General features: G+C 38.5%; 1 protein-coding gene and 1 long non-coding RNA gene across 15 annotated transcripts; one reads left to right on the top strand and one right to left on the bottom strand.

Moving 5' to 3' along the window:
* Positions 1-62,256: 62,256 nt before the first annotated feature.
* CD28 (CD28 molecule) lies at positions 62,257-139,422 on the bottom strand. 14 transcript variants are annotated; one of them, XR_005985065.1, is made up of 5 exons: positions 92,575-92,887; positions 70,352-70,708; positions 69,986-70,110; positions 63,641-64,181; positions 62,257-63,178 (listed from the first exon to the last, which is right to left on the bottom strand). XR_005985065.1 is itself a non-coding variant. In XM_041737558.1 (4 exons), the coding sequence occupies exons 1-4, from the start codon at positions 92,627-92,629 to the stop codon at positions 64,053-64,055; spliced, it is 666 nt and encodes a 221-aa protein (XP_041593492.1). In that variant the 5' UTR covers positions 92,630-92,887; the 3' UTR covers positions 62,257-64,052. The 14 variants fall into 14 exon arrangements, 1 of the variants encoding a protein (XP_041593492.1); XR_005985071.1 differs by lacking the exons at positions 62,257-63,178; positions 63,641-64,181; positions 69,986-70,110; positions 92,575-92,887 and adding exons at positions 137,200-137,278; positions 138,377-138,462; positions 139,070-139,160; positions 139,272-139,422 and having other exon boundaries at positions 70,592-70,708; XR_005985067.1 differs by lacking the exons at positions 62,257-63,178; positions 63,641-64,181; positions 69,986-70,110; positions 92,575-92,887 and adding exons at positions 137,200-137,278; positions 138,422-138,462; positions 139,070-139,160; positions 139,272-139,422 and having other exon boundaries at positions 70,592-70,708.
* LOC121480716 lies at positions 132,808-134,706 on the top strand. Its single transcript, XR_005985078.1, has 2 exons — positions 132,808-134,091; positions 134,436-134,706. It is a non-coding gene; the product is annotated as an uncharacterized LOC121480716 (long non-coding RNA).
* Positions 139,423-144,179: the final 4,757 nt, after the last annotated feature.

The following is a 144,179-nucleotide window of genomic DNA, read 5'->3' as shown; positions in this document are numbered from 1 at the left end:
AGTGGCATTGCTTACATTCTGACACTTGACACAAGATACTTTTTATGGGCAATAGTAGCACAATTTCCGATTGCCCAAGCCATGGGCAGATATGTGGCAGCCTCAATACTCCCTGATATGTGATCCACTGCCTCCCTGGGCACACCTGACCAGTGACTGCAGGGCTATTCTAACCCAAATCTGTGATATCTTGGAAAACACTCAATACTACAGATGCACAAGACTTGAAATTAGACTCTCTATACCTCTACTTCTATCATGTGACCTTAAGTCATTTCTCCTTTCTGTGTCTCACTTATCTCCTCTTTAAAACTAGTAATTTGGACAAGATCACTGATTTTTCAACTGGGATCCAGTTGACTGCCTGTATCAGAATCACCAGGGATGCTTTTCATCAATATAGACAATTGGGACCCTCCCCATCCTATTGAATCACACTCCTTAGTAAGGAGTGAAGAGGCCTGGGGAAGGGGGGAGTTTAGAGAATAGGAGAAATTTAAAATCAACATTTTAGATAGCTTCTTAACTAACTCTTATGCTTTTTAGACTTGGGATCCACTGCAATGGATGATGAGGTAAGCAATGTCTCTCCACCATGCTCCCAATATCTAAGTTACTATCTATTATGAGATGTGTTATAAAGGGTAAGAGTTATTAATAAATTTTAAAAATTAAGTTTAGAACTATATTTACAATATAAAATTTAGAATTGTGGTATTTAAAAATTAACAATAGGGACTTCAAGGTAATCATTGTAAATTGTGCCACTTCCATTCATTCATCTTCCCTTTTATTTGTCTGGGTGGGAGAGCAAAGTCTTCCAGGCCTTTCCTGACTACGTGCATAGTCCTATATATCCATGTGGACTTACAGATTTGTAGGAATATATCAGAGCTTTTCAAAAGCTCCCAATTCACCAGTTTTTCCTCTTAAGTTTTGTGGTCTGCCTTTAAATGCTAGAAGTCTTACTATTCTTATTGAGATTTAGCTATTTTTCTTGAGTAAATACTCTTTGATCATTGCAAATCTCTAATTAATTTCCAGAGTTCTAAAGAAGTTGATTTTGATAGTTCTTGATGCTCATATGGAAGAGCAGATTTTTGGAGATCTTTACACCCCTAATTTGTTTGTTTGTGTTTTGGTTTTACCTCGTGGCCTTCTCTGAATCCCACCCCAACTATGTGCAGACATAGTCCCAGAATTTCAGGGTTGGTAAGCTCCCAAGAAGTCTTCAACTATGGGTAACTGGAGACATCCTTCAGATGGGTGCTGCTGAGAGGCATTCTCTATGCTTCTCCAAGGTTCTGGGAGAACCCAGGCCCCATTGCTTAGTGACAACCTCAATAATGTACCCTTATATTAGCTTTTCCTCTTTCCCTGCCTCACTCTCCATTCCTTCACTCCTGCTTCAAAGAATTGCCTCTCAAATAAAAACTCACACACCCTAGTCCTTGCCTCAGGCTCTGCCTCAGAGAGGACCCAAACTAAAATAGCTTTCAGTTCTGGTGAACACTCAACAAATTACTGTAGTGCTTTGCTTCACCACAGTTTTCTGGGTTTTAATCAAATCTGAATATATTCAATGGGGTTATGTAGCACTCATGTGTTTCCCAGAGTAAGAGAGGAGTGAGCATTAAAAAAAGCTGTTCTAAAGCACTATGATTTCTAGGTTAGAAAAGGAGCCGCCAGCCTTTGGATTGGGGGTAATAAGCAAATATAGCAAAGGATAGTGATATATATGGAGACATTTGCTTTTTACCTCCAAATAAAACCAGATTTTAGAACTAGAAAAGCAGCCTCCCTCATACTAAGGGTATCATGCAATTAAATAGAAAGAGGTCTGGGCAAGTTCTTCCTTGGTTGAGCTCTCGGATAATCACCACAGGGCTTGATAATGATGATTATAATGCTGACAACAACAGAAATGATAGTTCCCATGATTGACAGCTGACCATGCTGGGCACTCACCATAACCACTTAAAGCTTAGACAGCTCCAGCTAATGAGAATTAGCACCTGATGGGAACATGCATCTGAGTTGCCTTCCCTTATTGGGTGCCTAAAGGCCATGGTGTCTATCTGAATTGAACTTGGATTTACATAAAATGCATGTGTATTCTCAGACTTCCAAATGTCCTTTTAACTATATAAAATTTCATTTGCAGCATCCTTCCATCTGGAGATTCTTGTTACTATTCCAAGTGGCCACGAGATGCATTAGCCACTGGGTCCCGTGGTTGCTATTACCAGGTGCTCATAGAAAAACTCCCACCTAGCAGTTTCTAGCAAGAAGCCTAGCAACAGACTCTGGAAGGATTTAAGGGGTCCATGTCATCACTTCACATGTGGGTAAGGAGTTATTTGCCTACCAGCAAGAAGCTTTTCGTTTACCTCTGGGCCTGTCTAGTGGCAGTCACGCTGCCCTGTTTCAGGGACTGAAGGCATCTTTCCATTAAGGATTTGACACAGATAACAAAAATTAATGTAAAACTTGTAGAGAAATATTGAATCTACTTTTTGGGATAAAACACACAGTTCTCTACACTGTTAATTATAAATAGTATCAACACACTGTCGTGTCTCCTCAGTAGAAATAGTTGTGAAACCTTCTGACGAGAATGTTTAGTGCTAAGGTAGGCGCCTAATAAGAATTATAAATGACCACAAAAACATGTGGTTTTGTTTGTTTGTTTGTTTGTTTTTGTTTTGTTTTTTAGTAGCTATCATGTGCCAGGAACTTCACATCCATTATCGCTAGCCTTCAGAGGCACGCTGTAAGTAGTACTCCATGAGATCTCCAGGTTACATGTGGGGATACTGCCAGAGGTTAACTTGTCTAATTTAATATATGATGTTTGAATGAATGAGTATTTGTATGAATAAATAAATGAGAATGAATAAGTGAAATTAGCTAATTAAATGAAAGGGGAATTGGGACCTGCTCTAGAGCAGGACCAGCAATGCTTCTACTTTTGTCATTTTGGTTCAGAAATAACTTTTTCTTTTAATAACTTTTTTTTTTTTTTGCTTCTTTTCAACACTTCCTGCCAGCTGGTATTTTCCTGATAGTGGATCCAAAATACTGATTTCATAGTATTCTCATATGTTCCTGTCCGCAATTTCTTATAGTTGTTTATTGACCCAACTAAAGATAACTGACTGACAATATATGTATTTCTGCCTTTATGTAATGTTTCACTATCTACGTAATGCCAGAAATGGTGAATGAATGACTTTAACAATAACCTTCACAAAATGCTTATAAATGTTTTGTGTCAAAATAAACTTTTGCACTTGAATTAGAAAAGATATTTAAGTTTGTTGATTTCTTTTTTCATTATAAAAACATACTAGTTATGGAAAGTGTGACAAAACAAAATAGAATAACCTTTTTATAAATATATATGATATCACTACTGAAACCGTTGTTAGCATTCTAGTGTGCTAAATTTCCTTCCTGCCTCCCTTCATAGCAGAGGTCTTTTGTTTTGCTTTGTTTTGTTTTGTTTTCAATGGAGGGGTATTTTAATGCCTATCATTTTTTGTTTTCCTTAACATGTAACATTTTTAAAGTTTTTAGCACTGTATACTCTTTTTAAACATCATTTTTAATAACAGCATAAAAATAATTATTATATTATTATTTGGGAAATAATTCATATATACAACAATTAAAGAATTTGTTTATCTGCTTGAAAGCATTTAATGCAAGCAATTTTCAGAATTTAGATTTAGATTTATTTCCTTAGGTATAATCGTATATGTATATATATCATATACATGATTATATGATTCTTCATATATATATAATTTTTATGATATATATATATATATGATTCCTCCCTCCAAATTCATAAGCTTTTTCCCTGACAGCTTTGTGGTACCTCTGATCACTGAATATTATCTTAATTTTAACAGGTTTGGTAAATTTGTTTCCTCACTAATATTTTTCCACTTAACTATTTCATATTCACCACTGCTCAAGCATGTTGCCTTGAGTGTGAGAGAAAAAATGGCAGATATTGCTAAAGTCTTTTCCAATTCTAAGACCAACCAAAGGACCAAGTCACCAGTTTTCCATGTTTAATTCAACAAGCAAAACAATACAGTTCAAAAGCATATGAAAGCAAAGCTAATTATATCCATCCTGCCCAGACTCCACTTCCACCCCCTGAGGTGACCAGTACTAGCAACCCGATGTGCATCCTTCCACCTTTTGCCTTTTCCCTGGTTCACGATACTGGCACAAGTACACATAAGGATACATGTTGTAGATTCTTACCGAAATATTTCCAGATGAAATTATATGGCATTTGGGATTTGCTTAAAAATATTTGCTTGAAAATGTGTTGGCAGGGGGGCACCTGAGTGGCTCAGTCGGTTGAGTGTCATGATCTCGGGATCCTGGAATCAAACCCTCTGTCAGGCTCTCTGCTTCTCCATCTGCTATTCCTCCTGCCTGTACTCTTTCTCTCTGTCAAATAAAGAAATAAAATCTTTTTTAAAAATTTTAAAATAAAAATGTTTTGGTATATTGCTACTTGTGATTATAGTTGCTATTCTTAGGAAACAGAAATTATCATATTTAAATAATCTCATTTTATTCTTATTTTGCTTATAGTTTTTATTAGGAATCAATATCATCAAATGCCTTTTCAGAATCTATTGATATATTTTTTTCTTTCAATGTATTAATGAAATTATGAAATAAATGATAGAGAGTCTTATTTCTAAATCATCCTTGCAGTCATCAAATAAATTCTATATGGTGATAGTGTATTATTATTGTGATACATTGCTAAGGTCTGTGTGCTATTTTATTAGATTGATTTATCTATACCATTCATAAGTTTGGTTTGTAGTTTTTTGTTTGTACTCTATCAAGTTTTGGTATTAACATCATGCTGACATTGTAAGAATTATTCCATCATTTTCTATGGTCCGGAATAGTTATATAATATTAAAAGTATCCATTATTTAAGGCTAAAAAGAACTAAGCTATAAAAACATCACATCTGGAGCACCTGAGTGGCTCAGTGGTTGAGTGTCTGCCTTTGGCTCAGGTCGTGATCCCAGGGTCCTGGGATCAAGTCCTGCATCAGTCTCCCTACAGGAAGCCTATTTCTCCCTCTACCTATGTCTCTGCCTCTTTCTCTGTGTGTCTCTCATGAATAAATAAATAAAATCTTTAAAATAAATAAATAAAAACATCACATTCTAAAGCCTTTTCTTAAATGGTAAATCTACAACTACCTAGCTTAGATCATCTATGGCATCATTCCTAAGTTCACAAAAAATAGAAATCAATGGGGGTTCTTGATAAATACAGAAATTACTAGGCCCTGACCCTGGAGATTCTGATTCATCGGATCTGGGATATAATCAGCTGTAGGAATTTATAGTTTCAGCAGGTAGAGGATTTGTAGCATAACTCTATGGTAATTAGTCTAATCAAGTTTCCCAATTAATTTTAGTTTCATTTGGGTAATTATATTTTCCTGGAATATTATTTCTTCTAAGTTTCCAAATTTGTTGCACTTGAGTTATATGTGATATTATCTTACAATTCTTTTGATCTCTTACATTTCTGTGGTTATGTTTTCTGTCTCATTCCCCATTTTATATATTTTTGCTTTTTTTCCTTAATCCAGTCTTAACGGAACTTATCTATTTTATCAACTTTTACAAAGAAGCAATTTTCAGATTTATTTAGCCTCTGTGACAATTTAAAATTTCTATATCATTAATTTCAATTTCCTTCTAAATTAGTTCTGTCTTAGATTATACACCAGTCAGATAGTTCATGGTTATCCATTTTGATTTAACTACATGTATATATCTCAAGATTCCTTCATTACCACTATTCTCTACCCTGAATATCTTTTCCTGTCTGGAGGACTTTGGACTTATTTATTGTTTGCTTAAGGTCTTTCCTTCAGCAAATTCCTCTGATTTTGTTTAAGTCTTCTCTGATTATTCTATTTACTCTTCTCTATGGCTGCTGACCCTTGAAGTATATTGTTATTTTCCTTGGCCCTTGAAGATACTTTAACACTAGAATCTTGAGAGCGGTGGAAGCACAGCAGTCTCTGACTGTGCAGCCCATTACATTGATGTAAAAGTTTTCAATCCCTTGCCTAGAAACTGAGAAGATCTCTCTCTTCGTGGGAGAACACCTAGCTTTCTTCTTTGGCTTTCTGGGGAACAAAAAGACAGGCACACTCATGCTAGCCAATGTCAACCTTCTCTCCAAGTCCTCAGGGATATCCATGTGCCAAGCCCTCCCCAGGAATTGTAGCTTTCAAACTTTCCCTAGGCTTTATCTGGACTTTATCTGGCTCTAGAGTGGTAGGAGGAAAGGAAGCTTGGCCTCCATGTACCACTTGCTTCCCAGTTAACCCAGGAGAAGTTTCAACTTGGAGTTATTAGCAATAAACAGTAAGAGAGAATAGGGCCTGCTAAGACATCATGTTCCCAGCATTCCCTAAGCTATGTTTAATATATACCTTGATTATATAAGTTCTGAAAAGATTTATGGTTGTCACAGATATGTATTACTCCTTTGAGTGGCCCAACTCCACCCCCTTGAAGGGCACTTCTGCTCTATTGAGGAACCAGTAAATGCATCTCCAAGGTATACAGTCCAGAAAACATCATGGCATTTATCTTTTTATATCTGAACACATTTTCTCTGGGAGATAATCCCCCACTGTCTGTATCTTGAAGTGAAGCTAAAAGAACTGAATAACCCACCTCAGCCATGAAAGATAAAGTAAAGGGTGCAGGTTCTACCAATCAGATGTCTCCATCAGGGACTTTGATTCTTGTGGTGGTGACACAAAGATCTAGGGATGACTGAGAATTTGTATGTGGTGACAGCACCAGGATTTTAAGTCCAGTGAGGGCAACAGTAAGAGGTGATGAAACTCTGGCCATGTTTACTGCAGCCAAGTCTCTCTTGGTTCCTATTTTCCAAGCCTAATTTTTTAGACTTGCTATTGATTCTGTGAGTTGCCTAACAATTCCTTTTTCATTTAAGTTAGCTGGGGTTGATTTCTGTCACTTATAACCAAAAACCCCTATGAACACAGATTGCCAGAAAACTCCTCAATGTTCAACTTCATTGCAAAATCCAGGATGGCATGCTGCACTAGTAGCTATGCTTTTAGCCAGTTCTAAACAACACCAGCTTCTCATCATCCCTCTCCTACCCTACCCCACACTCATTCCTATCTTCCAGTGACTACAATCCCTGGAATGATCAACATTCCTCTTCTGAAATACAGCCAGATTAAATCATAAAAGTAAGAAAATCCAACATTTCAGATGACCCTTTTTTTGTTGTTGTTCATGGTTTTATTTTAAGATGAGAGTCATATGATTTTGTAATAACATCCTCTGGGATATATTGGCTTTAGTGCAGGAATATACAAAATATTAAGATAATAAAATACTAGGCTGAAACTGAATAAAGCAATCTGACAGAGGTTATTAGAGGTTATTTGGTAAAATTTTCATTTGATCCACACAATTTTCCTTAGATTCACTCACTTTATTTAAGATCATAATTCATTTACTCCTAACTCCTGTTTTCCCCCTATATATCTAAGCTAAGAAAATAGCAAATGCCCAGCAAATACTTCAGCACCAAAAATGTTGGAAAATGAGAATAGTCAATTTGTTCATTTCTAATGTGAAGCTTCTCATCCTACATCACCACCTCAATACAAACCAAAAGAGATAGTTTCCCTAAACATTGTTAATTTGATTAATACATAGTGTATTTGATATTCTATTACTTATGTGCCTGTATACAGACACATGGATTAGAGAACTTCCAATTTTCCATATGTACTGGTTTTGACATTTAATACCTTCTGATTTTCAAGGAAATAAATAAACAAATAAAGTAATTTGATCAACCTTTATCTTTGCTAGCCTCATGAAACTGCTTTCAAGTTTTCTGACATAAATCTCTGGTTCTGATTCAACTTGTTAGAAAAGTAGATATCATATTTCCGAAAACATTACCTTCATTGAGTCACATTTTGTCTATTTGAACATATGTTCATTATTTTATAATCTTCCTTTATATATTCTACTCTGCCTCTACAGAGAAGTACCCCAAAGCATTTGCAAGATAAACACATTCCCATTGTCTCATAAGTCTGTCTCCTTTGGAAAATCTTTCCTTTTTTCATCTTTTTCAGTTTTATCCTTTGGTTCTAGACCTAGACTGTTACCTATTCTTCTGTAAGATTCATCATGTTTCCTCTGATCCTGGTGTTGTACCAAGTGCTTAATGAGTGTCATTTCATACTAGCCTCACAACTCTATAAACAGGAGTTAGTCTCTTCATTTTATAGATGATGATCTAAAATTGATAATTAGGCAACTTGCCCAAGACCACACCGTGAGTTAGTCAAGCTGGAACTGGGCTCTTGGTCTAATTTCATCTATGCTTTAAATACTATGCATATTGCCACTTTTTGGCTAAGCTGCCTGTATGTCATTTTTATCAGAGAAGACAAAAAGGGAAGCCTCGTCCTTTAGCTAATTACTTGCTTTTACTGTCATTATCCAAGAAATGCCTCAATACATCCTTGGCCCTACTTCTAATTACTGTTCCAAAGTAGCTCAATATCAAACAAATAAAAAATATCATATTTGGGGGCGCCTGGGTGGCTCAGTCATTTAAGCAGTGGACTCTTGATTTCAGCTCAGGTCTTGATTTCAGGGTCTTGAGATCCAGCCATGTGTCTAGCTGCATGATCAATGGGAAGTTTGCTTGAGATTCTCTCTCTCCCCTTCTTCCTTTGCCCCTCTCCTGCACTCCCCACCCCCCTTTCTCTAAAATAAATAAATATTTTTTAAAACATCATATTTTGTAGATGACCAGTTCTCTAACATTTAATGGTCTTATGGCTAACAACCTTATAAAGCAAGTCAAGACACCTAAGCACATGAGTTTCTCTAAAAAGTTGAAATTTTCAAAAAAGAGATATTCTGCATGTTGTTAGAGCTTAATAATATGCAGAATATCAAAACTTTTAAATATTATAATCATTATGGCCATGATCTAAGGTTATGGCTATTTAAATCTGAATTAATTTAAATTATATAGTTAAAGTGTTTCTATAATTTCTTATTCAACTTATAATTTCCTTATAATAACAATATATGCTGTTACGTTTCTAATTTTAAGATGATCAGGTCTTGATTGAGTTAATTAGAACTTAATGAGGTCAAAGTCAGTAGATCAATTAGCATAAATTTGGTTTATCAGTTAGGATTCTCAATATATTTTACTATGCAAAATAGTATTAGCTTAAATAAAATAGCTATTTATTTCTCTCTCATTAAATGAAGTACAGATATAAAAGGTCTTGGGCAGGTATGACCTTCTCTATGGTGTCAGAAATCCAGGTCCTTCTTTTTTTGCCCTGTATCACTGGAGTTCTGTCCTTGTCTGCATTGTCCAACACAATTTGCCATTCCATCCACATTCCAGATCCTCCAAAGGAGGAATAAGAAAAGTAGGACATGTCCCTGCCCTTTGAGAATATTTTCATGAGTTTACAAATTACTTCTGCTCACATCCCATTGGCTATAATTTAGTCACATAGCTATTCTAGGTATCTTTATACCCAGGTAAAAACTCTATTGCTATGAAAGGGGTAAGAAAATAATTGGTACAATAGAAATCTCTTCACAGTTGATGAATGAAACTTCCTATGGAAAGCATAGTTTTCTACTTAACATTTTTCCTCATCAAAGATTCCATGGTTATAATTTTTTATTTCAAGTATTCAAACCATCAAAATTAAGTCAGCAGCCTTTGAACCCATTAAAGCTGTTAAAATTGTAATACTTTAGGAAAATTATTTTCTTCTATTAAAGAGAAATAGAAACTCGGGGCAGCCCGGGTGGCTCAGCAGTTTAGCGTCACCTTTAGCCCAGGGCCTGATCCTAGATTCCCGGAATCGAGTCTCACGTCAGGCTTCCTGCATAGAGCCTGCTTCTCCCTCTGCCTGTGTCTCTGCCTCTCTCTCTCTCTCTCTTTGTCTCTCATGAATAAAAAAATAAAATCTTTAAAAAAAAAGAAAGAAACTCAACATAATGTTAAGAAACAGAATAGGAATTAAATTAACTCAAATTCTATGGTGACTGATATGCAAATATTTTCTCACTTTCTTATCTTTCGAAACAAGATGTTAAGCCAGTTGAATGTTTCGTATTCCCAAAGCCATGTATCAACAGTTCTTCATTATTTCAAGGGTCCTGTTACTAAATATTTCCAATTTCTGATTTCAACTTAATTTTGGTCAGGCTGAATTAGCAAATTTGGATTTGTGTTTCTCTTTTATTTCTGTAATTATCCATTTTTCCATGTGCTGGAGTTGAGCCCAAATTGTTTTAAAAGAACATATAGTGTCTCTCCCTACAGACCAGTATCCTTCTCCTCATACTTGTTTGGAGAAGGGGATGACTGTCTATTTAGATATAGACCCTCAATAAGTTTCTCTGGTTCCTTATTGCCTTCAAGAAAATGGCCAGCATAAAATATCTTCACTTACCCATGGTGTAACCTAGAACTCACTGCCATTCAAGAAGTAATATTTGTGAAGGACTTCTTCACAGCACTGGACACACTAAAAATTTATCTCAAATTAAATCAATCCATCAGAAACTTGTACACTATATTTTGCTCCTTGTAGAATTACTTTTAATGATGCAAGCCTTGGCATTGTGCCATAGTCAGATATTAAAATATATTGTAAAGAATTGCCTTATGAAACTTGTTATTATAGTTATAGCAAAGATATTAAAAATGGTGTCAAAACATTATTCACTGACTTGCCCTTTGACTCATAAAAAAATTTTGTCCCCTCATAAAGAGCAGTCAGTTGAATCCAGCACAGGTTTGCTCAGTTGCTCATATACCTGGGCCACAGGGTCATTCAAGATGATGACTTTAAGGACTGGGCAATAGAAGTACTTTGCCCCTAGAATAAACTCCAGACCAAGGCTCCCTAAACAAACTTTTGAAATTTCCTCTGTAGAAATAGTTCCAAGTGTGTTTGGGGATAGAAGACAGAAGCACATCAGGACCAGAGTAAACACACACTCATGATAACAAAAGAGGAGAAACAGAAAAGTAGCTCAGCCCAGGAGGGAAATGTACCAAGGAGCTCCATTCACACCAGAGCCCTCCTTGCTTTAGCAATCACTGGAGACCCAACTGCTTCCCTGCTTCGGCCAGGCAGCCTGGGGAAACAGCTGGTTTTGAATAATTGTCGGCCTGAAAAAGTTTTCCCAACCCTGTTCTTAGCACCTTGGGACAGAAATAAGAGCTGTATTGATTTTTGCTTTTTAACAACTGCTAAATCTGCAGGCCAAAGGTCAAACTATTTAATGAAGATAAGAAAATCTGGATTCAGACTGACATATAAAAAGAGAAAGGGAGAAAAAGAAAAGAGGAGGAACTAAATGAGGTAATATGTGTAAAGTCTAACATATGGTAAACCTTGTTTATTAATTACTTGTAATGATTCTTATTAATTACAAGGTTAAAGCCTACCTTTAGCATTCAGCCAAAATGAAATGAACTTAATACATCATTTAAAGGATCAACACATCCACTCTGGCAAAGAAGAAGAATAAAAGGAAAGGGGGGAAAGAAGAGAGGGACGGAGAAACAAAATAAAGAAGGAAATAGGGAAACAAAATCTGGAGCCTAAATTTAAAGTTAAGAGATTATCTTACAAGGTATGGCATTTGTCTTGTTACAAGTTAGTCTAAAGTTGCACTATACAACTCCAAATTCCGTCAAACGATTGATATTTTAAACCAGTGGCAGAATCAGAAGGCGGAAAACTCCTAAAGAGCTTACAGAATTTTGTCAATGGACACACAAATCCACAGATACAGGTATTGGCACACTTATCTTTATGCAGCATCAATCAAAGATGCTATCCATCGTTATATTCATGTATAAGTAATATATGAATATATCTATATATGTTTTTGTTAAAAGCAAAAAACAAATTTGTTTAAAAGTATTACCAAGGGTGCCTCAGTGGCTCAGTCAGCTAAACGTCTGAGCCCTGATCTCAGATCAGGTCATGATCTCAGGGTGGAGGGATCTAGCCCCAAGTTGGGCTCTATATTCAGCGGGGAGTCTGCTTGAGATTTTCTCTCTCCCTTGGCTCCTCACCCACCTCTCTCTGAGCTTCTTAAAGTATTAGGGGTGCCTGAGTGGCTCAGTCAGTTGAGCATCTGAGTCTTGGTTTCTCCTCAGATCACGGTTGTGAGGTTGAGCACCATATCAGGCTATGTGCTCAGTGTGGAGTCTGCTTGAGATTCTGTCTCTCCCTCTCCCTCTGCCCCTCCCCTCATTTGCTCTCTCTTTCTCAAAAATAAATAAATAAATCTCAAAAATAAAAATAAAAGTATTACCAAATTTTCAGAGGCCTCTTGTCATTATCTCCTCAAGCAAAAGATACCATTATGTGGAGAAGGTGATAAGATTAAGGCATATTATATTCTTAAAAGAGATTCATACTTCTATTTCCAATAATGACAGGCTAGGGTTTTTTTTTTTTTTTTTGATCAGTTCTTTTGCTGAAAATAAATAAAGATATTAGTTATCGTTTTTTGGACTTTCTTATGGCATTTTTTTTTAATTTACACTGGAGACACAAAAATGGATAGATTATGGTCTCCATGTTTAAAAAATTCAGAAAGAACACAGAAAGTAGAAACTACCCTACATAGTGGCAGAGGGGACACAGAAAACTCAAAGTGGATTGAGTTTCACCTTTTGGAAAGCAGTGAATTTTGAGCTATTCTTGAAGTATGTGAATTGCCAGAATTATGTGAGGAAGGCATTCTAAGCAGAGAACACAGGCAACTTCCCAAAGAAAAGAATTTAAAACCTGTAGACGGACAGCGAATGAACTGACTTGGCTAGAGTCTTGGTCGTTGGCTAGAAAGACCATAATGATGAGCATAAAAATCTAGATTCCTTATTGAAAAGGATCATAGCTTGCACTTCCACATGATTCCAACACTGGACATTTCTGAGTAGACAATAAACAATTGTTGATTGATTCAACCTGATTCCAATACAACACATATTTTATTCAGCATTTACTCTAATAAGAAATGAAGCTAGAGGCACCTGGGTGGCTCAGTCAGTTAAGCATCTGCCTTCAGCTCAGGTCATGATCCTGGAGTCCTGGGATTGAGCTCCACATCGGGCTCCCTGTTCAATAGGGAGTCTGCTTCTCTCTCTCTCTCTCTCTCTCTCTCTCTCTCTCTTTCTCTCTCTCAATAATAAATAATAAATCTCAAAAATAAAATAAAGTAAAAGTATTGATAAATAAAATCTTTTTTAAAAAAGAAATGAAGCTAAAGAAACATGAGGGGGTTGGTGGGGTAAATCATCATGTCGGGGGGATGCAATTGACTTTCAATTCTGAGAAACTGGGAGATCAAACCAAATGAACATTTCTGAACAAATTCTTCTTATTATTCCTGTTTATTTTGGTTTGTCAAGTAAAAGCCAGGAGATATACAGAGAAATTCCCTCAAGATTCTGAATCAGAAAGATATAAGCGACTCTACTCAAAGAAACCTTCTCCTTTTCACTTTTTCATTCAGTTCTTGGCCTGCTTAAACAATTTGCATGTCTCTCCTTTCCACAAGCTACTTTCCTACATGATAGAGAACGGTGACAGTGGCACATCCATTTTTTGAACTATCTTATAGAGAACCTCTTCTTTTCCCTTATTAAATCTGGAATTATTTCTTGAGCAATTGATTCATGGCACTAAAATAACCAGCTATGTATTTACCATTAATGTTTAGGTTAAACGTGCAAATATTTCGTTTTTCCATCTGTCTTGGCTAGTCCGCACAAAATAGGATTTTTGAAGAAAGCTTCAACCTAATAAGCTAATAACCTAATAAATGATGATTGTTCTTAGAAGCCCATCTTGATCTTGGCTCTCCTGAACAAATTCACAGTTCCTAAGAATATCAGTTTGAATACTCACACTGTAGTGTCCAATACAGATTAAAAATCACACAGCATGACCAGTTCCATGGCTACAGAAAGCTTTTTTTTTTTTTAAGTCTTCCCTTTTGAAATAAAGGCAGAACTTCTGTGTTGTAATACAAAATGGAAACATCCCAGAAAAGATCAGCCTTCAAGGTTATCCAAATTGCTAGTTTAGCTTTAAGATTCAACTATTTTCCCTCAAATATACTTCAGGGTACAATGAATTATTACGGGGGTTTTCCATACTGAGGAAAATTTCAAAGTTACAGATTGAAAACCTCCATTGAAACAAATGCACTATGGCACTTGAAATAAGAGCATCTGTAAATACTTTGCAGAATAATGTTCTTTGTTCAGCAGAGGAAGGCCAGATGATGCAATATGCAGCTTCCAGCTGTGCTTTCCTTCTCGGGTAATTCAGCCTCCTTTAGTGCCCTGTGAAGACTCCTGACCACTTACTGTGCAATTTTGATGATGTGCTTAAACTCCGCTCTTCATCTCATCACTTATGAGGAAGAAGGAATAGAAATTGTATGAGAATGCATGTGTGTCCACAAAGCAACAGCAAGATGGTTATCTTTCTCCTGGGCATTCTTTTTGAAACACAAACAGTGCCAAAGGAAGAGGGAAATCAGTCAGAGACCTTGGGGGATTCAGAATGAGGAAATCCTTCCACAGGATGAGACATACATCCCATAGAAAGTACATAAACAACACAGTATAAGCTGGATATTGTGATTTCTCTGAAGTTTTACATTTCCCAAGTTTTTAAAACCATTCATCGTTTTATTGTGCCAAAATAGATGAGCTAATAAGTTGGCTGCCTGCTTTTAGGAGGCTAAAAGACAGGCAGAGAAAAATCCCCTAAATAAAACGTAATGGACATATTTTAGCTGATTTAAACATATTCTTAGCACTTAAAAGTGAGCATTATCAGGGCTAAATGCTAAACAATAAATAAAATCAGAGTGTTGAAATGAAACAGATGTTCAATCAGCCATTTAATAGAGTGGAAGAAAAAGTGGTTCAATTAATTGTTTCATATTGTAGAGACAAAACAAATGTCTGATAGGACTTTTAACTTTTCAAGTTGGTGTGGGGTAGTATTGTATACACACTGGCAATTCAGTCTTTGATTGGTCTGAATCCAGAAGACTGGACTTTTCCTTATTTTCTATAACTTTGTCCCATGGTCAATGTCCTGTGCTCCAATATAATGAAAATTTTAAAAATAAGATTAATGATGGGGAAATCTCTTATGTAGACTTTCAAAAGTTTCATGTTGTACCACCATTGTTGGGACATGGATTAGACTTCCAGCAGTAGTCATGGATCTTTCCCTACACATGCTCTCTGACCTGCACTTCATCACAAATAGGGATGTGTGTCAAAAACCATACAAAAAAAAAAAAAAAACCATACCAAAAAGCTAACCACTCTTAGGCCCAAAGAGCCGGGTGGAGTTTTGTTTGTTTTGTTTCTGTTTTCAAAACCTGGATACCTCCTATGGCGGTGGCAATAGGAAACCTTGAAGGAATTCTGTCTTGCCTGAAGCTTCCTTGCCACCACCCACGTGCTCCTCCGGTTCATGATGACCATGTAGAAAAAAGTAGAAAAAACTTCAAAGTGTGAATTCTTTTCATGGGGACACAGCCTATAAATTTCTCTATTTCGTAACTGTGAGCAATAAAAAACATGGAACCATTTGAGGATACACTTAAGTCTTAGGACTCTGGACATAACACCAAGCTCACATAATTCTATAACTAGTATGATATAGTAGACTTTTTGCTCCAAGCAATTCATGGCAGATACTTTAGACATCTAATCGAATGTGTTGGGAAGAGAACTACTGCCTGAGGTTCCTTGTTACTTTAAATGAGTTAGTGTATCCAAAGCATCTCATATTGTGCCTGGTCTACATTAGACCTTGATGCTTTCTCCTTTCAGATGAGCTTCATCTCCACATAGGCTGTGAGGTGCCTCCAATTAATTTTCCTCAATTGTAAACAGCTCTCAACCCAGCACCTGCCCCCAAATACACTTATGTCATCCCATCTGTGTATCTCAAAATCGGATCTAGGGACAACTTGCACCTCAAACAATTGGTGGAATGAGGTTAAAAATGCAGATTTCTGGGTCCTGCCCCAGACTTACTGAATCCAAAGCTCTTCAAGGTAAAGGGCCTAGGAATCCACCTTTTTTTTTTTTTAAATCAAGCTTCCAAGGCAATTCACTAAAGCTTGAGAATCTCTGACACAGACCTTCATAGTCTATTCCTCTATTGGCTTAAACCTTGGAAAAACATTGCTCCTTACCAAAAGTCTGTTGCAAAATTGACTTCATTGTTACTTCTTAAAGTTATTCCCTCTCTCTTTGTGGATTCAAGAACCATACGAGGGTTTGCTTCAGGATTCTTTATACTCTGAAGTTAAGATTCTATTCACTCCATACATTTTTGTGTTTTATACAAGAACCCCATGCCATTTATTTGTGAATTTCATGTAGTTGCAGAGGGGAAAAAAAAGTCTATCCACTGATGGACTTATTTTCTTCCTGTTGTCAAAAGATGAAAAATATATAACACCATGTTTCTCTTGTAACTTTAGAAACTGGAAATCTTATAGCAATTTTCTTGCCCAAATGTGATAATCTGTTCTATTCTGTGGTCTAAATATATTTGTTCTTTCTCCTCCTTGTAAGTGAACTTGGTTTTGTTTTACATTTAAATGACATATGGTACAGTTGTGGTCTTTGGTGACCTCTAAACCACTTTAGACAGGGTATAAATTTTTACAAACTAGGAAGTGTACATTTTCTTGCATGCAATTCTTGGCGCGCAGCAATTCCTGAAAGGGCACTTGAATCAAAATTTAAAACTTGCTTTTTAAAAGATGAAGAACTAGTAGTACTGTATTCTGTCCAGTTGAGTCTCTTAATTGGATCGGATACTTCAGTCCAGTTGTATTTGTCTTACACATCTATTTTTATAAATAAAAGCCAGAGAGAAGGAGTTATGGTGCATTTCCAATGCCTGCAGAATCTATTCTCTTGTTGTAAGCTATGAATTTCTGAAGCAACACAGCATCTCTATGGCTGCTTGACAAAATTACTAAGGCTGTCAGAGCTTACTCCTGTGTGGTGGAATGCAAACTAACCAAATAACCACAGCCAATGCAGCATAGAGATCTGTATTGTCAAGCCCTGTAGGGGGAGATGTTGAGCACCCAATGAAAGCACAACATTCCTGGCAGTGACTGTAGCAAGATTTACTTTGGTACTGGCCAATCTCGGGCATAGGAAATAATACCATGGATCGTTTATACTTCTCATACCTCCTAATGCTATTCATCACTTAGGGCAACCATAATTATGGCAAAGTTTGGGTTGGACCAGCAATGGGTTTTAACTCTACCTCCCTGTATGTTTCTTCTACTTCCTCAGCCCCCTTCCACACAGAAGCATGAGTTACTTAACAGAGCTTGACAATGTTCCCAGAAGTTTTTATTATACTTTTCTGTCATGAAACACCTTCCATGTCTGTCTAATTCAGACACAATGAAGAAATCCTCTTTTTAAATTTTTTTAAATTTAAATTCAATTTAGTTAACATACTGGATATATTATAAGTTTCATGGGTAGAAGTTAAGTGATTCATCAGTTGCATACAACACCCAGTGCTCATTATATCAAGTGCCCTCCTAATGCCCATCACCCAGTTACCCCGTCCCCTCACTCATCTCGCCTTTAACAACCCTCACTTGTTTCCTATAGTTAAAAGTGTCTCACAGTTTGCCTCCCTCTGTTTTTATTTTATTTTATTTTCCTTCCCTTCCCCTATATTCATCTATTTTGTTTTTTAAATTCTACATATAAGTAAGATCATATGGTATTTGTCCTTCTCTGACTACTTCATTTAGCATAATACCCTCTAGTTCTCATCACATCATTGCAAATGGCAAGATTTCATTCTTTTTGATGACTAATATTGCATTGCATATCTTCTTTATCCATTCATCTGTCAATAAACATCTAGGCTCTTTCCATAGTTTAGCTATTGTGGACATTGCTGCTCTAAACATTGGGGTGTATGTGCCCCTTCATATCACTATTTTTATATCCTTTGGATAAATACTTAGTGGTGCAGTTGCTGGGTCATAGGGTAGTTATATTTTTGACTTTTTGAGGAACCACCATACTGTTTTCCAGAGTGGCTGCCCCAGTTTGCATTCCCGGCAACAGTGTAAGAGAGTTCCCCTTTTTCTCTATCTCGCCAATATCTGTCATTTCCTGAGCTGTTAATTTTAGCCATTCTGACCGGTGTGAGGAGGTATCTCATTGTGGTTTTGATTTGTGTTTCCCTGATGGCAAGTGATCCGGAGCATTTTTCCATGTGTCTGTTAGCCATTTGTGTGTCTTCTTTGGATAAATGTCTGTTTATATCTTCTATACGTTTCTTAACTGGATTTTTTGGATTTTCTGGCTGTTGAATTTGATTGGTTCTTTATAGATTTTGGATGCTAGCCTTTTATCTGATATGTCATTCGTGAATATTTTCTCCCATCCTGTAGGTTGTCTTTTCAGTTTTGTTGATTCTTTCCTTTGCTGTACAAACACTTTTTATCCTGATGAAGTCCCAATAGTTCATTTTTGCTTTTGTTTCCCTTGCCTTTGGAGATGTGTCTAGCAAGAAATCCTCTTTGAAATATTCCTGCTGAACTGCTATCCACACCCTGATACAAAAATCTCCGAGGGAATTGTGGCAGAGGGTTTAAGTGTATAGGATTCAAATCTTGGCTCTGTCTGTCCCTTATCATCCATGTGTCATTGGGCAAGTTGTTTAATCTCTCTGAGACTGGTTTCCTTATCTGCAAAGTATAGATATTTATAATAGTAATACCTTAAGAGTGGTTGTTAAAAATTTAGTACATAGGGAAGATATTGGCCGAGGAGCACAAATGTCTAGTCAAAAGATAAATAAGTTATGGGGACCTAAAGACTATGTTGATAATACTGTATTATATACTTGAAAGTGGCTAACACAAAAGATCTTAGATGTTTTCACCATAAAAAAATGGTAATTATAGGACATTATGGGAGTGTTAGCCAATCTATGAGGGCAATAATTTTGTAATAGATAAATGTATCAAATCGATGCATTATACACTCTAAACTTACACAATATTATGTCAGTTATCAGTTATATCTCAAAATAAAAAGAATTTAGCACCTAGTAAGCACTTAAATTATTATTTATTAGCACTCACAAAGTATCCGTTCTGGAATGAACAGTTTTATTGATTGTAAGTTCTTTTTTTTATAATAAGTTCTTTCTTCTACTAAATAGATTAAAAATTGTTTCATTAATAACCTCACTCTTTGCTCTGAGTTCTGCCTCCAGAAGCTACCCAGAATAGGTATATTACTTCTTCCATACAGTAGCATTTAAGATATTTAAGGAAGCTATCATGTGCCTCTTTTCATATAGTTGGGGATAACCACTATTTTTCTAGCTTGATTATCTTGAGTTCCTTCACCAATTTTCCACACACCCTTCAATCCTGTGGCAAAGCTGGCTAGATGCTTATCAATCACATTTCCTTTCCTTGGGCCTGCAGGGAGGCCTAGACATAAGGTTCTGGTCAGTAAAATGAGGGCAACATGCTGTGGGCCACTTCCATGCCAGGCCAAATGTCTTGTGAAATCCTCTTTGCAATCTTTCACTTATTGACCTGCTGAATGCAGAGATGCAGAGCAAGCAGTGCAGGACTCCAAGGAGAACCTGGGAGATACAGAAGCCAGAGGTGACAGATGCTTGAATCCCTAAGTCATCATATAGAAAGCTGCCTGTCAGACATCTGCCAGACTGTGACACAAGTAGGAAATAAACCTTTATTGAATTAAGCAGTTAAGATAAATATTTGTTCATTACTGTAGTATATCATAGTCTATCAAGGTCCTAACCTTCTCTGGACATATACCAACTCATCAGTGGCCCTCTTAAAAGATGACACAATTTTTATATCATCTGAATTCAATTTTTCAAATGTGACCTGGCTCTAATGGAAGAAAACCATTTTACTTATTTTACTGAGTACATTTTTATCAATGCTTTCCAAAGTTGCCTTGATACTTTGCAATCACATCACACATACATGTGTGGCACGAGTTAAACTTATACTTGACAAAAACACTGAATATTTTCAAGCCAACTTCTCTTAAGCTAGGGGTGACACAGTTAGCATTCACCAAATATCCCACTTACTTTCCTACACTACCCAGCCTCCCTTATAGTTCAGTTGAGGCCGGTTTATATTTTTGAAAGTGGAAATGGCATGTATCACTTTGGGGCTGAGTCAGTTAAGAGACATCGTTCCTGTTCCATTGCTCTCTTCATTGCAGTGAACTTGGAAGATGTATTCCAGAAGAACATAAACTTTATAACTTGCATCAGATTTTGCATAAATGAGAAATAAACATTTACTGTGTTAAAATGCTAAAATTTCGGAGTTTATCTATTATGACGTCTACTGTTAATTAACTTGACTCCCCAAACTGGTACCAATGAAATTCATTTGTTTATACTTTAATTCAAAACTTTATATTTATTGTGGTGCCTAGATGACTCAGTTGGTTAAACATCCAACTCTTGGTTTTGGCTCAGATATTGATCTCAGGTCCTAGGATCAAGCCCCACATCAGGCTCCACACTGAGGGTGGAGTCTACTAGAGATTCTCTCTCTCTCTCTCTCCCTCTCCCACTCCCTCTGCTCTTCCCCTTGCTTGCTGTCTCTCCCTAAAATAAATAAGATCTTTTCAAAAAAACTTTTATTTATCTCTTAAATTATCTCTTAAAAGTTAAAAAACTTTTATTTATCTCTTAAATTATTCATTAATTAATTATGTACCATAGGAAAGTGTCATATTGTAAGTGAATTCATAATCCAATCAAGTTTTACAGAATGAATGCACATGTGTAACACCTAGATCAAAAAAAGAACATTACTAGCATCTCAGAAGCCCCCTCAGCAGCCATTAGTATTTTCCCAGATGTTTTATTCTTTTTGATGTAACTGTAAATGGGATTATTTTCTTAATTTCTCTTTCTAATTGTTAATTATAAGTATATATACATGCAACAGACTTCTGTAGTTGTATCCTGCAGATTTAGTAAATTCATTTGTTCGTTCAACAGCTTTTTGGTGGAGTCTTTAGGGCTTTCTATATGTAGTATCATGTCATCTACAAATAGTGACAGTTTTACTTCTTATTTGGATGCTTTTTATTTATTTCTTGCCATGGCTAGGACTCCTAGTACTATATTGAATAAGAGTGGCAAGAGTAAGCATCCTTATCTTGTTCTGATCTCAGAGTCAAATCTTTCTACTTTTCACCATTGAGTATGATGTCAGTTGTGGTTTGTCATATATGGGCTTTATCATGTTGAGGTATGTTCTCTCTATACCCACTTTGTTGAGAATATTTTTCATAAATGTATGTTGAACTTTGTATGTTTTTTCTGTTAATGGAGGTGATCCTATGATTTTTATCCTCATTACATAGATTGATTTGTTGAACCATCCCTGCATCCCTGTAATAAACCCCACTTGATCATAGTCTGTGGTCCTTTTAATAATAGGATTATTGTTGATTATTGTTAAATCATTGTAGCAAATAGTTGAATTTGGCTTGCTAATATTTTGTGAAAGATTTTTGCATCTATGTTCATGAGGGATGTCGAACTATAGCTTTCTTTTTTGTGGTGTCTTGTCTGGTTATGGTATGGGGGTAATTCTGGCCTTGTAAAATGAGTTTGGAAGCTTTCCCTTCTATTCATTCTTTGGAAGAGTTTACTAAGGGTAGATATTAAATCATATTTGAATGTTTGGTAGAATGTTTGGTAGTGAAACTGTGTCGTCCTGGTCTTTTGTTGGTAAGAGGTTTTAGATTACTGATTCAGTCTCCTTATTAGTAATTGATCTATTCTGATTCTCTACTTCTTCATTATTCAGTCTTGGAAGATTGTATGATTCTAGAAATTTATTTCTTCTAGATTGTCCAATTTGTTGGCAAATAATTGTTCATAGTAGTCTCTTAGGATCCTCTGTATTTCTGTGGGATTGGTTTTAACTTCTCTTTTATTTCCAATTTTCTTTAGTTGAGCATTTGCTCTTTTTTTCTGATGAGTCTAGCTAACAGTTTGTCAATTTAGTTTATCTTTTCAAAGAACCAGCTCTTAGTTTCATTGACCTTTTCTATTGCTTTTTTTAGTCTCTATTTTGTTTATTTCTGATCTTTATTATTTCCTTCCTTTTACTAACTTTGGGCTTTATTTGTTCTTTTTCTAGTTCCTTTAAGTACAAAGTTAGATGATGTATATGACATTTTTTCTTGTTTCTTAAGGTAGGCCTGTATTGCTATGAACCTCCCTCTTAAAACTGGTTTTGCTTCATCCCATAGATTTTTGGACTGTTGTATTTCCATTTCCATCTGTCTCAACATATTTTTTAAAATTTCTTCTTTGATTTCTTCAGTAGCATGTTGATTAATCTCTAAATATTTTATTTTTCTATTTTTTCTTGTAACCAATTTCTAGTTTCATACCATTGAATTCAGAAAATATGCTTGATATGATTTGAATCTTTTAAATGTGTTAAGACTCATTCCATGACCTAATAGATGATCTATTCTGGAGAATGTCTACGCGCACCTGAGATGAATGTGTATTCTACTGCTTTTGGATGGGACAGCCTGTATATATTTATTAAATCTAACTGGTCTGTATTTCTTTAAAGAAAACTCTGTATTTACTGGATGTGAGTGTCTGTTCCTTCCCTAGGCTAGGGAAGTTTTCAGTCATTATTTCTTCACATAAGTTTTCTTCACCATTCTTTCTCTCTTCTTCTGAGACCCCTATAATGCAAGTATTATTTCACATCATGTTGTCCTATAGGTCTCTTCAACTATCTTCACTTTTTAAATTTTTGTTTGTTTTGTTTTCTGTTCTGTTTGGGTGAATTCCATTGCCCTGTCTTCCAGTCACTGATCTGTTCTTCCATTCCATCTATTCTGTTGTTGAACTCCACCAGCATATTATTCAATTCAGTGATTGCATACGTCAGCTCTGTGACTTCTCTTTGCTACTTTCTTATATTGTCTATCTCTATGTAGAAGTATTTCTTTGTCTATTATGTCCACACATGCCTCCCTACACTAGCAAGAGAGATGGAGAGTGCAAAAATGGTGCTCAGCAGCACTCTGTCCCAAAAGAAAGTTGTAAGTGATGCCTGCTCTTCTGGCAGATGCTTTAGGATTAGCAAATGAATCTCTTTCACATATAATCCAATATCCTCTCATAGTGCTGCCTTTGTGCTCATTCCTGGTATAAGTGAGTATACCTGCAAACCTCTCAAAAGTAACATCTCAGATCCCCATAATCCCCTGTGTTTCCTGGACATAAACCCCATTGGTTTCTAAAAACAGATGTTTTGGAGCACTTATTTCTCTAGTTGAGGTATTCACTGTAGGGCACAAACCCCTCCCTCCTCAGAGATAAGCTCCAAACCATAAGCTCCTTCCCTACTGTGTGTCACCATGCCAGGGGTGAGGTTTTTGGTGAGACCTTGTCTCTACCTCTCCTACTGGTCTAGGTGAGGTTTTTTTATCCTTTATTGTGGAGGAAGCTACTCATCTATTTCTCAGTTCTTTTCAGGGGGAACTATTCCAATTGTAACAATAGATTTGATATACCCATAGGAGGTGGTGAATTCAGGCTCTTCCTGTATCATTATCTTGAACCACCTGTATTACCTTTTAAATTTATATTGGTAAAATTAATTAATTAATTAATATTTATATTGGAAATTCATCTATAATTTGAGGGTATGATATGAGGCAGGGATTAAGTTAGTTTTTCCATTTGGATATCCAATTGACTCAATGCCATTTATTGAAAAGACTACTTTACCCCATTGTACTGGAGTAACTCCTTTATCATATTCAGGTAATGGATACCTGGGGATTCTGTTTTTAGACTTTCTATTATGTTCCCTCAGTCAGTTTGCCTCTCTTTTGCAAATATTGTTAATCAGTCTTGACGTATCTGGTAGTGTACATCTTCCAACTTTGTTCTTCTAAAATACTTTTGCTATTCTTGGTTCCTTATGTTTCTGTATGTATTTTAGAATTATCTGGGCAATCTCCATAACATAATCTGTGTTGTTTTGATTGCAGTTTTGTTGAATTCACAAATTAGCCTTTGTAGAACTGACTTCTTTACAGTGCTGAGTCTTCCAACCTAGCCTAGCCTCTTCCTTTACTTGTTCAGGCATTCTTTAGTTTCTCTCAAGTGTTTTGTAGTGTTTAAAATAAAAGTCTTGTACATATTTTGTCAAATTTATTCATAGATATAAATGTTTTTTATGCTTTTTAAATGATTTTTTGACTTTAGTCTCTATTTGATGCTAGCATATAAAATACAACTGATTTTTGTGTATATGCCTTGTATACATGAATTGCCAAATTCACATATTAATCTAGTTTGTTGATTCTTTTGGACTTTCTATACATGTAATCATGTCATTTGTGATTAATGACTTTTTCTTTTTCTCTTTCCAGTCCTTATGCCTATCACTACTGCATTTTATCTTTTATTTTTTTTATTTTTATTTTTTTGCATTTTATCTTTTAGTTTTAAGTCCAAAATCCCAACTGTTGAGATAAGTTCGTTATGCTTTTATAACACAGAGCATTATCTGTTTACCCAACAATTTATCAGATTTGTGAATAATAAACATGCATTATATGTGCTCCTCTCATTCAAATCAGTGTCCAAAAACAATTTTTTAAATGAGAAAAGGCTGAGACAAAGGCATGGAGAATATGCTAGGAGACCTGCTTCCAAGTTGAAACTAATCATTAATTAATTGTCTTGAATGCAAGTGTTCAACTATCACTTGATCCACCTACATATTTGCCAGGATCAATCTCTTCACTAAACTATCATAAGATATTTTGTCAATTTTTATTTTAAATCTGTATGCACTGTGGGCCAGTAATTCTCTATCTCTTTAGACTGAAACTCTTATGTAGAATATAAAAAGTTTACTTCTCCTTTCTCTTAATGAACTCTTAATACTGGTATCTGAATGATGACCACTTCCCTTTTTAAGTAATCATAAAATATCTGTTTAATGATTCATTCTGGCACTTTGCTGGGGGCCTATGGTTTCATGGATATTAATTTTCTAGAAGCCACTTTTCTCCCTTTTTTTGGAACTTTAAGGACCACGGCTATTCATTTCTAGTTTCTTGTCATGCCTCCTACCTTTCACAATTTTTTTAGAAATTACTGAAATAATTCCTAGGGTGCTAATGCAAATGATGTGAGTTCCATGGGTTACAATCTGTCTGCCTGAGAACTAAAATGCTCATAGGGGAACAAGGAAATGTCTTGCTATATCTTCACTTAGTGTGTCAGTCAGGATCCTGGCAGGACACAGAATCCCCTCCTTACCCCCAGAGGGATAATATCAATAGATTTTAACAGACAGAATAATTACAGAGATGTAGACAGACTTAAGGAGAAAACAGGGATGGTAAAAGACAAGAGATGGCAGGAAGCTAGTTAGATCCTGAATCAATCAGGGTACCAGTAAGAAATAGATGACACACTTAAACTGGGTAATTGAGAGAATGGATTGCTTACAAAGCCCTGGGCAGTGTTTGGGATAAATAAGGAGTGATAGTGCAATATCCTAGAGCTAGTAAGGAAGGGAAATTGGGAAGAAAAGTATCCCCCAAGCCTAAATGAGTAAGTGGAGGGAGCTGTTGCTAGAATCCACAGAGATTACAGTATGGAATAGCTCTGATAGAAGCTGTATTTGGCCTTTTGTAGAGGCCAAAAAACAACCCAGCATAGCAAAGGGAGAGAGGATAGAGAAGTATAGAGGAATAAATATTCCAATCTCACTTTCCCCACCCCTATTTTCTGAAATCTTATTGGTGTTTCTCATTGACTGAACCCACTTGGGAGCCAAAGAAAAGGGATCCCTTTGATGAAGTCCATACAGAGTAGCCTTCTAGACACAGAGCAAGAGAGACAATAGGGCTAAGTAGATCCAGAACGGCAAAGAATAGCCAGCATAGCCCCTTTGGCCTGAAAGGACAAGTGGAGGAAATGTTATTGGAGCCCTCTGCAAGCTAGAATTGGAAGAGGAAGAGGGGCCATCTGGTGGAAAGCTGTAGATGTGAAGGAATGAAGCACCAAAGCAAGGGAGGGTTGCAAGGAAGTACACCCTGCCCTCTCTTGTCTAGGTCTCAACTTCTCTCCTCTGCCTGATTCAAAACCAACAAGATGCTACTTAGCAAAGAAGCTCTTGTGGTATAATCCATTTAGGGCTATATCCCAGAACATGGAGCAGAGCAGGAAAAGATAGAGATGAAGACTAACCAGCAAATTTGCTCTTAGAAATTATCTAAACCATATTTATTTTACATATCTCAGTTTGAAGATAATTTTCCATTCTAGAAACCAGGGAAATGAGGTAAGAATTTAGTCATTTTGTCTTCTTAGTGTCATTTTCTATATTCCCTGGCCAAATAATATACTTCTCCTTCCATTTTCTCCTTTCTATTAAGAAATTCTTCGAAAGTTCTTTCTGTTATCTTTTTTAAAAAGATTTTATTTATGTGTTTAACTTAGTGAGGTGGGAAGGGGCAGATAGAATCCCACACAGAATCTCGCCAAGCATGGAGCTTGATCTCACAACCCTGAGATCATGACCTGAGCTGAAACCTAGAGTCAGCACTTAACTGACTGAACCACCCAGGTGCCCCTCTTTCTGTTATCCTGAAAATTCTTCACAGGGATGCCTGGGTGTCTCAGTGGTTGAGCTTCTGCCTTCGGCTCAGGGCATGACTCTGGGATCCTGGGATCAAGTCCCACATCAGGCTCCCCACAGGGAGCCTGCTTCTCCCTCTGCTTGTGTCTCTACCTCTCTCTGTGTGTCTCTCATGAATAGACAAATAAAATCTTTATTTAAAAAATTCTTCACAAATCATTACATTCTAGGTTTCAGACTCCTAGACATTTAACAAATATTTATGAACTTTTGCCTCATAGAAAACCCTGAGCTAAAGAATCACTTGTGTTTCCATGAATGAGCACAAGCCAAAGAGCAGTGCACAAGTCTCCTCCACTCCAGTCATCTATAGACCACTCTGCTTCCTACAGGCAATCTCTGTCAAACCTGGAAGAGTCCCACTCCCCCTAGATACTATGCCCTGACCCAAGAAATCTCTCATCCTGTTTTCTTAAAGACTTCTAAGGGCTTAAACTCTTGGAAACAAAAGCTAGAATGTCTTTTAGATGTTCCACCTTACTGACATAGCTCTTCTGAGACAATGAAGTTTAAGGCCACTTTATTACTTAAGTAGCCAGGAAAGGAGGGTGGAAAGAGAGAATGCAGAGTGAGAAAAAAAGAAACATACCAACTGATATCTCAAATTATGACCTAGTGACATTTGGCTCTTTCCTCATCTTCATTTCTTGGATGTGGCCTTTTAAACTCTGAGTCTATCAGCAAGCCCTCCTGGAGCTTCATTGGTTCTATCAGTTGTTTCTATATTTTCCTTACTGCAATCATTTTATATCACATTGTCAGACAGATGAGTGGATAAAGAAGATGTGAGATATGCACACACACACACACACACACGCACGCATGTGCGCGTGCGCACACACACACACTGGAATATTACTCAGCCATCAAAAAGAACAAAATCTTGCTATTTGCAAGAACATGGTGGAACTAGAGGGTATTACGCTAAGTGAGATAAGCCAGTCAGAGAAAGACAGATGTCATATGATTTCACTCATATGTAGAAACTAAGAAACAAAATAAACGAACATACGGGAAAGGAAGGAAAAATAAGATGAAAACAGAGGGAGGAAAACCTTAAGAGACTTAACTGTAGGGAACAAAAAGAGGGTTGCTGTAGGGGGGTGGGGTAACTGGAGGATGGCATTAAGGAGGGCACCTAATGTAATGAGCACTGGGTGGTATATGCAACTGACGAGTCACTAAATTCCACTCCTAAAACTAATAATATGGTATATGTTACCTAAATTGAATTTAACTAGGAAATTTTAAAGACATATTTCCTTTTAAAGGATGCCCATCGGGATCCCTGGGTGGCGCAGCGGTTTGGTGCCTTCCTTTGGCCCAGGGCGCGATCCTGGAGACCCAGGATCGAATCCCATGTCGGGCTCCCGGTGCATGGAGCCTGCTTCTCCTCCCTCTGCCTCTCTCTCTCTCTCTCTGTGACTATCATAAATAAAATAAAATTCTTTATAAAAAAAATTAAAAAATAAAAAAAAATAAAGGATGCCCATCCACATTGAATTATCTTCCCTCCTGGAGCCTCTCACAATGAGAAAATTCTACATTTTGAAATCATTTTTTATAAAATAGACTAAATCCAATATTGTCTTTATTGACTATTTTATGAGCTTAAAACGGTCACGTTTTTCCCAATGTTAGCTTAACTTTCAACGTGACTATTTTTTCATTGCTGATCAATTATAGTTGACTCTTGAACAACATGGGTTTGAACTGTATGGGTCCACTTATATGCAGATTCTTTTAAATAAATACAGTAGAATACTAAAATGTATTTTCTCTTCCTTATGGTTTTATTATTAATATCTTCTTTTCTCTAGCTTACTTTATTATAAGATTATACATATAACATACAAATATGTGTCCACTGATTATTTATGTTATTGGTAAGGCTCCCAATCAACAGTAGGCTATTTATTAGTAGTTAAGTTTTTGGACAGTCAAAAACTACACATGGATTTTGACTGTGCAGCAGATAAGCATCCCATGCCCACATTGTTCAAGGGCCAGCTGTGTTCCAGAGTTATAGTTCTTATTTTATTTTTTGCTAATCTTGAAGAATTGGGTGACTAGTATACTATGTTTTAAAAAGAATATACAGAAACCATGAAAATCCTAGAGGAGAGTACAGAGTGTAATGTCTCCAACATCAGCAATAGCAACATTTTTCTAGATATGTCTCCTGAGGCAAGGGAAACAAAAGCAAAAATAAACTATTAGGACTACATCAAAATAAAATGCTTTTGCACAGCAAAGGAAACAATCAACAAAACTGAAAGATAATCTACTAAATGGGAAAAGATATTTGAAAAGATATTGACATATCTGATAAAGGATTAATATCCAAAGTATCTAAGGAACTTACACGACTCAACACCAAAAAAACACACAAAAAAATCCAATTTTGGATTTTTGGCTAGAAAATGGCCGAAGATATGAACAGACATTTCACCAAAGAAGACATACAGATAGCCAAGAGACCTAAGAAAAGATGCACAACATCATTTATCATCAGGGAAATGAAAATAAAACCACAATGAGATATCACCTCACACCTGTCAGAATGGCTAAAATCAAAAACACAAGAAACAAGCACTGACAAGAATGTGGAGAAAGAAGAACCCTCATGTACTATTGGTGGGAATGCAAACTGGTGTGGCCACTGTGGAAAACAGTATGGAGGTTCCTCAAAAAAATTAAAAATAGAATTACCATATGATCTAGTAATTCCACCACTGGGTATTTACCCAAAGAATAAAAAATGCTTAATTCAAAAAGATGATATGCACCCCTATGATTATTTTTTTTGAATTTTAAAGGTTTTATTTATTTATTTATTTATTTAATTTTTATTGGTGTTCAATTTACCAACATACAGAAAAACACCCAGTGCTCATCCCGTCAAGTGTCCACCTCAGTGCCCGTCACCCATTCCCCTCCAACACCCGCCCTCCTCCCCTTCCACCACCCCTAGTTCGTTTCCCCGAGTTAGGAGTCTTTATGTTCTGTCTCCCTTCCTGATATTTCCCAACATTTCTTTTCCCTTCCTTTATATTCCCTTTCACTATTATTTATATTCCCCAAATGAATGAGAACATACACTGTTTGTCCTTCTCCGATTGACTTATTTCACTCAGCATAATACCCTCCAGTTCCATCCACGTTGAAGCAAATGGTGGGTATTTGTCGTTTCTAATTGCTGAGGAATATTCCATTGTATACATAAACCACATCTTCTTTATCCATTCATCTTTCGATGGACACCGAGGCTCCTTCCACAGTTTGGCTATTGTGGCCATTGCTGCTAGAAACATCGGGGTGCAGGTGTCCCGACGTTTCATTGCATCTGAATCTTTGGGGTAAATCCCCAACAGTGCAATTGCTGGGTCGTAGGGCAGCTCTATTTTTAACTCTTTGAGGAACCTCCACACAGTTTTCCAGAGTGGCTGCACCAGTTCACATTCCCACCAACAGTGTAAGAGGGTTCCCTTTTCTCCACATCCTCTCCAACATTTGTTGTTTCCTGCCTTGTTAATTTTCCCCATTCTCACTGGTGTGAGGTGGGATCTCATTGTGGTTTTGATTTGTATTTCCCTGATGGCAAGTGATGCAGAGCATTTTCTCATGTGCATGTTGGCCATGTCCATGTCTTCCTCTGTGAGATTTCTCTTCATGTCTTTTGCCCATTTCATGATTGGATTGTTTGTTTCTTTGGTGTTGAGTTTAATAAGTTCTTTATAGATTTTGGAAACTAGCCCTTTATCTGATACGTCATTTGCAAATATCTTCTCCCATTCTGTAGGTTGTCTTTTAGTTTTGTTGACTGTATCCTTTGCTGTGCAAAAGCTTCTTATCTTGATGAAGTCCCAATAGTTCATTTTTGCTTTTGTTTCTTTTGCCTTTGTGGATGTATCTTGCAAGAAGTTACTGTGGCCAAGTTCAAAAAGGGTGTTGCCTGTGTTCTCTTCTATGATTTTGATGGACTCTTGTCTCACATTTAGATCTCTCATCCATTTTGAGTTTATCTTTGTGTATGGTGAAAGAGAGTGGTCCAGTTTCATTCTTCTGCATGTGGATGTCCAATTTTCCCAACACCATTTATTGAAGAGTCTGTCTTTCTTCCAATGGATAGTCTTTCCTCCTTTATCGAATATTAGATGACCATACATTTCAGGGTCCACTTCTGGGTTCTCTATTCTGTTCCATTGATCTATGTGTCTGTTTTTGTGCCAGTACCACACTGTTTTGATGACCACAGCTTTGTAGTACAACCTGAAATCTGGCATTGTGATGCCCCCAGCTATGGTTTTCTTTTTTAAAATTCCCCTGGCTATTCGGGGTCTTTTCTGATTCCACACAAATCTTAAAATAATTTGTTCTAACCCTCTGAAGAAAGTCCATGGTATTTTGATAGGGATTGCATTAAACGTGTAAATTGCCCTGGGTAACATTGACATTTTTACAATATTAATTCTGCCAATCCATGAGCATGGAATATTTTTCCATCTCTTTGTGTCTTCCTCAATTTCTTTCAGAAGTGTTCTATAGTTTTTAGGGTATAGATCTTTTACCTCTTTGGTTAGGTTTATTCCTAGGTATCTTATGCTTTTGGGTGCAATTGTAAATGGGATTGACTCCTTAATTTCTCTTTCTTTAGTCTCATTGTTAGCGTATAGAAATGCCATTGATTTCTGGGCATTGATTTTGTATCCTGCCACGCTACCAAATTGCTGTATGAGTTCTAGCAATCTTGGGGTGGAGGCTTTTGGGTTTTCTATGTAGAGTATCATGTCATCGGCAAAGAGAGAGAGTTTGACTTCTTCTTTGCCAATTTGAATGCCTTTAATGTCTTTTTGTTGTCTGATTGCTGAGGCGAGGACTTCCAGAACTATGTTGAACAGCAGTGGTGAGAGTGGACATCCCTGTCTCGTTCCTGATCTTAGGGGAAAGGCTCCCAGTGCTTCCCCATTGAGAATGATATTTGCTGTGGGCTTTTCGTAAATGGCTTTTAAGATGTCAAGGAAAGTTCCCTCTATCCCAACACTCTGAAGGGTTTTGATCAGGAATGGATGCTGTATTTTGTCAAATGCTTTCTCTGCATCTAATGAGAGTATCATATGGTTCTTGGTTTTTCTCTTGCTGATATGATGAATCACATGGATGGTTTTACGAGTGTTGAACCAGCCTTGTGTCCCGGGGATAAATCCTACTTGGTCATGGTGAATAATTTTCTTAATGTGTTGTTGGATCCTATTGGCTAGTATCTTGTTGAGAATTTTTGCATCCATGTTCATCAGGGATATTGGTCTGTAATTCTCCTTTTTGGTGGGATCTTTGTCTGGTTTCAGAATTAAGGTGATGCTGGCCTCATAGAACGAATTTGGAAGTACTCCATCTCTTTCTATCTTTCCAAACAGCTTTAGTAGAATGGGTATGATTTCTTCTTTAAACGTTTGATAGAAGTCTCCTGGGAAGCCATCTGGCCCTGGACTCTTGTGTCTTGGGAGGTTTTTGATGACTGCTTCAATTTCCTCCCTGGTTATTGGCCTGTTCAGGTTTTCTATTTCTTCCTGCTCCAGTTTTGGTAGTTTGTGGCTTTCCAGGAATGCGTCCATTTCTTCTAGATTTCCTAATATATTGGCGTACAGCTGTTCATAATATGTTTTTAAAATCGTTTGTATTTCCTTGGTGTTGGTAGTGATCTCTCCTTTCTCGTTCATGATTTTATTAATTTGAGTCTTCTCTCTCTTCTTTTTAATAAGGTTGGCTAATGGTTTATCTATCTTATTAATTCTTTCAAAGAACCAACTCCTGGTTCTGTTGATCTGTTCCACAGTTCTTTTGGTCTCGATTTCATTTAGTTCTGCTCGAATTTTAATTAACTGTCTTCTTCTGCTGGGGGTGGGGTCCATTTGTTTCTTTTTCTCTAGTTCCTTTATGTGTAAGGTGAGCTTCTGAATTTGAGTTCTTTCCAATTTTTGAATGGATGCTTGTATTGCGATGTATTTCCCCCTCAGGACTGCTTTTGCTGCATCCCAAAGATTTTGAACGGTTGTATCTTCATTCTCATTAGTTTCCATGAATCTTCTCAATTCTTCCTTAATTTCCTGGTTGACCTTTTCATCTTTTAGCAGGATGGTCCTTAACCTCCACGTGTTTGTGGTCCTTCCAAACTTCTTGTTGTGATTTAGTTCTAATTTCAAGGCATTATGGTCTGAGAATATGCAGGGGACTATCCCGATCTTTTGGTATCGGTTCAGACCCGATTTGTGACCCAGTATATGGTCTATTCTGGAGAAAGTTCCATGTGCACTTGAGAAGAATGTGTATTCAGTTGAGTTTGGATGTAAAGTTCTGTAGATATCTGTGAAATCCATCTGGTCCAGTGCATCATTTAAAGCTCTCGTTTCTTTGGATATGTTGTGCTTAGAAGACCTATCTAGTATAGAGAGAGCTAGATTGAAGTCACCAAGTATAAGTGTATTATTATCAAAGTATTTCTTCAGTTTGGTTATTAATTGGTTTAAATATTTGGCAGCTCCCACATTCGGGGCATATATATTGAGGATTGTTAAGTCCTCTTGTTGGATAGATCCTTTGAGTATGAGATAGTGTCCCTCTTCATCTCTCACTGCAGTCTTCGGGGTAAATTTTAATTTATTTGATATAAGGATGGCTACCCCTGCTTTCTTTTGAGGATCATTTGAATGGTAAATGGTTCTCCAACCTTTTATTTTCAGATTGTAGGTGTCCTTCTGTCTAAAATGAGTCTCTTGTAGACAGCAAACAGATGGGTCCTGCTTTTTTATCCAGTCTGAAACCCTGCGCCTTTTGATGGGGTCATTAAGCCCATTCACGTTCAGAGTTACTATTGACAGATATGAGTTTAGTGTCATCGTATCTATTCAGTCCTTGTTTTTGTGGATTGTTCCACTGAACTTCTTCTTAAAGGGGAATTTTAAGAGTCCCCCTTAAAATTTCTTGCAGAGCTGGTTTGGAGGTTACATATTCTTTCAGTTCCTGCCTGTCTTGGAAGCTCTTTATCTCTCCTTCCATTTTGAATGAGAGCCTTGCTGGATATAGTATTCTTGGTTGCATGTTCTTCTCATTTAGGACCCTGAATATATCCTGCCAGCCCTTTCTGGCCTGCCAGGTCTCTGTGGAGAGGTCTGCTGTTACCCTAATATTCCTCCCCATAAAAGTGAGGGCCTTTTTTTCTCTTGCTGCTTTAAGGATCTTCTCCTTATCTTTGGAATTTGCAAGCTTCACTATTAAATGTCGAGGTGTTGAACGGTTTTTGTTGATTTTAGGGGGGGATCTCTCTATTTCCTGGATCTGAATGCCTGTTTCCCTTCCCAGATTAGGAAAGTTTTCAGCTAGGATTTGTCCAAATACATATTCTGGCCCTCTGTCCCTTTCCGCGCCCTCAGGAACCCCAATTAAACGTAGGTTTTTCTTCCTCAGGCTGTCATTTATTTCCCTTAATCTATCCTCATGGTCTTTTAATTGCCTGTCTCTTTTTTCCTCAGTTTCCCTCTTTGCCATCAACTTGTCTTCTATGTCACTCACTCGTTCTTCCACCTCGTTAAGCCTCGTCGTTAGGACTTCTAGCTTGGATTGCATCTCATTTAATTGATTTTTAATTTCTGCCTGATTGGATCTAAATTCTGCAGTCATGAAGTCTCTTGAGTCCTTTATGGTTTTTTCTAGAGCCACCAGTAGCTGTAAAATAGTGCTTCTGAATTGGCTTTCTGACATTGAATTGTAATCCAGATTTTGTAACCCTGTGGGAGAGAGGGCTGTTTCTGATTCTTTTTTTTTTGAGGTGAGGTTTTCCTTCTAGTCATTTTGCTCAGTGCAGAGTGGCCAAAAACAAGTTGTATTGGGAAAAGGAGAAAAAGAGAGAGAAGGAAAGAAAAGAGAAAAAGAAAAAAGAGAAAGAAGAAAAAAAAAAGGGGGAAAGAGAAGAAAAAGAGAAAGAAAAAGAAAGAAAGGAGGAAAAAAAGGGGGGTGGGGTGGGGGAAGCAATCAGAAATCAAGAAGAAAGAAAGAAAAAAAAGCATAAAACAAAACAAAAACAAAACAAAAAAAAACAAAACAAAAAAAACACGGGGGAGTATCTTCCGATTCTGTATTCCTTAAGTCCCTTGACTTCCCCTGGAACTGGTCCGTCTCGCTGGTCTTCTGGGGGAGGGGCCTGCTGTGCTGATTCTCAGGTGTTAGCACTTGGGGGAGCTGCTCTGCCCCTGCCTGGTGCAGGGCTCAGTGGGGGGTGTTCACCCCGTGAGGCCCCGGGAGGAAGCCACAGTGGCGGGGGCAGCTCTGGGACCCTGGAGTCAGCTCCCGCAGTAGCTCCGGGGCTCTCTGTCTGCAGGGCCTGGGGGCTCCGGGCGGGGCCGCTGATCTGCTCAGCTCCAGGCAGGAGCGTCCTTGCTGTCCTGGGCCCTCCCGGCCTCTGCCTGTCCCGGGTGAGGCCGGATCCTGGGCTGTGTCCCGTCGCCCTGTGCTCCGGGGCCTGCGCCGTTGGATTTGCTCCCGCCCCGCAGCCCCCTTCGTGGAGCCGCCGCCCGAGCCCCTCCGAGCTGTTCCCGGAGCCGCGCAGCCCCCTCCGCGCGGAGCTTCTTCCTCCGCCCGAGCCGCCACCGCCGAGCTGTTCCCGGAGCCCCGCAGCCCCCTCCGCGGAGCTTCTTCCTCCGCCCGAGCCGCCACCGCCGAGCTGTTCCCGGAGCCCCACAGCCCCCTCCGCGGAGCTTCTTCCTCCGCCCGAGCCGCCACCGCTGAGCTGTTCCCGGAGCCCCACAGCCCCCTCCGCGGAGCCGCCGCCCGAGCCTCTCCGAGCTGCTCCGGGTCCCGCCGAGCGCTGCAGCCCTTAGGGAGCTCGGCTCACTCTCCGGGGCGCAGTTCCTCTGTTACTGTCCCCGGGAGCCCGAGGGCGTCCCCGCCTTTCTGGGGATCCTGCTCCAATTCCCGGGGAGCCCCTTTCCGCGGGGAAGGTCGGTGCAGCTCCTGCTCCTCCGGGACGGGGCTCTCCTGTCCTGGGGACACTCGCCCCGGCCTCAGCCCGGCTCCTCGCGGGGCCCCTCCCCCTCGGAGGCCTTTTGTGTCTTTATTTCTTTTTCCCCGTCTTCCTACCTTGATAGAAACGCGAACTGTTCTCACTGTAGCGTTCCAGCTGGTCTCTGTTTAAATCTCAGGCCGAATTCGTAGATTTTCAGGATGAATTGAAGGTTTTCTAGGTAATTTGTTGGGGACAGGTGACTTGGGGACCCTGCTCTGCCGCCGTCTTGCCCCTCCCTCTCCACCCCTATGATTATTGCAGCATTATTTACAATAGTCAAATTATGGCAGTAGCCAAGTGTCTGTTGACAGATGAATGGATAAAGAAGATGTGAGATATATATGTAAATACATATAAATATATAGTAATATTACTATATATAGTATAATCATATATAATCATATAGTATATGTATAATCACATACTATATATATAGTAATATTACTCAGCCATAAAAGAGAATGAAACTTTGCCATTTGCAGCAATATAGATGGATCTAGAGAGTATAATGCTAAGTGAAATAAGTCAGTCAGTGAAAGACAAATACCATATGATTTCATTCATGTTGGAATTTAAGAAACAAAACAAATGAACAGGGATCCCTGGGTGGCTCAGCGGTTTAGCACCTGCTTTCGGCCCAGGGCATGATCCTGGAGTCCAGGGATCGAGTCACGGGATCAAGTCCCGCATTGGGCTCCCTGCGTGGAGCCTGCTTCTCCCTCTACCTGTGTCTCTGCCTCTCTCTCTCTCTGTCTCTCCTGAATAAATTAACTATAGAAAATAAACTGATGGTTCAAGAGGGGAGGTTGGGGGGGGGAGGGGGCTGCCGTGAAATAGGTGATGAAAATTATCATAATAAACACTGAGTTGTGTATAGGATTGTTAAATCATTATATTGTACACCAGAAACTAATGTAACACCATGTGTTAACTATATTGGAATTAAAATTTAGGAAAAAAAGAAAGTTCATATCAATTGTTTCTTTTAGGAAATTGAGACTTCCAGCAGAAGACTAGTGGTGCTATTCTATGCTTTAAAATGAACAATATACACCTGGTAATAAACATTGGTATAATAAACACATCAATATGTAGTTCTCGAGCCACAGTGATTCATCAGGGAGTCCCACATTTTGCAGAAATAGCCTGCATTAGAATTCTCACTCTGGTCATTGGCTGGCAGCAGCCCACAGAAAATTTGGGCCTCCACCTAAACACAGTGTTAGATCCAGTTAGGGAGAAGCTGGGGCCACAGTCAATTACACTCCTTGCAACAGGAAAGCTGAGTGACATGTTTTCATGGGCATCACAACCATACTAATAGATTAAGAGTAGAAAAGCTAGAAGATTAACTTTAAATAGCAAAAACACTGTTTTAGTTCAATGTCCATTTGTGATTTTAAAATAATCCTTAGCAAATAGGACTAAAAGTGAAAATACTTACCTGGTAAAGAGCACACACTCCCCCCCAATAAAAAGAAAGAAAGAAAACTAGAGCGAATCTCAAGCTTAATAGTGAATGTTGAAATTCTTCTCTTTTAAATAATGACCAAAATAGGAATACTTGTTCTCACCACTTCTGTTTAATCTTGTATTAAAGCTCTTAGCTACAACCAAAAGCAGGAAAAAGGAATAAAAAATATTAAGCTTGGAAAGGAAAAGGAAGCCATCATCATTCATATGTGAATATATAACATATGAATGTACATAACACAAAAGAATAGACAGAAAAATTATTAGAACTGAAAAGAACTGTAAAGAACTATAAAGAACTAAAAGGGTTTGACAAGATTGTTGGATATATGATTAATGTATAAAAGTCTACTACATTACTATATGCCACTAACAAAACATTAGAAAATACATCTTCAGTAAAGTTTTTTTCTCCTTTAAGTTATTACATATATTTTCCAAATTTATTCCAAGATACCATACTTTTATTGCTTTCTAAAATAGCATATTTTTAGAAAACTAAATACATGCAATGATCTGCCACATATTTAGATGGTGAAACTTAATATTATAAACATGTTAATTCTATCCAAACTGATGTTTAAATTCAATGAAATGGCAATCCAAATCCGAACAGAATTTCACATGGAATTTGACAAGGTAACATATATTGAGAACAACAAATAAGTAAAGTCATCCTGATGAAGAAGGTCAAAAAGCAAGTTTATGAAAACACTGCTATTAGGGGAGGGCAATTTTAGCTCAGCAAAATAGACAACTAGACTGTTGGAACAAAATAGAGAGCTGAGAAATAGATCCATATCCATATGGGAGCTTGATGAAGAGGTGTCATTGGATTATCAGTGCAATGGTGGGACAAATGGAGATCTTTTTGGAAAAAAATTAAAGCTATCTCAACCCCATACTATATTCAAAAATCACTTTCAAATAGATTGTAGGCTTAAATATGAAAATAAAATTAAAAAAAAGAAAATCATGAAAACCTTTGGAAGCAAATATGATCTCAGGTGCAAGGATTTTTTTTTTTAAGATTTATATATTTGAGAGAGAGAGAGAGAGCATGCATGTAGGGGAGGGGCAAAAGGAGAGGAGAGAGCAGCAGACTAACCGCTGGGTGGTGGGGCACAGATTGCAAAACCTGATCCCAGAACCCTGAGATCATGACCCGAGCCGAAATCAAGAGTCAGATAGATCTCAACCAACTGAGCTACCCACGAGTCCCCTATGGTAAGAGAATTTTTAAATGAGACATAAAACACACAAAACCAACAGAAAAAGCTTCTAAACAGAAATTATCAATTTATCTTAGCCATGTTTATTCAAAAGCATCATAAAGATCAGGCTAAGGTAAGCCACAACATAGGAGATCAGAATTGTAACACAAATAAATAATAGGGAACTGGAATTCAGAAAATCTAAAGAACTCCTTAAAGTAAATGAGAAATCAGCCCCCTGCCAAAAATAAATAAATGAATGGATAAAAGACTTGTCCAGGCATTTCACAGAAGAGAAAACATACATAGTCCAAAAAATTGAAGAAATACACCCATTTGTTGAAAAATACAAAGTAAAACACATTGAGATACTATTTTATACCCATCATACAAAAATTAAATGATAATGATGTTGGCAAGGAAGTGGAAAAACAGAAATCTTAAACATTGCTGGTGGGAAAGAAAATTGGTACAATACCTGGAACAAATTTGCCATTAGCTACAGAAGTTGGAAATTAACATAACTAATAACAGCAATTCCACTCCCAGGTATGAATTCTTTAAAGAAAATCCTCTGTGCATGCATAAGGAGATACTAGCTTTCTTTCTTAAAATAAGGGAAAAACAGATCAGCCCGGTGGCCTAGTGGTTTAGCGCCACCTTGGGCCCAGGTCGTGATCCTGGAGACCCGGGATCGAGTCCCACGTCGGGCTCCCTACAAGGAGTCTGCTTCTCCCTCTGCCTGTGTCTCTGCCTCTCTCTCTGTCCATCTCTCATGAATAAATAAAAAATAAAAAAATCTTTAAAAAATAAGGGAAAAACAGAATACAACTTAAATTGGAGACTGGACTGGTACATAGTCAAGAATCAGAAATACCATAGTTCAGTGAAAATGAAGAGCTCAAAATGAATAAATACCTTAAGTCAAATAGTGAGCAAAACAGCATGTTGCAGAAGAAAACAGAAAATGACTCTACATAAAGGCAAAAACATGCAAAACTAAAATATATATTGCTTAAAGGTGCATACATATATAACAAAATTAAAGTAACCCAAGAAAGTGACAAAACATAAGCCAATATTTATCTCAGGTAAGGAGAGAGAAAGCTGGAATAGAAGGTTATGGGAAGCTTCCAGGATACTGGCTATGTTCTACATTTTATTTCTTATTCTAAGACAGTTGTACACAGGTTTTCATTTTATTATTCTGCTTTGAATCCTGTGTGTGTGTACACACATTCCATGTACATTTGGACTCTTTTGTATGTATATCTTATAATAACACTTTAGAAAAAATAAAGAAAAATAAAAGAAAAAATAAAGAAAAAAATAAAGAAAAAATAAAGAAGACAAACTCAAAATAGTTTTGACCCTTCAACATTTCTCCTGAGTATTATATAGATACAATTCCCAGAAATGAAGCAAATGACACACAACCTTGAAGACAACAGCCACATCCTAAAGATGGTAGCAAGGAAAGACAGAACAAGCCTGGTTCTTTTTTTTTTAAGATTTTATTTTTTATTAATTTATTTGTGAGAGACAGAGAGAGAGAGAGAGGCACAGACACAGGCAGATGGAGAAGCAGGCTCCATGCAGGGAACCAGACGTGGGACTCCATCCTGGGTCTCCAGGATCATGCCCTGGGCTAAAGGCGGCGCTAAACCGCTGAGCCCCCTGGGCTGCCCCAAGCCTGGGTTCTGATCACATGGCTGAGCCCCTGTACCAGCCCCGAACAGCCTAGGAAATTTCTTGTGATTGAGCAATTTGCTACTAAAGCCGGGCTGTCTTTTGTTCTCACCTGAATGAAATCTTAGAGGAAAGTGTATTAATGAAACCCTCAGGATCTTAGTCCCAACTATAGTCTTCTGTTTTGATCCTCCAATCACATTCATGTCACTGGGGATATGTTGATCCATCTCCCATTCTTATATCAAATCTAATAGCAACATGGTTTCAACACATTCTCAATTTCTTCTCCTGCTAGAACCTCCATTTCAACCTATACTTTCTCGTTCAACCATTTGCTTCATTAACTATGTCTCTGTTGGTGTTGCTCATTATATCCCTATGCATTATCACACATGCAAATGCTGGAAATTCAGAAAAATTCAATAAAGCTCTGACAGGGAAATATGTTCTAGAATATTATCTGCAAATGGTCTCCTACAAAAGATGTTTTCAATATCTACGGAGATTATATTTTTAGAGATCTCCTTACTTGAGGAAAGTAAAAAAACTATGGCTTCTGGGCACATTGTGACCTGAATTTCTCCCCTCCATTATTTGTAAGGTTTTTTTTTTTCCTAGTTATGATTGTTTCTTGATTCATACTTTGAAAAGATCTCTCACCCTTGAATTCAATAGCTGACCTTAAAATTAGGTTTCTCATGAAGATCTTGTAGTCTAACTATACTGTTTTGTGTGTCTATATGAGCATACACTCACATATGCACACAGAGTCAGATGCATATGGATCAGAGATTAAAACTTTGATTTTGAGAACAGTATTGTAAAATGTTTAATTTCATATGCCATTAAGAATTCCTGTTAAGGGAGGCCTGGGTGGCTCAGCTGAGTGTCTGCCCTTGGCTCAGGACATGTCCCCGGGTCCAGGATCGAGTCCCTCTTCAGGCTTCTTGTGGGGAGCCCACTTATCCCTCTGCCTGTGTCTCTGCTTCTTTCTCTTTCTGTCTCTCATGAATAAATAAATAAAATATTTTTAAAAAAGAATTCCTGTTAAAAACTTTTGGCTAAAAAAAAAAAAAACTTTTGGCTATTTAGAAATACTTCTGGGAACTAACAAATTTTATTGCCCTGGTTTTTATCCATGATCTGATTACCAAATACAGGGATAAAATATTCTGCAGTTCAGTTGTGGTACTTTTTATGTCCTTTCTTCCCAATGGTTAAAGTGTTTAGTTTTCAAAAAATGTAACTGAGTCATTAAAATCATGATAAACATGGAGTCATTATGCGATCCATGTCAATAAACAAATGAATTTTTTTTCCGGCATCCATTGGAGATATTGAAGATGAATGGATTCTGCACCCTTTGGTCTGAGCTTCCAGAGCAGCCCAGACTACTCTTCTCTCCTTAAACTACTTTGGCTTCTTTTAGGACAATTCCCTGGAGTAAAATACTGGCCTAAAGAGAACAGGAAAGCTCTCCACATCCACACATCTGCTCCAGCAGGGAGTGCTGGTTGTCCAGAGAAGGACTAGGATCTTCACTGATGCTTATACAATTGCACCCTTTTCTTTCTTCTCCCTCCCAGCCAGTTACATATGCTCAATTAAGTACATAGATTCATTTTTAAAAATTTCTAAAGTACAATCAGTATGGGTTTGTCCTTTAGCTGGAGAAGGCTAAGTAAGGTTCAACTCCTTTCTCATATATATATCCTACCACAACAAGCACTTCAATTCTCTATGCCTCAGTTCCCTCCTCTAGAAGGTTGGAACAGTATGTCTACCTCAGAGTGTTGCCATGAAGATCAGCAGAGAGCGTTTCATAAGCTGAATTGTGCTACACAATTTTAGTTTTATTATTATTATTTTAATTCTCAGCTTCAAACTGAGTAAGACAAGTATTAGCAACCTTCCGCAGAGGCCAAGGATAGAAGCAAAAAGGATCCTAAACCAGCTCTTTTCCATTTTTACATTCATATTTTTTGTTACCTAACTCTTAGAACACACTCTCCAATTTTTTATATTGGAAAACTGTTAATAGGAAGAGAATAATAGAGTGCCCAAAACAATGTTTTGTTGGAGCAAAAACTACACAGGTAAGCCCATTCTATATAATATAGTATATCTTATAACAACATAAGGGAACAGGATGCCTGGGTGGCTCAGTTGGTTAAGCATCCAACTCTTGGTTTCAGCTCCGGTCATGATCCCAGGGTTGTGAGATGAAGTCTTGTGTCAGGCTCCACACTCCATGGGGAATCTGCATGAGAGTCTCTCTCTTCTTCTCCCTCTGCCCATCCCCCCCACTTGCATGCATGCTCTAAAAAAATAAATAAAATATTAAAAAAAAAGAGAAGGGAACAAAGTATTAAAAGGAATCCAAAACAACAAAAACATGAGTTATACTGTAGTTATACTTCCTGACCTACAAAACAGGTTTTCATAAAGGTAAATAAGCCATCATCATAATTTATATTTAATTATTATTTCTTGTGAAATAATATGATATAAAGTCTTCATTGTAGGTCCCTTTTCTGTAGATTTTCAAGACGCAACATCTCAATTTTCAAGTTTTGAGTTACATGTTCAGGTGCCTGTACTATATGACATGGGGTTCAATAGGCATCGGTTTACATGCTAATATGAAGACATACATAGTAATTTTATTCATTCAGCATATTTTAGGCCTTAGCACAACTTAAGTAGCACTCAGTTCCTTATTTGTGGCATGAAAAAGTTCCAGCACACTTTCAAAGTCCCAAATTTGCTGTCCTATGTGTGTGCATTCATATTTGCCTAAAGCACACACCTTCCCCTTCTCTCAAATGTTTTCATGCCTCTATGAGTCAGATCATAAGTTCTTGGGCCAGACCCAACTCGCCTGCCCCTCTTTTTCCCTTTTGTATTATATGTAGTACTTGTAATCCTTCCCAAACACCCAGAGGCCACCGAGGTGTAACATATCTGTGACTGTGGTAGTTGTCTTTCAAAATATTGCCCACACCTCCCCCAGCATGACCCCCACACTCCCATGGACCCTCATGGCTCATTTTCTCCACTCCAGTGAGGCAAGCAGGCACAAGCTCCACCTAATTTATAAATGACTACATTCTGCAAAGACCCATCTACAGTCAGAAAACAACCTTGGGTTTGATTTGAGTGTGAAAACCACGTACTCACTTGTTTGTTAAAGGAGCTATGAAGATGTATTAATCACTTCAATTTCTGGACTACTCCCCCCGAGAAAAATGAAGAAAAGAAAAACAAGTGGGAAGGAAATCTCATACAGTGTTCTTTCATGCCTTGACACAAAAGTTCATAGACTTGTAGAATCTCTGAATTAGGAGAGATCTTAAGGTGAGGATGGTTTAAGCACCTAGCCCACAGTGAGATTGACATGAACACTAGTGAAAAGAGAGGAAGCTTTGAGGTTGAATGAAATGGTTGGCTTTGCCACTTCTTGACACATGGCCTTAGACAAGTTACTTAACTTCTCTGGGTCTCAATTACCTTAACTGAAAAGAAACAGTATTCAGGGTTATCATTAGCCTAGGAGGTTATATATTTAAGATGCTTATCATTTGCCTAGCACCAAACAAATGGTAGCTATGATCTTATTTATTACTTATTTAATTCCTATATATTTGACAAATGATCATCCAGCTATCTTCACTTTAGAGATGAGAAACTCGCTGCTTGCCTAGTCAGCCCATTTCATCTTTGGAAAGTTGTCTAGGAGTTAGCTACAAAGTGTATCCTTAATACTGAAGTTGCTAACTGCCTGAGGAGGAAAGACTGGGGCTGGATGATAGCAAGGGCTATATTAATGACTAACAGAGGAGGCTGTGGATTCAGATAAATAGGAAGATAATAATTCAGGCTCAGTCAGGTCAGCATGTGCTCATTAGCACTCCTACACATGCATACCCTACCCTCAAGCCCTTTAAGCTTATTCACAGAAGATTGAAAGAATTGGACTATCTAGCTGCAGCAAAAAATGTGAAGAGGCTGGCAGTGGTAAGCGCTTTGGAACCCACAATATCCAACCAATTCTTAGCGTAGCTCATTCTCTATGTAGGTAACTTGCCTCCACAGGTGAACCTCATGGGGAAAAAGTTTCAGATTCACATCTAAGAAATTACCACAAGTCATGGGTACCAATGACTTGCAACAAGTTGAAAGAGACCATGTAAAGCAAAATGATTAAGAATGTGGCTCTGGAAATAAATTCCCTGAGTTTGAATCCTTGACAACCTACTTAAGTTCTCTAAGCCTTAGTTTCATTGTGTCTAAAAAGAACAAAACAATGTCAATCACATAGAAAAATTGTGAAGACTGGATAAAACTATGTATATTATGCATATGCTACAGTGCTTGGTGCTTGTAAGCATTCTCTAAACATTGGCCATGCATTACTATTGAAGAATCAAATATTAGCTTCTTGAATGCTAACATATGAAAGCTACACATATACATGTGGCATTTGGAAGGAATTTAGAAGTAATACAGGCTACAGAGATGCTGAATACAGATGGATTCCCAGCAAACACTGATATTATCTTTTGATCTCTTCCCCTGCAGGCTTTAAAGATTATAGTATTAAAGTGATCTTACATAGAAATCTATCCATCAAGTCAAGTCTCCTTATTCCAAATGTTAGACCCTTTCCACTTTGCCTTGATATTTTCACCGTACTGTTGTTGATCTGGGATTTGGGATATATGGCTATTTTAAAATTCCTCGCCCCTTCTCCCACCTTGAGAGAGAGTATGATTCTCCTTGCCTTGAAATGGGTTGGTCTGGGACACCTGGGTGGCTCAGCGGTTGAGTGCCTGCCTTTGGCCCAAGACGTGATCCTGGAGTCCTGTGATCGAGTCCCACGTCGGGCTCCCTGCATAGAGCCTGCTTCTCCCTCTGCCTGTGTCTCTGCCTCTCTCTCTTTCTGTGTTCCTCATGAATAAATAAATAAAATCTTTTTTTTAAAAAAAAAAAAGGAAAGAAATAGGTTGGTCTTAGTGATTCACTTCTAACCTCTAAGGCAAACTGCTTCTGCTGAACCTCTCAAGGTATCCTTGCCCTTGGCCTCCAGCTGCCATACTATTAGAAATCCTATGCCATATGGAAATAGTCTATGTAGGCCAAAGCCTCCAGCTAATAGTATCCCCTGAAATCCTAGCCAGATACCAATATCAGCTGCCAGACTATATGAGGAAACCTTCAAAATGGAAAGCCTTGGAAAACTTTGGAAAGCCTGGAAGCTTTCAAGGAGCTCCAGAGGTACAAATGAGAATCACCAAGCTGAGCCCAGTCAACCTTCCAACTACAAAAGATAACATAATAATACTCTATTGTTACGTGCCATTAAGTCTGGGATGGTTTGTTACATACAAGTAGATAACAGAATGAAAACAGGGGCACAGAAAGGGGAGAGAGCACTCAGACCTTCCAGTACTATTTGTTGGTGTAGGCAACAATTCTCAGAGAACCAATTAATCCTATGTAGGAAATAGCTCTGTCCACACGGGAATATAGTGCAAGCTCTGATGATTTTTCTTTGCCCCTCTGATATCAAGTCACCCTGTGCATTCTGCACCAAGAGAAGAATCAAAGAGCTTGCTTTGCAGAAAACAAATCCCACTTAGTCCATTCCCTTCTATTCACATAGTGCAGCAAAAGGTCAGGATTGGATGGTTGAAATGGCCTTTCCCCACACTCTAAAAATAATGAATGCTCAGGGCACTCTGTACACATACGTATGTGTGAAAGGTGACTAGAATCACTCTCCAGGCCAGGATTCACTGCTCTACCTCGCCCTAGATCCCTTTCCCCAGCACTACAGTCCCACCTCATTGTTTAAGTATCTTTCACCATCTATGACTTTCTCTTATTCCTTCACCTTTCATTTCTCTCTTTCTACTAGTTGCCCTCTTTCCTTAAGCAGCTTAAATCTTTGCCTCCTTACAACAACAAAAACTTTCCTTTACCTAATTATTTTCCTCTTATTCTCCAATCAACAAAGATTTTAGGAATTTCCATAAACTAGTTAATACACAGTGTGCTGAACTTTGGAGATACACCATCAAGGAGCTTCCAGACCAATAAAGAAGCTCAGGTGCCGAGAAGCTTCTCTTCAGAAGGAAATTTCTTGCCAGAAGTTCTACTCTCTCTCTCTTTTTTTAAAGACTTTCTTTCGGGATCCCTGGGTGGTGCAGCGGTTCGGCGCCTGCCTTTGGCCCAGGGCGCGATCCTGGAGACCTAGGATCGAATCCCACATCGGGCTCCCGGTGCATGGAGCCTGCTTGTCCCTCTGCCTGTGTCTCTGCCTCTCTCTCTCTCTCTCTGTAACTATCATAAATAAATAATAATAATAAAAAAAATTTTTTAAAATAAAATTCTTTCTTTCTTTCTCTTTCTTTCTTTCTTCTTTCTTTCTTTCTTCATGAGAGACACACACACAGAGACACAGAGAGAGGCAGAGACACAGGCAGAGGGAGAAGCAGACTCCATACAAGGAGCCTGAAGTGGGACTCGATCCCGGGTCTCCAGGATCACGTCCTGGGCTGAAGGCGGCGCTAAACCACTGAGCAACCCAGGCTGCCCGAGAAGTTCTACTCTCTTGATCTCCCATTTTTCACTGCCTGGTCACAATTCTTCCTGCTTGGACTTAATTTCCAGCCCCCTGTGTCACTGCAAGTAGTCTTACCAAGGCCCCAGTTGCTAAATCCAAAAAACTGATTTCATCTCTCATCTTACCTAATGAACACTACTGACTACACATCAGACTTAGAAACTTTCTTCTCCTTTAGAGTAAATGTAATCCTTTTTCTTCTTTACATTGAAATGTATGAAGTAACAGTATTTTCAGCTCAAAAATAGCCAAATAGCCAAGAAGGATGATAGTAGAATGTAGGGAATTTTTTAGTACAGTGAAACTATTCTGTATATTTTAGTGATGAATATACATCACTATATATTTGACAAAACCCAAAGAATGTACAACACCAAGAGGGAACCCTCATGTGAACTATGAATTTGACCAATAATGATGCATCAGTGGTAAATTCATTGATTGAAATAAATACCAGTCAGGTGGGAGATGTTGACAGGGGAGGTTTTTTGGAGTAGGGAACCCATATATATATATATATATATACATGACAAACTACTGAGCTCCCACTTGGCTGCCAACCATCTCAAGTCCTCTTCATAGGCCTTCCTCCCCTCTGGACTGGCACCCCTTCCCACCCCCCCACAAAACCTTGGCCCGTACTGGTTAGCTCCCACAGTGCCATTTTCTAGAATGTACCCCCTGGGCCCTGGGAGCTGGGAAGAGCTACATCACCCTTGCTGATGGGGGTCACCATGTAAGTTATTTTTGTACATGTTCAGGTGTGGGTTCTATGGCCCCATCCCCTTCAACCCCACCATATGAATTGTACAGAATATCACTCTTGAATCTGGGACTGTCTTTTCCTGGCCTTTATATACATTAAACACATGTGAATCTTTAAAAAAAAAAAAGAAAAAAATATATAGGATCTCTCTCTACTTTTTCACCTCATTTGGCAGTGAGCCTAAAACTACTCTTTCAAAAAATTGTGTATTAATTTTTTAAAGGTCAAATATCAATCAACTTCACATGTTTTTACCTAATAGTTCTACTCTCCTCCTTTCCAGTAGCTGCCTTAGGTCTCCACAGATTTTCCTTCCTCAGTCCTTTTCTTAGCTATTGGTATTCTCCAGGGTCCTGTGTTTTCATCTCACTCTGAAAACCCCATAAGACAGCCTTCTGTCCTGAGGATCCTGCATATCAGGCTGCAGGCAATGCTATTCCACATCTCTTGTCCTACAAACACAAAATGCTGGAAGAATGCCATGAAAAGTTGTAGGTTGCACCTCTGCCCATTTTAGATGCAGATATTGCTTCCAAGTTTTGAAGAAGATTGAATACCAGAAACTTTTCTTCAAAAAAAGAGTTAATCCTATAAATTCCTCCTCTCAGCATAAGTGCAATAGACCCTTTTACAACAAGATATCACTTCCCACTACTACTTAAACATTCTTTTTCTTGCTTCTCTTTCAGTTCCAATTTGTGATTCCAGAAGTGCTCACAAATTAGCACATAGTTTCAAGAAGTTCACTTAATATTTTGTAATATTTTGCAATATTAAATAATTTAAAAGACTCCAAAATCTGTATATCTGTAAGCCTAGAAAACACACATGAAGGTTGAGACTGACTCTTTACTATCATAGGTTAGGTCTCTTGGAACCAAACTCTGAGATTCTGAAATTTATTAGAGTTTTTGCAGGGAAAGCAAAAAAACATCCAGTAGGAAAGAGCAATGAAGGAATCAGGATTGAGCACAGGGAAAAACTGAACTGTGATGCAGTTGCAGTTAAAACAGAAGCCTCAGTCAATACTACTAGAATTTCTGGAGCAGAGATGGTTGTCCCTTCTGAATTGTCCCAATGGTGGCACCTCCAAATTGACCCATCATTAAACCAAGGCCATTCTAGGGGGGGAAGGAGTAACTCTGGATAAAGCAATTGCCTTCAGCAGAGAGCAATTCCTAGAGAAGGCACCACCAAAAACAAGCACTCCAGCAGCACAGAAGTAAAGGGTCAGTCCTACAGGTGACCTGGATGGCACATCTTAGTGCACACCACATTTACCTGGGCAACTAAATGGTAAAATTGCAAAGTATACAATATTTATAAAAACATTAATACCATTTATTTAAATCTTTAAAAGAAATAAATAATTGTATTTTAATAATTTTTAATTGTATAAAGACATAAAACAATTTTATTAAATTTTTTAGTTATCAAAAGAAAGCCTATGAGAAGGAGGCTAACATGGTTGGAAAGAATAATGTATGTAAGTCAGAATTTTGGCCCAAAATAAAGAAGTCATATATGACTCATTGTTTGTATTTGGCACTATATGAGACGCATATTCAAATATGCTGTGAGTGATAACTGTCTTTGAAAAAATTCAAAGAATATACACAATATTTTACGGATTTGCCAAAAGATAGAAACCTTCCTTAAACAGTAAATTTGACCTTACAACTGCTTTTGAGTACATAATGGGGAATACCAACTACTGTTAAAGCAATTAGACTTCCCTTAGACAAGACAGATAATCCTTTAGAAGAATGAAGTGAAATAACAGAAGATCCTCAAATAAAAAAACAAATTGTGGTCCTGTTAGAAAATTGAAATTAGTTCCGTACTTGTTCTGGCTACAAGTATTTGGTAGGGACTATTACTTGTTATTTATTATAAAAAGAAATCGATCTAAAAAAAAAAAAAGAAATCAATCTAAACGTGGATGTTTTCTTTTTAAAAGAAATTTAAAGTATTTCTTTTATTTTAGAGCAAATTATTTTTCTAGATGAGAAAAAAGCTACATGTAAAAAATACAACAAAAGTGGGATTTTAACAAGTTATAAAGAAATGAGTATGAAGAAGATCCATCCATAAGTTATCCCGAAACTAATTTTTTTATTTTTTAAGATTTTATTTATTTATTCATGAGAGACACAGAGAGAGGGGCAGAGACACAGGAGAGGGAGAAGGAGGTTCCCTGCAAGGAGCCTGATGCAGGACTCAACCCAGGACCCTGGGATCATGACCTGAGCCAAAGCAGACACTCAATCACTGAGCCACCCAGATGTCCCTGAAACTAATTTCTCTACAGACTATTTTCTGACCATTTGAGATCAAGGCACAATCTCAATTTGACAAAGAATTACAATGAATTACAATGAGTATAGATAAGTTGCCTCATTCATCATTACAAATTGTGTTTAAAATATTGATTATAACACTTATGATTTGTGCTGAAATAAAAACAAGAAGAATTGGTTTAATGGTAGAAGTATATGATAATTTTTTTTTAATTCTTTGCTAAGGTCTAATAATACAGAAAAGTACACAAATCATACAGGTACAGCTCAGTGAAGTTTCAGAGCAAATAATAACCAGTACCCAGTTCCAGAAACAGAGTATGATAGGTGTCTTAATTTTATCGCTCATCCAGACATCTCAGCCCATTAACAGAAGATCTAGTCATGTATGACAAATTCAGTTGTTGTTAATAATGGCTAACTCTTGGTCTTTACACGTATTTTTCTATTTTGTCATTATGAAGGTATATTTGTCCCAGTAGAGCAATAGAACATATTTCTTAATACCCTGTTTTGATTTATATTGTTTGGGTATTTAGTGGTGCCTCCATCAGTTGGTATTTTATCCTCAGCTCCACGAAGATTGGGGCTTAGTCTGCCCATGACTTCAAATTTAAAAGGCTCTCCATCCAAGACCTCCTTAATGCTCTACACCCTGCATGTCCAGGTGTAGAGAAGCCTTACCTACCCACTTATTTCTCCCCTGCCTTCCCCAGTCTAAATTTGTTTTATGGTATTATTCTATCCCATAAGCCATATTCTTTTCTTCATAGCATCTACCTCAATTTGTAATTATGCACATCTTTTGTAAGTTTATGTGTTACTGCCTACCTCCTACCTTTCTGAAAGTTCCATGAGGTAAAGAAATTTCTCTGCTGCTACCATTTTATACCCAGCATGTAGCTCACAGAAGACATTCAATAAATATATGTTGAAGAATGAGAAAATGAATAAACTATAGATTGATGCCTGACTCAAAAACTCTATATCCCAGCCCAGGTCTGACTCCTGAGTGCCACATTTCTGTGTCCAGCTGCCTCAGAAGGCATCTCTACCTGGATTCCCTGAAACATGTCAAACTCAACAAATCCAAAGTGAACTTTATCATCTTCCTTCCCCTATAAAATCATTATCTCCTTCTGAAACCCCATCTCAGAGTGGAAGTACCACCTGCTGTAGCACCTATCAGCACCCAGAAAGCAACCTTCTCCCTCCCTCTAATAACTCCTAATCAGTCACCATCCCAGCCTTTCCAAGTACCTTTCACTAACCCACATTCTTGCAGGACTTATCACAACAGCTACCAGAGCATCCTTCCCATGCTAGCAAAACTATCTTTCCAAATTGCAAACCTAATTAGGTCCCTTACATTCTTAAAACACTTCCCAAAACTTGGGAGGGTGGGAGGTACTGGAAGTGAGCTAAATGCTTCATCTTTCACTGTGGAGAGTCCATAAGTACTGTTAAGTTTAATAGATCAAGCAATATGAACATAAACATTTTTAGAGTCATGAAGATAAATAGAAACTGTAAAAACTGAAGACTAGAACTGTAGGGGAGAGGACAAGCAAGAGAAAGACTTTTAGTTTTCATTTTATGGCTTTCCATAATGTAAGGTTATTAATTATAAATTATAATAATTCAACGTGAAGATTAAAATATATATTATATATATATATATATTTTTATTATTAGCTTTCCAGTGCCCTTGAGATAAACTCCAAATTTCGGCATGGATTTGTCATATAATGATGTCAGCCACGTTGCTACTCCCAGCTCTTACACTCTCCAACAGTTAACCTGCTCTCCAGCTGCTCTGAATTCACATGCTGAACTCCTCAGAGGCAACGTGCTTGTGTTTTTGCACAAGTTGGTCTCTCTACCTGAAATGTAAACCTCCTCTCCGTGATCTGGCTAAGTCTCCCTTTCCTTTAAGATCCAGCTGGTGTTTCATGTTCCCCACGAATACTTTCCTGAGCCTCCGCAACTCCTCCCATGAGCTAAGTGGTGTTGTACCCTTGAGTTCCAATATCTGCCTATGCCTTGTTTAAAATAGACATATGGGAAAGGTACTGTATCTCCCATAGCCTGGAAGCTTCTTGAGGATGGGGCCTATATCTAACTCTTGTGCCAAATGCAGGGCAGGCATGGAATTAGTATTTCTTATTGATGAATGCACAATGAAACAAGAGCTTATAACTTTTATCACTAAAATGAAGCAGTTACAAGCAAGGGCTAGTTTCCTTAAAGGGGTCCTACATTAAAAGGCTGAAATACAGCTGAAAGAAATGAACAAAAAATATGAGTCGACAGTTCACAGAAAATGAGATATAAATTACTCTTAACCATATGAAAAGATAATGAATCTGATTCAGAAAAAAAGGAAATGCAAATTAATTCAGTAATGAGGTCATTGTTAAACTATCAAATTGGTAAAGATCAAAAGTGTTGATAACATTGTATTATGGGGAAAAAATAGGATGACAGCCGCTCTTGAACATCAGTATGACCTCTATGCAAAGCAAACTGACAATATTTCTAAAACTAAAAATTCAAATACTCCCCCTCAAAGCAATTCTACTTTGCACAAGTTTGAAAAGATGTATATACCATAATACTCATTCCAGGCCAGAGCCAAATCTGAAGTTCCAGTCTACAATAAATAATCTTTCACCTCTGAATTTGAATTCTATATCACTCAATTGGAGCTTAGTATTTACTGTTTATGATCATAGAAAAGTACACAAATTTCCCCAGCCAGACAGTAAATTTCTGAGGTCAGTACTATTTGTTAAACCTCTCTGTCCTTCTCGGTGTCTATCACTATAATGAACACATATGTGTTCGGTTTGCATTCTTTTCACAGGACACAAGCCTTCCTCCAGGAAATCCTGAAGAAGTTAATGTGTCATCCCAAGGAAGATCAGTGATACCTGAGTAGCCACTGCCAGAAGCTAAGAGAAACTGAAACAATCAGGGTCGATCCCAGTAAATCTACTTTGACCCTCTGATAAGATTTCATTAAAAGAAAAATGAAAGAGAGTTTTCTGGTTAAATTTTAAGCCACTGGTCTTAATTAATAATGTAATTTTTAAATTCATATTTTTAATAAAGGGTATTTTGAATTTTAAAATTTAATATCTTTTTAAAATATTTATTCTTTTACACCTACTACAATCTCCCTCCCTGACCAGTCCCTGGAGTTTAAGGAGCATTAAGAGATACAGGATTAGAAAGAGACTACTCAGCTAGAAGAATCTTGAAAGACTTTAATGGTACATAATGTCCTATACTACAAGGAAGTATAGCAATGTTCGTCTTTTTCACATATAAATTTAATTAAAAAATAACTATAAATTCCCCAGACTCCTTTCAAGAGGTGCTCCTTCTCATCAATTCATATAATAGGAGGAAGAGGTGAAAGTCTTATGATCTCTTGTGGAGAGATCTCTTGTACCTTCTGCTATTCTGTAGTCTATAACACCCCGATAGGCAGTGTGGTCAAGGAAGCAAGCTTCCCGAGTTTCACACGTCAGCAGATATGAATACTGTCCTGAGTGTGGTAATAACATTAGTTATTCAGAATTATCAGAGACTAATCAGGGACTATCATGTCAATGACATAAGATACTATTGAGTCAAGTTCTGTGTATCCCCAAGTAATATAATTTATGAGTATTTATGAACATCATCAATAAGCATGAAGATAGAGTTACTAGTTAAATGCTTTAAGCTTCATGCGATAGGAAATCCAACTCAAATACCTTAAATAATACAGCTATTCATCGTCTCACATGACAAGAAGTTGAAGAAAGCACAGCTTCAGTATTGGTTCCATCTGCAGCTCAACAATGTCATCAGAATCCAAGTTCCTTTCTTCCTCCTGCTCTGTCTACCTCAGCATGTTCTTATCAGGCTAACCCCTCACAGTCCTAAAATGACTGTTCCAGATACCGCTTACAGACACAACACTCTAGCAAAAAGAGATTGTTTATTTCCACAGACCTCTTTTTAAGAACAGGGAAAAATTTTCCCAGAGGCCCCTTTAGAACGCACTGCCATGGCTATTGGTCAGAATATTGTCACGTGTCCTTGCATAAAACAGTCACTAATGAGAAAATAGGACCACTATTCCAGCTCAAACCAATCATTATCCATTCCTGGAACTCCCCAAAAGCGCATGGAGCATAGATACCAGAACACAATTAGAGTTCCCCTTCTGCCAAGGAAGAGGAAGTGGCTTTTGCTTCTGAATGTCTGAACAATGTCTGAAAATGTGTATCAATAAGAATACAGTTCAACAATTTAAGAATTGCTAAATCTTTATCAGTAGTCCTCAATTTTCCCAAGTCTTTTCATAGTAACTATTTCATCTAATCTGTCAAAGACCAAAAGATGTTGCAGATATTTATCAACAGAAAGATGTTCATTCATCCATCTGCTTATTCATTCAATTAAGTATGCTGAACACCTATCATATTCAAGATATAGTTCACCATGGCAAACTAAATAATATGAAGTTTATGTCATCAAGAAGTTTATTATTTTGGGGGTGCCTGAGTGGCTCAGTCAGGTAAGCATCAGACTCTTGATTTGGGCTCAGGTCTGGCCTCAGGGTCAAGAGATTGAGCCTTGCATCCAAGCTCTGCACTGAGTGTTGAGTCTGCTTAAGATTCTCCTTCTCCTTCTTCCTCTGCTCCTCTCCACCACTCACATGCATTCTCTCTCTCTCTCTCTCTCAAAAAAAAAAAAAAAAAGTTTATTATTTGGAAAATGACAAACTCTAAAAATGATGTAATAGTTTCTTATGTTATAATGTGAAGGTGCTTTTCAAATTAAATAATTCACACAAAAAACCCACAAGTTTCAAAATTTTCTCAAGATTTCTAGCCTAAACTTATGAATAAAATTCATTAATTTCTTAAGAGAAAGTGATGGAAATATTTGTGACAAATTATTGAATTTAAGAGCTATATGAAATTGTAGGCTTATTCAAATAATCCTTATTGACAAATATCAATCAAAAAATATATCTATAAAACAGGAATGTGATTATGGGCAAAAACCCAAAACAATGGCATTTATTCGGGGAAGATTATCCTGGCAGAGTTATAATAAGGAGTATTAAAACTCTTATAAGTATCAGATTTGAGGTTATTTAGTCTAAACCCTTCATGTACTGATAACTATAAAATAAGAGTAGAATCTGCCATTTACTGAAAAGTTCCAAGGACTCCCAAGAACTAACTCCAAACCTAGTGTTCTCCAGGTCACAGATTTTTTCTTCTGAGATCTAAGCCAGGAGGTTTCTTCTCACTTTACTCCTAAAAAACAACATACACACACACACCCAAGATGTATTTCAGGAAAAATCAACCAAATGAATTAAACTGTGCAGGAAAGAATAAAGAGAAATTTTATGGTATTAAGAATCATTCCACTTTTTTGGTTGTTTTTAAACTCATCCTAGGTAATTCCTGTTTTGAGAATGAGGATCTAATTTTTCTATAAAGAGCCCAGTAATCAAGTGGCAGAGAGGCAAGCATCCTGTTAGCACCTCGGTAGCTCATATGTGTGGGCATTAGAGAAAGGCACTCTCTCTGGGTGGACATAGCTCTTGCAGGTGAGTAGCTTAAGGGGATCCTACTGGATTTCAGTCCCCTCCAGTCCCTTGGCTTGGGGTACTTATGCATGGCATACAACCCATAAATGTACACAGTGGCCCTATAAGATGGAGAAGAAAACTCTTGGAATTCCTGAGGCTATTCGTACAGAATCAGAATTTGAATGCCATAAACAAAGTCAGGATAAATTCATTCTGCCAGAATCCTTATTCATTACTGACATCCTAGACTGTTGGCACAATGATCTTAATCATCTGACCTTTTAGAGGCAATTTCCTGATCTTGGCTGGACAGATTGGGATAAATGCTACATTTGGCCCTGTTTTTAAATTGCCAGATGGTGTGAATGGGTGTGTGGCTTGGGGTGCCCACATATGCTGGGCTCCTTCCAGGGACTACTTGTACCTTGGGTGTAACCAGCAGCTACAGACAGAGGAGTCAGGAGTGAGGATGAGGGAATGGCAAGAGCCAAGTCAGAGGCCTTCCAATCTGAGTAAAACCAATTTCGCCAGTTACATGCTAAAGTTTGGATTCCAGGGGTGTCACTCTTGGTCACCCATAAAATGACAGCCAACCATAGACCAAAAACACAGGTGATGGGCAAAAATTAGGATGCTAATTCTGAGATGGCTGCTTCAGACCTCTGCTACACCCTGCCCATGCTGGATTTGACTATGCTATGTGTGGAAGAGTTCGCAGGGAGAGCAGTCCTGTTTATTACACAAGACAAGGTCATATTTTTTGTCCCTTGCCTGCTGTGACTCAAAATTTACTTTGTTTCCTTAGAGATGAAAAGGATTTGATAGAGAAAAGGCAAGCACGACTTGAGAGAAGAGTAACCACAATTCCCAAGATTTTTAGGCTTTTAGCAATAATGTACAGGGGATTCCATCATCTCAAATAGCTTCTCCTCCTCACTTATAATCTCCTATTCCTTCCACCTAAAATGGCTTTCCCTCAGATGAAGTTTCTTTTTCCATATTCTTGAATGATCCTTGCCCTTCTTTCAAAACAGATAGTTAACATTCACCACTCCCAAGAAGCCTTTACACACATCCACACTGATTGCTTCCAGCCCTAAAAATGCAGATGGTGGCTGGAACTCAAACACCAACTTCTAGCTAAAATTGTGGCTTGTGTCTAAGTCAGCAAACTGCAGCCTGAGGCCAAATCCAGCCCACAGCCTGCCTTTGAACAACCCATGAGCTAAGAATGGATTTTACGTGATAAATGGTTGGGGGAAAAAAAATTGAAAGAATACTCATATTGTGTGACATATGAAAGTTATATGAAACTCAAATATCAGTGTCTACAAAAAAAAGTTTACAGGAATGCAGATGTGTTCCTTTGTTTACGTATTGCCTATGGCGGCTTTTGCACTCCAGGGGTAGGAGTTGAGGAGCTGCACGAGACTATGTGGTCACAAAGCCTAAACTATTTACTCTCTGGCCCTCTGCAGAAAAAGTTTGTCAATCCCTGATCTAAGACATTAAATGTGCTGGAAATGTTACATGAGAACACCTCAAAGAAATAAATTTCCGGCAAACCAACCAAACAAAGGCTATCAAATAGCCACATGAAAGTCTGAGCCCATAATTAAGACTAAATGGTTATCCGGAGGAGGAGCAGGCCATTTAAAGAAGAAGAAGGAGAAAAAGAAGGGCTGTATGAAGTCTACACTTGGCAAGGGAGGAGATAATAAGGCCTGTGTTGCTCACTGCCACGTCCCCAGTACCTAGCCCACTTCTTGGAGCTGAGCAAGTGCTCATGAAGTGGTTATTGAATGAATGAAGAGGAAAGGAGGAGGAAGGAGCATGAAACAAGTGAAACAAGAGTTGCGCAGGGTTGGGAGCGGAAAAGGGTCCCCAACAGCAACTTCAAGTGTGTCTACCTTTGTAGAATATGCCACAGGTTCTCAAGAGTTCAAAGCTAACATACCATTTGGAAGCTAACATCTCAAATGTTAAGTATGCACCCAGGAGATGAAGGAAATGACTAAACTATAGTAACGGCCTTGATGCCCATTTGAGCCCACCTTCTCCACCCCTTCCTCCATCACCAGACACTTACATATTTAGTCCAGAGACTAAATTGAGACTTAGAGATTAACAAGGGGAAGGAAATCGAGTATAAAGCTCATGAAATAAACAGCACCACTTGTTGATCTTTGATTAACTGGCTCTTCTTTCCGAAACAGGGCCTCTTTTTCTTTCTCTCTCTCTTTGCTTGCAGGTGACACCCACACATATCCTTCAGTGTTGGCAGAGATGCTCACTCAGATAACAACTGGAGTTCATGCTGCACATTTTCATCTTCATGTGTCATCATCACCAAGTAAAACCACAACTATAGGAAAACAAAGCTGTTTGCTGCTCTTTTGTCTCAACTGACATTTCCAGCCCGCTCTCACAACTTGTTCTCTGGAGCTAGAGGAGTGTTTAAGTCTGTCATTGAGATAGCACCAACAGATGCAAGGCAGGGAGAGTCCAGTCCACCCCTACTCTGGGATAAATTCACCCTTCTGTGACTTTTTTGTTCCCTTGAATTCCTGGCACTCCAAAACCTTTCACAGTTTCAGCCAGCAAATAGGATAGGAAACAGGGCTTGGAAAGTGTACAGTCTGGCCTTCAGAGTGGCCTCAGTAAAGAGGTCAGCATAGAAAAGACAAAATATTCTTTGGATCATCCACATTTCATCCCAAGTATTTTTCAAGTATGGAGCCCAAGTGTCCACATACCCTGAAAGGAACAAAAGAACCACCAAGAAAGTGCATTCTGGACAGTGGCCTGGGTTTCTAAGTGCTGAGAGCCTGTGAATTTTCAAAGGGAAAGCGTACATTCCTTTGGGATGCCAAATCAGAGAAACTTGGGAGCTCCACTCACTCAGATTTGTTACCAAAGAACCAAACTTTTGAGTACCAGGAGAACTGACAAAAAGTCAAGAGTTAGGCAGTACCTCAGTTTAGGGGACACAGAGAAGTTACCAAACAAGGATCTGCTATGACTCCCAGACCATCCCATTGGCTGCTGCTTAATGTAATAATTAGCATTCATTATGGTGGATCCAGAAGCTTCTTTGATTTTTCTCACTCATCCATTATCTTTTTTACAGGCAAGATGAGGGTGGAGAAAGGTTACTGCTTTAAAAGAGATCTATATGTTTTATCAGACTGGGGGAAAAAAGTTAATTCAGGGCTGAGAGCAATTACACCATTCACATAGTTATGTAGCTAGAACATGGTGGGAGGTCTGTTAGGTAAAGTTATGAAGCTCGCATTTTATTTCACTTTGATCTTGGGTTTCAAGGTACTAGAACCTTTTTACAGAACTAGGTTACACTATTTTTATTAGCCCAACAAAGGAGTGCTTATTGAGCAGATTCATTTTTACCAATCTTGTCCCTTTCCTACTGAATTGTTTTGTCTAGTTGAATTCATGAGTGACTGCTAAGTTCAGTCTTTCTTGGAGTAGAAGGACACATATAAGCTCATCTTTTTCAAGTTTACCTTTATTCAACTTAATGAGCTCCATTTCAACAAAGAAAAGTCACTTTGAAGAAGAACTCATGGCACACCTTTTTAACTTCAGGCCACTTTCAAAGCACCAATTGCAATGAAGTAAATTGGAGTTGCTATGTAAATTATCAGGCCAGCTCTGTGTTTCTTGTTCAAGGGCCTTTCCCTACCCACAAGATAATAGCTCTGTGTCTTCGTGTGGTATGTGTGTGTGTGTGTGTGTGTGTGTGTGTGTGTGTGTGCATGTGTGAGTGTGGTGATTATGTCTGATTTGAATATTCAGCTTACTCCCAGTGCCACAATCTTGTTCATTGTTGTTCTTGTATTTTTTTTTGTCCTTGTATTTTTAAATTATTGCAAGCCATTAGAGTGTTCAATCATGAGCATGACAGAAAAAGAAGCTGAAATTGTCCCCAGCATTCTCATCTTCGAGCTCTTTTTGAATCATAGCCAGGCAAGGCATTTATAGAATTTGTTGGGGCCAAAAAAGAGAGAGAGAGAGAGAGAGAGAGAGAGAGAGAGAGAGAGAGAAATGAGTAGCAGTTCAACAGTAAGATGGGATTTAAACTATAAAGGCAACATTTTCAGAAGCCTTAGTGTAAAGGCATGTCTAAAACTTAGTCAATATTCCATTAAGAGTAGATTTGGGGACTTTAGTGGAAAATCATCTTGCTCTTGACTATGCCTTATTTAGCATGACTTTTCAAGATGTTTCTAACAGTATTGATTTTCCTCACTGCGCAAAAATTTCTAAAATGTGAATGAACTTCTATCCATCAGATTTTCTTTCGCCAATTTTGGCTATGTGTATGTTTAACCTCCTGTTTCACTGATAAAATAGATTTTGGTACTTATTAATAGGAAAGTAGAAAACAGAACTATCTCTCTCCTTCTCAGAGCATTATTAGTACATTTAAACTGAACATTAATCCATAAGGTATATGAAATTCATTCATTCAATCAATAAATATTTATTTCATGCCAGGTACTATTCTAGCACTGAGGATATAGCAATAAACAAAGCAGACGGGGTTACAACTCTCATGGAGCTTACATTCTGGTTTGGGGAAACAAATAATAAATAAATAAGTAAAACAAATCTAGTGTAAGAGAGGGTGAAATGCTGTGGAAAAGTGCAAGCCAGGAAAGCACATAGGGTTTAGTGAGGCAGGGTGGGGAGGTGGTTAACTAAGGTAGGTGGTGACATTTGAGTAAGGGCCTGAAGGAAGTAAGGGAACAGGCCAGGTAGATATCTAGGGGAGAACATTTCTGACAGAGGAAAGAGTATGTGTAAAGGCCCGGGGGTGGGAAAGTGCCTGTAATGTTTGAGGAAGAATATGTCAGAAAGTATGCATATACTTTTATCAGAGATTTTCTGGGCCTCACATCCCAAGAAGTCACTCAGTCCAAGACTTAAGAAAGTCATTGCCACTGTCCTTGACTTGGGTTTATAACAGGTCTACAGCAGTGATGACCCTGGTTCTGGATCCATCACTGCACTGCCACCATCTCAAACCTTTAGCATGTATTTGAATTTAACACTTTGGGATCAGTCCCCAGGTAGGCTGTGGATCCTATCTAGCAGTGCAAAAAGCTGGAATGAGGGATCTGATATCCATGTAACCATCAACATCCCCATTAAATTAGCCATGAGAAATAGTGGTTCAGTTAGTTAACTGATGGAGTCAAGGCTGAACTTTGATCTCTCTCATAGAGCATTCACATCGTACAGAATGTGCAGCCTGACATCCCAGAGACATAAACCGTTGGTGTGATAAGAAATTGTGGCTAAATACAAATAAACAAACCAGGAGCGTGAGTACCTTGCTTGACAAACTAATATATGAAAATTTTGATTTTTTTTTAAAGTTAAACTGGAGATTTATTTTAAAAAAACTTATCCCACATCATTTTTAAATTGCAAGTTTTCTCCAGATTCATAGCCAAAAGTTTACCTGCTCTGAAAGAACAATACTAAAGCACAAATTAAAAACAGGCACAAGATAGCTCAGTAATTTTACCACTGAATACACAGAATATAATGTACACTTGGTCTCTTTAACTTGGCATGCTCAGCCCAAAATAAGTGAGCTCACAATCAAAAATTATAGAAATACTATTAATTATGAGACTCTTACAATAATAGCAGCAAATGACATTGTTTTCTTCATAATTACCATATCTGAAACTGTAAAAGCATTGCTCCAACCACTGTTTTTAAACCATTTCTTGGCTCATACTAATAGTGAAAATGGACTTCCCTATTAACATTTCTACTTTGGCTCTGTTCAGAGTGAGTAAGAGAAATCTAAAGTGTGATTCATCTTCAGTAAACCTATTTTTCCCATCAGAAAAGAAAACCTTTTTTTTTTTTTTTTACCAAAGATCAAATCTTTCCATTTTTTTAAATTTGTTTTTTGCCATTACTCTTTTTTTTTTTTTTTGCCATTACTCTTTATAAAATTCTCTAGCTCTATCATTTTCAAATCCAATCCAGTAACTTGGATTAAAGAACTTTGTGTGCTAAGAAGCTTGGCAATGTAGCACATGCGCTTGTATAATTCAAGAGTTCTTTGTCACCCAAGTACTAGTGAATTTGACCTTCTTTGGGTTAATTATATTCATGGAATAGAAGCCCATTTCAAAGTCAACCAAAGTACAATGTTTTCTGTCTGGAATCATAGGATTCCCCTCCCTGCATCACGAAAAAAAAATAATAAAGAAAACCTCTTTCTCTACATAAAATTAGAAGCCAGAACACTGTACATTTCATTACAGGCTTAAACATTCCAAAACAGGAAAATGGTAAAAGTTAAGAGGCTCTCAAATTTTATAGCACCTTATCCCCGGGTAGTGGGTTTAAATTTGTTACAATATTCTCTCCTTTCTCAAGGCATTGCCCAGTTTACCTTTTTTTTTTTTTTAATTTTTACTAATTTACTTGAGAGAGAGAGAGAGAGAGAGAGAGAGAGAGACACCACAACAGGAGAGGGAGAAGCAGACTTCCTGCTGAGTAAAGAGCCTGACATGAGACTCCATCCCAGGACCCTGAGATCATGACATAAGTCAAAGGCAGATACTTAACCAACTGAGCCACCCAGGCGCCCCCCAGTTTAATCTTCATATATTATTTATATGGCAATAATGATAGTAGGTGACATTATTTGTCAGGTATGGTACTAGTGTCAGGGACAAGCAGAAAAAAAAGACAAACTTGGGCCATGCCCTGATGGCGATTATAATATAGTATATAACATTTACTCTCATTACCTCCATTTTATAGTTGAAGAGCTAGAGTCTTAGAAAGTCAGTGACTTGCCTAAAGCCAGCTAGAAATGGACCTTGAACCAGATTTATCTTATCTGCTTCTAAAACCTAGAGTCCTCTGACATCTGAGTAAATAGAAGCACTGAACAAATTGTAAAGGTAGCAGTAAGGCTGTTCTTCAAGGTACCCAAGCATATGCCAGTCAACCCAAACTGGAAGCAGAAAAATATCCATGGTCATTACAAGGTCAGCTCTTACAGGGTCAGGCTTTGTAGGATATTTTGAGAACTTTGATGCTGTCTTAAAAGACACACTCCAAAATACTTTTCCAAGTCAATGGACCTCCTGAGTAAACACACAGCTGAACTCAGAGTTCTGGAGCTCTGAGCCCTAAAAGTAAATAAAGTTGCTGTAAAGGAACTCTTGCCATGTCTCCTTCTGCCTGCTGTCTTCTGGAAATCTTCCTTCAGATGTTGGCCACCCCCTCAGTACATTGGCGAGAGTTGCATGATCCCCTTTCATTCTCCTCCTCCAGAAGAAGTTTCTTGGGACTCATCCCCCATTTGCTATTGAATACCAACACCTCCTTTTCACAGTATCATCACTGCTCTGGATGCACTGTCAGTGTCCCACTTCAGATTTCCACACAGACAACAAAGAGACCAACCAGGCAAACCTGAAATATATGGAACAGAAAAGCCCCCTATATGATTTGCCTGGAATGATCTGTTAAAGAAATAACCCATCAGAGTATTCAAATGATTTTGACATCAAGTAGCATCATTTCCTGACACATTCTTCCTTGGTATGGGAGGACTATTTTATTCTTTTCAAATCATATTGTGAATACTATATTGAATACCCATCACAGGAAGTAAGGAGAGCAAGACTATTTGCCTCAAATTTCCTCGAAGGAATTCCGTTGGTCAAAATGACTAAATATGACCAGAATTCATTTTTTAAAAATCTATTTCTTTCTAAACTAAAACAGTATTAAATAGAAAATAAGTGGCTCATTTCATAAATGAGAGACAGTGTTTTAATAATTTTTAAAATGTGTAAGTCTCCCGCCCCTCCCCCCATTCTAATCTATCCCCACCCTATACCCTCATTTAGCCAAAAGGAATGATTTTCTGACCTTTCTTTTCCATCTAAAAAGTCCTTCCATATCACATTTCACTTGACCATAATGTTCAGGTGAATGAGAAAGGAATGAAATGAAAATAGATTTCAAGGCTAATAGAATCCATTGCTTTTTTTTTGTTTTCTACTGTAACCTCAAGTCAATAAATACATGGTAAGTCGGAATTTGGGTCATGGCACTGCAAGATAGAGCCTGCCACTGTAATATTCTTTAACTTCATTTCAGAATCTCAAAATAATGTTATTTGGTATAGTCATTCAAGAAAAATTGGCATCGGTGGCCTAATAAGAGCCCCTAAAAGGAGCCCATGGCCGGCTGAAGACGAGGCGGGTTTTTCCTATCCAGAGCAGTTGTGTTGAGCAGGTGAAGAGCTGCCAGCCGGCTCGCATCTGGATAGGCGTCCATGTCAGGAGCGGTAGGCTGCGAAGTCGCGGGCTGGGGCATAGGGTTGGTAGTGCCTTCGGGTGGGCCCCGGCCTCCGGGGGGTCATGTTCATGTAGTCACTCTGAAGGATCCTGCTACTCTTACTCTTTATCTGCAGAAAAAAAGAAGTGTCACTGTGGAGGGGGCAAAGGAACAGAGGGAGATGGAGGAGGAGGAGTTCTAAGACTTGGGGGGGCAACTTCTTAGAATGTAGACTATCAAACGAAGCTGAATACACCTGAATTCATTGAGCACCTTGGACCTGGATAATGCCTAATCAAACCTAACTACTTTGGACTTTTCTCAATTAACATGCAAAATCTGAATCAAAGAAAGTATTTTTAGATAAATGTATACCCATGTTACTCTCAATGCAATCATTTGACCTAAACTCCAAAAACATATCTAACTAATATATCCATTGTTGATATGTAAATACTCTTGAAGGCCCTTCTTCCTTTGGAAAGGTTAAGCATCCCCACTGCAGTCTTCTTACATTTGTCATTTGCTTAACAAACCATTTTTGTTAATTAATAATTAACAATAACAATAATTAATCCAAGAGGGCCTTCATCCCTTTAGAGTCTGAAATAATCATAAATCCATAGCTCTGGAGTCCAAATTAGTGGAAAGGTATATAGTTCTAGACAATGAGTTACATTCCTATTCTCTTATATATATGTACATACATTTCCATAAAGACAATAGTGTCACTCAACTCTGTTCCTCAGACTCAGCTCCTTCTGGATGAATTTATATCAGGGGTGAGGGAAGTAGTGGCAATACTAAACCCAGAGAAAGAGTTATACTCACCATAAATCTTAGCATAGTTTTGACTGAGGGTTAGGAGCATCTTTTCTGAACCAATGTGATGGTAAAATTTACATGTTTGATAAAAGACCCATAAAAATTCTAAAAATAGCTACCCATATTTCTGAATTTGTAATTCCCTATTATGAAAAGTAAATATTTCTTGGCACCTAGGCCCAATGTATAAGTAGACACATGGCACATGAATGACATGAACACTTGAATAAATAAATAAGCAAGTGACTTCTGCCCCAGCCTTATTTCCATGCACCCTTCTCTGAGCCCTTCACACCTCCCTTGTCAAATGAGCATGAGCAAGTGCTCATTGGCTTCCACATTACTAAATCCATCTGATATGTTTTCAGTCTCATCTTTTGAATTCTCAGCAGCATTCTATATTAATGATTACTCTTGCCTTTTCGAGACACTCTTCCACTTTTGCTTTCCATGAGATGGTACCATGTTGGTCTTCAGCCTACCTGTCTGGCTACTCCTTCCCTGCGTCCTTTGCAGGCTCATCCTTCTCTAAGTAGCCATTCAGTGTTAGAGTTCCTCACAGGACTTCTCCTCTATTCTATCCTCTTTCTCTAGGCAAACTCATCCCCATTTTCAGCTTCAATTACCACCTATTTGCTCAAATTTATATCTCTGGACAAGACCTCAAAAGGTACTTCAAACTCAATATGTCCAAAAGGAATCAGATTCTCCCCTAAAGTCAGTCCCCTCCCAGTATATATACCAGTATACATAATATATACTATCATATATATATACGGTTGCCCAAGACCTCCTAACTCTCATCCTTGACACCACCAATTCCCTTATCCCTTGCCCAGGGGACATTTGACAATGTCTGAAGGCATTTTGAGTGGTCATAACTGTGAAAAATGCTATGGCATCTAGTGGGTAGAGGCCAGAGATGCTGCTAAACATCCTATGGTGCACGGGGGAAGCCCCTAACAACTAAGAATTACCCAGCCCAGAATGTCAATTGTGCCAAGACTGAGAAATCCTGATCTAAGAAGTCTGATCATGAAAAGGAATGGAATGAGAAGGAAGCAATGGATACAAAATATGGGACCAAATTTAGAATGAATATTGTTGGATTGCTTAACCTTCCCTTCTTGCTCATCCCAGGAGATGACTGATGATTTGAGCCTAGGAGACCGGAAGGAGGCTATTCCATCCATAGACATAAAGCAGAACAGTAGGAGAAGTAAGTTTGTAAGAAGAGGCTACAAATTCAGCTTTGGTCATTTGGGATTTGAATGACGGATGGGTTATCCAGCTAAAACTAAGAAGAAGATAGCATTAAACAGACATAATTGGGAGATTCATTCAAAACAGGTAGTCATGGAAACCAAGTGGGTGAGGGAAGTTGCTCTTCATCTTGGCTCTACATCCTTTCTATAAAAAAAGACTAGAGTTCTCTCGAGCACAGGGTTATGGCAGGGCAGGAGTAGGGGCAAGGAAACCTCTACCTCCAAATAAATGTGGAAGGCTGATGCTGATACCCTGGAAAGCATTTTAGTGTTCACTCCCACTCTGAGGACTTCCTTTGCCAGACTCGCAATGGCGATCTTTGCCCCCAGACACCCAAATACAACTACAGCTGGTAGAGAGGCCCTAATAATGAAGATGTCTTGAGTCTGAGGTTCTCCAGGTTGTACTCAGTCAGCTCCTGTGCTTACCCTAATGCTGTTTTCAGATAGTGGATTTAAGCCACTAAGCTGTAAACACAACAGTGAATTGGAAATGACACATGCTGGTGGAGAATACGATCCAGAACCCACAGTGTGTACGCGCAGCCAGCATATGCATATATGTGTGGAGAGTATTCATCTTATGTGTCTGTGTGACTGGGTCATCCATTCTGCCCCTTTACCATTCTGCTATGTCTGCTAAAGATGTGTGATTTCAGGACCATCCCTCTCTTGCCCTTCCTCCACCCCACCCTTACCCACCTGCTTCAAGGGAAGCAGCAGCAAGATACAATCCATTTAAAGATACAGTCATCAAGTCATAAACACACTAGGTTTAAAGGCAGACACCACCTATCCCCACACTATCCACCACCACCACCACCTTGTGATTGATAGTGGAGAAGACTGTGTTTTTGAAAAGGCTCCTTTAGACTAAGAAAGAGAATAGGTTTACTAGCTCAGTTGAGTGAGCGGAAGATTGAGTGACAGTAACGGGTGCTGTTCTGCAGCAGCTTGGCAGAGAGGAGCTCTTTATTTATTCAAATGTCAGCAACAGGTCAAGAACTGGGATAGAATGTGCAGCTGCTCCCAGAAACCCACTCAGCATACAACTGCCTACGATAGCACATCACAAGCCCTCAGGAAGTTCCAGAAAACAGCAGCTTACACCAAGGCACTGCACAGACCAGCTGAAAATAGGCTTCCAGAATAGGACCCAGGAAATGGCTAAACTCTAGGGATCCCTAATGGCCTGGTGGCCTAGGTCAACAAGGTGTAAACAGTAATAGCAGCAAGAAAGATGGGCCAAGGGGAAAGTGCTGTGTTTTCCTATGAAATATAAATATATATTTCATACCCTTTACAGAAAGTACAAAGACCTAGGTTGAGATACAAATAACGGGTTCTTATTAGACAACCTAATTAACTACAAGAGGCAACAGAAGATGAGATCATGCCAACCACTGGCTCTTCTTAATTCACAGGGAACCTAATGAAACAGAGTAAGACCAAAGTAAGTTTTATCAAGACAAAGCAAACAGCGCTACCAAAAAAAAAAAACCCGTAGCATCCATGATGCTTCCAAATTGAAAATAAGCTATTTAGGGTGCCTGGGTGGCTCAGTCAATTAAGCGTCTGCCTTGCGCTCAGGTCATGATCTCATGGCCCTGGGATCAAGCCCCACATCCCACTCTCTGCTCAGTGGAGAGCCTGCTTCTTCTCCTTTTCTCTCTGCCACTCCTCCCTGCTTGTGCTGTCTCTCTCTTAAATAAATAAATAAAATCTTCAAAAAACAAACAAAGTAAACTGGTTAAATTCACTGAAAATGAGAATTGGCTTTTGTTCCTCCACGTGATTCAAGCCACTGAGCAAATTAGTGCCTAATTATAGTAACTGATATTCTAATGCATATTTACAAGTTTTAAATGATGAGTAGCACCCTTCTGGCCACTAAAATTAAAGTAATTCCCAAAACTACTTCCTGGGAAGCTATAAATTACACTGACCTAGGTCAGTGTATTACAAGGGAGCACCTGTCCTGAAAGTATACCCAAAAAGCCACTGCATCTATATTTTAGATCAAGAAGTTGAAATTCCCAAGAATCAAAAATAAGGATGAAGATTCTAAATTCTAAAATCATTGGCAAACACCAAAGAGGTTCAAAGTAGGAAGGTACCTTGTATGAAGACCCCAAGATCCAGAAAGATGAGGGACTCAACTGACATCAGAGGAAGAATTTAGGTAATATATCTCTATATAACAGGTTACCAGGGTTGGGCAACTTGGAGGAGGCAAGACTGGTAAATATCAAGTTGATAGGTAGCATAAAGGATTTCCAGGAATAAACAGCCACTTTGCTCCCTATCCTGCAAAACTTACAGATTAGGCAACAGGCAGCCTAACAAATGTCCATCTGCCCCCGAAATCTTCCAAAATATGAGGAACATGTGGGGAACGATTGAGAGGCAAACTTTGGTAACAGGCCAACAGAGTTTAAAAGCATCTCAGTCAGGTCACCTGGGTGCCTCAGTCGGTTAAGCATCGGACTCTTGGTTTCAGTTCAGGTTATGATCTCATGGGTCATGAGATTGAGCCCCACGTCCTGCGCTCAGCAGGGAGTCTGCTTGAGGATTCTCTCCCTCTGTCCCTCTCCCCACTCACACGCTCATGCTCCCTCTCTCTCAATTAAATGAATCTTTATAAAAAAAATAAAGGATTTCGGGCTGGATCTATCATTGAAATGACTATGAACCCAATGTGGCCCTCCTCACCTCCACCCACCTCTCCCAGCACCAAGTCTATAGTCAACAGGATGGTTTCATCTGGCATGGGTTCCAGAAGTCACTGGCCTTTATATAGATTAGTTGAATGTGTAGAATGTGTCTTAAAGATATGTTCATTTAAGTCCTAAGTTTGGCCTTTATGGAGGTCATCAAGTCATCAATTTTATAAGCACTCATTAAGCATTAAATATGTTTATACCAAATGGATGGTGAATATCAAGAGAAATGGTCCTTTATCCTTGGGGAGCATTCATTTCTTATTGAAGAAATGACTCATACATGCATCTAACTTTAGAAAAATAATTCAAAGACAACATGGAATCAATGCAGGAGATATTCTGTTCCACACTATGTACATGAGAAAGGGGGGTTTCTAAGTAAGTGAAAGACACTTGATAAGGGAATCCCATCATAATAGTAGATAATGGTCATCAAGATGTGTTCAAAACTTCAACTTTGAAGAAGGTAAAGAAAAATATGTCAAGTTCATTACATGAACATATGCACAAATTGGTAAACTCTAGTTCAGTGCTGAGAGCTCAGAAAAGTCTAACTCCCGTTATAGTTTCAAAATGACAGCAACCATACTTGGCCTCATGAAACTCAACTGCTTCAGAGGAGATAAAAATATGACTCAAATAAACAGACCTAGTTTCTTTGCTAGGTTTGAATGCATAATTTCAGTAGCCAAATTTCTCACAATTTTTGGCCCTGAACCAAAACTGTTCATTGGTTTCAGCGCCTAGATTCCCAAGTTGCTTGGATTTTTATTCATATGTATATATTAAAACGATTTTATATGTAATCATGATCTTGCAAAATGAGAAGAAAAGCAACTGGCCCTAAGACTCCCACCCCCCACTCTCTACTCCCAAATTACCCATTTAGCTTCTTGATCTGCCTGGCCACCTAAATAGTGCCTTCTAGAAAATAGAATTCGCATTAGATTTTCATGTCAGATAAAGCTGAACAGGCTAGAAGAGAACCTACCCAAACATACTAGGGAAATAACAGCAATCACATGTTAAACAGAAAATGAACGACATAGGCAAAATTCTTGGACATGTTCAGATACACATGCAGTGGGAAAGTCACACAAAAGCAGTGTTGCTTCTCTTACCCAGTAGGCACAAAGAGCCACTGTTACTAGCAAGCTATAGAAAACTAGGACTGCACCAACCACCACCAGTGCCCAAAATGGCTTAGAAGAATCAGGAAACAGCTCAGCTGGACAAAGATGTTTTTCTGAAAAATAGAATAGAGTGAGTTAAACAACATGGGAATGGCACTTGTGTACATTTCCTTCCTTTTGAACATTATGGAAGAATGGGAAAGGGATCAAAATATGCAAAATGTCACTAGTACAAAATGTGTAAACTTCCTCTTTGGGATTTAGCCAACCCCACCACGGATCATGACCTAGTTTTCAAGACTGCCATTGAAAACCATTACTTTAGAGTGGTGCACTGGTAGGGTTGCTTGTTACCTTTCACATGGATAATGGTCCCATTGCTCTTCTCATTGCCAATGTAAGGAGGTGGATACATGACCTCAATTTTGCAAAAGTAAATATCCGTTTGGTTAACGAACAAATTCCGGAGGTAGAATGTCACTGTTTCATTGCCCAGTTTTCCATCACAGTCGAATCCTGTACTTGAGTAGAACTGAGGCTGATGGGAGTAGTTTCCATTCACAACACAGACTTCCACAGCACTATCTACTCCCTTATAAAGGGATGCCCGGAACTCCTTTGAGAAGAGGTTGTAGGTATACTTGCAGCTCAGATTGACCTCATTGTTGTATACCACAAGCCTGGGCAACTGCTTCACCAAAATCTTGTTTTCTGAAGAAGGAAAAATCAGAGTGAATTACTTAGAACAAGGGCATGAGGACTTTTTTTTTTTTTAATCAAGATATATTAACAAAATAAACAGATCTTCAGCAAAAGCTTTCTCTTGGCAGATGAAGATGCAGGCACTCTTTGAAAGATAATTATACTGAGAGTTTAAAAGTTTACATTTTGATGTTATTTTCATCCTCCTTTAAATGGAATGATGGAGCATATTTTCACTTGAAGGGCAGAATGTGGCCTTCTGTTGGCACTAATCACCACAGCTCTACATTTGGAATTATTTTTTTTTATTGGAGTTCAATTTGCCAACATATAGGATAACACCCAGTGCTCATCCCATCAAGTGCCCCCCTCAGTGCCCCTCACCCAATCACTCCCACCCCCCGCCCACCTCCCTTTCCACCACCTCTTGTTTGTTTCCCAGTTAGGAGTCTCTCATGTTCTGTCTCCCTTTCTGATATTTCCCACTCATTTTTTCTCCTTTCCCCTTTATTCCCTTTCACTATTTTTTTATACTCCCCAAATGAATGAGACCATATAATGTTTGTCCTTCTCCGATTAACTTATTTCACTCAGCATAATATCCTCCAGTTCCATCCACGTCGAAGCAAATGGTGGGTATTTGTCATTTCTAATGGCTGAGGAATATTCCATTGTATACATAGAACACATCTTCTTTATCCACATATTCTTCATCTTTCGATGGACCCCGAGGCTCCTTCCACAGTTTGGCTATTGTGGACATTGCTGCTAGAAACACCGGGGTGCAGGTGTCCCGGCGTTTCACTGCATCTGTAACTTTGGGGTAAATCCCCAGCAGTGCAATTGCTGGGTCGTAGGGCAGGTCTATTTTTAACTCTTTGAGGAACCTCCACACAGTTTTCCAGAGTGGCTGCACCAGTTCACATTCCCACCAACAGTGTAAGAGGGTTCATTTACAATTGCACCCAAAAGCATAAGATACCTAGGAATAAACCTAACCAAAGAGGTAAAGGATCTATACCCTAAAAACTACAGAACATGTCTGAAAGAAATCGAGGAAGACACAAAGAGATGGAAAAATATTCCACGCTCATGGATTGGAAGAATTAATATTGTGAAAATGTCAATGCCATCTAGGGTAATTTACACATTTAATGCAATCCCTATCAAAATACCATGGACTTTCTCCAGAGAGTTGGAACATTTGGAATTCTTGAATCTGTACTAAGATTCCAAAGATGTTAATCATGCTAATTGTGTTATCTTCCTGATTGAGTGGAATCCTTGGAAATGGCTTTTTAACACCTGACATAGATACACAAATTGATTTGGTTTTACGTTGTGATACAGGCTTTTGTGAAGGAATTCAAATGAAACATTGGGACTTTGTTTATTGGCCATTCCAAGAGTGGGATGAAGAAGAGTAAGAGAAAACATAACCAAAGAGTTTAACTTACCTTCCATAGCAAATTGTGAGAAGCCTTCTCAAGAACTTCTTCACATTTTGTTCCCTTAAGTCATGGGAGATAGAAGAGGTATACAAGAGCTCCCCCTCTACTCCATTTTTCTTTTTCTTTTTTTTTTAAGATTTTATTTATTTATTCATGAGAGACATAGAGGGGGGTGGGGAGACACAGGCAGAGGGAAAAGCAGCTCCACATAGGGAGCCTGATGTGGAACTCGATCCCAGGACTCCAGGATCACACCCTGAGCTAAAGGCAGACGCTCAACTGCTAAGCCACCCAAGCGTCCCATCTACCCCATTTTTCTACCTTTATCCTATTCCAGTAAATGATCAAAGAATATGGAGACTATCTAGTTCAATCTCTTCACTTTCAAAGCAAAGTATCTGAAGCTAGGTATTATAACCTAAATGAGAAAGAGAACACATCTATTCCCTCTTGTTTCCCACTAGATCCCATTGCCTGGCACATGATAATATATTCCTTTTTTTAATGACATGAGGCCTAGAAATATTAGATGATTTGTCTAAAATCGCTGAACAGATGGTGAGTAAAGCTACAACTAAAAACCCAAGTAAACTATGACCACCTGAGAAATAGACCACTTAACCACTAAGAATCAACTTTGCAAATTTCTCTAAATTTTCTGTTACTCTAAAATAATGAATGGCTTTGTGTCTCTGATTCAAAATTTAATACAAACCAAAAAAAAGCCATTATTTTGAGGTATGCTAATAATTGTCTACCTGTTTGCATTTTTTTTTTGCATTTTTTTTAAAAAAGATTTTTTGAAGCAATACCCCACATACCTACACTGAAGAGCCAAAAAAAAAAAAAATCTATTAAAATAAAACCTAAAGCTTAACCTGGATTTGCATTCAAGTGCTCAGGTGTTTTGTTTTTGCTTTGGGAAAAAGGGAGATAAATAGAATTAAGTCACTAGTAGCTTTTCATCACCTGCATTGTTCTCAACCCTGGCTACACATTAAGAACTTAAAATAAATAAAATAAAAAATAAAAAAAACCTATGTCCAGATCCCATTTCCAGAAATTCTTATTTAATTAGTCTATGCTGGCCTGGAGAAGGGATTTGTACTGTTTTTTTCTCATTTATTTTACACAACTTATTGAGATATAGTTCAGGTATCATAAAGCCACTCTTTTCTTTTAAATTCACCCTTTTAGTGACTGGGTGACGGGCACTGAGAGGGACACTTGACGGGATGAGCATTGGGTATTATGCTATATGTTGGCAAATCTAACTCCAATAAAAAAATATACGAAAATAAATAAATTAATTAAATAAGTAAATAAAATTGACCCTTTTAAAGTATACAATTCAGTGATTGTGTTTTGTTATGTCTTCTTTGAGGATAGTTGATACACAACGTTACATTAGTTTCAGGTGTATCACATAGGGATTCAACAACTCTATAGTTATGCTAAGCTCATCACCGTGTAGCTACCATCTGTCCTACACAACAATATTACAATACCACTGACTGTATTTCCTATGCTGCACTATTTATTCCCATGACTTACTCACTCCACAAGTGGAAGCCATATCTCCTGCTCCCCTTCACCCATTTTGCCCATCCCTCCACCTGCCTTCCCTCTGGCAGTGGTTTTTATTATATTCACAAATTACAAATAGATTGCCAGTAATTCCAGAATATTGTATTTTTATTGCCCCCAAGTAGAAATCCCATACCCTTTAGCAACCACCCCCCATTCCTCCTTCCCTCTAGCCTCTGGCAACTACTGAACTATTTTCTGTTTCTATGGATTTGCTTATTCTGGGCATTTCATATAAATGGGATCATACAATATATGGCCTTTTTCATTTGGCTTCTTTCACTTAGCATCATGTTCTCAAGGTTCATTTATGTTGTAAAATGTATCAGAACTTTATTCCTTTTCACGGCTAAATAATATCCTGTTGTATAGATATACCACATTGTTTTTCCATTCATCATTTGCTTTCACTTTTTTGCTATTATGGATAATACTGCTATGAACATTCATATACATATTTTTGTGTGGACATATGCTTTCAGTTCTCTTGGGAGTGTACCAGGAGTGGAATTGCTAGATTATACAGTAACTCTAACTTTTTTTTTTAAGATTTTATTTATTTATTCATAGACACAGGGAGAGAGAGGCAGAGACACAGGCAGAGGCAGAAGCAGGCTCCATGCAGGGAGCCCGATGCGGGACTCGATCCTGGGTCTCCAGGATCGCACCCCAGGCTGCAGGTGGCCCCAAACCGCTGCGCCACCGGGGATGCCCTATGTCTAACTTTTTGAGGAGCTGACAAACTGTTTTCCAAAGCAACTGCACTATTTATCATTTCTACCACCAGTGTGTGTGAGGATTCTGATTTCTCCACCTCCTTGCCAACACTTGTTATTGTTCTTTTTTTTTTTTTACTATAGCCATTCTGGTGGATATGAAACAGTATCTTATTGTGGGTTGATACCCATTTCTCAAATGACTAATGATGGTGAGCATTTTTTATGTGCTTTTTTAAATTTTTATTTATTTATTCATGAGAGACAGAGAGACAGAGACAGAGAGAGAAGCAGGCAAGCAAGCTCCATGCAGGGAACCCAATGTGGGATTCGATCCCGACTCCAGGATCACACCCTGGGCTGAAGGCAGGCACTAAACCACTGAGCCACCCAGGGATCCCCTTTTATGTGCTTGTTAAGTATTTCTCAAGCTGACAGCATATTAGAATCAGCTGCAATTTTAAAAACCCTTGATTCAAAAAAAAATAAAAAATAAAAAAATAAAAACCCTTGATTCCCCAGCTAATTTAATTAGAATCTCCATGTAGAGGACCCAGACATTAGTATTTTTAGTTTCTCAGGAGATTCTAATTTGCAGTCAAGTTTGAGAACCAGTGATTTAACAATTGAAAACTCGTTTCTCATCCTTAATTCATGGGCCCCCACAGGCTTTTCCAGCCTCACCTCCTCAAACCCAATCCTCCCAACTAGCCAGGTTGTTTAAGTCAACATCCCAGCAACATACTGTCTATGCATTAATCTTTCCGTACTTTGTTAACTAATTGCATGGCCTAGAGTTTTTCTCCCTTCTCAAATCTCAAAATGATTACTATCTGTATCACTCATTTGCCATTTGGTCAGGCTATACATGTTGAATGCCCCTTGTTTCATATGCTTTGAGCTTTTCATTTGTGTGTGTTTATTTCCTCTAGACTTCCAGTTTCTGGGTCTTCTGTGAGCAAGGACAATCTGTTACATTTCTTTGTATACAACTTTGTGAATAATAGAATCTCATTAAATAATCAATAAGTGAAAGATGGTAATCTGGCTGTATCATGGTTATCAGCAGCAAAGTCTGATTACCATCTCATTAAATTCTTACTCAAAATTTGTGTCTCAACAATGTTAGCTTCATTGTTCATTCAATGTATTGTTCATTCAAACACACTCTCAAAAAGCACTGAAAAGCACATGTAAGGAACCAAAAGGTTCAGCCTGTCATGATAGGGAAATTTGACTTGTTTTTTGTTGTGCTTTATTTTGCTTGGTTTTATTCTTTGTTTACTTAAAAGAGTCGCCAGGCCAGTTCTGATTAGAAGAACCAAACCCAGCAAGAAATGTCAGCATCTCCCCCTGCTTTTCAGGGAGTCCAGGTTAGGTGTAGGTATTTCTGCTTACTGAGCCCTCCAAGAGATTGTTTCTGTTACTAATTATTCAGATTTTGTTGTGAGGGGAGGCCAAATTCTTCCCACTGTGTCTTCAAGGTCTCATATAAGGAAAAAAATGAGAAGAGGACTTCTTTGCCAAGGTAATAAAAGGGAGCATAACCAGGGAAACTGAAGAAAGCTGGAGAGAAACCCTTAATTGTGACCCAGATTGGCTTCCTTCTCCCAGCACCCACAATGAGGTGGAGAGATGAGAGGGAGAGGGAAGAAAGAAGAGAAGCTCTAGTATCTATCTATACTTCATATATATCTTCAGATATATACTTCAGATATATCTATATATCTAGTATAGATATATCTATCTATACTAAGTTTGCTTAATATGTTGCCTTGTATCACTCCAGCATTTCTGTGGGCAATTGGAGAACCAGCTAAGGATTTCTAAAAGTGACTGCTGACCTGAGTGTTGAGGCATGCATACATTTATTCAACATGTTTATTAAGTAAAAGCCTAGCAAGATGAGTCTTTGTGTCGGGGGGTGAAATGAAGTAGGAAAGGGTGTGGTCAAGAATAAGACGTGAGGTAATGGTACATGCAATAGACTACAGGGAATACAATACGAAGAGAGGAAAAAGAAGAGTCTATGCTGAGGAGATAAGGAGGTGAGAAAGAGCAAGGCAGATGTAGGGATTTATAGCTGCCTCCCAGTTTTGCTGGACCATGACTTACAAAAGACAAGATTGGCAAAACAAGCTTGGTTCACAGCTTGGGCCTATTGAAGTGTCTTAAGCAACAGATGATTTCATTTTATATATATCCCTTTGGTAAAAACGTGGAAGGTAAATTTGAAGGGTGTAAGTATTAAAACATGGAGACCAGTTAGGTTACAATCGTAGTGGCCTAGGCATGAGGTGACAAGGGCCTGAACTATGGTTACAGAGAAGTGGATGAACTCAAGAAATATTTATAGGTTAAAACTGACAGAGCTCAGCATGGGCTTAGATGTGGTGAGGGAGAGAGGAGCTAAAAATGATTATCCTCACGCCATACAGACCAGCTAGTAAGTGACACTGTTTGTTTTTCTTTTGCCTACGACTCTTCTTCACTCATTATGAGAAACTGAGGTGAAGTTTAGATATCTGGGCTATGAAAAAGACAACCTTCCAGCCTATGAGATCACTGCAAAGAAAATACTAGTTACCTCAAGGTTTCTGGGGACACAGCTGACTCCCTGGAGCTTAGTTTACTGTTTTCTGTTTTCACAAGGGAGAAATGGTGGATTTCTCTCCTGAACTGGTTTTTCCTTCACAAAGCATGATATAGTGAGGTAACTAGAAGATAGATGGGTTTTTTTTTTTTGTTCATCATGGGGCCTCCAAACTCAAACTTCAGCATGATTAAGGGGATTTCTCTGAACCCATTCTACTTCAGCACTACAAATTGAGAAATCTCTCAGAGAAGAGCAATTCAAGATCTCAGTGTCTTGACTGACCATTATATATTCAATATTCTCCTGGTTAATGGCGCATCCAACAACTACAAAGGGGAAGGAAAAGTCTTTTTTTATTTGACTCCTTGTACTAATATTTTATTTGGAAAGAGCTTGAAAAATATTGATTACGTGGCCATTTGATGAAAAAGAGATGCCCAATGTATTTGTCAATGTTTACTTTTGTGTCTTCCATATCAACACATAATTTTAAAGTTAGGTGTTGTGCTTCATGTGGTTTGCCAAATATGTTCTAGGGTGTGGCAATGGTCTTCTAGCTTAGGGTTCAACCCAAGTTAAGGATTGGCTGATAGAACTTCTTATTTTCAACACTTATATCCTGATAGCCCTTGGTCCCACCTTGGTTCATGTCAATCATTCACGAGAAGCCTAAGTAGGAAACCATCTTATAGGACTTCAAAATCTTCATCTGCTTTGAGAGAGATACTAACTGAAGGAAATTCACTTTTGGTGGTAGAAAAAGATAACCAATTTCTCTAAATAATATTGAATATATCATTATATTCATGATCATTATAACTTACAGTAGGTACAATAATTCTTATTTTTTTCTTAAAATAGAGCACTGAAAATGCATACCCCTTACTCAATGGGAGTGGAATATTAATATGGATAAGTCACAGCTATCAATAATGGAAACATCAAATGATATTTGGCTTTGAAATGTATTTTAGTTTTCTGAGTATCAGGGAATCCACAGGACTTCAAATAATTTATGAATACATTGTAAAATTTAAGAATGTACCCAGACTCAGAAGAAACTAGAGAAATATTTAGCTTCCCCATACTAACTTGTATTTGATTCCTTTTTACTTTTTAGTTCATGTCAAGTGAAAAGCACCCTTCTCAGGTTAATTTGATCTTAGCAGAACTAGCCTTTCTCTGTGGATATTTGGTTTTCCTTCTTGTGAATAGTTAGGCAAGATTCCACCTAGGTCAAATCAACTGCATTAAAAGAGAAACATTCTCAATCCATCAATTATATTTGCTTCTGGTATCAAAAGATTCGCTTGGCTGACATTTCTCTAACTGAATTGACAAGTTGTTTTGATGATGAATTTAGTGCTTTGCTTTCAAAGCCTTTCCTAGCAGCTAAATCAGCTAAAGGTGTGGAGGCAGGAAGCTGTAACCTCAAACCTCTTTCCCTCACAACTCCTCCTTAACAACAGGCAACATGAAGAGTAAGATTAGAGGTGAAAAGGTACTTATCTGCCCCTTATAAGTAAGTCAGTGAGAGCTAAAAGATTTCCCACAGATAATCTTGAATCTTGTGATACAGTTGACTTTTAGAAAATTGGAAGTTACTTGTGCTTCCCTGAGAATTGGTTACAAAAAAAAAAAAAAAAATCTCTTTTTGTCTATTGTAAAAGAGTCAATTACTATATTAATAACTGTCAACTCTGCACAAGAGAGTGGATAACCATCTCTCAGGTGTGGTTCCAAGCACCAGAGAAGGAACTCAGTCCCTTCCTCACAGCAAGGTTGGATTTCAAAAGAAGATGAAGCCTAAAATGCAATGTGGGAAACACATTGATTTAAATTAGTAATTGTGGCCTACATTCATAGGGCTACAAAGTGCTTTTTCCTATTTTATCTCATATGAACTCCGTGTTAACCTGTGAAGTAAATAAATAGGATGGTCATCTTTATGCCCATCTCACAGATGGGGAAACTGAGGTTAAAGAGGTCAAAATTGGCAGGCCGGGTGGCTCAGCGGTTTAGCGCCGCCTTCAGTCCAGGTCATGATCCTGGAGACCCGGGATCGAGTCCCATGTCGGGCTTCCTGCATGAAGCCTGCTTCTCCCTCTGCCTCTGTCTCTGCCCCTCTCTCTCTTTGTGTCTCTCATGAATAAATAAATAAAATCTTAAAAAAAAAAAAAGAGGTCAAACAAATTGCCAAAGTTTATAGGACAAGTGACCTTTAGGACTTGGCTCATGCTTCATGATTTCTAATTTATTATTATTTTCCCTCTCTTCTGCTGCGTCAAAATTTCAGCACAATTACAGTGATTGATTCTAGATCTTCTCAAAGTTGGATGGATAATTGGATGGTACTAGAAGTGAGTTAGGGAGGAAAATACCATTGAGTAGGAGAATAAATGGAGTGGAATCGGGACAAAACTAAGTTAAACTCCATTTTCTCCACCATTTTCCTGGAGTACCAGCCTGGAAAAAGTGCTCAGTTGGAAGGAATGTTGGAGATGATTTAAGTCAAACCTTATAGAAGAGACAACTGAAAACAAAAAAAAGGTAAATGACTTTTTAAACAAGGTCACACAAATAATGGAAGAGCTAAGATTATTTATTTATGTTTCGAAGAATAATGTTTGAAATCATGAATGAATAGGAAACCAACTTTCTGCGTTCAGCAGATTCACTTGATATCATGGCCATATTTAGAAAAAGTATGTTTCCAAACTTTGTCTGTAATGCACACGCACAAAACATTTTGCTTATGATTTCAGAGACTTCCTGAAGGTCATAGATGGATCGCAGATAAGATCTACAGACAATAAATACTGTCACATGAAATATCTCTTATATATTATTTCAGATCCACAACCAACAATCATGCAACACTCTGAACATGAAATCAGTTAATACATAAAGTCACTTTTCAGTCTAAGCCTCATTGGGCAAATTCTTAAACTCGGGACCTTTGTGAATCACATATATTTATCATGTTTAATGTATAATATGCCATCTTTCCTTTTCTCCGTCGTTGCATCATAGAGAAACAGAATGGCACCTAAAGACTAGTGATCCAGAGAGTGGAGTAGACAGCACTCAAAACTGACATTTGCATTGAGACATAAAAGAAACAGTAAAAAAAAAAAAAAAAAAAAAAAAGAAGCAGTAAAAAGAGATATAATAAGTCTGTAGTTAGCAACGTGACTTTCTTTCGGAACCTCCTAAGAACTTTATTGGGTTCTATCTCTTACACATCACAGTTTCTCTTGCAGCTTAAAAATCAGGTCGTAAGATCCTAATCACGTCGTTTCCTTTTTTAAAATCCTGACTGAACAGAATTTAATGTGTCAGGCAGGAACCAAAGAAAATGAAAGCTTTCTATTTTCAACCATCTTGCCCTGTGGTGTTTGTGAATACAATGCGAAGATGACGCTGGTTTCCTTGGCATAGAGTACCTCCCTCCTGACCACACACAGTTGGTGAAGTTACTGTAACTTTCCTCTGAGTGTATTTCCTGTTCAGGCCTAGGATACCCTTCAACACGTGGCCATTTGACCACTTGCTCCTTTTTAGGCTCCATAAAGGGTAGGCTTGCTCACAGGCCAACCCAGTGTTTGCTCAGGAACCTGTGAGACCAACTGTGCCTTCTGGGAGGAATGTGGCTCTTTCCTCTGTCTGTGGCTCTGGTAACTCTAGCTGGGGCTCAGTCTCCTACAGATGTGAGAAAAAGGAGTACAAAGCATTCATCATATTTCGCCATCTTCTTTGAGCTACTAGGAAGATAAAAACAAAGCTATGAATGACCTAGTATACCTTAAATGGCTCCAGACTCTCTGAAATTCATGTTAAAATGAAAAAAAAAAGTAACACACATTACATTTTCAAAATAACTTTGCGATCATTCTCTCTGGTTTTCCAGTGGCTGTCATCTTGAAACTCTCCCCATTTTCACAAGGAATAAAGATTTAAGGAAAGCTCCCCCTACAAAAGGGCTTTGAAAAGGCATGTTGTGTATACATATATGTTGTCTCATTCAGGACTCCAGCAGAAAACAGGCAGCACACTCAAAATTGGGTAACAGGAGGAAGATTTAGGACTGTTGGCAAAGGTGTGGAACCACAAGGCAAATGCTAGAAACTATAGCTCATGGAAGCAGAGTTATGACCACCCTTAGGTATAAAAGGGCATGACCAGGGTGAGGTTACCAGAACCAGAAGGAAAGAGAATTGTATAGAGAAGGCCACCATGACAGATGCAATGACTTTGTTCAGAGAAACAGGCCATGGGACCAGCCCTGCCCAAGATTGTGTGTGTACAACTATCAGTTCTGTCAAGCACATTGGTGATTATTATACAAAATCTAGAGACCTTGGTTAAGCAAATACAAATGTCTACAGATAAGTAGGAATAAAAATAGAAATAGAAACCTAATAAATGGGGATCCCTGGGTGGCGCAGCGGTTTGGCGCCTGCCTTTGGCCCAGGGCGCGATCCTGGAGACCCGGGATCGAATCCCACATCGGGCTCCGGGTGCATGGAGCCTGCTTCTCCCTCCGCCTGTGTCTCTGCCTCTCTCTCTCTCTCTCTCTGTCCTTCATGGATAAATAAATAAAATCTTTAAAAAAAAAAAAAAAGAAACCTAATAAATTTACTCAATAAGCTGCTGTTAACCAGCACCAATCTAAGCTCCATGTTTCACCCTCATCCATGTTTGTACAGAGGAAGACACTGTAGTGTAGAGGACATTTGTTCTTGTCCTTTTAAATAACTATTGTGCTTCATGCAACTGTCAGAAAGTAACTCAAAGGTCAAATAGTTCAGTAGCAAAAAGTCCCAACTGAGTACTTAGTCATTAATTATGAAGAGAGGAAAATTATCAAAATGGTCAATGAGTACTTTCAGAATAGAAATTTCAATGGGTCAGAAAATTGTTCTTTGGTATCCTGACTTCTGCCATGACAAAGTCATGCATTTATTCAGTAAATAAATAATAGAGCCAAATATACTAGGTTTTTGGGAGATGGAAGATATAAAAGATGCACCCTCTTTCTTCTAGGAAAAATCCTAAGGTAAATACACAATTAGCTATACTCCAAAGCCATAGTACAGACAGTCATATAAAAGAGGCCTTGTTTCCAGACAAGATTATCTGGAGGTTTTTATGCAGACAGACTGGTCTTTAGCTGGGCCATAAGTCAGACTAAGATGAAGGAAATAACTTTTAATATAAAGATTTATTGGGGACCAACAGAGCATTCCATTTACACAAAGAGGAAATAGGTAAAGATGCCTGATACCAATAAAAGAGAGCTTTTAATGCCAAGAAAGGCACATAGATTTTACTAGAAAGGCAACAGGAGACTTTAAAGACACCTGAATTGAGAATAGGGTGATAAGTGCCCCTTTGGGAAAGTTAGCACAGTAGCGCAGAGGGCACTAGCTGGAGAGAGGGTAGTACGGAGACAGTGACCAATCGGGAGGCTGTTGCAATAGCTTTGATGTGAGCTCACAGGGCCTGAGGTGCAGAAGGGGCAGCTGGGATGGAAAGAACAGACAAGGAATGGTGTTTGGTTGTGCTCACTGGAGGTGAACAAGAATAAAAAATAACAGAGTTTGTGGGCTGCATGAGGGTGAAAGTAGAAGAGAAGCACTGTTGGCAAAATTAGGTTAAGTGAAGAGAGGAAATTTGTTTGGAAAAAAGCTGTTGGGTTCAGTTTTAAATATCCTAGGCTTGAGGGATGAGTAAAACATCCTGCAGGAAAGCTCCAAGAGTTAGATGTGTTGGACTTGAGCTCAAAAAAGTCAGATATGTATATCAGGATGTCCTCTCTATTAGGATGACAGTTAATATTAAACATGCTGAAAGCCATTTCCTGCATCATCTATCCCTAATGCTCAGAGACACTGCCCAGCAATGCAGGGTATAAATGCTCCAGGACTGAAACTTCCTAAACAAAGCAATGTAAATGGATGTGATGTGACCCAGCCTCTACAATTCAGAGGTCTACAGTTGTCCTCTCAGCTCCTGTACTAGAAGAATACTCTAAAAGGCCAACAAAGCAGAGTACCTGAACTCACATAGAAGCTGCCAAACCATTCCCAAATATCCAATTTTATTACCCTAAAAGGGTACCTGTAGTCCAAATAGTAAGTAACCAGAGCTTTATATTCTTCTACATAAACAATATGACAATAATTCAATCTTACATCTCCAAAGAGCCTCCGCGGGGCCACCTTGGCACATACAGAATCTTCTAGCCTAACGTCATGACCTAAAAGTTTGAAAAATAATTACTATGTGGAAGCTTAATATTACATAGGAAGGTGGAGGAGAAAGAGCAAAGGCCAAGTCCTGCCACAATTTCTAAGCATCTTCGTACCTAACATCATAGTTTGCAATCTCTCCGAGCAATTTCAGAGATGGCTGCTTGGCAGTTCTTTGTATTTTCTCTCTCAGATCATAAGAGCATCCACCAAGGAGTGGAGTGGTTGAGTTGTCATGTTAAAACCGATAAAAGCTAGCATTTTTATTCCACATAAGGAGCATTTTTAAACCAGAAACAGATCTGAGATATCTTCAAGTCCAATCCCCTCATGTATTAGACAAGGAAATGAAGGCCTAGAAAAGTTTTGTCACAGATCAACAGACTAAAACTCCTAGTCATATCCCCCCAACCTTGAGAAATCAGTGGCTTTAGCTTTTAAGTTTGAAAAAAAGAGGGCAAGGGGTAGAATAACAGACATGGCCTCTCTAAAGCCAAGGGCAAGTACTACATTCTTGATTGAAAAAACACAGGGAGATACTGTTTGCAAATATTTGTTACATAGCTACCATGTACAAGAAATGGTGAACACTATAGGTGATAGAAGTTCCCAACTGTCTTCATTTTACCTAGCAATTTCCTCTCTTTCTCTATTTTGTTCCCCTCTACTTTTTCTTGACCTTTTGAAGTCTTATCTTCCTTCCCCACCATTCTAAGCTCAAAAGTCCCAACTGGCCTCCTTTTAGTCAAAATCAATAGCCTTCCCAAGCCACTGTTCACTTCTTCTCTTATACAGTTAATACTACTAAGCACTCTCTGTGAAATTCTTTCCTCCTTTGGCTTTAGTGATGTTCTATCGAGCCTCTTTCCTCCTTTTATCTCTCCAAACACATTCTCTGTTTCTTTCACTGGTTCATCACCCTCTTTGGCTGACTCCTAACCAGAGCAGTTTTCCAGATTCAGTTCAGCTCTCTGCTTTTCTACAGTTATACTCTCTCCTTTCCACTAGTCATCCATTCCCATGATACCAGTTTTACTCCAAAGATGAGGATTCCTAGATATTTTCTTCTTATCCTGCTCCTATAGCTTCAGGTTTGTGCTGGACATCTTTCTGCCATTTCAAAGCTTTACTCAAACTCATTGCACCTAAAAGTAAACACTATTTTACTCCAAAACTCAGTTGTACAACATCTTGATTTCAGGTGGTCATACCACCATTCCTCTATTAAGCCAAAAGCCTTGGCATCACTCTTGATCCCTCCCTCTCTTTCAAAGCCTGGCACAGAGGTGCCTGGGTGGCTCAGTGGTTGAGCATCTGTCTTTGGCTCAGGTCATGATCCTGGAGTCCTGGGATCGAGTCCCACATCAGGCTCCCCACAGGGAGCTGCTTCTCCCTCTGCCTGTCTCTGCCTTTCTCTGTGTGTCTCTCATGAATAAATAAATAAAATCCTTTAAAAAAAAAAAAAAAGCCTGGTGCAAAATCCTGGAATTTCTACTTTTCAAACTTTCTCCAGAAATGTCACTTCTTTCTCTTCCCACACTTTCTACCCAAATTCTTATCTCCTACCCCTCTTCCTGGCAAAGTGGCAGAGTGTTATAACATGATTTCCTTTGCCACTAGTCTCCACATATTCTAGACCATCCTGCTTCCAGAAACTTCCAGCTGCATCACAATGCCTTGAAAATGAAGTCTGAACTTGTGGTATCAGTATTCAGTCCTTGGTTTGACCTGTTTCTACCCTATATTTCCACACCTCCACACATTCAGTCCTGGCCAAGAATACAGAACAGTATTCCTGGTGTAATTTCTTTATTTTATTGATTTTCCCTCCTGAGGTAACGGAGTTGGTAAGAATATGAACCCTGGAGCAAGTGTATGGATTTACTCACTTACTAGCTATGTGATCACAAGCAAGTTGCTCTATTTGTTCCACGCTTCAGGTTTCCTCATCTTACAGATAAGCTAATAATAGTAACTGTTTCATAAGATTTCAGGGAAGAATAAATGATTTAATATAGGGAAAGCTAGGTGGAACAGTACCCGGTACATTATAAGTGCAAAATAAGTATTAGCTAGCAATTATTATTAATAACATCATCTATTCAAATCATACCTAGCTTTAATGTCCAGTTCAATTCCAAACTCTCCATAAATCATTACTATTGTATATTAATCTTAGTAGAATGTTTGTTATGCTTCCCCATTTTAGTACTAACTCATTCATTTCCTTCTTCAACAAACATTTGTTGAACACCTTTAATGCTTCCAGCACTGTGCCAAGAAGTTATGATGATTAAGACATGATCCTGCCTACAAGGAGCTCATAGTCGGGGGGGGGGGGGGTTGGTGAAAAGATGCATCAATGCACAATAAAAATGTTGGGAACCCTGAGAAGGAAAGAAGTCCTTCACTTTGCTATTTAGGGTTTCAGAAAAGGCTTCTTCAAGTGAGAGGTGTAGGGGACATTTCTGATTACAAGAATAATGCATGCAAAGTCATTAAGGCATGAAACAGTAGGAGAAGTAGCCAAGAGTTAGTTATCTGTTTCCAGCTGCTATATCCTGTCATGTATAATCTTCTCAACTGGATCATATAGTCTGTGAAAGCAGAGAGAACTTGGTTAATTATTCAAGCAGTACTTTTGTGCTAAGTCTTTATACTTCTTTTCCTTTTTTTATGTTCCTTGGACTCCAATAGAAATTAAAATATAACTGAGGTTTTAATAAATATTTGCTATATTGAATTACACTCCCATTGGAACTCCTTTTGCAAGTCTATAATAAAGGCTGAATACCCAGGGAGAACTTCCTCAAAAGAGGTGAATCTTACACTATGGTCATAAAGTGAAAGATGAGTAAAGCTGTAATTTTGAGTTTGAGAATCTTATATTAGGATGTAAGAGAAGATTGATTGGCCAAGCAAGAAGGGTACAACCTTAGATCATCCAAAAAAATGCTGGGAAACATTGCAAAACCTCTTTCTAACAGCATCTTCTAGGAGCCATCAACACAACCTCCATTTCAATAGCTTGAGAGATATCTGAATTCTTACCCATCTCTAAATGTCTGTGGCTGAATTCACCAGTTCTGTGGATGCTGCCGCTTATAACTGTTTGCCATAAAATAAATTATTATGAACAGAGAATCATCAACAATGATGCTAAATTGAAAGAAAAAATTTCTAGAAAGATTTCACAATTCTCATATTTACTTCATTGAAGCTCCAACTGGGTTTTTGTATCATTCATAGAACCTAGACTAGCACCTAGAAGATGCTAATAAACACCTATTGAATGAGCACACAAATGAAGACCTGCCTTGCTAAAGTGTAAGAAAAAAGAGGCACTTTACAGAAGAGGAATCTAGTACTTTAGAGAACAGTTACCTTGTGATCCCCTTTTGGTCTCCCTGGGAGCTTCAGTAAAAGGAAACATTCTCACCCAGTTTCTATGGAACAGAGTCTGTGGATCAGAAGTGGAACCTTCTGGACCCAATATTCCTAAAGATGGTCTTAAATTATGTAGACTTATTATTAGTAGTGTTCAATATCAAAGAAAGTCATCAGGTTACATGGAAGCTGCAGACACAGCACAGTGATATTGACTCTTAATCATCTGTCAAGTATCCCTAAGCAATGAAAAGTACAACCCTCCACTTCTCAGCAAGTAAAAAAAAAAGAAAAGAAAAGAAAAGAAAAAAAAGAAAATCAAACACTCACCTACATTCCTAACAAGGGAATCTATGTTACTTTTACAATGTAAGATATGTCAATAATGCAGATTCTCGTGTGAATGAGTGGGTGATGAACAGGAGTTCCTGCCGTAACCAATGCATTACTTGGTGAATTGTGAGCCACAAAGTTCACTTAGACACTGCAAAAAAGGGACCCCGATTAGATCAGAGGTCAGAGTGAACTATGAGTGGGTGACATTTATGACACCATCAGGAACCATTAACAGAGTTACCTTGGTAGCCAGAGTCCCACAGATAATGAAGATGATGACAAATGAAAAAGATGACGGTAATGGTGATGCAGAGATAAAGTTGCAGCTCAAAGTTAAATAAGAAATTCTCCACCACAGTGCAGGTTTTCATCCAGCACTGAAAACAGAAACACACGTAACCCGTATGGTAACACATAGATTCAGTCAAGATGCCTATGACCTTAATGTTGAAATACTAAGGCCAAAGTAGTTTCCACTCTCTTTTTCACATCCGCTAACAAGTGACCAAGTAGCCCTTGACCCCACCCAAGGCTCCTCTCTTCTGATGTTCAGAGTCATCAAAATGAGAGTGACAAGCAAAAAGTTAGACACCTACTTTGCGACCACTTCTCCATGGGGCCTGTGTTACCTTCCCCTCAGCTTCAGGGACCCATTCTTATGTAACAACTCTCAGTCTGAAAGCTCTGGGTACCATTTTTTGATGACAAAGCCATGTCAAGGCCAAAAGAGGCAAGGAGTCACTATAAAAGAGACAGATTGCTTAACGCAGTTTCGAAAACCAGAGACCCCTTCAGCAAGTCACAAAACCACCCAGATGTCATTTTTTCCAAAGGTTCAGCTAAACCACCTACTGAGAAGAACAGTACCAGCCTCTGTGAAGTTCCATAAGTAGCAAATTTCTTGAAGAAAAAGGCAAGCAAAAATTTAACTGAGATGAAAGGGAAAAATGAAAAATTTTATCCTTTTCAGTGACCTGCTGCAAAATAACTGTGCTTTGAAAGATTGCCTGCCCTCTGATTTGTAGACAAGAAAGTTTGCGATCGTGTCTCCTTATTGATGCCTATACTAGTTAATAAAGAGCTATTGTTTGGGAGATGATAAACCACAAATGGAATTTTCTTCTAGGATATCAGTGGCATAAAATTTTTCATTTTGTAAATGTCAGCACACTACATACAGGAAATGCTTGGAGGAAAATATCCACACATGATAAAAGCTGAATGGTACTCATGTGGCATTTGTCTACTCATGAAAATAGAAGAGAGCAAGATCCACACCCCTCACCCATAAAAAAGGTTTCAATGGGAGAGCTTCAGAGTTACAATCATGGATTCATTTCTCTTCCTAGTTTGTGAAAATGACTCATTTTATTTCTTGGTATTGATATATTGATATTGACTTTACAGTCCTTGTTGTAGAAGTCCTTTCTGGATAGTTGCCTTAAAAAATAAAAAGTAATATCCTATCTTAGGCAAAGTCTATATATTTGAAATGGCTCATCAGATTTACTTGAGATGACAAAACACCCAGTCAATTTTTTAACAGCCAAAAAAACAGGCTACAGTGCAGTGAATGTCATGCAGTTTTGGCAATCTGATGATTATATTGCCTTTTCGATGCTTATGTCTCTCTCTTACTTTTCTATGTCCAGCCTCAGAGCAATACTTCCCTGTAAGAGGTCAATTACTTGTCTCTGTGAACAACTACCTCAAAGGGGTCATTTGCTGAACTAAAAATGAAATCTTTACCTTGCTTTGCCGATGATTTTTTCTTAAATACCAACCATCTTCCTGCCTTTCTGCCTTTGCCAGAAAAAGAAGCTCCAAGGGAAATGCAGAAGCATTGGAGAAATCAATCACATTCAAACTGGCCATTCTGACAGTTTATTTGCTGAGGTTTGAGAGAAATGAAACGAAATCCTCTTTTGGAAAAATAAGTGGCATTGTCCTGATTTTTATCTTCATACGGGATGATTAACCTTGCTGAAAAATAACCAATATTGGCTGAAAAATCTACAAACATTGCCATCTATTATATCCACACTCCTTCTATCATCAATCACAAATTGGTTCCCTTTCAAAAAACTACAGTTCTGAGCTGGACTCATATTTGAAAATCCAACAATATCCTCTCAATTGTGGATCTCAATTGCACAATGACCCAAATCTCATATAAAACATGTAACTTTAGTAAAGGAATTGTCTAAGTTAAGGTTTCCTCATGCTTCTTAAATTATACTTCTTTATATTAGCCATAAAGATCTTTATACAGCATCATGAAAATCATGAAATATCAGGTTAGGTTGAACCTCCATAGAATAACCATTTTGAGCCATGCTGTGAGCTAGTGAATTAGAATTTTTAAATTAGTGGGAAAAAGGACTGCTCTTCCTAAACACACACACACACACACACACCCCTCAACACAGACATATCAGAAATCTCTCTAATGCTCTAATGCTAGGGAAGACAATTACACTATGACCAGAGAATTTCCTTCTCCATAATTTCTTTTGGAGGTCGAATACAGAGACACAAATAGCACACGGCAGTTTTTGCACCATTGATGAAAACGGATCATGCATTTTTGTATGCTGTAGTCATTTTATCTCATCAGCTTTCTTACGGAGAGAATTGCCTTCTCTACCCCTTGCCTACTTCATTAGATGGCCACTCAGCATCAAATCTTGAAAATTATTATGGGAATAAGTTGGCATTTGTAATATATATGCACCTCAAAATAGAAAATAAAGGTTCCACGTGTGTGTATGCTTAACAGGGTTTTTAGCTACCCCCCTTTCAATAAATGTTCTAAAGGAAAAATATAAAGCTTTGTGTCTTACAAAAAAAATTTTCAAAAGAGATTCAATGAGTTGATGGATGACAGATGGACGTCCACAGAACACATCAGGAAAGTATTTTGTGTACAAATACTTAAATGGTTGCTGTGAGAATGAGGCTTCTCTTTCCTTTCTATCTATTCAGTCTATCCTTTCCTTTACTGTGTAAACAATTAAGAAATTTTAAATATGTTTAAAAATAAGTTTAAAATCAAAACCACCATAAGATACCACCTTATACCAGTCAGAATGGCTAAAATTAACAAGATAGGAAACAACAAAGGTTGGCAAGGACGTGGAGAAAGGGGAGCCCTATTAAATTGTTGGTGGGAATACAAGCTGGTGCAGCCTATCTAGAAGACAGTATGGAGGTTCCTCAAGAAGTTAAAATAGAGCTACCCTATGACCCAGCAATTACACTACTAAGTATTTACCCCAGAGATACAGATGTAGTGATCCAAAGGGGCACATTCATAACAGTAACATGCACAACAGAGAAATGGATAAAGAAGATGGTGTACATATATATATGTATGTAACATATATAATATATTTTACATATATATAATGTATATGTAATATTATTCAGCCATCAGAAAGGATGAATACTTACCATTTACATCAACGTGGATGGAACTGGAGGGTATTATGCTGAGTGAAACAAGTCAATCAGAGAAAGACAATTATCATATGGTTTCACTCATATGTGGAATATAAGAAACAGCAGAGGATCACAGGGGAAAGGAGGGAAAACTGAATGGGACGAAATTAGAGAGGGAGAAAAAACATGAGAAACTCTTAACTATAGGAAACAAACTGACAGTTGCTGGAGGCGCAGTGGAGGAGAAGGTATGGGGTAATTGGGTGATGGGTATTAAGGAGGATATGTGGTGTGATGAGCAATGAGTGTTAATGCAACTGATGAATTCTTGAACACTACATCTGAAACTATGTACTGTATGTTGGCTAATTTAATTTAAATGAAAAAATGTATAAATTGTAAAGATCCCTTAAAAACAGTTTAAAGGGGATCCCTGGGTGGCGCAGCGGTTTGGCGCCTGCCTTTGGCCCAGGGCGCGATCCTGGAGACCCAGGATCGATTCCCACATCAGGCTCCCGGTGCATGGAGCCTGCTTCTCCCTCTGCCTGTGTCTCTGCCTCTCTCTCTCTCTGTCTCTGTGACTATCGTAGATAAATAAAAAAAAAAAAAAAAAAAAAAAAAACAGTTTAAAGACTTTCTTAAAATAAATTTTAAAGATTATTTTAAAATATATTTGGTAGCTCTAAATACTTGGCACCAGATACTGGGACATAACCTAGCTCATAACCAGTTTATGTCTTTCATTGTATGGGCACTTTTTTAAATACACACAGTTTGTAAATGGCTCCCTGGCACAGAAGGCAACAAAATAGATGGGTGCATATGTAACTATTTCACTTGTGCAGGTTGGGAAATTATACCCTTTGGAGCACATGCACATGATGTCAAGAACAGCAAATAATGCAGTCTCCACACCCACCAAAATAAATGAGAAAGAAAATTGAAGATTCTGGCTTTTCAATGTATCTTCAAGAGGAAAATAATTATTCTTATTTATGTCCACATTATTAGATAATATAATCTTATATGCACACAATCTTATATTATCTTATAATATTATGATATGCTCATTACTCAGTACAAAGCTTGAGCCAAGTGAGACACTTTTCTAACTCTGAGAACAAGTAGAACAAACACCTGTCTCCAGCCCACCAAAGCAACAAGCTCTTTCTGTTTGGAATTGTGATTTTTCCAAAGATTGTTTAACCCTGGATATATCTAGAGCTATAAAATTATAAGCCACATCATGTTAGATAGAAGAGTGTAATGGTCAAGAGCATAGGCTAAAGAGTCAGATTAAGGTGGTTCAGACTCTGACTCCAATAACTAATATCTGTATATCCTTGGACAAATTAACATTCCTATCCCTTGGTCTTTTCATCTGAAATCGAGTTCCATTATAATAGTGTTAGGAGTATCATCCTCCTCATCATCATTGGAAACATAAGGGAATTTTAATCTAAGATAACAGATTTCAGCCAATTGTGAAAGAAACTAATTTATTGACATTTATATTGTGCAGCCTTCTGTGATGACTCCGAAATTTATTTTGATACATTCAGTTCAATTCGAGTAGACATCATAACTACAACTAACATTCATCTTGCAAGCCAAGCTCTGATTGTGCTAAGCATTTCATGCAGATTATTTCATTTTATCTCCACAATGACCTTGAGATGAGGTTATTATCATCCCCAATTTATAGAAAAGAAAACTGGAGCTTAAAAAGTTTACATACTAGTCTAAGCTTAGCTAGTAAGAAATGGATCCGTGATATGAATCTTGGCAGTCTAAATCCACAGCTTTCAGAAGCAAGCTGCTTGTAGCAGTTGTTTTAAATTTTCTTAAAAAGTATGATTTTGATACCGTCCTGGGGCAGTGTCAATTAATAGCTAAATAAAACTTATTTAATTCCGAAGACTGTTTGCTAAAATATTATACTGTAGACTGAGACCAGTGAGTGTCTAAATAGCAGGCTGCCATGTTAGAGCAAAACTACATTTCAAATGTCCAAATTTCATAAGTCGTCCGAAATTTAAGATGAGCCAAGCCAACCAAAGACTTTGAAAGAAAAACTTAGAGGAGAAAGGAAATCAAAATTGTTTACCTGTTACTTGAATCGAGGGGAAGAAGTTGAGGGCCAGAAGCAGCCTGAGGATCATTGTGCTAACGGTGGTCCAGGGCTCCAGCCCCCTCCTCCCTGAGGAGCCCAAAGTGTGAGGGGAGCTGAGGATGCACCTGCCAAAGCCTAAGTGTCTCCGTCAACCACGGCCACCCCCAACTTATTTCCCTCAGGGCACATGATCAAGGGACTCAAACCACAAGGCATCATGACTGCAACATTTCACACAGGATATTACATTGTTTTGATGACTTTAGACTTTTCCTCTTCTTTTAAAGACAAGCTTTTCTTGTCACTGAAAAAGAATGTCAGTTACTCTATGAAGGGCTCATGAGAATTATTCTCCATACACACATAGCAGAGCTATGACAATAAGTGCTTAAAATTCAGTAGGAATTTAAGGGCAGACAAACAAGTATTCTAAAGGAGGAAGAAAGCTAATCACAGAAGAGAGACTTTCAAAGCACCTGGAGAAACTGTCAAAAAGACAACAAGAATTACATTGAGGATTTGGGAAACATCCACGTCAGTGTTGAGAGGAGTTATTAATATTAGGAATTCAACTTTTGTGTTAGACATAGGTAGCCCTGTGGAGCATTTAGCAGCACACACTGCTTGGCTTCTACTGAGCCTCCCTCAACTCACTTCCAGGAACTTGGCAAGTGCCAACCCAGTGAGCATCTGGAGAGGGTTCCCTAAGCAAAGGGAGGGTCTAGAAACATCACAAGAAACCATTCAAGGTTAAGTAAGAGGCATGAACCTAGGTTCCATAGCAGGCTCCCCAAAGCCAGCAACCACACCTCTGCAACTCTCTTCTGCAGGCCAGGCCTCCTGCACGTAGAGTCATCCCACTGGTGGGGCCAACAGGGCCAAACTTGCTCTCCTCATCCGGCATCTGGGTCAAGATCTTATATTCAACAGCTTTCTCAAAACCTTTCTAGTAATTTTTTTCTACTTTCCTGATAATCTAAGCTTTTATTACTAGCTTAACTTGGGTATTAGGTGTGTTTTTAAGATAACTTGTATGGTTTTTTTATTCTGTTAAAATAAGATGGATTTCACATAGAAAATTTGTTAAAAGATATATTTTACCTTTTTAAATGATAAAAATAATAATTAAAAAAGAAAAAAAAAAACTTGGGCAGCCTTTAGCACTGCCTTCAGCCCAGGGCCTGATCCTGGAGACCCGGGATCGAGTCCCACATCAGGCTCCCTGCATGGAGCCTGCTTCTCCTTCTGCCTGTGTCTCTGCCTCTCTCTCTCTCTCTCTCTCTCTCTCTCTCTCTGTCTCTCATGAATAAACAAATAAAAACTTTAAAAAAAAAACTTGCCCAAAATCTTACCACCCTCATATAAATACTGTTAATATTCTGGCCCATTGCCTTCCATATGTTTTTTCTATCAAGATTTTTACATATTTAATATCATGTTGTATTTATATTTTTCAACAGATATATACTGTTCTCTGTTATACCTTAAACATTTTCCCATGACATTTAAGTATTCTTCGCATACATCATTTTTAATTGATGTGTAATATTCACTCCATCCTCTAATTATGTCATAAACTGTTTAACAATCCCTTATTGTTGTTACCAATTTCTTGACTATTTTTAAATGCTACCGTGAACATCTCTGATGATCTAGCTATAAGCATAAGAAGTCTTCACATCTCTTCCTCCTCAGCTGATAAATGACAGATCAAAAGTATTTTGTCTGCTGACAGACTCTGTTTGTTCCCATTTCAATTTTCTCACAAACAGATCTTGATGATCCTTTTGTACTAATCTATGTCTCTGCCCTTTGGAGCACTCTCCTTGGAAAAGTTTCACCTACACTTCTGACTTAAAGGTAAATGGTAAAGTCATGTTCCCAGTTCTGGGGAAGATTCACTTCTAGATTTGACCCAGTATTCCTGGCTCTGACTCTCTATATCTTACCCAAGGCCTGATGTCTTACCAGGGACAACTTACAGAAGGCAAGATGCCCTTCTCTAAAAGGTAATCCTTATTCTGAAGCCACCAGACTATCCAGATCTAGAATCTGAGGCTCTCAAACTCATTACAGAGATTAAGAATACATACAATAGAAACAAAAACTCCCTAAACTTTCGTATGATTGATAACAAAGGCTAAGGCATGAGTTAATAACAATCTTTAAGTATATTAAGGACAATTGTATAGCACCTAGCTAATATTATAACTATGGTAGTACTTAATAGAATCAAATTATGTGGAAAGAAACCATGCAATTTTCTGATCTCCTTTATTTTGCAGAGGAAGAAGCTGAGGCCCAGAGAGGTTAGATGACTTATACAAACTCACAAAACAATAATTAAGTGTACTTGATTTCACTACTTGACCAACCTTATTTGGTTTTCATTCTTTAGAATAAAAAGAAATACCAACTTTGACTTCTTTTTTTTTTTAACACATAACCCACTAAAGAAGTAAATAATCTCATTAGAATCCTTTCACATAAAAAAAAAAATAGAATCCTTTCACATTTCCTCTTGAAATTCAATAACATTCACATATACTAAGAAAAAAATGATAGAGATAAAATAAGGGACCTCATTTCAGTAGAGAAATAAAGTATTGAGACCCTACTATATTTGCCGTAATAATAGCAAGCACTAATATACCAAGCACTTATATGTCTGATTTCATTTAATACAACCTTGGAAGATGCTATTATTATCCCCATTACATGGATGAGAAGGCTAACCCTGAAAGAGAGTTGGGATTGTCAGGAAGTGTGCAGCTGGGATTAGAACCTAAATCTTTTGGGATACCTGGGGGGCTCAGTCAGTTAAGTGTCAACTCTTGATTTCAGCTCTGGTCACGAGATCGAGCCTCGCATGGGGCTCTGCCCTGAGTGTGGAGCCTGCTTAAGGTACTCTTTCCCCCATCCTTCTACCCACCCCCCACTTTCTCTCTCTCTCTCTCTCTCTCAAAAAAAACAAACCAAAAAAACCCTAGATCTTTCAAACTTGAACTGCTATTCCCTAATCACAGCACTTTTCTGACTCCCTACTTTCAATCCTCCCCAGGATTGTAAATTGCTTCAGGACAAAAGAATAGGGAATGTGCATTACCTTTCTGTTGCAATACCTATTTAACAAGAAGTCTTATTAGAACCTGTGTGACTGGAGTATGGAGAGGAAAAAAGCTAGAGGCCCAAGATGGCACAACAGAGGAGATATAAATCAAACTGCATTTCATAAAACTGCACCTGTACATTTCTGAAGAAATTCCAGATTGCTTAAATCCACACAGTCTTGAAATGCAAGCACATATGCATCGTGATGAAACAAATGACCTTAATCAATCAACAAGTATGATGAAGGCCCAACTACATGGCTTGTCAGAAAAAAAAAAAAACATATATATATATATATATATATATATATATATATATACACACATACACATACACACACTTGTGTGTGTATATATGTATATATACACACGCAAGTGACCAAATTCTATAGGCTATTTGAAACATAACAGGAACTAAGGCTGGAGGTAAAAGCCTGGGGTGAGGGAGAAGGGGACTCAGAGCCCAGAAGATTATGATATAATACATATTTTGTTCTTTGTCCTTGGCCCCTAAAACATTTGTAACTTCCTAATCAATAAAGGTGCTAGGAGTACCTTCTGCTTTACTATTTGAGTCTTTGACCCTAGTGTCTGACATATAGCTCCCAAACCCCTTGGATTTCCTGAGTGATAGAAGCATCTTATATTCTAAGAAGGCAATTTTGGTGGGTTTCTGGATAGCTTTAGGATGGGAGCTTGTCACCAGAAATATCAAGCCATAATTAGAAGCTTGGAAGAAGCCTGCCCCCGTCGTCTGGGGTGGGGAGAACAGTTAGACATTGAGTTGGTAATTGATTATGCCTACATGACGAAGCCTTTGTAAATATCCCTGAACTACAGGGTTCAAGGAGCATCTGGATTGATAAACATATCACAAGCTAGGAGGGGGTGCACCCCAAATCCACAGGGACAGAAGCTCCAACACTGAGACTCCAGACCTCACCCTATATATCTCTTCATCTGGCTGTACATTTGCACCCACTATCGTATCCTTTTTTTTATGATAAACTGGTAAGTAAGTGTTTTCATGAGTTCTGTGAGCTGTTCCAGAAAATTATTGAACCTGAGCAAGGAATGATAGAAACCCAGTTTATAGGCAAGTCAGATGGAAGTACAAATGACAACTTGAGATTGGAATTGGCATCTGAAGTGAAGGCAGTCTCCTAGAACTGAGCCCTTAAATTGTAGGATCTAACACTAACTAAACAGTGTCAGAATTGAATTGAATTGTAGGACATCCAGGTAGTGTTGGGGAAATGGTAGGTATGGGGAGAAAATCACACATCTGGAATTCCAATGGCAAAAAGCACAAGATTTGCACTCCTATACTTAGGGATCAAGTTCCAGTTGGGCCACTTCGTGGCTATACAATACAGAAATTGGTAGCTGAATTCTTTGGCCATAAAATGGAGATGAAAATACTTCACTCAACAAGTTGTTCATACCTCACAAAATGTGTGAATCTTTCCACCTTTAGGGTAGAAATAATATTTAATGAATCCCCATTTCATAGTCATTTACAATGGGCTGAATAAATGTTGGGTCAACCAAAATGGATCATTGAACATATGTTCAATATATTTATGTGGATTGGGTTTTCTTCATAGCATGAGTGCCACCAGAACTCTGTTTTAGAAATTAGCATAGTGTTCCTCCTTGGTACACAATGCTTTAATGATAACATATGCCAGTAAAAACTGCAGAGTATCACTGAAGAGTGTAAAGAATTTTAGTTGCCAAGCCAGTCAACCACAAGAACCCTTGTGGCTATCTCTAACTCACATAGACCAAGCCTACCAGGATAATATCGTCTTTGATCTAAATTCCAGAAACTTAAAAAAAAAATAAAAATAAAAAATAAATAAAAAAATAAATTCCAGAAACTTGCCTTTCTTTTTTGTTTCTAATTCTCCCCAAAGCTCTGACATACAGAGGTTCAAATGCTCACATGGTGATTGTGGGAAAATAATAAGGCCTGAGATTCTCTTTTTGAGCTATGTGGTATCACCCCAGCTGTTGGTTTGAAAAACTTATTAAAAAAATAGACAAAGATGACATTAAGAAAGTCACGCATATTAGCACAAGCCAGCAAGACCAAAGCCTGAAAAAACATGTCTAAAAGAAATGAAAAACAAGAAACAACTGCCATATTTGTTGACTCTTCCCCATGAGTAAACAGCAATTTCAAAAAGATCTTTTGCAGGAACAATGTAGGAGGTTTTATCAAGGATAACATGAAAAATATGGTTTTAAAAAAAGTAGCTTAAAACAATAACCTAAAAAACTTGTGACCAGTTAGAAAGGCAGGCCTACCATTCCAAGTGGTAAAAGCTGGAGCTAACATTTCCTGGAGGCTTTCTGATGGAGGCTGCTGTAGCTAAGCATTACACATGCATTATCTCATTTAGTCTCCACAACAAGCCTAGAAGGTGGGTACTTCTTAATATCTCAATTTTATAGATAAGGAATAAAAATTCAGAGAGGTTAAGTAATTTACCCATAATCGCACAGTAAGTAGCAAACCAGGGATTTGAGATCCATTTAGTCTAGATCCATGTGTCATTATAGAAGCAGACACAAGCCTGGTCAACCAACAGCTTGAATATGTAATTGATAGTTCAGTGGTTAGGAACAAGGTTTTTAAAGAGAACTGTATCTTTTTATAGGCTCATCTGACCTTTAGTACCAACTTCATAAAGAAGCAAAAAAACAAACAAAAAAACACACAAACACAAAGAACAAACTGGTGCACGGTTGCCAGAGGGGAGGTGGGTGGGAGATGAATGAATAGATAAAAGAGATTAAGAGGTACAAACTTCCAGTTATAAAATAAATAAGTCCCAGAAATGAAAAGTACAACATAAAAAATATAGTCAATACTACTATAATGTTGCATGGTAAAAAAATAATAATAATAATAATAATAATGTTGCATGGTGACAGATGATGACTAGACTTATCTTGGTAGCACTGAGTAATGCATAGATTTGTTGAATCAGTATGTTGTACACCTGAAACTAATATAACATCATATGTTAATTATACCTCAAAAAAAAAAAAAAAGATTCAGCGAGAATTCTATGTGACTTACAAAGTCTTTCTGCAATGAGGAGTAATGCGGTTCTCATTACCTTCCTGCTGACCCAGCCAAGAGGAAGAGATAAAATGGGTGTAGTTTGACATCATCAGTAAAGGAATCCATCCTGATGAACCAGGAATCTGTGTACCATCAGCAAAGACACATTGTGCACCTAGGCATCGCTAATCTGAGCTTTAGGACAGTTTCATGACAACACGTTCATTCACTTGGTAATCTGGGGTTGGGGGGAGCAGAAGGGGCATGGCAAGTACAGAAAATGTCATTCACCATCATGAAAGATTGAGAAAAACTACTACCAGTCAGATTCTGGCTAAACCATTAGGAACATGTAAATGTACAGGTTTTAGGACCAGAGGTATTGTTATGAGAGAAGTCTACTATGCTGTTCTCAAGTCATGTCATTCAGAAAATCGAATGGCCTCATGGAGCCATGTTCTTTCAGTCTCCTAGAAGACCGGCTGCCTGCCTTAGTGTTGGCATGATACAAAGGTAGCAAGTGACCTGAGTCAAGCTGAATCTTTTATTTTTTGAAGCCACTGGGACATTTGGATATTTTCTAGTAACAGGAATGTTAATTAAATATGACTGGGGTTGAGAGGGCAAGGTAAGGAATGTATTTCACTCCACATCTTGCATTAAACCTGATTTGACCCTCTTCTATTCCCTACTGTGCAATCAGCGGAATGGTAAGGAGGAAACCTCTGACCTCTCCAGGAAGTACAGTCTTGTCCTGGCCTTGGGAAAACTGTGATGCCTGGTTTTCCTCATTGTAGAAAAAAGTTAAGGGCCTTCATCCCCCTCATATGTTTTTAAGCACAGAACCTCCAGGAAATTGAACTGTTCACTTCAACACTATTTTCAGTGATCTCTCATGTTACTGGGCCCCAAGGGAACCTTCCCACCCTCCCCACTGTGGCATCTCCCTTCCCCCTACCCCTTCCCACTGGTTCCCACACTCACTGAATAAGGAAGGTCAGTCTGAATACATCTGTCCACATCTCTGGAATGCCACAGAGGAGTAACAGCTGTTGACCCCTGTTCCAAACACATGATCCTGTTTGTCCCAAAAGTAGCTTGGATGAACTCCAGCTAATATATACAATCTCCACTTCCTATGGAGAATGTAGGGCCGAGAGAGTATATTCCCCACATGTGCTTTGGTATAAAAACAACCTACCTTCAAGTACTGGATCCTATTATACCAATAATAATATCAAAAATTATAAGAAAAATTATAGCAAAAAATTTATAAAGCACTTCCTATGTGTCAAATGTAACAGTAAGCTAAAAACACCCCATGTTTTAGGTTTGAATTTTTCCTTTAAGCTTTAGAAAAAGGAGAATCTTCCCTTCTAAGTCACTACACTTTCACATCTTAATACACACACACACACACACACACACACACACACACATACACACTTTTACTAACCCTCTGGTGTACGGGTGATAAATTGAAGATTTGATGTTTTCGCCTAGAAATGTTGGAGGGGGAATGAAAGAAATGTGAAGAGAAACAAAACAAAACAAAACAAAAAAAGCTCTAGCTGAGATGGTACAAATGTCCCAAAGTGAGGGAGCAAGAATGTTATATGGTGACACATAGTGACTACACTTCTCTTGGTAACACTGAGTAATACATAGAATTGTAGAATTGTGGGGAGCAAGGCTATGGTCTGAGGAAAGGTCCAGACAAATTTAGTATTTAAGACTCCATCCAGAAAAATCCATTAACACTATAGTGTGTATGATATCTTTTATATATGGCCTTGAGGAAAATTTCAGACTAAATTTGTTTAGTTTAGTTTCTGTTATAGGATAGGCCATATATATATTATATATGTGTGTATAATATATAAATATATTTATATAAATAATTTTTATATAAATAATATAAATGTATTATTTATTATATATTTACATATATTATATAAAGAAATTATATAGAGAGATATAGATAGATAAATATATAATAGGCTGCTCAGATTTGAAGTGACTAAAAACTAACTCATCATTTTCATTGAGGGGCCAGAATCTATATTAGAAACATAGGGAAATCCCATCCATGTCAAGAATTCAATCTACCCTGATTTCTCATGCTGCTGTTCATTGTGTGAAGTTTATCCAGATTTGCTATGCCAAACCATTATAGGAATTTCCTAGAGAAATGAGAATTATTTGGTGGGCTTCGAAGCACAACAAACAAGGGTAGGAAATCTATAGTGACCTTGAAAAGGCGCTCATTTACCCAATAAACTCATGTTTGGTGCCCACGACAGAGAAGGCCTTGTTCTATGCCCTGAGGTTTCCAGGGGAGACTCAAGTCAGAAAGAAATATTGAGGAAGAAGCTTCTAACTTGCTTAGAGAAACTTCTCAGGGCAGGGATGCTACAGTTTGAAAGATAAGCAAAACTGGCCCAATCAGCAATGGAGAAGAATGGGAACTTCCTTCTGGGCAAAGTATATACTATTTGAAAAACCCCCAAAAGTTCATGACTTATTTTAGGAATCACAAGAAGTTCATTGTGGCTGGAGCAGAAAGGAGAGAGAGAAGAGGGAACAGAAGTGACAGGCACGCAGGGCAGTCACGCCATGGTAAGAAGGTTGCTCTTGTCCTGAGCACGTGGGTCAGCCTGCAGGACTGGGCTGCCGACACAGATCTAGGAGCATTAGCATGCTGGACCCAGACTTCAGATAGGTTTCATCTCTTACCTCAATTCCAATGATTGATATCAGCTGCCTGGATCACAGGGGCGAGCAGGGTTTCTGAGACAGCACACCAGATCAGTAGAAGCATGGGAAAAGCCAGGCAAGGGATGGGAACAGCTTCTCTGTGGCTTCCTGACCAGGATTATGATAAAGCCATGAACACAGATCAGATTGCAGCCTACTCCTCCCCACCTGTCCCTCGAATCTTGGCATTTCTCCATTGTTGGATTTTGAGGAGGCTAACAAATTATTCCCTTCGGCTTGCTAATTCAGTTCTAAATCAAGTCTGACTAAAAAAGACAAAGAGGGGGTGCCTGGGTGGCTCAGTGGTGGAGCACCTGCCTTGGGCTCAGGTCGTGACCCCCAGGTCCTGGGATCGAGTCCCCCATTGGGCCCCTTGCAGGGAGCCTGCTTCTCCCTCTGCCTGTGTCTCTGCCTCTCTCTCTGTGTGTCTCATGACTAAATAAATAAAATCTTTAGAAAAAAATAAAATAAGAAAGACAAAGGAGTCAGGCTGGTAGAGATGCAAATAGACTGAGTAGTACTAGGAGAGAATGTGGCGAAGACGGGCAGCCATAAGAAGCTCCCCAGAATCAGGCACGTACCCACCAGGTGGGGCATTGCTGAAAACCAGAGGCCCCATGTACAGGAGCAGAGTCTTTACCGCTCAGCTACCCCTGGGGTAGTAAAGAACACAGCTCTCTGCAGGCAGTTGGGTCCCAGTCATGGGGAGAGGAGGCAGCAGGAGCCAGAGGGAGATGTGAGGTCAGGAGGAGGGTCTGTTTAAGGCCGCAGATATAGGGAGGTAAGCACCATTTCACACTCAGGCAAGGAAGACACTGCGGAAAGACTGAAGAGGTAAAACGGAAGGACGAGACAAGAGGAGGGGATAGGAAGTAGGTCTAGGTCATAATCTAATACCTTAGCATTAATTAAAAAGGAGGACCCTTCTTTGAGACTAGCACATCTGTTAGAGCAATCCGATCAATGAACATCACTGACCAGGCACTTTTCATCTCCTAGAAGCCCTGTGCAGGAACTGTTATTATTGGTTCGTTTCACATTTGAGAAGACCACTAAGGAGAAGAAAAGGACCGGAACACATGCATCTGCTTCTGAGACTAATCTTGGGAAAGTTGAATTACCTGATGCCTTGTTCTTTGCCATTACACGGCATTTTATTAAGCCATCCCTTTAGAAAGAGCTTCCGCTAGGACCATAAGTCAACAGGAGAAGCATTTTCAGAAACCTTCATTCAGTTTGTGTGATGGAGAGTGGAGAATGGAGCACATGCATGGCCTTTTAACCTTTAAATTCGATTTTTAAAATCTCTGAGGAAGTGAACAAACATCTCATTTTGCCTCTTGTCTCCCTCGCTCAAGATGCAGAAATAGAGGGGCACCTGAGTGGCTCAGTCAGTTAAGCATCTGACTTTTGATCTCAGCTCAGGTCCTGATCTCAGGGTTGTCAGTTCCATCCCTGCACTGGGCTCCATGCTGGACATGGAGCCTATTTGAAAGAAAAAAAAAAAAAAGATGCAGAAATGGAAATATTTTAATTTCAGCAAAGGGGCATAAAAGGATTTCTTATCTCTAGGTGTCACCTCAGACTTTTGGGAAACCAGGCTGACTTCTCAGGGCTTGTTATCAGTATTTTGTCTCTGCTGAGAAATTAGACTTCCTAAAAATAGCACGTATCAGGTGGCTAAGCCGTGGGAGGTGGTAGACAGGCTAATAATTTGCATTGTGCTTGTTTGTGGTGTCACCTCTGAGGACCCTGAGGCTACAGCCCAAGGAAATGGGGAAAACTTGGGCTGAGTAGGTTTTTTTTCCAGGAGGTCAGAGTTGTTAAGATTATGTCTACCCTTCTCTGGCTCTCTACTTAGGAAACAGTGGTGAAAATGCATTCTCTGTACCCAAGATTATGGGGGTTCCCTCCACGATCGTTCTCTCCCTCTAGTCTCCTTAGACCAGTCTCTCTCTTTTTATTTCTCAGAAACTCAGACTCAAAATTGATCCACAGGCTGAATAAAAATATGTATGCATTTCTGCACAAACACAGAGTTGACAAGTACTTATTGCCTCAGTCAGAAGACAAGAACACTTCATCTGACGGTGGACATGTGGACATTCTGTCCCCAATATTCCTATTATACCCAACTGGCAAGACTGTGTCCATGAAGCCTGGCAGTTCTTACCTTTTTTTGTGTCGGGGACCCACTGAGGACCTGGAGGCCTGAAAAACCCTCTCTCAATCATATTTGAAATTCAAAACAATAAAATACATAGGATAGCAAAGAAAGCCAGAAGTACTGAAATGCAGTTTTCAAATATTTTTAAAACATGATATAGTAATAAATGTGCTTTATTAACACATTAAATGACAAGATCTAGCTACGGTATGATAACTACTGTAATTTTCAAGTAGTGATATGCGTAAGTGATATTTTGAGATATCCGCAACAACTATGTGATATGAAAATATCTGTGATTTCAACTGATGACAAAGTCACAAGTACTGCTAAAATTACTGTGATTTGTTGCCTAAGTATATTGTTGCAATGCTAAATCCTAGCTAGTGGGGTTAGTGAAAACAAAGATGTAATTTTTTTTCTGCCCAAGATTACATCAGACCCCTGGCTAAGAACCCCAGAATAAGCTACTGCATCTGGCTGCCATCAGCAACTCATCTACCAACTTGTGGTACACACACACACACACACACACACACACACACACACACACCAAGCACTACGTGTCCTACACTCTCAACTGAAATCTGACAGCATCTTAATGACATTCAAAGGACACTTCCCAGATGTCTCATATCCTGAAAGCTCAAGGAGCAGAAAGTGCAGCGAACATTAGAGTCTTCAACGTCCGTATTCTCTTCAGCCCCCACTTCCCAATGCGGACCAGGCGTGGATGGCCACTCCCAACCATGCTTTTTTCATGTGGGCCTGATACTTGGCCAGAACCAGAAGCTCTCCAGCTCTACCTGTACTTGTTTTTCTCCTGCGTTTTAGATGAATTCCAACTTTCCATTCTGCTCACTGGTTCCTCAGTGGAGTAAGACATACAGTGCGGAGACTTTCAACACACAGTGCAAGGACCACATTCAGGGTCCGACCTCTTGCTTTGCATGATAACCTCAAGCCCCTTGACCACTCTGCAAGCACTCCACATCTTCCATTTGATATTGTCCTTGACCATAGATCAAAAAATTCCTTGGAGGACTTCTGTCAGTTAGAGCACACTCCTCCCCACGCTCCCACCACTCACTCTGCTGCAGACCCATGAGAATTATTTTTAATCCTCTGAAACACTAATTGCTGTTAGGCATCAAGTCATTCTCTTCCCTCCTGACAGTCATTTCTGGCCACTTTATATAAATCAGGTACTTCTTTCATTCGCTACCTCAAAATCCAGTTTATTTTCTTTTAGGTCCACAATTTATAATTATTTTATATATTTGTGCTTTTGTCTGTCTCTTCCATTAGAGGCTAATGGAAGAGCCTTTTTTTAAGGGTGGAGGGTGAAGACCATATCTGGCTTGTTCACCTTTATATCCCAACACCAGTGCAATGCCTGGAACATAATAGGCGCTCAATAAAAAAAATTGGTGAGTTCATTAATCAGTAATGAGCATGCTCTTTTACAATATACAGCTCTCTAATCTGTCACATACACACTGAACTCCTATACCAGAGCAGGAATGGAAGGTAAGGGAGAGTAAAGTGTCAGATGGTACATATTCAAAAGTATTCCTCTGCTTTATGGGGCAGTAGTGGTATCCCATCTGGCCTGGTTTGACTGCCTGTCACCTGCTGATCCAGCTCCCACAGTTCACTGCACCTGCTGTGCCAATATCTAACAGGTATGGATAACTCTGTGCCTTACTTCTCTGATCCCAGGGAAAATGATGGTAGGAATTACAGAGTTATTTAATCTCTGGGACCATAGTGCTTGGTGCCTTAGGGATGCCCCAATCCTAGCTGGCCAGGGGCTCCTCCTAGCAAACTCTCTTATCATGATTCCAAGGCAATCAGTTTTGGAATGGTAGGCCTCTCCCTGAAATTCACTTCCTTTACAAGCCATATCTTCATGCACAGACAACGAGTGAGCATTACACTCAGGGATGGATGCGCCTGTTGGTACGGGCTGGAAAAGACAAAAGCAAATGAAGCATGCCCTCAAGTGGCTCAAGACGAACAAGAAAACCATCAGCAACTTGTACAAAGTAAGCTTCTGTTTTTACATTGCAAGGGGCAGGGAGCACTATCTGAGTTCCTATAGACATTCTCTTTCCAAAACATCTGTAACACCATTTAAATGAAGCACCAGAGATATGTTCATGTATTTACATGTGTGTGTGTGTGTGTGTGTGTGTGTATTTACTTTTGCCATCTCTCACAAGATCCTGAGAGCGTATCTCCCCCTAAGTGGCATGTGAACCAGACTTTACCATTCCCCATGATTACTGTTGCTTTAAGGGAATGACTGCAGTTGCAGCACTGCCCAGCCCAGTAAGCACAATGGAACATTTTCCTTGGAATTACCTCACTCCCAATGACCCACACAGGAAATAATTATTTTGGTAGTCGCCAGTAAACAGTGAAACACACTTACTTGAAAAATAAGCTCTTTTTTGACCCTATAAGACAGTGGCTTCACAACCATAGCTGAGCTTAGTTTCTACCCAAATTCAATAATTTTGTACGTAAATGGTGCCTTATTCTTGGATTGTGGGTTCCCAGATCCAGGCCACGCTTCAGAGTTCTGCCAAAACACTACAGCAAACAGTGGTTGCCTTGTATTTCTGGCTAAAGCAGAATGTAGCATCAAAGAGAAATTAGATTTCTTTCCTGGGATAGAATATGGAAATTCCATGGATGTCCTAGCAACAAATTCAAACACTATAGTCCTGTCTGAGAAAGTACTCCTGCTCTTAGAGACATCAATCATAGGAAGTGCCAGAGAAATATGGCAACATTTGGAGTAAGTGACAGTTCTGGGCAGGATTTTTGAGTCTAAGTGAAAAGTCCAGATCTCCACTCTCTATTCTAGCTGAGGCTTAATTTCAATGGCCTTTCTTTTTCCATGTTTCTCCCAAAAGGCAGCACCCTACATGAAAGCTACAAAGCTCTGAGAAGAATCACACTACCTGTTGAAACAGATGAACTGCAATAACGAAGCAATGTTCTCAACTAAAACTGACTCTATTCTCCTAAAATCTAAAGTCATTGATTTAGGATAAAGTCTTGGCTGCTTCGACAGAGATGTATATTAATGTTGGTTTAAGCACAATTGACGGTTTTTCTTCTCTCAGCTAACAGTCTGGGAGTAAGCAGTCCAGGACTGGCATGACAGCTCAAAGCTCAGGGTCCGGATGCCTTCTCTCATGTAGTTCCGCATCCTTGGGTCCACATGGTCCAAGATGGATCACTCTCACACCAACATCACAGGCAACCAGAAAGTGTGATGAAGAAAAGGATGAGTTGTCCCTTCCCCTTAAGGGCACAAACCAGAAATAACACCACTTCTGCTTTATCTCCCACTGGCCAAAGCTTAGTTGTGTGACCAACAGAGCTTCAAAGCTGTTAGCAGCTACATGTTGGGGATTCTGTTATTATGGGGACATAAAGTGAGAATCAATACCAAGAGGCAGCCAGTAGTTTTTCTACAATTGTCAATTTTCATATTATTCCTTTGATGATGAGTAAGTCATCAGAAGACACAGTCTCTTCCTGCAAATCTATTGTATACTGTGCTCCCCTCTAAAATTAGCCCATTTGTCAGGTCACCCATGCCAGTATGGTACACGAGTAGGCCTAAGGAAGGAAAGGCCTTGGGAGTAGAACTGCAGCATCTGTGCGTTAGTGTGGTGATATCTGACTAAATCAGTATGCAGGCTTGGACCTCTTCCTGGGAAACTCCTCTGCTGATGGCTCTGGTTGGTTCTAAATATTGTCATCATTTATTCTATAAATCAAAGACACTACTTGTGTTATCTTAAGAATTACAGGTTATCCCATGGTTGTGAGGGTCACTTTGTCTCACTCTGGCTTCTCTACAGCTCTAGTAGGTAAATAATGTAATCATGAGTCAGGGACACAAAGTTCTCAGGCAATTTCAACTTTGGACAGGAAGGAATATTTCTCCAACCTTGAAACCCTGAGAGAGTAACCTAGAACAAGAAAGGGCTACATGTAAATCTGAATTTTTCTCCATGGGTTTCTGAGATCACTCCAAGAAATAGGTTGTGAATAAAAGGAGGTAAAGGAGTAATTGATCTAGCCCTTTTCTTGAGTTATTTTGAATTCATGGACTTCAAAAGGTATAGAGAATTCCTGAGCAGGGACTTCCCAGAGATTTTCTTTCATCAAGGAGGAAAGAGTGGTGAGGGGCTCTTGTGCTGAATGGATTAGAATCCCACCTGGTGTTTACACCAAACTGCAGGATGTGCTTAATATCCTGACATGAATGGGCCATCACTTGGCGGCAGACCATACCACCTGCTTACAGTATGCAGTCTATGCAGTCTGGTCATATAAACTGAACAATATTACTCCAGTATCAAGTGATATAAAAACCAAAGATATGGGTGTTCAATATTTTAAAGATGAGCTATAAAGTGATTCATTAAAGAGGGCCAAATTGTAAGAATTACTACCTAGAGAGATGATAGCAAAAAGTGAATTTGTTTTGTGTTATTAGCAGAAATTGTGATATATTACTAGTAAATTATAATAAAGTCATAGCCAAAAAAAAGTCTTTGAGGTGAGAAAATCCAACATAAAAAGAGAAAATCACCATCGTTTGACATAAGACAAAGTATGAAAGTATAATAATTTATAGTGGATTTTTAAAATATTTTATTTATTTATTTATTTATTTATTTATTTATTTATTTATGAGAGAGAGAGAGAGAGAGAGAGAGAGAGGGAAAGAGAGAGTACCAGAGTGGGGAGAGGCTGGAAGAAAGGGAGAAGCAGACTCCTCACTGAGTGTGGAGCCTGACTTGGGGCTCAATCCCAGGGCCCTGAAATCAGATTCTTAACTAACTGAGCCACTCCGGTACCCCTACAGTGGATTTTAGTGATTTTATATAGCACATGTGTCATGGCTGATTATATAATATAGTTAATACATATGTATAGTATAGGACAATAAAATCCTAACAATGATTTTAATCACGAAACTATTCCAAATCCCAACTTAGATCTCTAGTCAGGGAACATTAGGACATCCTCTTCCTGTTTCTGCCTTTTCCAAAAGCTGGAACAGAACTCTTGGAAGGGATCCAAGATGTCAGGAAGAAATTATTTTAAGTGTTGTTATGCTTGGGAGAGGCAGCGGGACAACATGAATTGATCTCTATAGCTGAATCTGTGTATAATAATAATAAAGTATGCCCTAAAAAGACTCTACTATGTAAATTTCTGGCAATGGACAAGGGAAATTGCACAAATGTCATTCACCCAGGCCTGTTTAGTCACTCCTTCCTTTTCTCTTTTAGCACATGGTGCATCCCTCCAGGAACACTTATGTCATTTGTTACACGGTGACTACTTATTCACAGGCCTGTCTCCAGCCCTGGCCTGTGACGTGGGAAGGGGTTAAGAACACTAGCTCTGGGACCAAACTGCCTACATTTGAATCCCAGCTCTGCCACTAATTTCTGTGACTTAGAGAAAGTCCCTGAAATTGCCAAGCCTCAACTTCTTCTCTATAAAATAAATTTAACAATGGTATCTAATATGGTAGCTGTCAATTTCATGACAAACGAATGAAAAATATATCCCACTTTAAGGTATATCTTCAATAACTACTAGCTGTTCTTCTGATTACCATCCAGGGATAAATCACATCCTATTCATCTTTCCATTCCCAGCATCGATAGGGGATCCAACTTCTGAAAGTATGTAAGTTGAATGAACCAATTAATGAGAAAATGTGGTCAAAAAAAGGCGGTCCCCTCTAATATTCTTAACTCGCTCTGCTCTCAGGCAGTACAGAGAATTCTCTGATAAATTTGGGGAGAAAAATTAGGTGTGTATAGCCATCTCACCCATCTCCCCCTTGTGAAAGAGCTGCCCTCAACCGGTACATGCTCAACTTGAAGCTTCCAGCTCAGCCCTGGTGAATAGAACTGACTCTTTCCTCTTTATCTTCCTTTGGGGAGGGGAGGCAAATTGCCCACAGTAAGCAGGCATTCTCTACTTTCCTCCAGAAACAGGCTTTCCCCTACATGGTTTGGTGCCAGAGAAGACTGATGAATTCTGAGCTCAGTTGGTAGAGTCATAGCCCTCACACTCATTCCCTCCAACCTACTTGACCAACCTATCACAAACACGTTATTTTGGCTTCCATCTCCCATTCATTTGGATTATTTTCTTTTTTTTTTTTTTTTTTTTTTTAATTTTTTTTTTTTTATTTATTTATGATAGTCACAGAGAGAGGGAGAGAGGCAGAGACACAGGCGGAGGGAGAAGCAGGCTCCATGCACCGGGAGCCTGATGTGGGATTCAATCCTGGGTCTCCAGGATCGCGCCCTGGGCCAAAGGCAGGCGCCAAACCGCTGCGCCACCCAGGGATCCCTTGGATTATTTTCTAGTATATTCTATTTACTGAAATCCTCTTCAAAACCCTAACACTGCTTATCAACAAAGAGTTTTTTCAGATTTTTAATTTCCATTTTTTAAAATTCAATTTGCCAATATAGTACTTCGTTAGTTTCAGATGTAGTTTTCAGTAAGTCCTCGGTTGTATGTAACACCCAGTGCTCATCACATCACATGCCCTCCTTAGTGCCCGTCACCCAGTTACTCCATCCCCCACCCACTTCCTCCCAGCAATCCTGTTTGTTTCCCATAGTTCAGAGTCACTCATGGTTTGTCTTCCTCTCTGATTTTTCCCCATTCAGTTTCACCTCCTTCCCTTATGGTCCCTTGCACTATTTCTTATATTCCACATATGACTGAAACCATGTAATTGTCTTTCTCTAATTGACTTATTTCACTTAGCATAATACCCTCCAGTTCAATCCACGTCGATATAAATGGTAGGTATTCAACCTTTCTGATGACTAATATTCCATTGTGTAGATAGATAGATAGATAGATAGATAGATAGATAGATAGATAGATGATAGACCATATCTTCTTTATTCATTCATCTGTCAATGGACATCTCAGCGCTTTCCACAGTCTGGCTACTGTGCACATTGCTGCTATGAACACTGGGGTGCAGGTGTCCCTTCATTTCACTACATCTGCATCTTTGAGGTAAATACCCAGTAGTGCAATTGCTGGGTGGTAGGGTAGCTCTATTTTTAATTTCTTGAGGAAGCTCCATACCATCTTCCCAAGTGGCTGCACCAGCTTGCATTTCCAGCAACAGTGTAAAAAGGGTTCCCCTTTCTCCACATCCTTGCCAACATTTATTTTTCCTGTCTTGTTAATTTTAGCCATTCTAACTGGTGTAAAATGGTGTCTCATTGTGGTTTTGATTTGTATTTCCTTTTTTTCAGAATCTTAATGAAGTGCTATTCTTGTGAGGAACTGAAAACACATGAAACTCTGGAGAATTGAAGAGTTGAAAGAGGAGAGAGCTGTTTGGTTTGTTGTTTTTTTTTTTTTTTTTTTTTTTCCACTCCAGATCAGTCTTGGCTCTTCTCTTCTGTGTTGGATCTCAAGAGGCTGGCCCCTTTGGCTGCGTCATCTGGACTCTCGCCTTCTGGCTTTCTAGTTGGGTTCCAGCTATTGGAGAAGCCTGAGCGTGGAAAGACCGTGAGATTGGGGTGTTTATTCTGACTGCTTCTTCCCCAACAACGGGCAAGGCTTGGGCAGTGGCTGCATTCCTCTACTTGTGGCCGCAGCTCCCATTGGCTTCCCGTCCTGTGGCTACACTCACGCTGAGTTCTCTAGCACCATGGGCTCTCTGCGTCCCCTTAGGCCTAGGAGCAGTAACAGCACCCCAACATTGCTAGTTTCTTGGGTGCTCCATCATCTTTGCTAGTACCCTTACCCCTGCCCATACGCCTGTAAAGAGTCCCTTTGTTAAAGTTTCTTCAAGGAAACCTTTCAGTATGCCATCTCTTTGCCCTCCAGATGCTGATTGGAATAAGTGATGAAGAGTAACAGAAAGACCCTTTTGGAGATGGACACATTGGGCATGCATAGCCTAATGTCACTAACCAAAAAAAAAAAAAAAAAAAAAAAATCCTTATTCTGATAACACCTCACCTAGAAACTTTCTGATAACGTAGCTCTCCATGCTGTTCTAAAGAAATAGAAGTCTTGGGACACCTGAGTGGCTCAGTGGTTAAGTGCCTGCCTTCAGCCCCGGGTTTGATCCTGGAGACCCGGGATCGAGTCCCACATCGGGCTCCCTGCAGGAAGCCTGCTTCTCCCTCTGTCTGTGTCTCTGCCTCTCTGTGTGTCTCTCATGAATGAATGAATGAATGAATGAATGAATAAATAAATAAATAAATAAATAAATAAATAAATAAATAAAGTCTCTGGTCAGGCTGCATCTACATACAGGTTCTCTGGATGGTACAGTATCTCCTCTCAAATCAGAAGATTGTTATTGTTCTTTATAAAAATAGTGAATGGAAAGTCAAAGGGAAGCGGAGGTGGTAGCATTAACTTAGTTTACTTTTACTTCTATGGAAAAAAAAAATCACAGAAGTGAAGGAGTGACATTATAAGATAAAGAACTCTAAGATCAGTGTTCAAAGATAAAGAATCTGAGGTTTACCAGGCACAAGCTTCTGCAAATGTAGCCTTTACATGAACTTGGGCATAGATTCAATTTTTGTTTTCTAACTCTCTAACTTATTTCCATCTACCCTTTCATATTTCAATGCGTTGTCTATTTACCAGTGTTTACAAGTATAGGCAATTTCTCACCACCTTAAACTTCAATGCAAGAATAAATTCTGGCTCACAAGATAGCATCAGTAAAGATCAGAACTCTGAGAGAAAGCAATAGCCAAACAATAATTAATTCTCTGCAGAAAAAGTGAAAAGCACAACAAAAATCCTCAGTCCAGCATTTCAAACCCTTCACGATCCAAAGCCACCACACCCAGTAAACTCACTGACCTCAGAAATATACCACGTTCCTTCTGCCATTTATCTTTTGCTCATTCTATGATTAACCCCTGAAACACCTTCCCCATCCCCTCTATCTATCCCAATCTGACTCTTCAATCTTCATCCCCATCGCTCCACAATGCTTTTCGCAGCATGGCTGACCACGATGTTCTCTGTCTTCTGAGCACCTCCCGCACTTAAAAGCTTGTCACTTACCAAATGGCACATCACTTCTTTATTCCTTGACCCATTTCACTATCTCCCTCCAACCTTATTCCTGGAGTACTTCTTGGTGATTTCAATCTCCTTCCAAGATAATGTGATCTCTCATAAGCTCTTTATTCATTCCTATTGAGTCATCCTCTACAACACTTCAGCCCCCCAATCCTATCTTGTCATTACCATTGGCAATACCCATTCCATAATCTCAATTTCAAGCATTCATTCTCCAATCAATTACAACCCCCAATATTTCAGATGATTTCAATACCTCAAACACCTCCACTCAATGCCTACTATCCTTTCCTTCCCTTTGTGTTCTAATTTTCCTCCTTATCCAGCTTAAAGACAAGATCCATTACCATACTCCCTAACTCACATGCACCTCAACTCCCTAAACCTTCTCTCCCTCTTACATATTCCTCTGGCAAAAACCCAAGTCTGGTTACATTCAAGTTCCTACCTTTTCTGTACCTGTACTTGAACATGGCTGGGGATAAGCACACAACCACTTTGTTCTCAATTTTCTCAATTTAAATTTGATACTCTCTTGATTGACTCTAAAGTATTCAACTTGGTGTTTGTGGAAACAATAAACTTCTTTCTTTTTGCTTTCTTAGGCTTACCTATTTCATTAAATAACTAAATATAGTAAAAAACGCAAGTGGTATTAACAGGTTTAGGAATAAACCAAGCTGTCTCTTAGTAAGCTGGGAAGAATAGAAGTGTGGGATCTAATAGTGAGTAGCCTACTACTCTGGAATTTTCAACAGGCTCATGGACCTCAGCCGGAGAGTATTACAGAAAGTATGGAGAACCTCTATGAATCTGGCAAGTAAATATAGTGATGGTCAGTTGAGAGAATGTCTACTATACATGTACACATGAAAACTATAGATCCTGTCACTAAGATTCTGTAAATGAACAAAAATAGGACTTACTTCTTACCACTTCGTTATTGTCAATAGAGAGTCTACTTGAGCCCAGTTTTGTTAGATTTATAGTAAAACTATTGAGAAGCCTATCAGTTTGCCTCAGGTTCTTCCATAATTTATCAACCATGTGACCATTTGGGCTTCCTCCCGTCAGGGTCATTTCCTAGTTAATGCTATAACATAAATACCAATTCTTTAAGATAAAGTAGTTTCACACAGAAGTAGATTATCTCCTCTGCATAGTATGAAGACAACATCAAGGGCAGTGTCTCTCAACTGTTTATTTTTATTATCACCCCCCACCCAGGAACATTTTTAGACATTTTTTCTACTTACTCCCCACTCCATGAAAATCAATATCATAGATGTATTTTATATCTGTTCATATACTGCACATATGCTTATATATTAAAAAATAATATTTTACACACACAAGAACCCATTGTCACCTCCTTGGGACGGTTATCACACTGCTAAAAATGCATGATTTAGGGAATATGAAGTGCATCCTATATATGACTATTTAATTTTAAATTATATATCTTTAAGATATATAACACAATAACTTGGCATACATATGTGTTGTGAATTTATTACTATAGTCAAGCTAATTAACATATCATCTCCTCATACAGTTATCTTTCTTGTGTGTGTGCTGAGAGCATCTGAGATCTACTCTCATAGCAAAATTTCAGTACTCAATACAGTATTATTAACTATAGTCATCATGTTGTACATTACATCCCTCCAGTCAGTTGTCCCACATAACTGCAACTTTGTAACCTTTGACCAACATCGCCCCACCTTCCCCACCTTCCCACCTTTGTAACCCCCATTCTACTCTCTGCTTCTGTTACACAAACCTTATTTGGCTGTTATCTGTGGCTGACAAGGTGAACACAGGGCCCATGGATTTGGGGGAAGTGGTCTATTTTAGTTGTGGAGCTGCCATTAGTGTTTCATGATCTTATTTTTTCATTTGTTTTATTCCATCTTCATTAGCTATCCTATTCTTACCAATTCCACTCTCATATTTTTATTAAAATTTCAAACAATTCAATACCAGACTAGGACTAAAGATCATATTTTCATCAAGAATGATACCATATTAAGCAATAGCAGCAAATAAGCCTTTCCTTTTCAAATTATCAGCAGTTTCCTTGACCGAAGAAATAAAGTACCCATGAAAAGTACTCTCCAGTATTATCACATACCACTTCATTATGGCCCCTTCACTCCATACTTATTTATGTCAGGGCATATGTATCATCAATATTAGCAACACAGCCCAGAGGTCAACATGATAGCTTCGGGGAGGGTGGAGACGGGGGCGGAAAGAAAGAAAGACAAACGAGAAAGATTAGAAAAGAAAAGAATGCTGGGTTTTTTTCCCTATTTATATCCACAATTTTCAAAAGGAGCTATGAAACATCAACTTAATAGTAGTGTGTTGTCTTACTATATTAAAGAGGTGACTTTGTTCCTCCAATGACCACCTTCTAATACTGAGTTATTTTAAGTTATTTTCTTAGTTCTGGAGCCAGAAATAAAAATATGCTGTGTCATGTATAATTATTTCATAAGCTTCTAAGAGTAGTCTTCCTGACATTTGAAGAGCAGTGCAAATGACTACTGCTCTTATTTTCTATCTCTGTAACCATTTCTCTTATCTTCTATCTCTGTAACCATTTATCCTTCCATAAACTCAATATGCAAGAATGTACACCCTGATTATAGATGTAGGTAATTTTTTGAGCTCTAAAACTTCCATGCAAAACAAGGTTCTGACTCATGAAGTATCAAAACCATAGAGAAACAACTTTAGGAAAAATCAGACTTGTTTGCCAAAAAGTGTTTTTTTGCCATTAGCAACTGAACCAAGCCCAGCAGCTGAAATATCTAGAATAAATATTAATTTTCGCCCTTTTCCCTATAGAAATTATGCATCTTAGTCGTTTATTTGTATAAAGTCTGTCTTTCTCCATCAGACGTACACTCCACAAGAACCAATGCCATGTCTATTTTGCTTACCATTACATTTCTATGATAAACACAAGACCTGTACATAGTAGATGCTCAGTAAATTTGTTAAGGATTGAATAAATTGTATGGTGGGAAGGACATATTGATATTTTTTTCAATGCAAAATGAAGCTGCCACCACAAAATTTATTTTATTTGCCCATCTTGATTTCTTTATTTACTCATCACAGAGTTCTTTTGTGCCTGAACAGAGACTATTAAGACACAGGCCCCGACCCTAAGAGACTCATAATTCAGAGGGGGAGACCAACATTTAAAACAATTAATAATAGTACAGAGGGATACCAGAAATAATACGTATCCATACAAAGGGGAGAGAGAGAGAGAGAGCAATCCAATTGTCTCCTATTGAAATCAGAATTGCATCTTCATCAGGCAACCAGTAAAGGGTGGAAAAAATAAATTTGAACTGAAGTTTTGTTTTGTTTTGTAACAGGATCATTGAAAATGAGCCCAAACTAAATTGGGGACTTTGTCCATCTAACTCTATTCAAGTCTTGGTTTCAGGTCTTGAGAGAAATATCCTCTGATCCCTCTTCACACACACACACACACACACACACACACACACACACACACACACCCTGGTGATTCCTCTTCACATGCACACACTAGGTTAGGTCTCCTGCCATACACTCCCATTGCAGTGAGAAGTCCATGAGGCCAACAAATATGTCTGACAGTCCACTGACTGTTATAACTTTAGAGCCTAGAATTATCTCTGGGACATAGTAGGTGATTAATAAATGTTTGATGAATAAATTTTCCCTTGCAGCATATTTTTTTCTCTTTTCAAACCAATTTATCTCATTTTTCCTTTCTATAAATAAAATAATAATTCCTTTCCCTAAAGAATGTTCTTTGCCTTTTCCTTCAAGATGATTGTTTTTCTAAATGCTTAAAGACATTATCACTTAATAACTTGAAGTAAATTGTCCTTTATGCATCTACACATAGTAGAGAATTGGACTTGAATTGTATATTTGAGGTACCCCAAGGACCAGGCCTATACAAGTAGACTGCCAGAGTAGTTCCCCATGGCATTTCTCCTTACCTCTATTCACAAAATTTCCAAAGGATTAGGCTGAAGAAGGAAGTCTTTCTTTTAGAGAGTAAAGATTAGTATTCTCGGGGGAACAAGGAAAGTCAGCATTCATTTTCTGTGCCCAAAATTAATTCTTACCCTCTGCTTTACTAAAGAGAGGAACAGAGGATCAAGATGCTGGTATAAGGCTTGGGGTGCTCCAGATATTTTGAAGCAGAAACTTAGGGAGTATCCTGAAGAAGGTTTCAATCATAAGACACCAAGTTCTGAGGTCAATGAGTCTTGTGTTTGGTGCTTCCCCAGGCCATGTGGCAGTCAGAGAGAGATATTTTAAGTCATGGCAAGGCCATGTGGCAACCTCAAAAACCACACCCTTTGAATGTGAGCTTTCTCCACCAATGTGAGGCAAGTTTGGCAAAAGGCAAGAAATAAGGGCTGTGCTATGTGGAGACAAACCCCACTGAAATATTGTTGGCCCTTTTTTTAAAGTTATTATAAGTTCCTTGTTCTTTTATTTGCCAAATGTTATGCTGAAAATTGAAAAATCCAGTCAAAATTGGATGTTTCCAATGTCCAGATGTGTCCTAGATACAGCCTAGATGTCAGAAAGAGGCTTGAACTGATTTAAATCTGAGGCATTTTTTTTTCCTCACTGTAGAAATATCTCTTCTGAATTATACACAGTCTTTCACATGACCCTTAAAGTAAATAGGGAAATAAATTTACTGAGGAGGAATAATGTTGCCCCCATAAATACAGGCTGAAGCAGACATGTGATTAAAGAAAAAAAGTTTCAAAGTTTCTCTTAATAGTGCCTTTTTCACACACACACACACACACACACACAATTAAATGATCACTAAAAGAAAATATGAGGGTTTTTAAGTATATGTATGTCTATCTTTAAGTATATATACAAACATGTTTTTTGCTGTTTCAGTTGCAACATATTAAGATGTTATACCATTATATACTAGTTGTAACAACTGATATAACTGAAATTTGCTGGAGTTTCCCATAAGTTATTTTGCCATCTAGAAACAGTGATTTTCTCTAGTTTCCTTAAGTTAAACTAACTCAAACTTGGGGAAGGAGTACCACTTCATTAGTCCTGAGATAGAGCTGCAGATACAGCATCTCTGGATGACGTGGGTTCTAGTCCCAGCTCTGCCACTTACTACTCACCTGGGAAATAAACCAAGAATATCTCTAAAATTCCTTCTAATGCCAGCATCCCACAATTCTGCAATCCCCTACAATTTCACTGGAGACAAATCAAGGAGACACTGAGTCAAAGCTCCAAGCCATGTCTGCCGAGATACACTAAGCAGCTATTTCTTCACTGGACTCTCGTCACTTCCTCTTGAAACTTGTGAGCCCAGAAAAATTTGCTACTTTGTATTTTGGATTTTATTTTTGTTTTTGTTTTGTAAGGATGAGCAGTAAAGCAATGAAGGAAAGAAAATACTGAAATACATTAGCTAATATTTCAAAAATGGTGATAAATTTGGGAGTCATAAGCTTATAATATATTGTTGAAGCCATAAATTTGAAAGAGATCACCATGGGAAGATAATATATAGTAATAAAAGAAAAAAAAAGAATTAAGATTGAGGACTGATTCCTCTTGGTAATGGGAAGAAGGTAAGCATAAGAAAAGTCCTACACTAAGTAATATATATAATATTGAGTCATTATATTGTACAACTAAAACTAATACAATGCTGTGCATTAATTATACTTTAATTTAAAAAGAAGATGAAAAATCCTAAAAGGAGTCTGAAAAGGAGAATTAATATAAGAATAAAGAAAACTGTTGTGCTTTGTAAGAAACCAGAGAAGAAACTACTTTAAGAAAATCAGTGGTCGGGGGCACCTGGGTGGCTCAGTCAGTTAAGCATCCACCTTCAGCTCAGGTCATGATCTCAGGGTCCTGGGATTGAGTCCCACATTAGGCTCCCTGCTCAGTAGGGAATTTACTTCTCCCTCTATCCTTCCCCCTTACTCATGATCTCTCTCTCTCTCTCTTTCTCCCTCTCTCTCAAACAAGTAAAACCTTTTTAAAAAGAAAAAAAAAGAAATTGGTACACCAATCAAATGCTCCTTCCATGGCTCAGTGGTTGAGCGTCTACCTTAGGCTCAGGGGTAATCCTGGAGACCCGGGATCCAGTCCCACATCGGGCTCCCTATATGGAGCCTACTTCTCCCTCTGCCTGTGTCTCTGCCTCTCTCTCTCTATGTGTGTCATGAATAAATAAATAAAATCTTAAAAAAAATAAATTTGGAAAGAATAGATAAACAAGATATAGGTATTCATCTGAGGGAATATTTTACAACAATGGGAACAAACTATGACCACACTCAACAACGTGGAGGAATCTCACAAAAATGAAGTTGAGAGAAAGAAACCAAACATAGGAGTCCATATAAAGTTCAACAAAACTAACCAAGGATGATACAAGTTAAGATAATGATTACTTTTCAGAGGGTTAATAACTAAGAGAAAAAGGCACAAGTGGGACTACTGGGATACTAGTAGTATTCTATTTCTTGATCTAGGTGGTTGTGATATCAGTTACATTCCATTTGTGAAAATGTATCAAGTTGTAAAGTTATCATTTCTACACTTTTCTCTATATATGTAAATATGAGTATATAAATTATATATATTATTCATACATTATATATAAAATTAAGATTTTGTGACCATAATAATGACTAGTTGGAGGAAATAAAAAGAAAGTTGAACTAAGGGATGCCTGGGTGATGCGGTGGTTGAGCCTCTGCCTTCGGCTCAGGTCATGATCCGGGGTCCTGGGATGGAGTCCCACATTGGGCTCCTTGCAGGGAATCTGCTTCTCCCTCTGCCTTTGTCTCTGCCTCCCTCACTGTGTCTCTCATGAATAAATAAGTAAAGTATTTTTAAAAAAAGAAAGAAAGAAAGTTGAACTAAGATCCTATGCACTAATAACCTGAAATATGAGATGAGATTGTCATAGTTCAAATATGCTAGAGTCCTTATATTATTCTTAGGGAAAATAGAAATATTTATTGTTAAATCTTGTTAGGTATATATGTTAAAAATGTAAAAATAACCACTAAAAATGAGAAATATATAAACTTTTAGCATAAATTGAGGGAGAAACATTTATAAAGAAAAATTAATTTATGCCAAAAAATTGGAAAAAAAAGAAAAAGCATTATAAAATCTCCCACAAAGGTGATATAAATATGCCCAAATAAGTCAGTAATCACAATAAATATAAACAAGCTAAACTCACCAACTTAAAAATAGGCATTTTCAGATTGGATTAAAAACGAAACAAAATGCAGCTACAAATATCTTACAAGAAACACACCTAAACCTAGTAACATGTATTTATTTTTTTATTTTTATTTAAATTCAATTAGCCAACATATAGTACATCATTTGTTTCAGATGTACTGTTCAATAATTCATCAGTTGTGTATAACACCCAGTGCTCTTACATCATGTGCCCTCCATAATGCCCATCACCCAATTACCCCATCCCCCCACACATCTCCCCACCAGGAACCCTCAGTTTGTTTCCTAGAGTTAAGAGTCTCTCATGGCTTTTCTCCCTTCCTGATATGTTTAAACTAAAATAATAAAGATGTCTAGTCTGAGGTTGAATTGACCTAGAGTTTAGGATTTGTTGGGTGAGTACAATAGAAGGACAAAGGGTCAGAGAGGTAAAATAAAATGGTGAGAGTGGTCAGAGTGATAGGCTAGCTACATAATCTAGGTTGGCTCATAAGAAAATGATGGCAGAAGACTACTGATAGGGAGAAAACATAACAAATGTGACAGAAATATAACAGGAAAGAAAATCTTCAAAAAACCATAGTCTAATGGGATCCTAAAACAAGTATAATGGCGCTAAGAACAAAGGAACAAGTTTGGTTTCCATCAAATTTAAATTTAGATCTAACCAGGCCATCCGCTCATGTTTTAACTTTGCCCAACTTTCTTATTTAAATAATCCTCAGGGCTCTGCAAGACATAAAGAATTAATTCATAGCTATGTCCTTCAAAGTTGAAATGTGTTTCAAGAAGTTATCAATCTTTAAACTATAGTCAGCCTTGAATTCTGTTTCAGAGTTGCCAAGATGGGTCTGCAGGAAAACCAGTCCTCTGGTCAACAATCAAAATTTCATTGACTATCATGGCAGTTGGGACACAGAAATCTGAAAATTATCTAAGCAACCACTGATCTTTCATGTAACAAATGAAACACACATTAGTTTGTTAATAATCACTTTTTTTCCCCTGAGTCATATACCACTAATTTGAGGGAAAACAACCCTTTCAATGTTTACAAGACACAGTAGGTGGAAACATTAGTTCTAGATTCAGCTTAGTAAGTATATAGCTATAAACCCCTTAATAGACCTCTATCTACTGAAATTCTTTTAATTTTTAAGGTCTTGGCCAGTATGCCACATCCTCTTTAACCTTTCTCCACCTTCCTCAAGCAGAATGTATCATTGTTTCTTGTGCATTCCCTCTTCGCATTGGTAGTATGGTTAATATATCAGTTATTCTATTCCGCTTATGATTATTTTCATAAGTCCTTATCTTTGTTAAGATTATAAACATTTTGAGGAAAGAACAACTCTTGAACTCTCTCCCAGAATATAGTACTCAATCTTGTAAAAAAAAAAAAAAAAAAAAAAAAAAAGAGGACAATAAATGTTGAATGCAGACAGTTGGTCCATTTTGGGGATAAGGAAGAATGATTTTGTTCCATGAGCATTTTATTTCTCTCCATTAAACTAAGGAGGTTGCACGCTGGCATGGGAGGATGACTAGTCTTCCAGATTGTACAATAATAGCTCTTTACTCAAAAGAGCTGGAATACCAACAAATATAGGACGAGTCAGTTCAGTATATTTTGACACTGCATCTCTCTAATTTTTGCTTAGAGGCAAGTTTGACCACTTTCTCCTCTTTTCTAATAATTTGCTATGAGTAAATACTTAAGGAGTCTTATAACCCATTCCTGTCCTCAAAATGTACTAACTGTCCCATTAATCCATGGAGCGAGTCCATTGTCCTAATGTACTTATTTCTGAAGGCAACGTCTATTGCAACTTGGGCAAGTGTTCACGATGCCTAATGAGATTGGATCTCAGTACAATCAGGGGTCCCAGGTTAGAAGTAGATTGTTATACTTTAGCTATAGCAGGCTTTAGGCTTTAGATCGAAGCCATAGGGACTTGTTAGTGCTAATTATTGTTTAAAATAATACAAATGTGTTTAGACACCAGAACTAAAATCTAAGCGTCAGAATCTAAGTCTTAAAGTCTCCAATTCCTAATTTCTATAGCATGGTGAAGTAATTTGCTTGCCAAATAAAACAATCTTCTGTTTTCTAAATCAACGGTTCTCAAAGAATGAAGTTCCCAAATTAGCAGCATTAACATCAGCTGGGGGCTGGTTAGAAATGCAAATTATCAGGCACCACCCAAGACCTACTGAAGCAGAAGCTCTGAGGGTAGGGCCCACCTTTCATGTTTTAACAAGCCCTCCAGGAGATTCTGGCACATAATAAAGTTTGAGAACAATTGCTCAAAATTAGAACAAAGCGTAGTCTGTAGACCCATGCAACAGCATCCCCTGGGAGCTTGTTAGAAATGCAGAATCTCAGGCCTCAACCCAGACCTACTGAATCAAAGATTCCATTTTAACAAGATCCCCAAGTGATTTGTAAATTCATCAAAGCTTGAGAAGTATGACCAAAGATGAAATTGAGAAAATTAATAATCTCAAAAAAATAAATACAACACTATGGAATTTATAATGTACTTTTCCTCGGTTAATGATACCACATTGTAATAATTCCTCATTTTTATTTTATTTGCTTATTGTTTATTATCTGAGTACCTCATTTTTTTCATTGTGCCTTCTTTTTGAAAAAAAAAGATTTATTTGAGAGAGAGAGTGCATGCATGTGCGTGTGGGGGGAGGGGCAGAGGGAGAGAATCTTTGAGCAGACTCCCCACTGCGTGTGGAGCCCACCGCAGGGCTAGATCTTAAGACCCATGAAATCATTACCTAAGCCAAAATCAAGAGTCAGACACTTAACCAACTGAGCCACCCAGGTGTCCTTTATTGTGCCTTTTAATTGAATCCTCTCAGTAACCTTGTGGACCAGTGTATGAACCAGACAAATGCCATTTTGGACAGATCCACTAAAGTGACCACTCTGTGACCTGAAGTCTTCTTGAGCATAGCTATCCACTGTCCCAAACTCTTTTGTTTTGTTTAACCACACCCTTAAGTACACCCTTGGAGCATAACATCTTTGGTCAGCTCTGGAGATATGACTATGATCTTCAAACATTCCCTCCAGGGTGGTCTCCTGGCACGTACTTCCCAGCCTTTAGGGTACAAAAGCAGGTTTTACAGGAAGTGGGGTGTGGAGATCTACTTATCTTGCAGCCACCCAAGACAGAACTCTGTCTGCAAGTCCCTTTAACAAACCATTTCTCATCAAGCTGGATTTGCCCTTTTTCTTTCCTCTCATGAGGCTCCTCTAGCCTTTGGAGGTCGTTTTGCTTAAACCTTTCTTTCAAAGAACAACTAAACATTGTTGTGATTGTTCTCTTACATATGAGATACAAGGAGACTGGATAATTGGTCTGATATCAGAAAGCCAGCTTGCAGAAGAGTCAGGATTTACATGCAGATAGTTTGATTCTGAAATCTAGGCTGTTAGCCACCACCTGTAGCTATTCTTCTTGTAACTCCAGTAGAGTTTGGTGTTGAATTTGTTTGTTTGTTTTACTACATTACATTGCCTCTCTAAAGGCATTTTCATTCATAAGTAACCAATTAAGCTCTTTACTAAAACTAGAAATAACATATATCCATTTTGATTGCATAAACATTTATTGAAGTCTATTATATAACAAACCCTGCCTTGGTGGGGCTTAAAGCAGTAGGCCAATGAAAGTGTCAGTGGGCCCTCTTGCTAAACTATAGGCCAAAACAGTTAAAATCAGAAATAGACAAGACCACTTAACTCATGCTCTAACTGAAACCCATTGTTCTTATTTCTTATCACACTTTGAGGCATTGGTGAAGACCTTTTGCAATGACCAGGAATACTCCAATCACCAGGCCAGAAAAGCCCTGATAGCAATGGAATGCCTAGACCACATTCCCTTCTCTGCCCTTGATCACATGCTGAACACATCCCAACCCCCACCTATGATCACATGCTCTCTCTGCCTGCTGTCTTGCACATAACCACCCCCTCTCATCCAAACCACTCTCTATAAAAACTATAGGTGTCCATCTTGCAAAAGAGAGGTGGGTTGTGAAGGCTGAGCCTGCCACCTCTCCTGGCTGCAACACCCCAAATAAATTTCTCACTTTCTTTTGCCAAGCCCTTAGGTCTTGAGTTGTTAACTTCTCTTTCAATGAGTTCATCCAAGTTTATTCAGGAACAATGTTGGCAAATCCAGCCAGCGATTATGCTTTTGATTTGTCCAGCTCTCTTGGGATTCCTTGGGACAGAGCAGTCAGCCACAGCAGAGCCCCAGCACTCCCCCATTCATTTCTAGAGCTAGAGGCTATGATAGATTGATTGGTAACATAAGTGTTCAAAAAGAGTTGGCTGAACCAAAGAATCCGTGAATGACTTTACTATAATATGCTAATGATACAGGAACAGAGATGAGGTGCCTGTACACAGCATGGGACCTGAGACACTTCCTGTAAATGATGTATGCTAAGCTGAACCCATACACAGAGGAAGGATCAACCAAGAATGAAAGAAAGGAGATTCCAGGCATGCTAAAGAACTTGCACTTTATCTGAGGATGATGGAAAATGACTAAGGAATTTAAGCAGGCGATATGAACTCAGATAGACACATGTGAATGCATATATTCACAAACAGTTATATACAATATATTTAAAATATCAAGAATCTTTAATTCCCCAAAAAGCCATCGGAACTTCAGGTATAAAACTAAACCATCAGACTTTAGATTATTAGCAAACATATCCCATCAGAGGATAGGATTGTATGGTTTCCCACTGTCTTACCTCCCTATACATGGAAATGGAAAGAAAGGGATTAGTGCCCTTAGCTGCTTGATGAGTGAGAAGGGCCAAAAAGAGCTGGAAGAAATGGAGACTTTGCCTGGGAACCATCAAAGAAAAAAATGGGAAGCCCTCCTTTAGTTCCAGTGTCAGCTCTTAGAAGTTATAAAAAATGGAGGAGAGCTAAATTTGAGTGACATACCAATTTTCTCTTTGATACTTAGTGACACCCTACTAAGATGTCTGTCCCTAAGAATCCCCCAGAAAGTGGAATTCTTCGCTTTTTAAGCTTCATTTACACTATTTTTTAAAAATCAGATTTCTTAGAACTTTCATGAAGAATTATAGACACCCTAGGGGCACCTGGGTGGCTCAGTCGGTTAAGGGTCCAACTTTTGGTTTTGGCTCAAGTCATGATCTTACAGTTGTGAGCTGGAGCTCTGCATTGAGCTATGTACTCAGTGCAGAGTCTGCTGGAGATTCTCTTCCTCTCCCACTGCTCCACCCCCTGCTCTCTCTCCTTCTCTCTCAAATAAATAAATAAATTTTTTTAAAAAAGGAATAGTTTCTGGGACACCTGAGTGGCTTAGTGGTTGAGCATCTGCCTTTGGCTCAGGGCATGATCAGGGATCCTGAGATGGAGTCCTGCATCAGGCTCTCTGCAGGGAGCCTATTTCTCTCTCTGCCTATGTCTCTGCCTCTCTCTCTCTCTCTCTCTCTCTCTCTGTGTGTGTGTGTGTGTGTGTGTGTGTGTGTGTGTGTCTCATGAATAAATAAATAAACTCTTTTAAAAAAAAGGAATAATTTCTATATCTTGGTATCTCTAAACAACAATGACAAAAAAAACCCTCTCATCTTCCTTTTTCTCATATTTTTGCTTACATTTTGCTTTATCTCCAAAGAATTCAAAATTTATTAAGTAGATTAAATAACAAGCATTTAGGGAAACAGGGTTGCTTGTATCATCTGTTTTGTGCATCAAGATTTTTCTTCATCAGAAAAACAAATTTTCTTATGCTCTTTATTAGGGCTCCAGTACTAAAGGTGTTTCCCTTGAGGTGTTCATAAAGCACAGAAAGTTCAGATGAAAAATGCTTTCATTCTCAGTTGCCCAAACCAAAGTTCAGACTTGTAAGCTTCTTCTTCAACATAGAGTGTGTTGGAATCTGAACTGGGACATGCAGCCAAGCAACCCACAGTCAAAAGTGCAGGGACAGCCTTTCTTCCTTATCCAGATACCACCATGAACCAGGAATCCACAAAAGACACATGCCCTTTCCCCTGACAAAAAAAGAGAGAGATGACCTAAGAGATCAGGGTTGAGCAGAGATCAAAGCAGCCCTCGTTTTGAGTAGCCCAGCAACTCCCCAGCTGTTCCTCACAGAACATCATCAGCCTCTTTGTGAGGGCACAAGGGAAAGAGGTGAAGTGTGGGGCAGAGGATGGATAGTTCACTTCTTGCAAATGACATGAAAACCACTGGACAGAATGTCTATCCACCTATAACAACCTTGTTTGCCCTTAGTCTTTTTTTCATCCATAACTTGACAACCTCAGTGAAAAAAAAATAAGTCACCCAAATATTTTAATAAAAGATAGAGCAAAAAAAAATAAATAAAAAAAAAATAAAAGATAGAGCAGACTTATAGTATTGGAACTACCTTAAACCAAATCAACATAGCAACTAGAAACCCCACTTCATCTCCTCCTTATAAAAAGACTTCATGGGATCCCTGGGTGGCGCAGCGGTTTGGCGCCTGCCTTTGGCCCAGGGCGCGATCCTGGAGACCCGGGATCGAATCCCACATCAGGCTCCCGGTGCATGGAGCCTGCTTCTCCCTCTGCCTGTGTCTCTGCGTGTCTCTCTCTCTCTCTGTGACTATCATAAATAAATAAAAATTTAAAAAAAAAAAAAAAGACTTCATTCAAAGATCAATTCTTGAAAGTGGTTTTTATCATTAAGCATTAATCACATTGGAGGGAATTTTCCTGAATGAATGTAAACTATCTATAAATTTCTACTACTTCAAATTTCTACTACTTCAATACAAATACAAATATATACCTACTACAGGTTTAATTATACTAGTTATATACACAGTTAAGGGTCTATTTTTGAAACTAGCTCTAAAAAAGAAAGTACTTTTCTATTTTACAAAATACTAAATCCAAATGAGAGAATGACCCACCTAAAGAGTAGTTAACAATTGTGTCTATATTATACCAAAATTACTATTCATTCCCAATGTCCCAAATTTTGGAGACATAAGCAAAGCTAATTATTATGAATAAATTAGCATTTGATAAATATCATCTGCTTGGCTTCCTACCCTTTAAAAAAAAACCCACATATTTTTGTTTATCCCTTAACAGTTTGATATTTCTTTGTTATATGTAAAAAAATAGTGGGCTGTTGATGAGACTAATACACTCACATTTAGTTTTTTAAATATTTTTAACCTCTAAGACAAGTTTAAAAATGATCATTGCCGTACATGTCAAGTGGCTGATCAGCTATGATATTTTGTCTTTGAGTGTGGTCCAAATATGGACTGTGTGAAGCCATGGTTATGCCCCATAATGGTGAAGGATAAATATTTCCTCTGCTGTATTCTATAGTGGAAAAAGAAGTGCAGTCCCCCCTATTTAAAGGCAAACCTCTCCTTTATGCATTATCAAGTCTACGTTTTTTTGTTTGTTTTTTGTTTGTTTTGGGGTAGAATTTAGTGATCCATCAGTTGCATATAACACCAGTGCGCATTATATAAAATGCCCTCCTATTGTCCTTCACCCAGTTACCCCATGCCTCCCACCCACTTCCCTTCCAGCAACCCTCAGTCTTTTTCATATCGTTGAGTCTCTTATAGTTTGCCTCTTTCTGTTTTTTCTTATTTTATTTTTCCTTCCCTTCCCCTACATTCATCTGTTTTGTTTCTTAAATTCCACACGTGAATGAAATCATATGGTATTTGTCTTTCTCTGACTGACTTATATCACTTAGCATAATACACTCTAGTTCCATCCACATCATTGCAAATAGCAAGATTTCATTCTTTCTGATAATATTCATACATATATTCCCATATTTTGGCAATTGCAGACATTGCTGCTATAAACATTGGCTTCTGGGAGCTTTAGAGCCATCTCTTATTCCAGCTCCACCCCCACCCCACCCATGTACCTATACAAATGTCCAAATCATATGAATGTCTTTTTCCAATGCTCAACTACTATTTCATCTTTTTCCTCCCCTTATCAATTTTTTTGGAATCTACACTCTCTGTCTCCACTTTCTCGTTTATCCCAACTCAATCCTTACAATTTGACTTCAAAATCCACAACCATAAACCAAAACATTCTTTTCTTAAAGACACCAACGTGATCAAATCCACTATCTCCTTCTCAGTCCTCTTTCCCATTAACTTTTCTTCCTATCTGAAACTGGTACTTCATTCCATTCTTAGGCTCCTCTTTTGCACTGTCCACCAGCTACTCTATCTGAATCTACTTTCTACTATACATGTTTCTTTTATGTGCCCCATTTTCTCCTATTGTCCTCTAAATAAAGGCATTCTGCATGGATCAGCCCTTAAACTTATCTCCCTGGGCTTCATTCCTACAACGATCCTTTCTGGACAGAAGATCCTCAAATGTGCCAGTTCTTAGCTCAGCTCCAAGTCCAGGTTTCTCTCTTCTTCCTAGATATCTTAACCTATATGCATTTTAAACCCAGTATGTCCAAACTGGTTTCAAAGTTCCTATTAAGCTTGTTCTTTTTTCCCCAGATACTAGGAGAGAAATCTAAGAGTAGTTTTTGGTTATCTCCCCTTTCCCAACTCCCACATTTAATTACTATTTTACATATTCTTACACATTCCCAGTCTTACGCATTGTCTTTTGTCTGAATTGTTCCAAATGCCACTTGTAGATAGTTCCACATATCCAGTCTCTTTCTCTTCTGACCCCTAAAATATCCTATACACTGTTTCCAAACTAACCCATTAAAGGATGGTTCTTATGGTGCCATTATTCTGCAAAATGAAGCCAAATGTCTTAACATGCTGTTCAAATCCCCACAAAATGCCCCTGCCTTTATTTTATTTTATATTTTTATTTATTAATGAGACGAGAGAGAGAGAGAGAGGCAGAGACACAGGCAGAGGGAGAAGCTGGCTCCATGCAGGGAGCCCGATGTGGGACTCGATCCCGGGTCTCCAGGATCAGGCCCTGGACTGATCGCAGCGCTAAACCACTGAGCCACCTGGGCTGCCTCTGCCCCTGCCTTTATTACAATACACCTACTCATGAATCTTCTACTACCATAGTACTGGATACTTCAACCGCTAGTGTAACACTTTGCCATTGTTCATGGCTACTATTTCGGCTTGAAATGTTCATTAACTCCCAAACCCTTTCCACCTATTAAATCTAAAGAATATTTCAATTTCTACCTCTTCCATGAAGCCTTCCCTGTTCTCTTAGAATTTTCCTTTCTTTGTGAGATTTAGAACTCTATTCCAATAAGGTAAATAAATGTCTTTCATAAGCTTACAAGTGTGTGTAGAGATTCTGTTTTATGCCAAACACTACATTCAGGATACACAGAATAGCCAGTCTCTGACTTTAGGAAGCCTCTGCTCATAGAGGAGAGAGAACACTTAGTATACTAAATTGTAATCATAAGCATGCCTTTCTGTACTAGAGATGCCCATGCAGGCACAGAGAAGGAACACTTAACCCAGCATGGGGCATCAGCATGGCTTTTCAAAGAAGCAACACCTGACCTTGATAGAAGGATAGTTGTCCGGGCAAAGATGGGCATGAAGTGCATTTCTGAAATGAAAATAGCATATAGAAATTCATGAGTGACCATGTCCCATTTCAAGAACTTCAGTTAAATCAGTTGTCTGGAATTTAAAGTGCACTGGAATGGTGGGTCACGAAGCTAAAGACGTGGGCAAGACCACATTGCAAAGAACCCTGAGTGCCTGAATCAGTTGTCCATCACCACAATGGTACTGCATAACAAATCATCCTCAAACTCTGTGGCTTAAAACAATAGACATTTATATTTGCCCATAAGTCTATGGGTCAGCAGATGGCTTTCCTAGTCTCGACTTGAGTCACTTATATGTCTGTAATCAAAAGTACGCATTGAGGAAGCACTTCAGCTGCTCTTCGCTGAGCATTCTCACTGGGCTCGCCATCAGCTGGTTTAATATGGCATCGGTTCTTCTCCACATTTCTCATACATCTCAAGTAGGTTAGCCTGGGCATGTCCTCATGACAAGGCAGACTTGAAAAAGAAAATACACCCTATCAGGCAAGACAGCAAGAAGAAACACACATGCTTTTCAAGTCATTGCTTGCCGTTGTGTTCATGCATGGATGAGCCCAGAGTCAGAATAGAAGCTTGTCTCGGGTTCTTTGCCTTCCATGTTCCCAGCCTGGAATATGGTTGTCATAGATACCTACATGGCTCCTCAATCCTCTGTTCAAATGTCACCTTATCCGAACAACTTCCCCTAAATACTCATTATGAATTAGCACTCATGATTGCCTTCGTACCCTATCATTCTCTATTCCTGTCTATCTGAACTGTTATATATTTATTTGAACACTTCTTTATGATTTGCCCCTCCCACTAAAATTTAGGATCAGTACAGCAGGAACTTAGCTGTCTTGTTCACTGTTTTATTATCACTAGAGCCTAGAATGTAGACTTGGTACATGGTAGGCTATCAACAAATATTTAAATCAGGTAGCTTTGCCCTAGCCACATTGCATATAAACGTTAAGCACAGGCTAACTCTGAATGAAATTCGTTGGGTTTTATTCATCCTTTCTCTTTCAGGTCCATTTCTCAAAACTACTCAGGATTTAATTTGGCTATGATACTAAGAAAGTTGAGGAAAGGGATCCCTGGATGGCTCACTGGTTGAGTGTCTGCCTTCAGCCCAGGGCGTGATCCTGGAGACCCAGAATCAAGTCCCATGTCAGGCTCCCTGCATGGAGCTTGCTTCTCCCTCTGCCTGTGTCTCTGCCTCTGTGTGTGTGTGTGTGTCTCTCATGAATAAATAATCTTAAGAAAAAAAAGGTTGAGGAAAATGAATTCTGCAGTATTTAAAAGGTATCAACTTTAGACATTTGCTTTAAAAAAAAGTGGGGGGGAGGAGTCTTCCAGCCAAATTCCTAAATTAATGTGCATAACAATAAAATAAGCTCGCCTAATCTCCCTCAAATCACTTGAGTAGTTCTGAACAGGGAGTGATGACACCACAAGCTTCTATAAATGCATGGCGGGCACTTGCCAACCTGATCTTTTAATACCGAGCAAGTGCCAACTTCTAAGTATATATATATGTTAATGCTGTTTTCCAACATATCCACCTCTAAATCATCAAATTAAAGAATCCATTGAAACTCTTGACTCATTATCCAGGCTTCACCAAGCATTGTCCACCCTCAAGGAGAAGGCCACGAGTCTGCTTTTATTTTTCTTTTAAGAGTTTATTTATTTATTCATGAGAGACACACAGAGAGAGGCAGAGACACAGGCAGAGGGAGAAGCAGGCTCCATGTAGGGAGCCCGACGTGGGACTTGATCCCGGGACTCCAGGATCATGCCCTGGGCTGAAGGCGGCACTAAACCACTGAGCCTCCGGAGCTGCTCAGGGCTGCTTTCAATGCCTATGCAGGGCCACCTGGACAAGCACCCTCACATGCATTTCTGTTTTTTTTCACTCTGCCCTTTCTTTTATCATGATTTACTTTTCAGGTGTATCCAGCAGTATCTTTTAAACAGTATGCTAAGGACACTCCAGCATTTGATCATTTTACCAAATTTTGTAAAATGTATCTTTGCTGCAACTGAGTATATATACTGTTACTGAGGTCCGTTGGGATTCATCTGGCCAAGAGTAAAATATGCGGCATCATGGCAGATCAACAACAAAGATAGATTGTTCGGTTTCCTGAAACATGTAAACACTTTGTTCCATGAACATGAAAGGCATAATAGTAAGGGCAGCACATGGCCAAACTGGCCATTCCCCAAACACAGACATAGTGTGGAAAGACAGGCACATAAGTGGTGCTCTTGGTGGAGTTACTTTTGTGGACACCTAGAAATATTGTTCTCTCACCATGGAGATGGTGGTGTAGTTGGTTCTTTGAAGCCCTTCATTTGTGTAGCCAGTAATTCTAGCAGCTGAAAGCATAACACAGAAGATTGAGAACCTCCAATATTACCAGGGGCTTTATACTTGTACGGACAACCCAGGGAATACCTGCAGATTTTGGATATCTGTACGGTTATCTGCATATACTCCCTCACACAGAATATGGAACAAGGGGGCAGCTTAATTTAAGGATGACGCTGCATCCCAGAGGCAATTTTCAGAAATGAGTAGTCAAAGTAAATTAGACCAACCCTAAATCTGATGTCTCTAACAGAGGACATTACATAATCTCAGAAGTTCTCCTTACTCTAATTTGTGCTTTGAGATGTAACTATCCCTCAGGGTGCCCAAAATAGGAGACTATGAGAATCAGAGCACGTAAAATTCCCCAAACTCTTCCTCCTCCTTCTGCTTCACCATCTTTCAACTAAATTATATTGGTAGCCGTGTTCCCTCCTGAAGGGTTGTGTCTGAACCAGACACGATGCTGGGGCCTTTTTGGAGATGCTTTTGCTTTAATAAATTTTGTAAGAGAAATACACGTGAGAGCTTCCCATCTCTGTCAATCATATAAATTTAAAATTAGGGCAGCCCTGATGGCCCAGCAGTTTGGCGCCGCCTTCAGCCTGGGGTGTGATGCTGGAGACCGGGGATCAAGTCCCTGAGTGGAGCCTACTTCTCCCTCTGCCTGTGTCTCTGCCTCTCTCTCTCTCTTTGTGTCTGTCATGAATAAATAAATAAAATATTTAAAATAAATAAATAAATAAATTTAAAATTATAGCACTTGTGAGGATCAGAGGTGATGGGGAGGGAAGAAAGAGGGGGGAGGAGGCAATCATGAATCGTTCCCTGCAGCTGGCATTGCTCAGCAACAACTGTTCATGCAAAACAAAAGATCACTTCAGAAAACCAGAGATAGACAGAGGCCAACAGAAAGAGATCATTATAATCATATTTTAGAGATCAAACAGCTTGAATTACATTTGCTGGAGCCTATTTAAGTTTCCTCATTGTTTGTATAAACATGACAATTTAACATAACTTCCTACACTATGTTAATATAATGACAAGCGTATATAATAGTATCTCCAGGCATCTAGCATCTGGCAGGTTTCTTATCTTCCACCCTGTTGTGGATAAAAGATAAAAGATGTTCTAACACAGGGAGGCAGTATAGCACAGTGGTTAAGAACACAGCCTTGGCATCACAGCAGGATAGAGTCCCAGCTTTGCCTCTTACTGTTGCGTGACCTTGGGCAAGTTTCTTTACACTCTCCTAAGGCTGTTTCCTCAACTGCTAAATGAAGGTTGACATTTACCTGCTTTGTGGTTATTGTAAGAATTAATAGAGATAATGTACATAAAACATTGAGCACAGGGGAGCCTGGGTGACTCAGTCAGTGAAAGGTCTACTTTCAACTCAGATCATGAACCTAACCCCTGGGATGGAGCTCAGGGCTCCACGCATCGTTTGTCCGGCTCCCTGCTCAGTGGGGAGCCTGCTTCTCCCTCTCTTCCCTGCTCGTGCTCTCTCTCACTCTCTCTCAAATAAATAAAATCTTAAAAGAAAAAAAAATAAAAGCATTGAGCACAGTGCCTGGGCCATACAGAGCACTTAGGAAATGTTTGCATTTATAATCAATAAATGGATGAGTAAACAAATACTTTGTTTTTCCTGTTAGACTGCCCACAGTCTATCCTTATCCCACCGCCAGTCTAAGCAAAAAGGAGAGAAGTCTTGGGAAGTACTTGCAGTATGCTTGCCATGTCAGATTGCTAAGGGAGACTGAGACAACTCTAATTGGCTAGACCCAATGTTGCTATTGGATCAAAGACCTGCTACACAGCCTTGCTCCCTACGGAGGATTCGTCCTCTCACCCCCTCTCCCATGTCCCCAGCTGCACTGCAGGACTCCGGTCACACCACCATGCCTGTCCACGTGGGAAGGAAGCAGCCACCATGCCTGTCCACGTGGGAAGGAAGTATTACTTGTAAGCACTCAGGTAGTTCTCACTGGGAAGTAAGGATTACACGGCTTTTATGTGGAGACAGAGTCTCCTGGGGCCAAAGCCCACAATGACGACAAGAAACAAGCAGGGGCAGTGGGGTGGAAGCCTTCTGAAAAAAGTCTATGTCTTTCTTTTAATAGACAAAAATATGAAGTGTTGTTAGCTTTAGATCTTAGCTATTTCCCTAAGATGTTTACTTAAAGGTCTTACTTAACTTCTTCAAAACATCGAGAATGACCACATACCACATAACCAGAAAAAAGACGAGGGAACATTATTTATGTCTATGTAAACAATGAAATCAAGAAGGAATTTTACAATTACAGGTTTTCTTTGACAAAAGAACCAAAAGGCCTTCTGCCCACCAAACAGATTTTACAACTGCTTGGGCCTCAGAAGTGGGTGGTACCATCACTCAAAATGGCTTATAGACCATCTCAAAGTCTATCCACACCAGGGAAAACAAATCTGGTCACGTGCAAGATCCCGCTGCTGCTGCTGCTGCTGCTGCTGCTGCTGCTGCTGCTGCTTCTAATGAGATTCTGTTAAAATAACGTTTTTAAAATGCTTCCTAAATAAATGCAGATTGCATTAACATAAAGGTATTTGCCTGTGTCAGACATTATAGAAGTGCTAAATGACCCTGAGCCTCACTGGCCTAAAGCCAAGTGAAGCACTTCACCCTGATAGAAATTATAGTGCTGTCATTGTGTTGTAATAAGCCTTTATAATGTGAAGCATTGTGTTTCTGCTAAGTCTTGAAAAAAAAAAAAAAAAGAATCAGGGTCGGGTTTCCTTAGAGGAAGAGGAAGAAGTGTCCTTGCTTCCTTCCGTAGAAGAGGATATTTACTTGGTCTCAGGAAGTACACACTTTGCTCATCTTTTTTAAAACTCTGTCTTTCAAAGAAAGCTATCTTTTGCTCAAATTTGAATTCTGCTTAAGTGCAGAAGATGTTGCAGTCTTTTCCTCCATAGATTTTTAGAAGTGCACTTACTGATGATAACTGGCTTTATACACAGAAAATCTAAGTGGAGGGAAGCAGTATTGGAAATGTGACACACAGATGACGCTGCATTTCCCTGAGCCATCTCCAGCAGGAAGTGCAGAAACCTGAACGAAATTTAGTGAGCAGTTCACAGGGTGTTCCCACATTCTTAAGGCTCAACTGTTATGTGGAAAGTAGGTTCAGCCACCTATGCTCCAGTGTAGGAAGGCAAATCTGGTGAAAACCAATAGTGTTTCTAGGGCCAAGAAGGTGAGAGTAGGTTGTCATTTTAAAAGGTTGGTTGCTTGTTAGGAAAGAACAAAGGTCATTATAGTTCAACTTTTACATTTTCATTTTTTTGTTTTGTTTTGTTTTTTATTCACTGGAGTTGTATAAGGTGATGCTTTGGGCTAGAGACTGCCCGATGTTGTTTTTTACCCTAACAAAATACTCTTATGGTTATTAATGCCTAGCCCAATCCTATTCATTTCCTATTTCAATACTCTGAGAACTTCTTTTAGTTTTTTTTTTCTTCTTTTAGTTTTAAAAACATAAATTTTCATCACTGACATATGTTCTAGATTGATCTTATTACAAGTCTCAGACCTAATCTCCGTTAACTTGGAGCTTTTGTTGGTGTCCAATCAAGAAGCTGATGCGTCCACTGGAGTGGAAGGCAAGCAATAACCATTGACTTTTTTTTTTATCTGTACCTTTGAGGAAATAATAACAGCCATAGCTCCTTTTTATCAAGTGTGACCCTAAGCACCTTGCTAAAGGCTTTAAAACATAACCTCCTTTAATCTGTATGACACTTTTCAAAAGAGAGCCTTTTATCTCCATTTTACAGAGAAGAAAATTAGGATTCAGAGGAGTTAAGCAATTTGCCCAGTATCCCAAAGCTCATAAATCACAGCCAAGAGTTAAACTAGGCTGATTTAACATCCATTACACAATGCGACCTCCCAAGCCCTGAGTCTGTTTGCCCTGGGCAAATATTACACTTATATTTCAAAACCCGAGGAAAAAGAGGGAGGTGGAAGTTGCTAAATGGGGGGAAGCAAATGGAAAATTTTGTGGCTGTTTATTCATCCACAAAGTTTCCTGAGGTTCAGACACACTTTGTAAGATCCTTGCAGGGTGGTGGTACAGTTCCTGCCCTCAGGGAGCTAACATTTTAATTGAGAAAGCACCCAAGAATAAAAGCTAAAATCAAATAAGTGCTTCCATAGACATATACACAAAGTATTGTGTGTAAGAACACGGAAGAAGAAGGGATTTATTTTTTCCTGATGGCTTGGAAAACAGAAAGATTTGTTTTGTCTACTAATCATTAAATAGCACATGTTTTAATCTAGTCATTAGGAACATTTGACATTTGTTTGCCAAAAGTAATGAATATTAATTTTGAATATTTGAAGACTTTCAAGTCACTGAACCGAAAAATCTGCTTCTATATTCTCAAATGTTGTTGCAGCAATGGAAATTGACAAAATTTAAAAAGTAAAGTTTCTGGAAAGCAAACCGGTGACAGGGACCAGACTTCTAGGAATTTATCTACTTTCCTGATAAGTTTTTGAGTTAAAGATACATGCACAAGAATGTTCCCGCCTTGCTTATACCGATGAACTAAACAACCCAATGTCTGTCAACTGGGGACTCATTAAATTCTGATATATCCATATAATGGGCTACCATGAACCTTTACTCATTACAGGCACTATGAACCTGATACTCATTAAAGGGAAGAAAATCTCCATGACAGATGGTTAAGTTAAAAACAAAGTATACAAGTATATGGTATCATTTATATCAGTATACACACACATATGCACGCACAGAGATGGATAAAATACATAGAGAGATGTCAAGAGAAATTTTAACATTTCTTGGGTGCCAGGATGACTTCATGTTTTTAGTAATTTTCTGTATGGCTTGGATTTTTTGTCTTACCCTATCATTTTTGTAATCGGAAAAGAAAAACAAGAAAACTACTTTATTTGGGAAAAGGGGGAATATGTCTCCTAGACTTACATCTCCTAAAATGATAGATTCCAGAGACAATATTTCAAAATATATTTCTACTGATGTAGTTGTAACTCACCTTGAACAAAACCTTTTCTCTGTCACATCGTAGATTGGAATTTGCTTTGTGGACTTGTCATCATCTGAAAACCATAACCCTGTCAAAGACAGTGGACATGCGGTTGGGCTTGGCTGTCTTGTTCTTCCATGCAGAGAGGCACAAATAGCCAAAGATTCTACTTAGCATATAATGCATATTCTAACAGGGAAAGCATAGGTCTATGCCTTTTATTCATGTCCACTCTAGGAATATAACTTTGAGGGCCTAAGGTGATTCCACTGACTTGTAACCACACTTCATGCCAGGGAACCCAAGTAGCTGGAAGAAATACGCTGTATCTTCGCTCTTTTTTTTTTTTTTTTTTTTTTTTTATGATAGTCACACACACAGAGAGAGAGGCAGAGACATAGGCAGAGGGAGAAGCAGGTTCCATGCACCGGGAGCCCGATGTGGGATTCGATCCCAGGTCTCCAGGATCGCGCCCTGGACCAAAGGCAGGCGCTAAACCGCTGCGCCACCCAGGGATCCCATCCCGTCTTTTTTCTTTACTAGTGTTTCTATATTTATAAACTAAATGATTAAAAGGTGCAAAAGACATTTTCAACTTTGCATGCATTATAATACACACCTCCAAAACCAAATCAACTATGGAAGTAGGCATTACAAACTCATTTAATAAACGCTATAAAGAAATGATATCATTTACTTTAGGTTATGCAAGTTAGATTGCTATGATGAAAGTAATCAATTTACACAAAGATCCCTGGGCTGCTGTTTCCTCCTGTACAAAATTAGACCTCTTTCACGGCTAACAATCTAAGATTCTATTACTTACAAGTGTAGCAAATGTCCTCTTGGTGGTTTAAAAGTTTTATGGTTCTCAATAGATAACATTTCAGAATAGAGTTTATTGCAATTATGGGAGTGAGCTGATTATATGAGGAGTATGTGTTCGTGCTGCATTCCGTCATTACTAAAAGAGCACAATTATCAATCTCTCGAATATGGTTAAGTGGATTTGACATCAACAACTTCATGCCAAGTGCTGACACATAATAAAAACATATATAACTCAGTAATGAGAAGTGGAAGAAAATTATCAAGAGGAGGAGAATGAAGAGAAAAAAGTATAAGGTAACCCTCTCCGGTCCCTTCCCTCTTTGGGAGCTTTGTACAATCATTCAATAAACTTTACTGTCAAAACTTTGCTTTGCTGCCCACCACTCTTTGTCTGGTCTACCTCTTCATTCTTTGAAGCAGTGTGATTGAGAACCAGGAGCACTAAAAGAAAAGAAAAAAGAGAGAGTTTTTAATAATGAAAATTATAGAAAAGGGAAAATTTTTAAAGTCTAATGAATTAAACTGAGAGGACGTAGCCAGAAAAGAGAGAACTAGTCTCTATAACCAAAATTATTACATGGAAGTTTACACAGTTTATGCTTTTAAATGAGTTTTCTGGGGCACCTGAGTGGCTCAGTCAGTTAAATGACTGCCTTCAGCCCAGGTCATGATCCCAGGGTCCTGGGATGGGGCCCCACATCTGGCCCCTGCTCAGTGGGGAGTCTGTGTTGCCCTCTCCTTCTACCGTTCCCCCTGCCCCTCTCTCTCTCTCTCTCTCTCTCTCTCTCATAAATAAATAAATAAAATCTTTTTTAAAAAATGAGTATTCCTAAATTGTCCCAGATCATTTTGTCATTTAAACTATTCTTATCATCTTTAAACAAATGATATATCATTCACAAGTTCCAAAACAAGGGAAATCCCTAACTCTCATACACATTTCTGAGGTTAAAAACCAAATCATTTTCTACAAAAGCATATAATTTCCAAGTTTTCCCAGGACCAAAATGAAAAGAAAGTTCTCAGACTCCCAAATAGTTTTGTTTACCCTTTCATAAATGTCACATGTTTGCATCTTTGGCAGTAGGAAATTTCTAAAAGTTTCTTCATCAGTAAATCCTCATCTCCCACATTTTCTTCTAGGACATAAAATAGAATAACTTTGTTAAATACTCTGAAAATCAAACAGAAAGGAAGTAAGTTGTTGCACCAAAGAATCAGCGGGCTGGGTCGATGGATCTGCCACTCACCCTGAGCATAAGTTTGGGCAATGCATTCAGCTTCTGAGCTCTACCTTCTTCGATTTAACAGCCTCTCCTTAGAATTGCATTCAAACCTTGAGTCCTAATGATCTTAGTTCAAATCCTGACTCTGCTACTTGCCAAGCACCTGTGAACTTGGAACTTTACTTAACCTTTTTTGAATCTGATTCCTCATCTATGAAAATAGAACATGAATACCCACTCCACAGAGTACTTGTTGATAATTAAATGAGAAATGACATAATGTGCTTAGAAAACAACAGGTGCTTTCTAAATGATGGCTCCTTTTCTTCCCAACTTTCCTTTTCTACACCCTTATCTTATTTCTTCAGAAATATAATTTAATACTTTATAATTTTGGAATACTTTATAATATTTTTAAAGAATAATGACTTTACTTTTTTAAAATTTGGCTGTGAGGTATAATTTATATACAATAAAGTATGTGAAGTCCACAAATGAGACAATTTTTATATGTATACACTCCATGTAATCACCACTCAGAGCCAGGTGTAGAATATTTACAGGCCCTCAGAATGTTCTCACATGCCACCTCTAATCACTACCCTTCCACAAGTAACTATTATCCCAACTTTCATTATGATTACTACTCTTAAATATCTTTAAGTGAGAGAAAAATAAATGATGGCACGTCCATATCAAGGAATAAAAAGCAGTAGTTAAAATGAGGGAAGTAGATCATACATACTAACATGGGAAAATCCCAAAACATATTGTTCTAGATTATTGATGTAATTCAAAATTAATAATAGAAATGATGATAGAAAGACTGATGGATGGAAAGGAGAAGAGAAACATGAAAAGCAAAACTATTTTGAGTTTTTGAAATCCTCACCAGTGTGGCCTCGCTTAGTTGCAGAGGAAGCCTCTAGACTGAAGTTGGCCACCAGTCACCTAAATTGGAAGACAGTGGAACCATCGACAGACCACATATTTACTAAAGCAAATGTGCTCCTCTCCCTCAGACTTGGACACTACCACATCCTGAGCTGAAATGCATGTGGAGCCCCACCTTCTCCATCTCTATCCTAAGTGGATAAATGAAAGGCAGAGAACCCTTTAGTCTCAATGTGCAATGATATGGACACCAGCACTGGGGTTCATCAAACTCTCCCTAAGTCACAATCAAATGTAGTTTCTTCTGGGATTCAGTAAATAGATACAGCCTCAGAGAGCATTTTAGTTGGTTCCAGCCAAAAGCAATCTAATGGGACAAGGCTTTGTCTCAGAAAATCCGGAACCTATCTGATTTGTGTCTATACCTTCAAACTAACTTTTTGTTAGTAACTGGATTTAAATAGGTAACAACTAAATGATTTCAAGCAATGAGCACCTGGTTTGCTTTCAAAATAATCAAAAAGCTCATATTCAAATACCACATTCATTCTTCCTTCACATGTAAATGTGAATGAGTGGACACCCCCCCAATTGTACATTAATCTCCCCCCCTCCCCCCAGTTGCCAGGAAGACTCAGGAGCCTCCCTGTTAATAATTCTCTGCCTCTAAACTTTCTGAAGTACAATGTAAAGCCTCTTTCTTCTTGCCCTATTATTTGTGGAAATGGGAAACAACCAATGTCTTTCTTACAATGACCTGTCAAATCTGTTAGACCTTTATTCTTTTAAACTAAATAACCCCACAGCTCTTTGGCCTTTCCTCTTAGCCCTTATTTTCCAAACCTTAATTACATTTTTGCTCTTCTCTGGAGCTATGCCAGCTCCCCACATCCTCCTTCAAGGGGAGACACAAGTAGCCACAGTTGGGGTCAAACCAGTGCTAAGAAGAACTGACAGGCCACTTCCTGCCTTATGCCTTTCATGCATCCCACTATCTTATTGGCTTTATAAATAAACAGCATTTATTTAACTAATTCTAGCAGGGCTGCTATACTGAGTTGAAGTCCACCTTTCCCCGTCTGGCATGGTAGCATTTTGATTTTGTCCTGTAAACTTTTTGCACTTACCCCTTTGAGCTTCGTTTAATTCAAAATATCTTACCCAACAAATTGTCCAGGTCACTTCACTTTTGATCCCTACTTTCTCCATTTCTTCACAAAACCTTTTGCCAATGTTAAAAGTGCCTTCCCAGAAGCTAAGCCACTGATCAAGATCTACTGAGATTTTTCTCTATCTCCCTCACACCATCCCCAGGCAACTACTGATACTGTGGTGATAATAACCACCCTTCACCAAGAGATTAAGCTAGGAAATCTTGTGTATGTCACTCACTATTTCCTCACAACAGCCATATGAAGCAGATCTTATTACCCCCATATTGTTGAAGAGGGACCTGAGTTAGCTATCGATTATGTAGTCTGTTATGGTCGCAGAGCAGGTGTTGGATTCATACCTGGGTCTCTCTGACTGCAGTGCTGGCTGTGAGCACAAGGCAAGAAAATTGGTGCTCATTGGCATTTGGGTGTAACCTACTTAGCAAATGCAACTCCACTTGTAAAGTGTATGTATGCTTTATCCCCAAAATCAACAACAATCATGGGTGCCTGAAAAACTTAGGAAAAGGAAAAAAAAAGATGAAAGTTAAAGACAGGGCAAGACGGACAGAGAGGAATGAAGAGAGGGCATGACTGAAGGTCAGCAGAACCTGTTTCAGGTGACCCTTGGTGAGGTTTTCAAGTGCCCTGTTCTTTCTGATCGTAAAAGCAATAATGTGAGACAGAAATAAACTGTTTAATGGTCCTGACAGAGTGTAGCACACTTCCTACATTCCCCTGGACACGAACAGAGAATTACCCAACTGTGACTAGGAGTCATCAGGCCAGAGAACAGATTCTCTAATGAGACACCTGTGCCTAATCAGTTGTTTCAACTGTTAACTTACTACTAATTACTTGGCAGAGCTAAACATTATTTGTCCTATTAAATCTGTTACTGCTTTATCAAGAAAATTAATGTAATGAAAATAGAATTAAAATGTTAGGGGAAAACTCAAAAGTCATGTGTCTTTGTGCCAGTGCAGCAGCTATATATGTATATAAACACCTAGAAAGAGGATGGACAAACCTGTGGCCAGAGCTAGTCTGGAAAAGGGGGAAGGAGGGGCTCTTTCAAACAATACCACCTAGGGGCACCCCCCGCCCCCCACCCCCCCCACCCCCCCGGCTGGCTCAGTTCTCCTAGCGTGCAGTCTTGATATCAGAATTGTGAGCTTGAGCCCCACGTTGGGCATAGAGCCTACATAAAAATAAATAAAGTACATTTCCAAACAATACCACCCAAATTTTAAGACATTTGCATATTATATGATTTAAAAAATTTTAAAACATTGTTACCAAAAAAAAATAAAAATAAAAAAAACTAAAACATTGTTACCATGTCATCTGCCCAAGATTCATTTTAAGGAATTTTATTGTTTAATAGAAAAAAAGTCTCAGTTCTACAAGCAAAATATTAAATAAAATGCAGTAAAATAAAGTTTAAAAAGAAATGTGGATTTGGGGAAAGTTGGCTTTTAAAAATTGATTTCCCAGAATCAATTTTAAAGCTCCTAAGCAGAAATAGAATTCTTAGTTCTTGATCGATATCAATTCTACAAACCCAATATCATTAGGAGGAGTGACCCAAATGTTAAACTTTTCCTCAAGGATTTGATGAACTTTCTCTACTGTTAAAAAATAAATGTCCTACTTTTTATTGCCAATTCTGACTAAAGCTGGACCCATACTAAATCAAATAAGAATGACTTTGAAATTTTAATACTTGTGAGTTTTCTCATAACTTTACCCTTACATATCTCAGTGATGTATTTTTATAGGAAACTGACAAGTTTATCAATGCATCTTTAAATATCGACATTAGAGAACCTCAATTTGCAGCCAGTCGGATTTAGATGTTTATCTTATGGAATAAAGACATTTCTTTAACTTTCTAAACAAAATGTTTTCAAGATTTCTCAATAGATAGTCCTTGCAAGCCTGCTTGCCTTTGTAATCTGCTTGTTTGCAAAAATGAATCTATTCCAATAACTGCCTGGTCAAAGTTTCAACTTAAAATAGACTCAAGAGATAATCAATAGGTTGATTTGCTGATGCAGTTGATTGTAGTTAGGTAGGCCTGACCAGAGGGCATCCTGCTAAAACAATAAACAACTTATTCTTGATATAATTCAGTGCAGAAAAACCAACATAGCAGTAAAAACTACATCATATCAGAGCACCTGGTTGGCTCAGTCAGTTAAGCATCTGCCTTTGGCTTAGATCATGATCTCAGGGTCCTGGGATCGAGCCCCACATTGAGCTCCCTACCCAGTGGGGAGTCTGTTTCTCCCTCTCCCTTTGCCCCTCCCCCACCTCCTGTATTCTCTCCCTGTCTCTGTCTCAAATAAATAAATAAATCTTTAATAAAAAATTTTAAAACTACATCATATGGATTTAGTAATATGTAAGTCCTCAATTGGTGTTTATTGAAATTGATGTCAAATCAAACACATGTGTAAGTTCCTCCATTGTATGATATGATCACAACCATTTGTAAATAGTTTAGGTCTGCAATTAAGTATTATCTGTTTTTCTACAACAGAATTCCTTTACTACTGCAGTGTTTATTATAAGATAGTGTTTTAAAAAGTAATACTACATGAATCTAGAGCCCTAGCCAAAATTAATGTTCTCAGAACTAATGGCTATCTCTATATAGGAAAGTTTCATAATGAGAAAAATACATAAATTATTCTATGTAGCCTATATGGAATTACCTTAACTTAAACATGATGTAATTAGGCCACCTTCTGGTTGACTGTGCATCAAGCTTTTGATTTGTAGGAGTTGTGTTAGAAGAAACTTAAATGGCAAACCTTCATTTTCAGTTTTGTTCTTAGAAGGCTGCATTGGCCTGGAACATCTGCAGGCTCAAAATGTT

The sequence above is a fragment of the Vulpes lagopus genome, chromosome 22, assembly GCF_018345385.1.
Source record: "Vulpes lagopus strain Blue_001 chromosome 22, ASM1834538v1, whole genome shotgun sequence".
NCBI classification, from domain to species: Eukaryota; Metazoa; Chordata; class Mammalia; order Carnivora; family Canidae; genus Vulpes; species Vulpes lagopus.
This window is presented reverse-complemented; position numbering and strand designations above follow the sequence as displayed.

What these genes read in the sequence shown, in the direction of transcription:
- CD28 (XM_041737558.1), bottom strand. Translation starts at nt 92,629, where the DNA reads ATGATCCTCAGGCTGCTTCTGGCCCTCAACTTCTTCCCCTCGATTCAA. An exon ending in CCCCTCGATTCAAGTAACAG is followed by an intron (nt 70,709 to 92,574) that starts GTAAACAATTTT and finishes TTCCTTCTTCAG; the next exon opens with AAAACAAGATTTTGGTGAAG. An exon ending in TGGCTCTTTGTGCCTACTGG is followed by an intron (nt 64,182 to 69,985) that starts GTAAGAGAAGCA and finishes TTTTTTCTGCAG; the next exon opens with ATAAAGAGTAAGAGTAGCAG.